Source organism: Rhinoderma darwinii, chromosome 3 (genome assembly GCF_050947455.1).
Source record: "Rhinoderma darwinii isolate aRhiDar2 chromosome 3, aRhiDar2.hap1, whole genome shotgun sequence".
NCBI classification, from domain to species: domain Eukaryota; kingdom Metazoa; phylum Chordata; class Amphibia; order Anura; family Rhinodermatidae; genus Rhinoderma; species Rhinoderma darwinii.
The window spans coordinates 401,415,739-401,559,917 of record NC_134689.1 but is presented as its reverse complement, the minus strand read 5'-3'; the positions used below and the strand labels follow the sequence as shown (position 1 = coordinate 401,559,917).

Here is a 144,179-nt window from a genome sequence, read left to right as displayed (position 1 = left end):
AGATGGTACTCTACTTACCAGATTCCCGTTTTCTGCAGTGCTGAAGAAATGCCTAACGGCTAATGGAGCCTCCCCGGGTGATTACGGCACCCATTTTTTAGGTATAGGTGTGGCCACGGAAGCGGCTAGGGATGATCTTTCTGAAAGGGGGGTTATGTGCATTGGTCGGGGGCGCTCCCAATGTTAAGCTGGTTATGTTCGCCCTGAATTGTTAAACAGTTAATGTTTGGCCAAAGAGCTGAATGTCGGCCTGGAGGGCGAAGTTTGGGCTTCTAGTCTGCTGACGTACATAGGAGGGGCGTGCGGGGCTTGCGATGGTCCCAAGTTTTGACGGAAATCGTTTCCATTAGTAGGGATGTTCGGGTTCCTGTTGTATTGGTGTTGCATGTAGCGGGGAATGATTTGTGTTCCGTGAGAATGGCTGAATTGTTGACGTTAATGAAGCCGGATGTGGAAAAAATGGGTGCTTTCTTCCCAGAAGTAATCATAGTTTGGTCAGAAGTGATCCCGTGGATGGTTGGCAAGGGGCAGGGGATGCAGGAGCAGTAGAAAGAGCCCGGAGTGTAGTCAACACACGGATAGCTCGCTTTGTCAGGAATAGGGGTGGTGTAGTAATACACCATAGACAGTTGGAAGGAGACAATAGTTGCCTTATGCGGCCTGATGGGGTTCATCTGAACGACATTGGCCTTGACATTTTCCTTTCAGGATTGCAGGATGGCATAGAACAGGCCTTGTTCTTGCTTGTTGGGGTCGGAGTCCAATGTAGGTTTACATGTCCTCCTTGTGGTGGTTCATTATCACAATTGGTGGTTATGGGCTGACGAGCGTCTCACGCTTCTGGGAAAGCGATTGAGCGCCACGACTCCGCAGTAAGTTGGCAAGTGGTTTTTACCCCAAGAATTAAAAGATAAATAAAATAAAGTTGTGGCCGAACCCCATCCACAAATAAGAATTTCGTTGTCATGTGTTTTATTTATTAGTATTAAGAGATGGGGCATAGTTAGAGTACTAATGGGTGAGAAATGACCTCTGTTCCCTGCAGTCCATATGATGAGAGCAGTTTCCATTACAGACTTTACATTGGGGTCCATATACTTATACATTATTTTATTTATACATTATATGGCTAAAAATATGTAAACCCCTCTTCTATTTTTGAGTTCAGTGGTTTCAGCCACATCCACTGCAAACAGGAGCATAAAATCAAGCACACAGCCGTGTAATCTCCATAGACAAACAATGCTGGTAGTATGGGTCGTACTGTAGAGCTCAGTGACTGCACGTGGCGCTGTGTATTACATCCCATACAACACCTAAGGGATAAATTGGAACGCATATTGTGATCCAGACCTTCTCCACCAACATCAGCGCCTGACCCCACAAATGCTCTTCTGGCTGAATGGGGACAAATTCCCACAGAGACCCTCCGAAATCATGTGGAAAACCAAGAAATTCAAGATTTTACTTTGGAAATGACTAAATCTGGCAATTGTGCTGGTCACATGATGAGTGATGATGTTACGTGGTATTGTGTGGTGGGTGATGATGTCAAAGAGGGTATTGCGATATAAGAGGGGGTAACGATAACGACAGTGTCCTGGACTTTTTTATGGGTCCTTGCTACTGTCTGTCCCTTTGAAGCCCAACAGGAAGTAATTGGGTAAATGTGACCCCCTCTTATAGTGACAAGTCCATAGTCTGTAACTCAGTATTGGCTTCTTGGGCCATGTCAGTGCAGTAAGGCCCAGAGCGGAGCCGCCATTACCCAAGGAACAATTCCCGAGACAAATCCAGTGCTTGAGGGAGGGGTATGTAGACGCTGGGCCCCTCTCCTGCCTTTGTCCCCACATCTGCAGCTCCACAGGGAGGACCACACTTGGGGGTGTTGGGGGCTCTAGATGAATAAATGTAAGGATGCGTAGGTGATAATGAGATGTATTAGGATGATATATATATATATATACACTGGAGAGTAGGTGGGATGTTGTTTTTTTTAGGGTCCACACAAAGGAAAGGGCCATGTTGATGTTTCTATGTGACCCCTCCATAGTGTACCTCCATACTAAAGTTGACAATTCTCATTTTCAATGGTTCAGGAAGATCATCCAAAGATGGCGGCCTCATGTATCTACACTGTCTAACAGGTAAACTGTCCTTGTTACCCATAGCAACCAATCACAGTGCAGCTCTTATCTCCTAACCGCTCTGCAACACTGAAAGCTGCTCTGTGATTGGTTGGACAACAAGGACAGTTTTTCTATTAGACAATTATGATACATGGGGCCCATAGTGTCAGAGTCACATGATGTCTTGTGGTGTGTGATGATGTCATGTGGTACTGTGTTGTCGGTGATGATGTCACATAGGGAATTGTGATGTCACAGAGGGCATTGTGATGTCACCGCTGGGCGTATATAAAGGGGCTCCGCCCACCTGCAGCTTTGTATCTCATTGGCATTTTGGTGCTGAGAGACCCCTTGACGCTTTGGAGAAAATGAGGATCATCCTATTTCTTCTGTCTTTAAACTTGATCTACCCCGTACATTGCGGTACGCTGCCGGTGAGTATGTCTTTATCATTCAATATGGCGGGCACTTGGAAATTGCTGCGGCAGGGTCAGGTGATTGGGGTGTAAGAAATGATCTGCTATAAAAGGGGGACATATGATAAGGGAAACTACAGAGGATGTGAATGGTCAGAGCGGATATAAGTGTGGGGTCTGTACAGTATATGTATATATATCTATAGGGGGCACATATATACATATACGCTGCTCTGTATGGGACAAAGGTGACTATAATGATCATTTTGTCTCTTGCAGGACTTTTCATACTGGACTCATCACCTTCCATCATATGAAAGTCCAACCAACAACCTGATTCCATGGACGCTGGAGGTAATTCCTCTTCTGATATTATATATGGAATATTCTATTCATGGATGACAGAAACACAGACGTTCCTTGTAGAACTTTGGGGGATGAGAATAGATGTTGTGTGAAGTCACTGGCTTCTGCACTGTGATTGGCTAGATTCTGGGCCTCTAGAAGATTCCTCACCATATATATAAATATACTGCGCTCTTCTATGCAGGAGATATAGGACTATAAGGATCATATTGTCTCTTACAGGACCTTTTCTTCTGGATTAAATATCTTCCATTCTATGAAGGTTCCTCCGAACCCCAGAAAACATGGAACTTTGAGGTAACGCAACAACTTTCTACTGATTTCTAACAAAACGTCCTATCAGAGAGGTTGTCTGGTGTCCATTACTCCATTACACTGATAGCGGGGTCACCCCCACTGAGGACCCCCCCTCTACTAGCTGCTGCTGAGAGTCTCATGTAATATGTCTCTCAGCTCTGGAGGACAACAGGCCGGCATTGAGAACAGTGGTCATCCGGTGATTTTGAGGGCAGTTCATTATTTAGGACACGAGTAGTGGGGGTTCCCGACATTATCTTGTCTCTATCGGAGCCACAATCTGAAAAAAGGGGGTGTCCAACCAAACCCCCACTTTACTCTTCTTATCCGGGGTATTACAGCCACTTCTTGTCTTTCAGGATTTCCAGTCTGAGGACGTGGTTCCACATATACGGATCGTATTCCAGCTCTTTGGGGTGAGTTACTTGCTTGTATCTGGTTGTATCACCAGTATAATGTTTATTATCAGGAAATGTCGGCTCTTCATAGAAACAATAGACATAAAGTAGATGAGGAGATCCTAATAATCAGCTGTACAGGAATATAGATGTAATAATCCCATTACCTGCACGGGATAGAATAGAGTCTACATTACATCTATCACTTGTGTTGTAGGGATTTCTATCTGACCCAGTTGGGGACCCGTACATTCCTCCTGGACATACAAGGACACGAGAGTGGTGCATTGGGGTAAGTAGCTTCTCTATTGTTGGGGCTTTTTATTCAGGGACCCTATAGAGCAGGGGTCAGGAACCTTTTTGGCTAAGAGAGCCGTAAACGCCACATATTTTGAAATATAATTCCGCGAGAGCCGTACAATATGTTTAAAGGGCCATTGACAGATCAATCGCTCCAATGTTCACTTAGTACAGCAAGGAATGCTCCTCCCTGCTGTATAAAGCCACAACTGGACTGAAACAATGGTAATTAGCAGTAAAAAAATTAAATAAATAACTTACATTGTGAGCTTGCGATGCATGACATCAGTCCAGCAGTCTGGCTTCTTCTTTTTCCTGCGCATGACTGGAAGCTGGCATTCTTCCCACCTGATGTTGAGAGAATGCCAGCTTTGAGGCATTCGCAGAAGAAAGAAGCTGGAATGTTGGAAATGTCACACAACGCATTGTCAGTTATGTCAATTATCTATTTTATTATTTTACAGCGAATTATTGTTTAGGTCCAGCGGTGGCTTAGTGCAGCAGAGAGGAACACTCCTTTGTGTACTAAGTGACCGCTGGAGCAATTGTATCTGTCAGTGGCCCTTTTAAAAGTGTTGGTCTTATAGAAAATGAACAAAAAAGAGAGGCTCAGACCCATCTGGGAGACCTCCAGAGCTGTAATAAAGCGCTCAGAACAGATTTTTGCCCTGATAGTGGTCCTTTAAATCAGTTTCTTATGCCCACAAGAGATTAATTTAAAGCCCCCAAGAGTGTAATATGGGTGGCAGATGTTTTTTAAGGCCATATTTTTATTTTTTTTGGGGGGGGGGCTATATTATGGATTATGTGGGATTATTTTCAGGGGTGAAGTGGGAAGGGGGGGTTGGTGGGACACACTGTATTACACAGCCCCTTTATTGATGCAGCTCACTGCTGCTGACCATGAGGCTGTGTAACAATTTCCATGTTATAATGTTCACCTTCAAAGCAGCAGCACAGCCAGGGGTTTCTGGAACGTCCAAGGGAGACACAAGGGAGGAGGCAGATGCCGCTTCACTAGGGGACGCAGGTGCGTGCTTGCAGACGGCGCGGCTATGCAGGGAGTTATGGGAAATGTAGTCCATGCTCCCTGCCGCTCACCACTGCCGCCAATGCTTATCAGGCCATCAAAGAACTACCGTATATGTCGGCGTATAAGACGACTGGGCGTATAAGACGACCCCCAACTTTTACCCTTAAAATATAGAATTTAAGATATACTCACCATTTCGTGCAGGAGCGCTTCACTATGGCCATCGGCGGCAGGACCCAGGACTCTCTGTCTCTTTGAACTCGCGCATGCGCAGATAGGCGAGGTACATGATGGGGTTAATTACTATTAATGTGAGGAACATGGAGGGTAAATTCATCGCACCTCGCGCCTCACATTAATAAGTGAATGAAAGCCGTGTTTATTTCATTTTTTTACAGCGTACACATCATAAATGATGCAAAAACATTGTTGTCCGCGCCATTACTGAATGTGTGTATTTTATGTATTGAGACTTATTTTAATGTTTATTGTAAAAAAGGTGAAGGTGTATATTTTTTTAAAAATGTAACCATACTTTGTTTTTACTTTATTTTTAAACTTTAATGTACTGACATATATCAGATATGTGCCAGTACATTAGCCTGTGGACAGATAGCACACAGGCAGTTGTTAGGACATACTTGGGTATATCCTAACAACAAGAGATATGGTCAGACAGCCCTGGGGTCCGTCAATAGACCCTGGGCTGTCTGCCCATATATGGTATGGCCCTCGATCGCGTCACAGGAATTCCCTGTGATGCGATCCAGGGGCATCCCCCCTTCTCACTTTCCCCTGAATGCTGCAGTCAGCTGTGATCGCAGCATTCACGGGAATAACGGCGGAGATGAGAGGTTCTCTGATCTCCGGCGTTATAGAGCGGGGCTGCGGCTGTGTAATACAGCCATTGCCCCGCTCCTGACAGGAAGTGCGCGCGCGGTCAGCATGAGGAGATGCGGCCGGCGCTGCACTAATGAGCGGCAGTTCAGGCACTGAAGACAACATGGGGGTGCTTTGTAGCGCGCCCGCCATGTTCTGTCTTCAATGCCGCAGATCATTAGTGCAGCGCCGGCCGCATCACATGATGCTGACCCCGCGCGCATATGTCAGGACTCAGGAGCGGGGCTGTGGCTGAATTACACAGCCGCAGCCCCGCTCTCATAGTCATGTGTACTATACTGAGCTGTGCGGCTGCAACGTGCATCCCTCCCATAGACAGGTAGGAGCCCTGTCTGCGAGCCAGATACGGCCATCAAAAGAGCCATATCTGGCTCGCGAGCCATAGGTTCCCGACCCCTGCTATAGAGTATTGTCCCTGTATAAGTTGTGGGTAGAAAGGGCAATTTTGAGGTGTAACTATGGTGATCATTGCAATTTAACCCCTTTCCGCCCTACACCATGATAATATGCCGTGGCCCGCCATTAGTTACTGTGAGCTCTCGTACTATAACGACGCTGTAATGGTGCGGCCTCAGGAGATATACAACCGGCACCCCTGCGGTAACTGCCGGGAATGAAGATAACTCTGTTCCAAAAAGTTTAACCCATTAGTGGCCTCACTCTGTCACCCCCATCTGCGCCCAGTGAACGTGATTGCTGTGTGCCGATGGGTTGCTATGGCAGCCGGGGGCCTAACAACCCCTGGTCTGGCATACATGGAAACCTAATAGGCTGCCTGCCAGCTTTACACTGACACATATAATGCAATGCAATACAGAACTGAAATGTATTATATAAGTGACCAGAAAGTCCATAGTGGGACTAAAATCAAGAGTTAAAAAACTGTGGAAAAAAAAACAAAACACAACTGCAGGTGACACTCCGCCCCCGGCTGACCCTAAAATCACGGCCATGCACATGGCTACGGTCGTGTGCATGAGGCCTAAGTCTTGTCATGAAAAAACCAAGTACCTTTATGTCTACTTTGACAAAAAATAAAAAAGTTATGGCTTTCTAAATGCAGAGATAAAAATACATTTAAAAAAATTACTGCGTCCTTTATTCCAAAATAGGCTGCATCCCAATAGGGGTTAAAATAGTAATGGCGGTAGTCATGTGACATCTCATAAATACATCATAAATCTGTTTTACAGAATGTTCCAAGTGAATCTATTGCCCCCCGTGAGAAGCCGACCATATTACAGAGGTTCTACGACTGGATAAAAGCAACGGTCTATGGGGTAAGTGATAAATTTATCTCGACATAATCCTAACCCAAGAAAAGGAGATGATGAAAGAACACAAATATCGCTGTAACCTAATATATACAAGACTTTATTATTCGTCTTTCTGTTACAGGACGTCACACCACCTGTGGTTCCCAAAAAAGAGCCCTCTGATTGTGAGATCAAACTTCATACTCGTCTCATTCATGGCGTGGCCTGTATCATCATGATGTCACCACTCGTCCTAATACTGTCCTTGGCTATAGTGCCTGTCCTGATCAAGAGGGAGGAGGAGGAAGAGCCCTCTGATTCTGATGAAGAACCAGAATCAATGCTGACAGGTACAGCCGTAGCCAAGGACACAACCAATGAAAGTCACATTCCTGCGAAAGATCATGTTCTGAAAAACCAAGGAGCTTGTAAGGAGCCGATTTATACCCCTGAAATTCGGGTACAAGAGTCCAGGAGAACACCAGTACTGCCCAACGAGGAACGTCCTGGACCATCCACAGCTCCTGCTCCACAGGATGTGAAAGAGACACCAAGACGCAAGTATAATGTGACATTCAGTAACATCGTCTTGGCCCGTTCAATACCTTCTGACAACAGAGGACGCAAAGCTCCTTCTACTAAAAGTCATAAGGAGAGGATTCTGGTCTATCAACGTCAACAACCCAGAACACAAGTACCCAGAACACCAGAACCCAGAACACAAGAACACAGAACACCAGAACCCAGACGATCAGAAGTGAGAAGGAGAGGCGAGCAAGACTGAGGACGAGCAAAAATGACTTAGGCATCACAAGTGCTCACCTGTTCCTGAACCATCACTGCTCCATCCAGATTACAGGTTTGAGTAAAGCCTACTGATCATCAGCATCTCACCTTCTTGCCTTCTAATGACCACACTGCTGGGTTTTTGTCTATTCTTTACCATCTGCTGTCAGTTGTGAAGAACTGAGGCGATGGCCCCCAGTCTGAAGTTTACATCTGGAAATGGCACAATGCCTGATGGTGACGACCTCCTGATGGCACACAGCCGGAGGGTCGTGACCTCTTGATGGCACACAGCCAGGTCCATCTCTTCTTGGAGGGGTCATCCATTAAAACTCTTCACCTCAGTGAATTCCAAGCCTACCACTGACTATATAGGAAGTCCACCTTATTCCTTAAAATCATGGAGGATACTTTCACCAGCGCCCACAGCAAGGTCGGACCTTATTTTACTACACAACGAAACAAAGTCACATTCCTTTGAAAAAGGACATTGTGAAAGATCAAGGAGCTTGTAAGGAGCCGATTTCCTTATGACTACACTGCTGGGTTTGTCTCTTCTCTACCATCTGGAGAAGAACTGGATTGCGCATAGCCGGAAGTTTACATCTGCAAATGGCATAAAGCCTGATGGTGATGACCTCCTGATGGCATAGAGCCGGAGGGTCGTAACCTCTTGATGGCACACAGCCAAGTTCATCTCTTCTTGCAAGGGTCATCCATTTAAACTCTGCACTTCAGGAAATCTCAAGCCTTACAAAGATTTTATAGAAAGTCCATCTCACCCCATACCATCATGAAGGACACTTCCACCAGTGTCCACAGAAAGGTCAAACATTCTTTTCTTATTATCAGCTTAATAAAATATCATAAAGCTGTAAAAGTATTGAGTCATTTATTATAAAGTAATAGTAAGAACAGTATACCAACTAAAAATAAGAAAGGTCATCTACATGAAGCGGATTACTGATGGGTCTTACTTATCTACCAACATGGGAGAACAAGACATGGAGCTCACATCCACTTTTATACATTGATACATTGCTGCAAAAACATGCTCTTTACGCTTAGTAGATCCCCTTTTATTCCAATGCATTACGTTTGGATTTGCTGGTATGAAATTTTTTTTGTCCCAATATAATGGTCATACATGTTGTCAGGATTTGGAAGTATCAAATGAGGAAATAAATTTGTACACGAATGGTGCGAGATCCACAGGTTTTGGTGCTATCCTGGGATGTCATTGGTGCGCCCACCCTTGGCCACTGGTTTGGGAGGCCAGTGGTCTGTGCAAGAACCTAACTTTGCTGGTGGTCTTCCCCATTGTAGTAGTGGTCGAGTTGTGGGGAGCGCAGCTAGCTAATAAAAGGATAGTCTTCTGGATTGATAATCTGAGTGTGGTTTTCTGTATTAATCATCTATCGTCTTCATCCTTTCCAGTTTTGAGCCTACTTCGTCATTTGGTCCTTCGTTGCTTGGACTTTAATATCTGGTTTAGTGCCCGTCATGTGCCTGGTGTTCGGAATACTGTCGCTGATGCCTTGTCTCAGTTTCAATTTCAGGTGTTTCGAGAACTCTTACTAGGAGCGGATATGGAGGGCTATCCTTGCCCGGATCGGCTGTGGGAACTGGTCACGGGGTACTAATGCCGCTTATAAGGAATTCGGTAGTCGCTTCTACTTGGACTTTGTATGGTAAGGCATGGGGAGAGTGGTTGGCCTGCGTGGGTTCGCGGGACATCTACGGTCCTCATAACAGTCACCTACTGTTACAGTGACGTTCGATTATTTGAAAGCTTGCGTGACTTGGGTTTGTCGGCGGCGATTGCGCGTCGTCATTTATCTGGACTTGCCTTTCATTTGCAACTGCAGGGACGTTAGTAAGCATTTCTTGATTAGACAAGCGTTAAAGTGTTGGAGAAGGAGTAGGTGCGTTCAGAATGTAGAAGGCCCATTTCCATTTCTTTATTGACTAATTAGCTCGACAGCCTGCCGTCTCTGTGTTCTTCCCCATTCGAAGTGGCTTTGTTTGGGGTGGCGTTTGGTTTGGCATTTTTTGGAGCTCTTCGCATTGGTGAATTAGTGTCTCATTCCAAGTCCAAACAGAGCATGGTGTGTTGTCGTTTGGCTTAGCAAGCAGGGTAGCCCGCTCTATGAACTATCAAGGCGTCACAAATAGGCTTCTACCTGGCTATACACGTTGTGCCTCATGACGTACACACTATCCCTCCATGTTTCACACACTTGCACCCCATTATCCATTTATTTCTATTGAGGCACTTCACTCATTACTGCCCCCTATATTTCACTTATAGTATTACACTTGCACACACACTATTCATTTATTATTTCTTACTACACATCCCATGCACCAGACACACCACTCCCCTCAAGACTAGTGGGAGTGGCTATTATTATTTAAAGCACCTGCTCACTCCTTCATCAGCGTTTCTGACCTGGCTGTGTCCATTTGTAAGTATTTTTCGGTGTTTTTGGGTCTGGGATACGTAGTTGTGGGGGTTAGTTTTATCCGCCTGCGTATTACGCGTTCTAAGACAGACCAGTTGGGTAAGGGAACTTGGATATTGATAAACTCTGTGGTCAGTGGCCCTTGCCCGGTCGGCTTGGTCACCTCATATCCGCTATGCATGGGGGTGGGTCTCAATTTCTGTCTAATGCAGATGGTACACCCCATACCAAATTCCAGTTTTCTGCAATGCTGAAGAAATGCCTAACGGCTGCTGGAGCCCCCCGGGTGATTACGGCACCCATTCTTTATGTATGGGTGCGACCACGGAAGCGGCTAGGGACGGTCTCTCTGAAAGGGGGGTTATGTGCATTGGTCGGGGGCGCTCCCAATGTTAAGCTGGTTATGTTCGCCCTGAATTTTTAAACAGTTAGGGTATGTGCACACGACCTCTTTTCAGACGTAATGGAGGCGTTTTACGCCTCGAATTACGCCTGAAAAGATGGCTCCAATACGTCGGCAAACATCTGCCTATTGATTGCAATGGGTCTTACGATGTTTTGTGCAGACGAGCTGTCATTTTACCCGTCGCTGTCAAAAGACGGCGCGTAAAATTATGCTCGCGGCAAAGAAGTGCAGGACATTTCTTGTGACGTATTTGGATCCGTTTTTCATTTACTCCAATGAAAACCAGCTCCAATTATGTGCGTGCACTTGTAAAAACGTCTGAAATTCAGGAGCTGTTTTCTCCTGAAAACAGCTTCGTAATTTCAGATGTATTTGGGGTTGTCATGGGCACATACCCTTAATGTTTGGCCAAAGAGCTGAATGTCGGCCTAGAGGGCGATGTTTGGGCTTCCAGTCTGCTGACGTACATAGGAGGGGCGTGCGGGGCCTGCGATGGCCCCAAGTTTTGTCTGAAATCGTTTCCATTAGTAGGGATGTTCGTGTTCCTGTTGTATTGGTGTTGCATGTAGGGGGGAATGATTTGTGTTTCGTGAGAATGGCTGAATTATTGACTTTGATGAAGACGGATGTGGAAAGAATGGGTGCTTTCTTCCCAGAAGTAATCATAGTTTGGTCAGAAGTGATCCCGTGGGTGGTTGGCAAGGGGCGGGGGACGCAGGGGCAGTAGAAAGAGCCCGGAGAGTAGTCAACACACGGATAGCTCGGGTGGTGTAGTAATACGCCATAGACAGTTGGAAGGAGACAATAGTTGCCTTATGTGGCCTGATGGGGTTCATCTAAAAGACCTTGGCCTTGACATTTTCCTTTCAGGATTGCAGGATGGCATAGAACAGGCCTTGTTCTTTGCTTGGTGGGGGTCGGAGTCCAATGTAGGTTTACATGCCCTCCTTGTGGTGGTTCATTATCACAATTGGTGGTTATGGGCTGACGAGCTTCACACGCTGCTGGGAAAGCGATTGAGCGCCACGACTCCGCAGTAAGTTGGCAAGTGGTTTTTACCCCAAGAATTAAAAGATAAATAAAATAAAGTTGTGGCCGAACCCCATCCACAAATAATAATTTAGTTGTCATGTGTTTTATTTATTAGTATTAAGAGATGTGGCATAGTTAGAGTACTAATGGGTGAGAAATGACCTCTGTTCCCTGCAGTCCATATGATGAGAGCAGTTTCCATTACAGACTTTACATTGGGGTCCATATACTTATACATTATTTTATTTATACATTACTCCGCATTCCAAATTATTACGCAAATGTTATTTTTCGCTGATTTTCCTAAATAGTCGATGCAAATGACAGTCAGTATAATCTTCAAGCCATCAACCGCTGGAGTATAATGCAAATTTTATTGAACAAATCTCCTAATGATAACAGATTTTTTTCTAGAAATAAAAAACTCAAAATGCACTGTTTCAAATTATTATGCACAACAGAGATCAAAACATTTTAAAGGTTGTAAAGAGAACTAAAATGGTAATTTGTTGAATTTGCAGCATCAGGAGGTCATATTTACAGTAATCAAAAGCTCTTTCAATCAAAAAAACTTAGCAGGCCAAGTTACATGTTAACATAGGACCCCTTCTCTGATATTACCTTCACAATTCTTGCATCCATTGAATTTGTGAGTATTTGGACAGTTTCTGCTTGAATATCTTTGCAGGATGTCAGAATAGCCTCCCAGAGCTTCTGTTTTGATGTGAACTGCCTCCCACCCTCATAGATATTTTGCTTGAGGATGCGCCAAAGGTTCTCAATAGGGTTGAGGTCAGGGGATCATGGGGGCCACACCATAAGTTTCTCTCCTATTATGCCCATAGCAGCCAATGACACAGAGTTATTCTTTGCAGCATGAGATGGTGCATTGTCATGCATGAAGATAATTTTGCTACGGAAGGCACAGTTCTTTTTGGACCACGGAAGAAAGTTGTCAGTCACAAACTCTACGTACTTTGCAGAGGTCATTTTCACACCGTCAGGGACCCTAAAGGGCCCTACCAGCTCTCTCCCCATGATTCCAGCCCAAAACATGACTCCGCCACCTCCTTGATGACGTCGCAGCCTTGTTGGGACACGGTGGCCATTCACCAACCATCCACTACTCCATCCATCTGGACCATCCAGGGTTGCACGGCACTCATCAGTAAACAACACGGTTTAAAAATGAGTCTTCATGTATTTCTGAGCCCACTGCAACTGTTTCTGCTTGTGAGCATTGTTTAGGGGTGGCCGAATAATAGCTTCATGCACACTTGCAAATCGGAGGATCCTACGGTGTAGACCTTGAGGTTCGCGGGACTCCAGAGGCACTAGCGGCTTCAAATACCTGTTTGCTGCTTTGCAATGGCATTTTAGCAGCTGCTCTCCTAATCCTATTAATTTGTCTGGCAGAAACCTTCCTCATTTTGCCTTTATCTGACCGAACCCGTCTGTGCTCTGAATCAGCCACAAATCTTTTCACAGTACGATGATCACGCATAAGTTTTCATGAAATATCCAATGTTTTCATACCTTGTCCAAGGTATTGCACTATTTCACGCTTTTCGGCAGCAGAGAGATCCTTTTTCTTTCCCATATTGCTTGAAACCTGTGGCCTGCTTAATAATGTGGAACGTCCTTCTTAAGTAGTTTTCCTTTGATTGGGCACACCTGGAAAACTAATTATCACAGGTGTCTGAGATTGATTACAATGATCCAAAGAGCCCTAAGGGTATGTTCACACGGCCTATTTACGGACGTAATTCGGGCGTTTTGGCCCCGAATTACGTCTGAAAATAGCGCCTCAATAGCGCTGACAAACATCTGCCCATTGAAAGCAATGGGCAGACGTTTGTCTGTTCACACGAGGCGTATATTTACGCGCCGCTGTCAAATGACGGCGCGTAACTAGACGCCCGCGTCAAAGAAGTGACCTGTCACTTCTTTGGCCGTAATTGGAGCCGCTATTCATTGACTCCAATGAATAGCAGCGCTAATTACGGCCGTAATTGACGCGGCGTTCAAGCGCCTGCACATGCCGGTACGGCTGAAATTACGGGGATGTTTTCAGGCTGAAACATCCCCGTAATTTCAGCCGTTACGGACCCCCGCCGTGTGAACATACCCTTAGACACAATACCATCCAAGAGTTTAATTGAAAAACTAATAATTAAATGTTTATGACACTTAAATCCAATGTGCATAATAATTTGGAACACGGTGTAATGTATCCGCATCTGCTCCCCCTGTTGTACAGTTATTGCGGCATTTAGTGCTCGTTTGTTTGTCTTTAAATGCTTGTGTACTGGCAGTGCCTGGTGTTGACAATTGCATTGCTGGCGCTCGTTCTCGCTCGCAGTGGGATTGTTTCCGACAGTTGGCGCCTGGAGCGGATCTGCACGGCTCTCCCGGATCACCTATGGGAGCTGATTTCACTGCAGCAGAAGGTTTGATTGAGCGGTAATTGGCCAGGTCTACGTGGGTTGCTTATGTTTCTGGGTGGCAGCAGTGGGAAAGTTGGGTTAGGGCATTAGGTGATGTACAGTTGGATCAGGACAGGTTAGTGGCTTTGTTATATTGGATAGGGGACGTGTATGAGTCGTGTTTTACGGTGTCAAGAGTAAATAAATTTGTGTCGGCTTTAGCCTTTGGTTTGAAATTGCGGGGCTTAAAAGATATCACCAAAGAATTTTTGGCATGCCAGGCTTTGAAGGTTTTACGTAAGGGTAGGTTGGTTATTGATCGTCGGCGGTCTGTTTCCTTCCGGCTTCTCTGCTCCTTAGGAACGGTGGTTGAAGAGGTATGCAGCTCGGCTTTTGAGGTTCGTTAGTTTCGTTTAGCCTTTTCGTTAGCGTTTTTTGGTGTGTTTAGAGTGGGCGAGCTAGTGTTGCCGAGTGGGTCGCGTGCGGGCTACATTATGCATGAGGATGTGGAGCTTTATGGCGATAGGGTGGAGTTAGTGTTGCGTCGGTCGAAAACGGATCAGATAGGTCGCGGGAACAGAGCAGTGTTGTTCGCCCTCCCTGGGTTGGCGATGTGTCCGGTTCAGTGCATGGGTGAGTTTGGGGTACAGGTAAGTTTATCTGGTTTTCCTTTGCTTCGGCATGGAGATGGTTCTTTTCTATCTAGGTTTCAGTTCGGTGCAGTGTTTAAAAGATGCTTGGTGGCGGCTGGGGTATGTCCTGATGACTATTCATTGCACTCTTTCCGCATTGGTGCGGTGACGGAGGCGGCGCGTTGGGGGTTGGACTATGCTGGGGTGAGGCGTATTGGGAGGTGGGAGTCTCATAGGTTCCAGACTTATGTTCGCCCGCATCTGATCTAAGGTTGTTTGTTATGCCTGGGGGTGGCTGGGTGATGTGTGTTGTTCTGTGTTGTGATGCTTCAGTGTGTGGTGCTTGTTGGCTTATCAGTGTATGCGTGTGTTTTTCTCTCATTACAGGTTCACGCCCTTGTCTTGTGTGGATATTGAGGCATTCATATGTGCATTGGGGCGCCCTGAGGGCAGATGTCCACCCGGACGGTCGTCAACTTCGGATCCCGCGGGCCGACACTGTCTTGCATTGGCTGGGATTCCGAGGCATGGTTTGGAACAGGAGTTTACCCGAATTTCAGACTTATGCACAGCTAGACCGGGTTCCTGAGATCCTGGTGCTGCATGTCGGTGGAAACTATTTGGGTGTGCGCCCGTTTCGTGAATTAGTGAGAGACATCAAGCATGACTTGTGCTTATGGGTGTTACACCCGTGCTTAGTCACAGTTTTGTCTATTGTGCCTAGAAAAACGTGGCGCTTTGCATGTTCAGTGGAAAGAATGAATAAGGCCCGTATTAAGGTCAATAGGGCTATTTCCGCATTGTCCCCCATGTGTCCCCCAGAAAATATATGGAAGGCTTCTTAGGGTGTTACCCCTTTGAAGTGCTTTACGGGCAAAAAGCCATCTGCAGAGGTGAGCGGTGCCTCCGAGCCTGGTTACGGCTGGAGGTAAAACAAGTGGTGGTGGCAGATGGCTATTCTCATTTGCAATAACTTCAAAGACTTCCCATGGTTATTTTATTGGTTGTTATTTTATTGTTTTTTATATATTGACCCTGTTAGGCCTCATTCACACGACAGGGTCCGAGTGTCGGCCGGGAAAATCGTCAGTTTTTGGCCGATTTTCCCGGCCGGTTTGCATCCGGTTTGCATCCGTTCCGATTCCGTTCCGGGCCGAGTTGCCGTTTTTACCGGCCGATTTGGACCCGATTTGCATCCGTTTTTTTCCCTGTCCGTTTTAAAATCGGATGAATTTCATTTAAATTTGTTGCCACACACAGCCCTTTGTAGATAATGGCACTGCCCCCCTGGTAGGTAATGCCACCCAGCCCCATGTAGGTAATGCCACCCAGCCCCCTGTTGGTGATGCCACACAGCCCCCTGTAGGTGATGCCACAGAGCCCCCTGCAGGTGATGCCACACAGCCCCCTGCAGGCGATGCCACCCAGCCCCCTGTAGGTGATGCCACCCAGCCCCCTGTAGGAATGCCACCCTGTCCCCTGTAGGTAATGCCACCCAGCCCCCTGTAGGTAATGCCACCCAGCCCCCTGTAGGTGATGCCACCAAGTCCCCTGTAGGTGATGCCACCAAGTCCCCTGTAGGTGATGCCACCAAGCCCCCTGTAGGTGATGCCACACAGCGCCCTGTAGGCGATGCCACCCTGCCCCCTGTAGGCGATGCCACCCTGCCCCCTCTAGGCGATGCCACAAAGCCCCCTGCAGGCGATGCCACACAGCCCCCTGTAGGCGATGCCACCCTGCCCACTGTAGGCGATGCCACCCTGCCCCCTGTAGGTGATGCCACCCAGCCCCCTGTAGGTTGCACCCATCCCCCCCCCCCGCCTTCCAGGAGAAGTCACTGACTTCAATGTCCATATATGGACAGTGTAGTCACTGACTTCTCCTGAAGAGGAATTCCCTGCCACAGGTCGGGAATTCCGCTGCAGAAGTGCGTGACTTCGCTGTGTCCAAATATGGACAGTGTAGTCACGCACTTCTCCTGTAGCGGCATCCCCGGCCATAGAGTCGGGGATTCCGCTGCAGAAGTGAGTGACATCGCTGTGTCCATATATGGACAGTGTAGTCACGCACTTCTCCTGTAGCGGCATCCCCGGCCATAGAGTCGGGGATTCCGCTGCAGAAGTGAGTGACATCGCTGTGTCCATATATGGACAGTGTAGTCACTCACTTCTCCTGTAGCGGCATCCCCGGCCATAGAGTCTGGGATTCCGCTGCAGAAGTGCGTGACTTCGCTGTGTCCATATATGGACAGTGTAGTCATGCACTTCTCCTGTAGCGGCATCCCCGGCCATAGAGTCGGGGATTCCGCTGCAGAAATGCGTGACTTCGCTGTGTCCATATATGGACAGTGTAGTCACGCACTTCTCCTGTAGCGGCATCCCCGGCCATAGAGTCTGGGATTCCGCTGCAGAAGTGAGTGACTTCGCTGTGTCCATATATGGACAGTGTAGTCACGCACTTCTCCTGTAGCGGAATCCCCAATCCCTGGCCGGGGATTTGGGATTCCGACTCCTACAGGGAGCAAAAAAAGACCCTCCTCCTCCTCCTCATATGAACTCTGCACTGTGAGGAGGAGAGAGAGCGTGCGCGAGCGACGGTAGACCCGGGCATCACTCGGGACACATTCCGGTGATGGCCGTGTATTACCCGGCCCCAAAGACTTCTATGGGGGCCGTGTGGCCGGGCACCCGGCCGAAAATAAGGCATGCCCCATTTTTTGACGGCCGGTTTTCCCGGCCGTCAAAAAATCGGTCGTGTGAATAGCCCCATTAGGGGTCTATTATTCCTAATGCTGCCGGGTGTCGGCTGATTTATGAACGGCCGGCACCCGGCAGGAAAACCCTGTCGTGTGAATCCCACCTTAGGGTCTGTTTTCATGATTATGGAAGAATTCAATTTTGGGGAATTCTATGTTATATTATGTTTATATAATGTTTTGTTTATGGAAATTTTATTTTATGTAAATTATTAATAAAACGGCTGCTGTGGCCATTAAAATCCAACCTATGTTTCAGGTGTTGTTTCTTTCTTAAGGAGAATTTGAGAGGGGGGTTATGGTACGGTATACATCACACGACTCTACTTATCCAAGTCATGAGTCATTTAGTATAAAGTAATAGTAAGAATAGTATACCAACTAAAAATAAGAAAGGTCGTCTACATGAAGCGGATTACTGATGGGTCATTATAAACACATTACATTACTTCCCTACAAGACATGGAGCGCACATCCACTTTTATACATTCATCTATTGCTGCACAAACATGAACGGGAGGTTCTTAGAAAATGATCAGAAAGTATTAGTCCACTTACCACTTCACAGCGACCTCCGAACGGTGTGCTGTCACCATTTTCTTGTGTGCTGTATATTTGCACACAAGATACATTTTGTATCATTTTGTTGGAATATGCTGTTCATACTTTTGTGTTGTTTATGTGATTCATATATGTGGGGTTAGTAACTGCCTCCATTTTTGATCTTGCATTCCTCCCATTCTGCCCTGGGTTATTTTAATTAGTTTAATTCTGGTTTCTACCATCCCCAAGTATATGTAGGTTTAGTCCCAGTTCTTGGTGCATGTGAAGCATGGTCGTCTTGTCGTGGCAGGTGGGCTCACACAATTTGATCAAAATGTGCGCTAAGAACCTCCATATTGTAAGTAGATTTAGCAGTAATGCATATTTATTTATATTTAGTGGCTTAGGTGGCATTAGTGTTCACAGTGTGCTGTCGCCATATTCTTGTGTGCTTTGTATATATATATATTGTGGACAAAAGTATTGGGACACCTACACATTACACTACAGAAGCTTTTCTGACATCCCATTCTAAATCCATAGGCATTAATATGGGGTTGGTTCCCCCATTGCAGTAAAACAGCGTTGACTCTTCTGGGAAGCCTTTCTACAAGATTTTGGAGGGTGTCTGTGGGAAGTTGTGCCCATTCAGGCAGAACAGCATTTGTGAGGCCAGACACTGATGTTGGGGGAGGGGGCCTGGATCACAATCTCCATTCTAGTTCATCCCAAAGGTGTTGGATGGGGTTGAGGTCAGAACTATGTGCGGCCAGTCAAGTTCTTCCACACCAAACTCAACCAACCAACCAACCATGGCTTTATGGACCCTGTGCACTGGGGAGAAATCATGGGGAACACAAAAAGGCCGAACCTCAAACTGTTCCCACAAAATTGGAAGCTACAATTGTCCAAAATGCCTTGGTATGCTGAAGAATTAAGATTTCCCTTCACTGGAACTAAAGGACCGACTCCTGAAAAACATCCCCATAGCATTATCCTTCCTCTACCAAACTTTACAGTTGGCACATTGCAGTCAGGTGGGTAACGCTCTCCTGGCATTCACCAAACCCAGACTCATCCATCAGACTGCCAGATGGAGAAGCGTCACTCCACAGAACACGTTTCCACTGCTCCAGAGTCCAGTGGCGGCGGCTTCACACCACTCCATCCGACGCTTGCCATTGTGCTTGGTGATGTAAGGCTGGCATGCAGCTGCTCGGCCCCCCATGTCATGAAGCTCCCGGGCACAGTTTTTGTGTGGATGTTAATACCAGAGGAGGTTTCTGCAGTTACTGAGTCAGCAGAGCGTCGGCGACTTTTATGCACTGTGCGCCTCAGCACTCGCCCCCCCCCCCCCCCCCCGCTCTGTAACTTTACGTGGTCTGCAGTTCGTGGCTGAGTTGCTGTGGTTCCTAAACGCTTCCACTTTACAATAATATCACTCACAGGTGATGGTGGAATATCTAGGAGGGAAGAAATGTTAGGACCTGACTTGTTACAACGGTGACGTCCTATTACAGGACCGCGCTGGAATTCAGTGATGTCTTTACAACGACCCATTCTATCACATATGTCTGTAAAGACGACTGCATGGCGAGGTGCTGGATGTTATACACCTGTGGGACTGGGACTCAATAAAACACCTGAATTCATTGATTAAGAGATGTGTCCCAATACTTTTCTCCATATAGTGTATCTGCGGGCGGTCTGTGGTGCTCCCCTTGTCTTCATATTTGCGGTCAGACCCCTGATGATAGTACCGGTCGTACTGCCCTGATAGAGGCCCTGCCAGGCTAGGTGTCAGTGACAACTAATGTAAGGGGCGGGGCAGTCTTCAATAATTTAATCACCCCCAGAGATTGTTCTCACTGCTCAGAGCTGTTACTACCCCCCCCCCCCCACCAATTACCACTCATCAAAGAAACAAAGGGTTGTCTGATATGAAAAACTCTTATCTATATAAAGGGTCCTATGGATAAATAATTGGGGGGAGGGGTTGTTCAAAACAGACTGCCCCTATAATGCACTGGGACGGGGGTGGGGTCTAGGGTGGCACCTTTTTGTGATATCCTATTGCTTGCTCATGTCATAGGGACACACAGCGATCATGGGACGTCCAAAGCATCTCCAGGGGACACAAAGGAACTGTCACCCTAATGTTCAGCACAATAATTGGGGGAGGCTACAGCTCAGGTTTGCCCCATGATCAGTTTGGGTCATCATCCCTCAGATATACAACGGGTGAGGCAATATTTCTCCCCTATAGGGGATAGCGGGTGAGAATGTGGTATACGCCAGGTGGGGGCTATGGTGGTTTTTGATATGAAGCCCCTTCTTGGACTGGTGAGCGCCATCTGTCTTACTACTTAATTACATAATCACTAAAATGACAGTTTAAAGAAAAACTCCAGCCTAAAAAAAGAATAATAGACCCCAAAATGTGCCTTGTATTTGAGCACTGGACAGCGGCAGCTATCGTTCCTGGAGAAATCCTGGCTGCGGTGGCACATTTCCAATATCACCAGCAATTCTGCAGATTGGAGGGTGACAATGCCGGCCACCCACTGCACTGCTGCACCTATAGGTAACTGGTCTGACCCTGAGAGTCTTGTGGGCATCCCTAATAAATAATTACACACTATAGTAAAGGAAGTCAAGTTGTCTGCAGTAAGTAACCCATAATATAGGGTCCTATTTGCAGAGGTTAAGGTTATAGGATCTCTATAAGGACCCCCTCTCTTTATTGTCCAAAGTTGAGCGTTGCACCAGTTTCAGCTCCCCCTTCCATAGGTGCCATGTAATACTTCTATACAGCACACACATTGCAGGTCCATAGATGATAACAGTCAATCATGGGGGGGGGGTGTCCCAGCAGCAGCAAGAAAAGGGGATCCCCCAACCCCACTGATCTGACAGGTACTGCTTGATGACAACGCTAAAGAGAAAGTTTACCATATCAATCATAAACACATAGTAGAAATGACAGGGAACTACAAGTCCCAGCAGGTTTCTCCCTTACGTCTGTGCCCTCAGTCTGACCCTGCAGGACCCTCACTGTCTGCAAGAAGGAAAACAGGAGGAAAAAACCAGCAACATTGTATCCAGTAACAGGATGTGATTATTATGAAACTCCATAGGAAGTTATACAGAGCTCTCCCGGGGGCCAGCGCGCCATCTTGTGTCCGCATTGCGGTACTGCGGTTCTGATTCACCATTTAGTTTGTCTGGTTTCCTACAGTAGTTTTTGCTATCGTCAGGTATCATTATCATCATCATCATCATCATCATCATCATCATCTCTGTCCTGTGACAAGACAATGTTGTATAAAAATAAAAAAAACCCTGGGAAATATGTGAACCCCAGAATACCACTGCAATGATTATGTGTAATAGTAAAACTTCAATCCCATTGTAATAAAAATAATCAGAATAATCAGAAATTCATGTTTTATTGGAGGCATATAGTGGAGAGAAGCAGCTGGCAGTGCTATGGTTAAAAGTTATCAGGTTACTCCTTGTAGGGGGTGGGTGAGGGGGGGGAGGGAATTGTTTTTTTTAAAAGACATCTGATGTCCTCCTGTACAGACGCCAGTGCACAGCAGAGAGGGCAGAACATGGCATTCAGCATGTGGAGAGACTATCTGGGCCTCAATGCCACCCTCAAAGCAGCCCAGACAACCAGCCAGATGCCAGCAGGTGCCAGCAGCCGAGAAGTGGAAGAGGATCCTGGCACTACTGATGCGCTGGCACTTCGCATGCTCACAGAAGGGGCACCAAGGTGTAAACAGGACAAGACACAAGAGCTGCAAGAAGTTACCCGAATCTGGATGTGTTTGGCACAAGATAAAGCCAAGATCCGCTGCTTACAGGAGAAAGCTCAGAGCCAGGAGGGCACCAAGAAAGCAGCAGCAAGTGAGCGATGCAGAAGAGGGAAAAATCGGAGGAGATGCCCGCTGCCACCTGAGGCTCTAACACCCCAAAACTGCGATCCTGACACCCTAAAGAGGGACCTTGATTATACACAGTGCTCCTTCTGCAAGCACAACGGGGAGGCACCCAGCTTCTACACTGCCCACAGCCTGAAGGACTACAGTGGGAAAGTGATGTGCCCAATCCTCAGGAGCTACATTTGCCCACAGTGTGGGTCCACCGGTGACAAGGCTCACACCCGAAGATTTTGCCCTTTGACTAAGGACTCTTACACTTCTGTCTACCACTCCACAGCCAGGAACACAGATGGCAAAAAGAGCAAGACCAAGATGAAGGCACTTACTGATGATGAGTGACTGTGGGGGGTGGGGCCATGGGTGGCAAAACTGACACCCGAAGAAAATCCCCTCTGACGTCAGACTGTGTGCTACTCCACATCCAGGGACACAGATGGCATGTTGTGGGCACTGAGATAAGGACAAGTGTGCTTTACCTCCTGTTGTGATTTGTATTACTGTTATTTTGTTATTTATATGTTATAAAGTTTTATTCTGTATTTATATTGTTATTTATAAGGTTTGGTTGTGTATGTGGGCACTAATCTGGCGGGCAGTGCCCACTCCTTGTACTGTTACATTAATATGACTTAAGTAAAACCAGTTACATTTCTGAACTCTTGTGTTTTATTATTAAATTGCTTTAAAGGGCAACTCCACCTTTTATATTATACATTTAATCAATTATATATATATCTGGTTATTTAGAGACTAAATGCAGGTCAATTCCTTTTCATGTTCCCTAAAATCAGGACCATGATGCTTTACAGCAATGCTGTAAATTCAAATGGTGACCACAAGATGATACAGAAGCTGCCGCTGTCAATACCGGACTATGCCATGAACTACGCCATTGTATCTTCCTTGGCATGGGGCTTTTAACATACATTATCCATGATCTGGGTAATACTAAGGGGGACTACAACCCCCAGCTGTCTCATCACTATAGTGATGTCCGTTCAAATAATAAATACACTTTTGAGGGGTAAAAACGAGTTAAATGGTAACAATGAGCTTGGAGAGACAGGAGGCCACTCTGAGCCAACACCCAGTAGACACATACAGTTGTTTTACATTTAAAGGGGGATTCCACCTTTAATTATATTGGGCCACATGTAAACATAATATCAGCGGGGTCAGTCAGATGACTACTTAGCACCTTCACAAGCACCAATGCTCTGCTCTGTACACCCCAATTTAAAGATGTGATATATTGGAGTTGGAGTTCTACTTTAATGCATTTTTTTCATGATTTTCTATGGACGGAAGCCTTATACATAAACATAATCTTCTGCTCCAGTTGCGTCGTGTCGTTAATCATCATCGTGTACAGTAAAGTGAATAAAATCCAGGAGAACAGCGGTTCATTTACATAACAATAAGACAGACAAAGAGGCACACAGTGCACAGATAGTTAATATCATCTACTTAAAGGGCCAGCCACTAAAAGCCAAGTAACACATAGTCATTATATTATTTCTCAGTGGGTCCCGACCCACCAACAATTCTAGGTCTACTGTGTCAACAATGGAGGCAGCCTGGAATCAGACAGGTAAGATTTCCTATTCTTCTCATCCGATAAGAGGTCTATTTGTGTCTGGCAGCTGCTTATCTCCATCCAGAGAGATAACATACATGCTTAAAGGACCAGTGTCGCGGAATAATTTTTTTTTTATATCAATTTGCTTTTAGTATGTTATTACATTTTTTTTATTTATTTGTGTGTTTGTGTTTTACTTTTTTTTATTTTTGAACTTTTTCCTCCCTATGGGGGCTGCCATTTTTTTTCTCCATCTCTGTATGTGTCGATTAACGACACATACAGACATGGAATACGGCACATACAGTCCCATAGTGAATGCGAACGGGGCCCGTTCAATCCACTATGCTGTACGCCGTCTGTGTGGGAACGGCTCATGCACAGTCCAAATTGAAGGTCTTCGGCCGAGCGACGTCCGGCGCCATTTTCTTGTGGACCGGAAGCCGCGGCCGGACAGTAAGATTACTACATCCGGTCGCGGCTTCCGGACTTGTGCACTTGGAGGGGAGGGAGCAGACGGAGGGGAGGGAGCAGACGGAGCGGACGGACCGGCGGCGACTGGAGCAGGTAAGTGATTTCTATGTATGTTCGTGTTTCAGTGTGTTTACTACTGTATGTAAACCTTCTACACTGTGTGTTAGCTCAAAAAATGGCGACACACAGTGTAGGAGGTTAGACCGTTCAATCCCCTCCTTTCTCCTGGCACTAGCCAGGATAAGGGAGGGGGGATTCTGTGAGCTCACTAGAGCGAGTGAGTCTTCTCAAATTTTGCAGCATAAAGCAATGTGGTTGCTTTACCACATGCCAATGCTGCAATTTTGGGAATTGCTCCCTCTAGTGACCAGAACTGGGAAATGTTATAAATTAGAATCTAATTTATAATATTTCTTGACTCGTGAAAAAATTAAAACAATGTTTAATCACCTATACACTAATTGTTTAACTAAAAAAAAAAAAAAAAAGGAGATGGGCGCTGTAATGTAGGTGACAGTAATGCTTTTTATTTAGAAAAATTATCTATTTTAAACCACTTTATGAGCGATTTTAGCTTTATGCTAATGAGTTTCTTAATGCCCAAGTGGGCGTGTTTTACTTTAGACCAAGTGGGCGTTGTACAGAGGAGTGTATGACGCTGACCAATCAGTGACCAATCAGCATCATACACTTCTCTCCATTCATTTACACTGCACTAGCGATATAGTTATATCACTATGTGCAGCTACATACACACACTATAACATTACTGCAGTGTCCTGATAATGAATATACATCACTACCAGCCTGGACGTCATGTGTATTCAGAATCCTGACACTGCTGAATCTTTTCTGTGAGATTCCGGCAAGGCAAGCGTAATCTCGTTTGAAATGACAGGTTACATCGTAATCTCGCAAGATTACGCTTGCCTTGCTGGAATCTCACAGAAAAGATTCAGCAGTGTCAGGATTCTGAATACACATGACGTCCAGGCTGGATTTCATGTGTATTCATTATCAGGACACTGTAGTAATGTTAGGGTTTGTGTATGTAGCTGCACATAGTGATATAACTATATCGCTAGTGCAGTGTAAATGAATGGAGAGAAGTGTATGATGCTGATTGGTCACTGATTGGTCAGCGTCATACACTCCCCTGTACAACGCCCACTTGGTCTAAAGTAAAACACGCCCACTTGGGCATTAAGAAACTCATTAGCATAAAGCTAAAATCGCTCATAAAGTGGTTTAAAATAGATTGTTTTTCGAAATAAAAAGCATTACTGTCACCTACATTATAGCGCCGATCGTCTTATATAAGAGAGAGGGCACTTATAATGTGGTGACAGAGTCTCTTTACCTGAGCTGAACGACATATTGGTGGAATTTTAAAGAACTGGATAACACCTTTAAAGAGGCTCTGTCACCACATTATAAATGCCCTATCTCCTACATGATCTGATCTGCGCAGTAATGTAGGTGACAAGTGGCTTTTATTTTAAAAAACGATAATTTTTGAGCAAGTTATGAGGAATTTTAGATTTATGCTAATTCGTTTCTTAATGCCCAACTGGGCGTTTTTTACCAAGTGGGCGTTATAAAGAGGAGTGTATGACGCTGACCAATCAGTGACCAATCAGCATCATACAGTTCTCCCCATTCATGTCCATTTGTACTCCGCACAGCGTGATCCCGCGAGATGTGCTGTCACATACACCCACATTAACGTTACTGAAGTGTCTTGAGAGTGAATAGACATCACCTCCAGCCCGGACGCGGTAAAGTTTCTGTGGGACTTACACAGCAGAACGTAATCAAAATAAAAACCACTGTTGTTATCTACAATACAGTGCCGATTACATTATGTAGGAGATAGGTCACTTATAATGTGGTGACAGAGACTCTTTAAGACTAGTAAACGGACTGAGGGGGCGGAGCATGACACAAGGAATCTGACTTTGGTGTTGTTTGAATCTCTGTGTCATGCACCGCCCTGCTCAGGGCCTATGTATAAGTTTTGACCCAGGGTCATTATTTAATAACACTGAACTAGAGGGCACAATTGCATTTGCTATATGACCCTGCAGGGGACGGGAAACATTTCTGACCATTTAGTTGGCTCTTCAGATTGGTAATTTAATGTGTGCACATGTCACCAGTAGTACAGCTGGCTTAGTGGTTAGCACTGTTACTTTAAATCATCTGCATGTTGTTTGTATGTTCTTCTTGTGCAGGTTATTTCCGGGCACTACAGTCACCTCACCCCCATTCCAAAACTATTCTGATAGGTCAATTGTTTTCCTATAAATGGTCCTGTGTGTAGGAAAATGAGACCAGATTGTGAGTAATAAATAAATCGCCCCCGTCCTTTTATTTCTGACATCATTTATAGTCAATAAAATGTAACATTAAAAACAAGTAAATACAAAGTTACAATATAGAAAGAATAAAACCTGGGAAGATCACAGAGACATGAGGTACGAAGTGCCTCCCGCCTCAGTGGTGTCTCCAGCTCCAGAAAACAACGGCATATGACATTGAAAAATAAAAATGAACAATGGTCCCTGGCGTCAGATCTCACGGCGCCTCCTCCCACTGGCAGCCCCTCTTCCTGGGATGTGTCGCACTCTCTTCTGCCTGAGGTCTCGATAGGTGCTCATGATGAGACGACTACAACACAGAGAGGAGCCATTACAAACATTCATGTCATCGACCAGGATGAAGATGCTCTGCCTGTTCTCAATGTTGCTGTAATGACGTGTCACTATGTAGCCACAGGTGTAGTGTAGGGCTCCATGGCCACATAGTCAGTCGCCTGTGAGTCACAGTAAAATTACGGCATTACCGCGACTCGTGAGCGATCTCAATGTTACCCTAAGGACGGATTTACACCAACGTGCTATACGTCTGTGCAACCCGCGTGGTTTTCACGCGGGTCGCACGGACCTATGCTAGTCTATGGGGCAGTGCAGACTGTCCGTGAGTTTTGCGCTGCGTGAGTCCGCTGCGTAAAACTCACGACATGTTCTATATTTCGGCGTTTTTCGCGCATCGCGCACCCATTGAAGTCAATGGGTGCGTGAAAATCACCCGCACCACACGGAAGCACTTCCGTGGGACGCGCGTTATTCGCGCAACAGTAAAAGAGTGAATGCAAACAGAAAAGCACCACATGCTTTTCTGTTTATAAACATCCAAACGGAGTGTCATAATGATGGCGGCTGCGCGAAAATCACGCAGCCGTGCACCATATGAACAGGGCACACGGAGATGTCAAGTGCCTTTTGCGCACGCAAAACGCTGCGTTTTTTGGGTGCGCAAAACGCACACGCTCGTGTAAATCTGCCCTTAGACAGAAAAATCAACGGGCGACTTCCAACAATTGCAGGAATTCTGACCACGCTGTTATTGGAACCCTACATACCGACCATACATATAATATAACAGTCACCCATCAATACTGACTTCTCCATAAACGTACACACTTTGTTTTGCGCTTTTGTCCTATTAACAGATTTAAAGGGGTTGTCCACTACATCGTAGGCAGTATTATAGTAGTTATATTCTTGTATATAGGGGCAGTATTATAGTCGTTATATTCTTGTAGATAGGGGGCAGTATTATAGTAGTTATATTCTTGTATATAGGGGCAGTATTATAGTAGTTATATTCTTATACATAGGAGCAGTATTATAGTAGTTATATTCTTGTATATAGGAGCAGTAATATAGTAGTTATATTCTTGTATATAGGGAGCAGTAGTATAGTAGTTATATTCTTGTATATAGGGGGCAGTATTATAGTAGTTATATTCTTGTATATAGGGGCAGTATTATAGTAGTTATATTCTTGTATATAGGAGCAGTATTATAGTAGTTATATTCTTGTATATAGGGGCAGTATTATAGTAGTTATAGTCTTGTATATAGGAGGCAGTATTATAGTAGTTATATTCTTGTATATAGGAGGCAGTATTATAGTAGTTATATTCTTGTATATAGGGGCAGTATTATAGTAGTTATATTCTTGTATATAGGAGGCAGTATTATAGTAGTTATATTCTTGTATATAGGGGCAGTATTATAGTAGTTATATTCTTATACATAGGGGGCAGTATTATAGTAGTTATATTCTTGTACATAGGGGCAGTATTATAGTAATTATATTCTTGTATATAGGGGGCAGTATTATAGTAGTTATATTCTTGTACATAGGGGCAGTATTATAGTAGTTATATTCTTGTATATAGGTGCAGTATTATAGTAGTTATATTCTTGTATATAGGTGCAGTATTATAGTAGTTATATTCTTGTATATAGGGGCAGTATTATAGTAGTTATTTTCTTGTATATAGGGGCAGTATTATAGTAGTTATATTCTTGTATATAGGAGATAGTATTATAATAGTTATATTCTTGTATATATAGGGAGCAGTATTATAGTAGTTATATTGTTGTATATAGGGGGCAGTATTATAGTAGTTATATTGTTGTATATAGGGGCAGTATTATAGTAGTTATATTCTTGTAAATAGGGGGCAGTATTATAGTAGTTATATTCTTGTACATAGGGGGCAGTATTATAGTAGTTATATTCTTGTACATAGGGGGCAGTATTATAGTAGTTATATTCTTGTACATAGGAGCAGTATTATAGTAGTTATATTCTTGTATATAGGGGGCAGTATTATAGTAGTTATATTCTTGTATATAGGGGGCAGTATTATAGTAGTTATATTCTTGTATATAGGGGGCAGTATTATAGTAGATATATTCTTGTATATAGGGGGCAGTATTATAGTAGTTATATTCTTGTATATAGGGGGCAGTATTATAGTAGTTATATTCTTGTATATAGGGGGCAGTATTATAGTAGTTATATTCTTGTACATAGGGGGCAGTATTATAGTAGTTATATTCTTGTACATAGGAGCAGTATTATAGTAGTTATATTCTTGTATATAGGGGGCAGTATTATAGTAGTTATATTCTTGTATATAGGGGCAGTATTATAGTAGTTATATTCTTGTATATAGGTGCAGTATTATAGTAGTTATATTCTTGTATATAGGGGCAGTATTATAGTAGTTATTTTCTTGTATATAGGGGCAGTATTATAGTAGTTATATTCTTGTATATAGGGGCAGTATTATAGTAGTTATATTCTTGTATATAGGGGGCAGTATTATAGTAGTTATATTCTTGTATATAGGGGGCAGTATTATAGTAGTTATATTCTTGTACATAGGGGGCAGTATTATAATAGTTATATTCTTGTACATAGGGGCAGTATTATAGTAGTTATATTCTTGTATATAGGGGCAGTATTATAGTAGTTATATTCTTGTATATAGGGGCACTATTATAGTAGTTATATTCTTGTATATAGGGGGCAGTATTATAGTAGTTATATTCTTGTATATAGGGGGCAGTATTATAGTAGTTATATTCTTGTATATAGGAGGCAGTATTATAGTAGTTATATTCTTGTACATAGGTGGCAGTATTATAGTAGTTATATTCTTGTATATAGGAGCAGTATTATAGTAGTTATATTCTTGTATATAGGAGGCAGTATTATAGTAGTTATATTCTTGTACATAGGGGGCAGTATTATAGTAGTTATATTCTTGTATATAGGAGGCAGTATTATAGTAGTTATATTCTTGTACATAGGGGGCAGTATTATAGTAGTTATATTCTTGTATATAGGGGGCAGTATTATAGTAGTTATATTCTTGTATATAGGAGGCAGTATTATAGTAGTTATATTCTTGTACATAGGGGGCAGTATTATAGTAGTTATATTCTTGTATATAGGAGCAGTATTATAGTAGTTATATTCTTGTATAAAGGGGCAGTATTATAGTAGTTATATTCTTGTATATAGGGGGCAGTATTATAGTAGTTATATTCTTGTATATAGGAGCAGTATTATAGTAGTTATATTCTTGTACATAGGAGCAGTATTATAGTAGTTATATTCTTGTACATAGGGGGCAGTATTATAATAGTTATATTCTTGTACATAGGGGGCAGTATTATAATAGTTATATTCTTGTATATAGGGGCAGTATTATAGTAGTTATATTCTTGTATATAGGGGCACTATTATAGTAGTTATATTCTTGTATATAGGGGGCAGTATTATAGTAGTTATATTCTTGTATATAGGGGGCAGTATTATAGTAGTTATATTCTTGTATATAGGAGGCAGTATTATAGTAGTTATATTCTTGTACATAGGTGGCAGTATTATAGTAGTTATATTCTTGTATATAGGAGCAGTATTATAGTAGTTATATTCTTGTATATAGGAGGCAGTATTATAGTAGTTATATTCTTGTACATAGGGGGCAGTATTATAGTAGTTATATTCTTGTATATAGGAGGCAGTATTATAGTAGTTATATTCTTGTACATAGGGGGCAGTATTATAGTATATTCTTGTATATAGCGGGCAGTATTATAGTAGTTATATTTTTGTACATAGGGAGCAGTATTATAGTAGTTATATTCTTGTATATAGGGGCAGTATTATAGTAGTTATATTCTTGTATATATAGGGACAGTATTATAGTAGTTATATTCTTGTACATAGGGGGCAGTATTATAGTAAATATATTCTTTTATATAGGGAGCAGTATTATAATAGTTATATTCTTGTATATATAGGGAGCAGTATTATAGTAGTTATATTCTTGTATATAGGAGGCAGTATTATAGTAGTTATATACTTGTATATAGGGAGCAGTATTATAGTAGTTATATTCTTGTATATAGGGACAGTATTATAGTAGTTATATTCTTGTATATAGGGGCAGTATTATAGTAGTTATATTCTTGTATATAGGGGGCAGTATTATAATAGTTATATTCTTGTATATATAGGGAACAGTATTATAGTAGTTATATTCTTGTATATAGGAGGCAGTATTATAGTAGTTATATACTTGTATATAGGGAGCAGTATTATAGTAGTTATATTCTTGTATATAGGGACAGTATTATAGTAGTTATATTCTTGTATATAGGGGCAGTATTATAGTAGTTATATTCTTGTATATAGGGGCAGTATTATAGTAGTTATATTCTTGTATATACGGAGCAGTATTATAGTAGTTATATTCTTGTATATAGGGACAGTATTATAGTAGTTATAGTCTTGTATATATGAGGCAGTATTATAGTAGTTATATTCTTGTACAAAGGGGCAGTATTATAGTAGTTATATTCTTGTATATAGGGGGCAGTATTATAGTAGTTATATTCTTGTATATAGGGGGCAGTATTATAGTAGTTATATTCTTGTATATAGGGGCAGTATTATAGTAGTTATATTCTTGTATATAGGGGCAGTATTATAGTAGTTATATTCTTGTACATAGGAGCAGTATTATAGTAGTTATATTCTTGAACATAGGGGGCAGTAGTATAGTAGTTATATTCTTGTATATAGGAGTAGTATTACAGTAGTTATATTTTTGTATATAGGGGGCAGTATTATAGTAGTTATATTCTTGTATATAGGGGGCAGTATTATAGTAGTTATATTCTTGTATATATGGGACAGTATTTTAGTAGTTATATTCTTGTATATAGGGACAGTATTATAGTAGTTATATTCTTGTATATAGGGACAGTATTATAGTAGTCATATTCTTGTATATAGGGGACAGTATTATAGTAGTTATATTCTTGTATATATGGGAGCAGTATTATAGTAGTTATATTCTTGTATATAGGAGCAGTATTATAGTAGTTATATTCTTGTATATAGCGGGCAGTATTATAGTAGTTATATTTTTGTACATAGGGAGCAGTATTATAGTAGTTATATTCTTGTATATAGGGGCAGTATTATAATAGTTATATTCTTGTATATATAGGGAGCAGTATTATAGTAGTTATATTCTTGTATATAGGGGGCAGTATTATAGTAGTTATATTCTTGTATAAAGGGGGCAGTATTATAGTAGTTATATTCTTGTATATAGGGGGCAGTATTATAGTAGTTATATTCTTGTATATAGGGGCAGTATTATAGTAGTTATATTCTTGTATATAGGGGCAGTATTATAGTAGTTATATTCTTGTACATAGGAGCAGTATTATAGTAGTTATATTCTTGTACATAGGGGGCAGTAGTATAGTAGTTATATTCTTGTATATAGGGGCAGTATTACAGTAGTTATATTTTTGTATATAGGGGGCAGTATTATAGTAGTTATATTCTTGTATATAGGGGGCAGTATTATAGTAGTTATATTCTTGTATATATGGGACAGTATTATAGTAGTTATATTCTTGTGTATAGGGACAGTATTATAGTAGTCATATTCTTGTATATAGGGGTAGTATTATAGTAGTTATAGTCTTGTACATAGGAAGCAGTATTATAGTAGTTATATTCTTATACATAGGGGGCAGTATTATAGTAGTTATATTCTTGTATATAGGGGACAGTATTATAGTCGTTATATTCTTGTATATAGGAGGCAGTATTATAGTAGTTATATTCTTGTATATAGGGGCAGTATTATAGTAATTTTACTGCCTGAAGATAGAACGATTAAAATTAATTTTATTAAGTTGTTTCATTAAAATGAGCCATCTTAGCCCCAAGTAACAATGTAAACAGGCTCAGATAAGGTGGTCAGTAATAAGGAGAGGTGTGCTGATGTGATAGTATAGTTGCAAACACCAAGCACCACCTCACCCCTCACGATATATTCTACTGACACACCTCACTGACTGACAGACAATCCAACGCGTTTCAGTGCCACATAAATAAGTGACACATCATCAGGGATTATCGATTCAATTCGGTATTGTGTTTGATTTCACTGTTAATTCAGCCGGCTAGCACGATTGTGTGCTTATTCAAAACCTCCCAGCGCGTGTACGACACTAATGCCTTGGCCGCACACGCGCCGGCGAAGTTCCGGTCTATTTGACAGGTCCAGGCCCACCCACTGTGCTGACGTAGCTTAGGCCCAGCACCAACCCGCAGTGACCACGTCAAGGGAATGACGTTGCAGGGTGAATGCCGAGCCTCCTTACTGCCCACCAATCAGCTCTGTTACGGACGCCGCAGCGTCCTGTGTTGCCATGGAGATCTAGAGGCGGATACACTCTACCATAAACGATCCAATACCGCAATACACATGCGTCTCAGCACAAAAACAAACAACCACATAAACACACCAACTGCATCCTGAACATAGTCAGATATTGAATATCTATATTTGATGGAATACCTTTGTGATAAAAGATCCTTACGATCCAAGTACAAAACAATCTGTTAACGCAAAACGGGGTCAAACGGAGAACCCGGACCAGCCCATAACGCACGAACTGTAGCTACTCCAGATGCCCGAGACATTCAGTGTCCGGTACCAAACCTCAATAACAGTGGCAAAATTGCAGAGCCTACCAACCAGCCATCAGTCAGAGTATGACCAACATACCAGCAAACAGCATTGAATAGAAAGAGGATACACCCATACACGGGAGTAGGTCTTCTAGATGTAAATTTTTCTACAGGAAACACGCATAGGAGATCTGCTCATTTAGACCTTGGGGACAGATGGTCTGTAGACGGTGGATCCATTGCGCTTCTTTTTGCATGATCCTCCTATCTAAATCACCGGCTCTCATTGTCTGTCTAATGCATTACACCCCTTGAAATTTGAGACACGAGGATTCACCTTTATGATGCTCCCAGACATGGCGGGACACTGAGGTATCCTCTTGTCGCCTAATGTCGCCAATATGCTCCCTGATCCTCCTTCTGAATTCTCGTATTGTTTTCCCTACATATTGCATTTTACATTCGCAGGTGATCAGGTACACCAAACCCATTGTTTTGCAGTTAAAGAGGCTCTGTCACCAGATTTTGCAGCCCCTATCTGCTATTGCAGCAGATAGGCGCTGCAATGTAGATTACAGTAACGTTTTTATTTTTAAAAAATGAGCATTTTTGGCCAAGTTATGACCATTTTCGTATTTATGCAAATGAGGCTTGCAAAAGTCCAAGTGGGCGTGTTTAAAAGTAAAAGTACAACTGGGCGTGTATTATGTGCGTACATCGGGGCGTGTTTACTACTTTTACTAGCTGAGCGTTCTGATGAGAAGTATCATCCACTTCTCTCCAGAACGCCCAGCTTCTGGCAGTGCAGACACAGCCGTGTTCTCCAGAGATCACGCTGTGTCGTCACTCACAGGTCCTGCATCGTGTCAGACGAGCGAGGACACATCGGCACCAGAGGCTACAGATGATTCTGCAGCAGCATCGGCGTTTGCAGGTAAGTCGATGTAGCTACTTACCTGCAAATGCTGATGCTGCTGCAGAATCAACTGTAGCCTCTGGTGCCGACACGATGCAGGACCTGTGAGTGACGACACAGCGTGATCTCTCGAGAACACGCTGTGTCTGCACTGCCAGAAGCTGGGTGTTGTGAAGAGAAGTGGATGATACTTCTCGTCAGAACGCCCAGCTAGTAAAAGTAGTAAACACGCCCCGATGTACGCACATAATACACGCCCAGTTGTACTTTTACTTTTCAACACACCCACTTGGATTTTTGCAAGCCTCATTTGCATAACTACAAAAATGGTCATAACTTGGCCAAAAATGCTCGTTTTTTAAAAATAAAAACGTTACTGTAATCTACATTGCAGCGCCGATCTGCTGCAATAGGAGATAGGGGCTGCAAAATCTGGTGACAGAGCCTCTTTAATGTAGGACCAATTTTCAAAGCTCTTCCCAGTGGTGGTGCTGGTAAATTTACTGCTACACAATATTGACGCACAAGCCTTACAGGACCCGCATCTGTAGCTACCCTTTAAACTCTGATTTAACCAAGTACCAACTGGTTCCTGAGTATTTAGATGGCTGTGCACTAGCCGATCTTTCACATTTCGTCCACGTCTATAAGTAATCAGGGGGGACTGTCCCACAAGGTCACCAATATCTGGATCCGCTTGCAGAATACCCCAATAACGTTGTAGAATACACCGAACCTCCACATTGGCCGAGTCAAAAGTGCCAATGAATCTAGCTGTTTCCTCCTCCACTTTCTTTGGTTTCGGGTTGAGTAAATCATCCCGATTTCTGCCTAGTGCGTTCTGATACGCCTCCTTTAAAACCTGTCTTGGATATCCTTGACGCCGAAACCTATTTTCAAGTTCACATGCCGAGATCTTAAAATCGGATATAGTTGAACAGTTGCGGCGTACCCTCAGATATTGGCCCTTTGGAATACCACGTTTCAGGTTTAAAGGGTGACAGCTTTCCCATCTCAATAGACTGTTTGTGGCAGTAGATTTTCTATACATATTGGTCTGTATAGCTCCTGAAGGTGTCTTTTGGATTAACACATCGAGGAATGTAATCTTATTCTCATTAATCTCGTGTGTGAAAAAAAGGCCTAAATTGTTCACATTCAGGACTTCCACAAACTCAACGAACTCAGCCTTAGTTCCCTTCCACAATATCAAAATATCGTCTATGAAACGAATCCATAGGAGGATACAAGAGGTCAATTTTCCATTATTTCCGTGAAGACACACTCTTTTTCCCACCAACCCAGATATAGGTTGGAATATGTGGGAGCACAAGGACTCCCCATAGCAACCCCTTTGAGCTGGTGGTAGATCTTTTGATCGAATAAAAAGAAATTGTGCTCCAAAATGAATCTCAATAAAAAGATCACAAATTCATTGTGGGCCTTAAAGTGTGTACCATTTAAGGGTTCTCCGTTTGACCCCGTTTTGCGTTAACAGATTGTTTTGTACTTGGATCGTAAGGATCTTTTATCACAAATGTATTCCATCAAATATAGATATTCAATATCTGACTATGTTCAGGATGCAGTTGGTGGTTATGTGGTTGTTTGTTTTTGTGCTGAGACGCATGTGTATTGCGGTATTGGATCATTTATGGTAGAGTGTATCCGCCTCTAGATCTCCATGGCAACACAGGACGCTGCGGCGTCCGTAACAGAGCTGATTGGTGGGCAGTAAGGAGGCTCGGAATTCACCCTGCAACGTCATTCCCTTGACGTGGACACTGCGGGTTGGTGCTGGGCCTAAGCTACGTCAGCACAGTGGGTGGGCCTGGACCTGTCAAATAGACCGAAACTTCGCCGGCGCGTGTGCGGCCAAGGCATTAGTGTCGTACACGCGCCGGGAGGTTTTGAATAAGCACACAATCGTGCTAGCCGGCTGAATTAACAGTGAAATCAAACACAATACCGAATTGAATCGATAATCCCTGATGATGTGTCACTTATTTATGTGGCACTGAAACGCGTTGGATTGTCTGTCAGTCAGTGAGGTGTGTCAGTAGAATATATCGTGAGGGGTGAGGTGGTGCTTGGTGTTTGCAACTATACTATCACATCAGCACACCTCTCCTTATTACTGACCACCTTATCTGAGCCTGTTTACATTGTTACTTGGGGCTAAGACGGCTCATTTTAATGAAACAACTTAATAAAATTAATTTTAATCGTTCTATCTTCAGGCAGTAAAATTGTTAATTTACGGAACGGAATACTTTATCAGTGTGCATATTCAGCAGTATTATAGTAGTTATATTCTTGTATATAGGGGTAGTATTATAGTAGTTATATTCTTGTATATAGGGGCAGTATTATAGTAGTTATATTCTTGTATATAGGAGCAGTATTATAGTAGTTATATTCTTGTATATAGGAGCAGTATTATAGTAGTTATATTCTTGTATATAGGAGGCAGTAGTATAGTAGTTATATTCTTGTACATAGGAGGCAGTATTATAGTAGTTATATTCTTGTACATAGGAGGCAGTATTATAGTAGTTATATTCTTGTATATAGGGGCAGTATTATAGTAGTTATATTCTTGTTCATAGAGGGCAGTATTATAGTAGTTATATTCTTGTATATAGGAGCAGTATTATAGTAGTTATATTCTTGTATATAGGAGCAGTATTATAGTAGTTATATTCTTGTATATAGGAGGCAGTAGTATAGTAGTTATATTCTTGTACATAGGAGGCAGTATTATAGTAGTTATATTCTTGTACATAGGAGGCAGTATTATAGTAGTTATATTCTTGTATATAGGGGCAGTATTATAGTAGTTATATTCTTGTTCATAGAGGGCAGTATTATAGTAGTTATATACTTGTACATAGGAGCAGTATTATAGTAGTTATATTCTTGTATATAGGGGCAGTATTATAGTAGTTATATTCTTGTATATAGGGGCAGTATTATAGTAGTTATATTCTTGTAGATAGGTAGCAGTATTATATAGTTATATTCTTGTATATAAGTGCAGTATTATAGTAGTTATATTCTTGTATATAGGGAGCAGTATTATAGTAGTTATATTCTTGTACATAGGAGGCAGTATTATAGTAGTTATATTCTTGTATATAGGGGCAGTATTATAGTAGTTATATTCTTGTACACAGGGGCAGTATTATAGTAGTTATATTCTTGTATATAGGGGGCAGTATTATAGTAGTTATATTCTTGTACATAGGAGGCAGTATTATAGTAGTTATATACTTGTACATAGGGGGCAGTATTATAGTAGTTATATTCTTGTATATAGGGAGCAGTATTATAGTAGTTATATTCTTGTATATATAGGGAACAGTATTATAGTAGTTATATTCTTGTATATAGGAGGCAGTACTATAGTAGTTATATTCTTGTATATAGGGGGCAGTATTATAGTAGTTATATTCTTGTATATAGGGGGCAGTATTATAGTAGTTATATTCTTGTATATAGGGGGCAGAATTATAGTAGTTATATTCTTGTATATAGGGGGCAGTATTATAGTAGTTATATTCTTGTATATAGGGGCAGTATTACAGTAGTTATATTCTTGTATATAGGGGCAGTATTATAGTTATATTCTTGTATATAGGGAGCAGTATTATAGTAGTTATATTCTTGTATATATAGGGAGCAGTATTATAGTAGTTATATTCTTGTATATAGGAGGCAGTATTATAGTAGTTATATTCTTGTATATAGGGGGCAGTATTATAGTAGTTATATTCTTGTATATAGGGGGCAGTATTATAGTAGTTATATTCTTGTATATAGGGGGCAGTATTATAGTAGTTATATTCTTGTATATAGGGGCAGTATTATAGTAGTTATATTCTTGTATATAGGGGCAGTATTATAGTAGTTATATTCTTGTATATAGGGAGCAGTATTATAGTAGTTATATTCTTGTATATAGGGGCAGTATTATAGTAGTTATATTCTTGTATATAGGAGGCAGTATTATAGTAGTTATATTCTTGTATATAGGGAGCAGTATTATAGGAGTTATATTCTTGTATATATAGGGAGCAGTATTATAGTAGTTATATTCCTGTATATAGGGGTAGTATTATAGTAGTTATATTCTTGTATATAGGGGGCAGTATTATAGTAGTTATATTCTTGTATATAGGAGCAGTATTATAGTAGTTATATTCTTGTATATAGGGGGCAGTATTATAGTAGTTATATTCTTGTATATAGGGAGCAGTATTATAGTAGTTATATTCTTGTACATAGGGGCAGTATTATAGTAGTTATATTCTTGTATATAGGAGGCAGTAGTATAGTAGTTATATTCTTGTATATAGGGGTTAGTATTATAGTAGTTATATTCTTGTATATAGCGGGCAGTATTATAGTAGTTATATTTTTGTACATAGGGAGCAGTATTATAGTAGTTATATTCTTGTATATAGAGGCAGTATTATAGTAGTTATATTCTTGTATATATAGGGACAGTATTATAGTAGTTATATTCTTGTACATAGGGGGCAGTATTATAGTAGTTATATTCTTGTATATAGGGAGCAGTATTATAATAGTTATATTCTTGTATATATAGGGAGCAGTATTATAATAGTTATATTCTTGTATATATAGGGAGCAGTATTATAGTAGTTATATTCTTGTATATAGGAGGCAGTATTATAGTAGTTATATTCTTGTATATAGGGGGCAGAATTATAGTAGTTATATTCTTGTATATAGGGGGCAGTATTATAGTAGTTATATTCTTGTATATAGGGGGCAGTATTATAGTAGTTATATTCTTGTATATAGGGGCAGTATTATAGTAGTTATATTCTTGTATATAGGGGCAGTATTATAGTAGTTATATTCTTGTACATAGGGGGCAGTAGTATAGTAGTTATATTCTTGTATATAGGGGCAGTATTACAGTAGTTATATTTTTGTATATAGGGGTCAGTATTATAGTAGTGATATTCTTGTATATAGGGGGCAGCATTATAGTAGTTATATTCTTGTATATATGGGACAGTATTATAGTAGTTATATTCTTGTATATAGGGACAGTATTATAGTAGTTATATTCTTGTATATAGGGGCAGTATTATAGTAGTCATATTCTTGTATATAGGGGTAGTATTATAGTATTTATAGTCTTGTACATAGGGAGCAGTATTATAGTAGTTATATTCTTATACATAGGGGGCAGTATTATAGTAGTTATATTCTTGTATATAGGGGACAGTATTATAGTAGATATATTCTTGTATATAGGAGGCAGTATTATAGTAGTTATATTCTTGTATATAGTGGCAGTATTATAGTAGTTATATTCTTGTATATAGGGGTAGTATTATAGTAGTTATATTCTTGTATATAGGGGCAGTATTATAGTAGTTATATTCTTGTATATAGGGGGCAGTATTATAGTAGTTATATTCTTGTATATAGGAGCAGTATTATAGTAGTTATATTCTTGTATATAGGAGCAGTATTATAGTAGTTATATTCTTGTATATAGGGGACAGTATTATAGTAGTTATATTCTTGTATATAGGGGGCAGTATTATAGTAGTTATATTCTTGTATATAGGGGACAGTATTATAGTAGTTATATTCTTGTATATAGGAGGCAGTATTATAGTAGTTATATTCTTGTATATAGGGTTAGTATTATAGTAGTTATATTCTTGTATATAGGGGCAGTATTATAGTAGTTATATTCTTGTACATAGGGACAGTATTATAGTAGTTATATTCTTGTATATAGGAGGCAGTAGTATAGTAGTTATATTCTTGTATATAGGGGTAGTATTATAGTAATTATATTCTTGTATATAGGGGCAGTATTATAGTAGTTATATTCTTGTATATAGGGGTAGTATTATAGTAGTTATATTCTTGTATATAGGTGCAGTATTATAGTAGTTATATTCATGTACATAGGGGCAGTATTATAGTAGTTATATTCTAGTATATAGGAGGCAGTCGTATAGTAGTTATATTCTTGTACATAGGAGGCAGTATTATAGTAGTTATATTCTTGTACATAGGGGCAGTATTATAGTAGTTATATTTTTGTATATAGGAGCAGTATTATAGTAGTTATATTCTTGTATATAGGGGCAGTATTATAGTAGTTATATTCTTGTATATATGGGCAGTATTATAGTAGTTATATTCTTGTATATAGGGGCAGTATTATATAGTTATATTCTTGTATATAAGTGCAGTATTATAGTAGTTATATTCTTGTATATAGGGGCAGTATTATAGTAGTTATATTCTTGTATATAGGGGGCAGTATTATAGTAGTTATATTCTTGTATATAGGGAGCAGTATTATAGTAGTTATATTCTTGTATATATGGGCAGTATTATACTAGTTATATTCTTGTACATAGGAGGCAGTATTATAGTAGTTATAGTCTTGTATATAGGAGCAGTATTATAGTAGTTATATTCTTGTATATAGGGGCAGTATTATAGTAGTTATATTCTTGTATATATGAGGCAGTGTTATAGTAGGTATATTCTTGTATATAGGAGCAGTATTATAGTAGTTATATTCTTGTATATAGGGAGCAGTATTATAGTAGTTATATTCTTGTACATAGTAGGCAGTATTATAGTAGTTATATTCTTGTATATAGGGGGCAGTATTATAGTAGTTATATTCTTGTATATAGGAGCAGTATTATAGTAGCTATATTCTTGTATATAGGGGCAGTGTTATAGTAGTTATATTCTTGTACATAGGGGCAGTATTATAGTAGTTATATTCTTGTATATAGGGGCAGTATTATAGTAGTTATATTCTTGTACACAGGGGCAGTATTATAGTAGTTATATTCTTGTATATAGGAGCAGTATTATAGTAGTTATATTCTTGTATATAGAGGCAGTATTATAGTAGTTTTATTCTTGTACATGAGGAGCAGTATTATAGTAGTTATATTCTTGTATATAGGGGGCAGTATTATAGTAGTTATATTCTTGTACATAGGAGGCAGTATTATAGTAGTTATATTCTTGTATATAGGGGTAGTATTATAGTAGTTATATTCTTGTATATAGGGGCAGTATTATAGTAGTTATATTCTTGTACATAGGGGCAGTATTATAGTAGTTATATTCTTGTATATAGGAGGCAGTAGTATAGTAGTTATATTCTTGTATATAGGGGTAGTATTATAGTAATTATATTCTTGTATATAGGGGCAGTATTATAGTAGTTATATTCTTGTTTATAGGGGTAGTATTATAGTAGTTATATTCTTGTTCATAGAGGGAAGTATTATAGTAGTTATATACTTGTACATAGGAGCAGTATTATAGTAGTTATATTCTTGTATATAGGGGCAGTATTATAGTAGTTATATTCTTGTATATAGGGGACAGTATTATAGTAGTTATATTCTTGTATATAGGGGGCAGTATTATAGTAGTTATATTCTTGTATATAAGGGACAGTATTATAGTAGTTATATTCTTGTATATAGGAGCAGTATTATAGTAGTTATATTCTTGTATATAGGAGCAGTATTATAGTAGTTATATTCTTGTATATAGGAGGCAGTAGTATAGTAGTTATATTCTTGTACATAGGAGGCAGTATTATAGTAGTTATATTCTTGTACATAGGAGGCAGTATTATAGTAGTTATATTCTTGTATATAGGGGCAGTATTATAGTAGTTATATTCTTGTTCATAGAGGGCAGTATTATAGTAGTTATATACTTGTACATAGGAGCAGTATTATAGTAGTTATATTCTTGTATATAGGGGCAGTATTATAGTAGTTATATTCTTGTATATAGGGAGCAGTATTATAGTAGTTATATTCTTGTATATATAGGGAACAGTATTATAGTAGTTATATTCTTGTATATAGGAGGCAGTACTATAGTAGTTATATTCTTGTATATAGGGGGCAGTATTATAGTAGTTATATTCTTGTATATAGGGGGCAGTATTATAGTAGTTATATTCTTGTATATAGGGGGCAGAATTATAGTAGTTATATTCTTGTATATAGGGGGCAGTATTATAGTAGTTATATTCTTGTATATAGGGGCAGTATTACAGTAGTTATATTCTTGTATATAGGGGCAGTATTATAGTTATATTCTTGTATATAGGGAGCAGTATTATAGTAGTTATATTCTTGTATATAGAGGCAGTATTATAGTAGTTATATTCTTGTATATATAGGGACAGTATTATAGTAGTTATATTCTTGTACATAGGGGGCAGTATTATAGTAGTTATATTCTTGTATATAGGGAGCAGTATTATAATAGTTATATTCTTGTATATATAGGGAGCAGTATTATAATAGTTATATTCTTGTATATATAGGGAGCAGTATTATAGTAGTTATATTCTTGTATATAGGAGGCAGTATTATAGTAGTTATATTCTTGTATATAGGGGGCAGAATTATAGTAGTTATATTCTTGTATATAGGGGGCAGTATTATAGTAGTTATATTCTTGTATATAGGGGGCAATATTATAGTAGTTATATTCTTGTATATAGGGGCAGTATTATAGTAGTTATATTCTTGTACATAGGGGGCAGTAGTATAGTAGTTATATTCTTGTATATAGGGGCAGTATTACAGTAGTTATATTTTTGTATATAGGGGTCAGTATTATAGTAGTGATATTCTTGTATATAGGGGGCAGTATTATAGTAGTTATATTCTTGTATATATGGGACAGTATTATAGTAGTTATATTCTTGTATATAGGGACAGTATTATAGTAGTTATATTCTTGTATATAGGGGCAGTATTATAGTAGTCATATTCTTGTATATAGGGGTAGTATTATAGTATTTATAGTCTTGTACATAGGGAGCAGTATTATAGTAGTTATATTCTTATACATAGGGGGCAGTATTATAGTAGTTATATTCTTGTATATAGGGGACAGTATTATAGTAGATATATTCTTGTATATAGGAGGCAGTATTATAGTAGTTATATTCTTGTATATAGTGGCAGTATTATAGTAGTTATATTCTTGTATATAGGGGTAGTATTATAGTAGTTATATTCTTGTATATAGGGGCAGTATTATAGTAGTTATATTCTTGTATATAGGGGGCAGTATTATAGTAGTTATATTCTTGTATATAGGAGCAGTATTATAGTAGTTATATTCTTGTATATAGGAGCAGTATTATAGTAGTTATATTCTTGTATATAGGGGACAGTATTATAGTAGTTATATTCTTGTATATAGGGGGCAGTATTATAGTAGTTATATTCTTGTATATAGGGGACAGTATTATAGTAGTTATATTCTTGTATATAGAAGGCAGTATTATAGTAGTTATATTCTTGTATATAGGGTTAGTATTATAGTAGTTATATTCTTGTATATAGGGGCAGTATTATAGTAGTTATATTCTTGTACATAGGGGCAGTATTATAGTAGTTATATTCTTGTATATAGGAGGCAGTAGTATAGTAGTTATATTCTTGTATATAGGGGTAGTATTATAGTAATTATATTCTTGTATATAGGGGCAGTATTATAGTAGTTATATTGTTGTATATAGGGGTAGTATTATAGTAGTTATATTCTTGTATATAGGTGCAGTATTATAGTAGTTATATTCATGTACATAGGGGCAGTATTATAGTAGTTATATTCTAGTATATAGGAGGCAGTCGTATAGTAGTTATATTCTTGTACATAGGAGGCAGTATTATAGTAGTTATATTCTTGTACATAGGGGCAGTATTATAGTAGTTATATTTTTGTATATAGGAGCAGTATTATAGTAGTTATATTCTTGTATATAGGGGCAGTATTATAGTAGTTATATTCTTGTACATAGGGGTTAGTATTATAGTAGTTATATTCTTGTACATAGGAGCAGTATTATAGTAGTTATATTCTTGTATATAGGGGGCAGTATTATAGTAGTTATATTCTTGTATATAGGGGCAGTATTATAGTAGTTATATTCTTGTATATAGGGGCAGTATTATAGTAGTTATATTCTTGTACATAGGGGGCAGTAGTATAGTAGTTATATTCTTGTATATAGGGGCAGTATTACAGTAGTTATATTTTTGTATATAGGGGTCAGTATTATAGTAGTGATATTCTTGTATATAGGGGGCAGTATTATAGTAGTTATATTCTTGTATATATGGGACAGTATTATAGTAGTTATATTCTTGTATATAGGGACAGTATTATAGTAGTTATATTCTTGTATATAGGGGCAGTATTATAGTAGTCATATTCTTGTATATAGGGGTAGTATTATAGTATTTATAGTCTTGTACATAGGGAGCAGTATTATAGTAGTTATATTCTTATACATAGGGGGCAGTATTATAGTAGTTATATTCTTGTATATAGGGGACAGTATTATAGTAGATATATTCTTGTATATAGGAGGCAGTATTATAGTAGTTATATTCTTGTATATAGTGGCAGTATTATAGTAGTTATATTCTTGTATATAGGGGTAGTATTATAGTAGTTATATTCTTGTATATAGGGGCAGTATTATAGTAGTTATATTCTTGTATATAGGGGGCAGTATTATAGTAGTTATATTCTTGTATATAGGAGCAGTATTATAGTAGTTATATTCTTGTATATAGGAGCAGTATTATAGTAGTTATATTCTTGTATATAGGGGACAGTATTATAGTAGTTATATTCTTGTATATAGGGGGCAGTATTATAGTAGTTATATTCTTGTATATAGGGGACAGTATTATAGTAGTTATATTCTTGTATATAGAAGGCAGTATTATAGTAGTTATATTCTTGTATATAGGGTTAGTATTATAGTAGTTATATTCTTGTATATAGGGGCAGTATTATAGTAGTTATATTCTTGTACATAGGGGCAGTATTATAGTAGTTATATTCTTGTATATAGGAGGCAGTAGTATAGTAGTTATATTCTTGTATATAGGGGTAGTATTATAGTAATTATATTCTTGTATATAGGGACAGTATTATAGTAGTTATATTCTTGTATATAGGGGTAGTATTATAGTAGTTATATTCTTGAATATAGGTGCAGTATTATAGTAGTTATATTCATGTACATAGGGGCAGTATTATAGTAGTTATATTCTAGTATATAGGAGGCAGTCGTATAGTAGTTATATTCTTGTACATAGGAGGCAGTATTATAGTAGTTATATTCTTGTACATAGGGGCAGTATTATAGTAGTTATATTTTTGTATATAGGAGCAGTATTATAGTAGTTATATTCTTGTATATAGGGGCAGTATTATAGTAGTTATATTCTTGTATATATGGGCAGTATTATAGTAGTTATATTCTTGTATATAGGGGCAGTATTATATAGTTATATTCTTGTATATAAGTGCAGTATTATAGTAGTTATATTCTTGTATATAGGGGCAGTATTATAGTAGTTATATTCTTGTATATAGGGGGCAGTATTCTAGTAGTTATATTCTTGTATATAGGGAGCAGTATTATAGTAGTTATATTCTTGTATATATGGGCAGTATTATACTAGTTATATTCTTGTACATAGGAGGCAGTATTATAGTAGTTATAGTCTTGTATATAGGAGCAGTATTATAGTAGTTATATTCTTGTATATAGGGGCAGTATTATAGTAGTTATATTCTTGTATATATGAGGCAGTGTTATAGTAGGTATATTCTTGTATATAGGAGCAGTATTATAGTAGTTATATTCTTGTATATAGGGAGCAGTATTATAGTAGTTATATTCTTGTACATAGTAGGCAGTATTATAGTAGTTATATTCTTGTATATAGGGGGCAGTATTATAGTAGTTATATTCTTGTATATAGGAGCAGTATTATAGTAGCTATATTCTTGTATATAGGGGCAGTGTTATAGTAGTTATATTCTTGTACATAGGGGCAGTATTATAGTAGTTATATTCTTGTATATAGGGGCAGTATTATAGTAGTTATATTCTTGTACACAGGGGCAGTATTATAGTAGTTATATTCTTGTATATAGGAGCAGTATTATAGTAGTTATATTCTTGTATATAGAGGCAGTATTATAGTAGTTTTATTCTTGTACATGAGGAGCAGTATTATAGTAGTTATATTCTTGTATATAGGGGGCAGTATTATAGTAGTTATATTCTTGTACATAGGAGGCAGTATTATAGTAGTTATATTCTTGTATATAGGGGTAGTATTATAGTAGTTATATTCTTGTATATAGGGGCAGTATTATAGTAGTTATATTCTTGTACATAGGGGCAGTATTATAGTAGTTATATTCTTGTATATAGGAGGCAGTAGTATAGTAGTTATATTCTTGTATATAGGGGTAGTATTATAGTAATTATATTCTTGTATATAGGGGCAGTATTATAGTAGTTATATTCTTGTATATAGGGGTAGTATTATAGTAGTTATATTCTTGTATATAGGTGCAGTATTATAGTAGTTATATTCTTGTACATAGGGGCAGTATTATAGTAGTTATATTCTAGTATATAGGAGGCAGTCGTATAGTAGTTATATTCTTGTACATAGGAGGCAGTATTATAGTAGTTATATTCTTGTACATAGGGGCAGTATTATAGTAGTTATATTTTTGTATATAGGAGCAGTATTATAGTAGTTATATTCTTGTATATAGGGGCAGTATTATAGTAGTTATATTCTTGTATATATGGGCAGTATTATAGTAGTTATAGTCTTGTATATAGGAGCAGTATTATAGTAGTTATATTCTTGTATATAGGGGCAGTATTATAGTAGTTATATTCTTGTACATAGGGGGCAGTATTATAGTAGTTATATTCTTGTATATAGGAGGCAGTATTATAGTAGTTATATTCTTGTATATAGGGGCAGTATTATAGTAGTTATATTCTTGTATATATGAGGCAGTGTTATAGTAGGTATATTCTTGTATATAGGAGCAGTATTATAGTAGTTATATTCTTGTATATAGGGAGCAGTATTATAGTAGTTATATTCTTGTACATAGTAGGCAGTATTATAGTAGTTATATTCTTGTATATAGGGGGCAGTATTATAGTAGTTATATTCTTGTATATAGGAGCAGTATTATAGTAGCTATATTCTTGTATATAGGGGCAGTGTTATAGTAGTTATATTCTTGTACATAGGGGCAGTATTATAGTAGTTATATTCTTGTATATAGGGGCAGTATTATAGTAGTTATATTCTTGTACACAGGGGCAGTATTATAGTAGTTATATTCTTGTATATAGGAGCAGTATTATAGTAGTTATATTCTTGTATATAGAGGCAGTATTATAGTAGTTTTATTCTTGTACATGAGGAGCAGTATTATAGTAGTTATATTCTTGTATATAGGGGGCAGTATTATAGTAGTTACATTCTTGTACATAGGAGGCAGTATTATAGTAGTTATATTCTTGTACATAGGGGGCAGTATTATAGTAGTTATATTCTTGTATATAGGGAGCAGTATTATAGTAGTTATATTCTTGTATATATAGGGAGCAGTATTATAGTAGTTATATTCTTGTATATAGGAGGCAGTATTATAGTAGTTATATTATTGTATATAGGGGGCAGTATTATAGTAGTTATATTCTTGTATATAGGGGCAGTATTATAGTAGTTATATTCTTGTATATAGGGGGCAGTATTATAGTAGTTATATTCTTGTATATAGGGGGCAGTATTATAGTAGTTATATTCTTGTATATAGGGGCAGTATTACAGTAGTTATATTCTTGTATATAGGGGCAGTATTATAGTTATATTCTTGTATATAGGGAGCAGTATTATAGTAGTTATATTCTTGTATATATAGGGAGCAGTATTATAGTAGTTATATTCTTGTATATAGGAGGCAGTATTATAGTAGTTATATGCTTGGATATAGGGGGCAGTATTATAGTAGTTATATTCTTGTATATAGGGGGCAGTATTATAGTAGTTATATTCTTGTATATAGGGGCAGTATTATAGTAGTTATATTCTTTTATATAGGGGCAGTATTATAGTAGTTATATTCTTGTATATAGGGAGCAGTATTATAGTAGTTATATTCTTGTATATATAGGGAGCAGTATTATAGTAGTTATATTATTGTATATAGGAGGCAGTATTATAGTAGTTATATTCTTGTATATAGGGAGCAGTATTATAGTAGTTATATTCTTGTATATATAGGGAGCAGTATTATAGTAGTTATATTCTTGTATATAGGAGGCAGTATTATAGTAGTTATATTCTTGTATATAGGGGGCAGTATTATAGTAGTTATATTCTTGTATATAGGGGGCAGTATTATAGTAGTTATATTCTTGTATATAGGGGCAGTATTATAGTAGTTATATTCTTGTATATAGGGGCAGTATTATAGTAGTTATATTCTTGTATATAGGGGCAGTATTATAGTAGTTATATTCTTGTATATAGGGGCAGTATTATAGTAGTTATATTCTTGTATATAGGAGGCGATTTTTATTTGTAAAAAACAAACAAATATAACATTCCATCAAAATTCCAAAGTAAATGATCATTTAACAGAACTCATAGATGACTATGAAAAATAAACTAGAAAATAACTTTAACTTAACAAGAGTCCATTGCTGTTAAAAAGGAAGGAGGGAGAAAAACCAACAACAAGTTTGCATTATACAGAGAACTAGCATTATTCCATATATACATTCCTCCATAATGCTGTGTTTTTCTCATTTTTCCTCATTTCTAGGGATTTGATCCACCTTAGTTCTGACATGATCAGGTTCACGGCTGACATATGGTGAAATGGCTCATTATAAATGGACATTCTGGTTCTTGTATGCCACTGGTAGTATTTGACTACATTAATTATCAGATACAAGGTCCCCCGGTCAATGTTATTTACATTAGCTGGTACTCCATAAATAATTTCTGGGTATTTTAGAGACTGCAGTCTTGGGATTTTTAACTTGCAGGATATTTCTTGCCATATATTTTGTCCTCCCCAGCACTCGGTTATAAAATGCTCCATTGTCTCCTCCTGTTGAAAACCCAAGGGACACTTCCGATCTGACACACTCAAATATTTTAGATTCCCTTTAACATAAAGTTTCCCATGCAGTGACAGCCATGCAATGTCAAAAAGTTTACCCGGGAGTCTCGCTCCATTGAGAAACCTCAGACTCTCCTGTAAGGTTGCAGTTGTGCAATCTTTAAGTGCCGGCTGTAAACAAAAGAAAGTCCTACATACGGTGAAATATAGATCTCTCCTGGTCTTACTCTCAATATAGGACTTGTCTATTCCCCATCTCCTCAGACATCTAAGACCATAATCCAGATACTGGGGAAGGAAGTCTCGTGTCAATCGCCCCCTTTTGAGACTGCCGCCCCGTATCCAAGACTCTGCAAAAGGCAAAATCCAATCCCTGATACTGTTTACCCACAGGGCACTGTTATTTACGTTTAGTTTGCCAAAATTTGTTTTAAGAAACAAGGAGTCAAAGAAAACCCTTGGATTTAACATACCCAACCCACCCTCTCTCTTCTGTAGGTAAGTAATCCCTCTTTTTACTGGGTTCAACCTGTTCCCCCAAAAAAGTTGGAAGAACAGGCTAAAGAGCCTAGCGGAGAAAGATTCTGGCAAAGGAAAATGACAGAAACATACAAGAAGACGGGAACCAGGTAAGTCTTCAACATTTTAACCCTCTCACTATAGGTCAGCCTCCAGTTTCTCCATCGCTGAACCTTTGCATTTCCGGCTTCCAATTTCTGCTCCCAATTTAGTTTGGCATTATCATCCCTCCCAAATTTAATTTCCAGAATCTTAATATCGGTGGAGGCTTTCGCAAATTGTGGCAGATCAAAGTCTGGATCACTGTGTAATACCCAGAAAGCTTCACTCTTCTCAAGGTTGACCAGAGACCCGGAGGCCTCAGAGTAGCTTCTGATGGCTGCAGACAACATCTGCACCTCACTAGGCTCAGCTATCACTACCGTCACATCATCCGCGTAGGCGACAACACTCAGGGGTGAGCAACGCGGGATCGGTACGCCTCGAAAATCACACCACTGCAGTAACCGCAGAAATGGGTCTATGGCAAAAACATACAGAAGTGGACTCAACGGGCAACCCTGTCTCACCCCCGCCTCAACCCCGAAAGTGTCGCCCTGCCAGCCATTGATCATAGGAAAGCTCTCTGCCTCACAATACAAAGTTTTCAGCCAATCAATAAATTGTCCCGGAATACCGTACTTTATCAAAGTGGCCCATAGATAATCATGATCTACTCTGTCGAAGACTTTAGCCTGGTCTAGAGCAACAACATATCTCCCACACCCAAGAGCTTTACATCTCTCAAACATTTCCCTGATGGAGATAACGGCCCCAGAGATGTTCCGCCCTTTTACTGTGCCGCACTGGGAGCCTGCCAACAGTGCTGGGGACAAACAGACCAATCTAGAAAACAGAATTTTTGCCAAAATCTTTCTGTCAACATTCAAGAGGGCAATTGGCCTCCAGTTCTTGACGTCACCAGGGTCTTTACCCTTAGAAAGCAAAATCAATGAAGACACTCTCATGGAGGAATACATCAGGTGGTTTTCTAGGCAGCTTTTGTACACATTCACCAGAATTGGTGCTAAAAGGTCTTTACATTTCTTATAAAATTCGGCTGTTATACCGTCCGGACCTGGTGCCTTCTTTTGATGCAAGTTGTGGATGGCCTCAACAACTTCCTCCACTGTCAATTCTGCTGTCAAGGGTGAAAAATCCACATTAGCAGTATCAGGGCTTGGAGTTGCCCTCAAAAATTTAGTCATTTTCTCTTTATCCAATATCTTTTTCTGAAACAAGACAGAATAGTAGGATTTCACCACACCCAGAATGCCCTCCCGAGATTCCTGAAGAACACCCTGGGAATCCACCAAACTTGTGACCACTCTGTTTTTTACTTGGTCTTGGCAACTTTCAAACGGATCGGGCTTCCCTAAACGCCCATAATCCCTCTCCAGAAGCAGGGACATGTGTCTACTATACTGATACTGCCTGATCTCAGATTTCAGCCTATCGATCTTCGCTCTGTCACCCTTATCCTCTGAACAAAGTGACTCTAGTTCTCTACGCAGCTTCAGATACTGGCTGTACTTACTCCTGCCTCTATTAATGGACAGTCTCTTTAAGAGCGATGCAATGTCCTTCTTGACATCCTCCCACCAGTCAGCAGCACCATCATAAAAATCTACTCTCTCCAATTGACTTTGCAAGAGGGAGACAACACAACACAACTCTGCACATGACTATCGTCCAAGAGACTAGAATTAAGTTTCCATAGCCCCCTACCAATATCTGTCCGTTTAGTGGCGCCTAAGCAGAAACACAGCGCCATATGGTCTGAATAAGGCACCACTTTTTCACTCATCCCAGTAACCATCTCTGTAGCATTGACAAAAGCCAAATCGATCCTACTGTTCCTGTCAGCACAACAATATGTGAATTTTGGCTTCCTACCACCCTGTGTGAAGACATCACTCAAGCCTGCCTGTAAGATCATTTTATTTAGGACATTCGAGTCCCTGGTCACTGCTCTGCCAGAGGATCTGTCACCTGATGTCCTCGTGACATTGAAATCCCCAGCCATCACCACAGGAACAGAGGTAAAGACATATGGTTTCACATCATTAAAAAGCTGGACCCTGTCAGTCACTGTCTGTGGGCCATCGATATTAATGAGTCGGAGCCTTCTACCGTGGATTGTAACTTCTAGGACCAGACACCGTCCCATACACACCTCCGTTAACCTATGTACAGTCACATCATTGGTGTTAAACAGTATCGCGACCCCGGTATAAGGCTCCACAGCCAGTGACCAGAAAGAAGGACCGGACCTCCACTCTCTCTCAGCCTCACGTATAAGACCAATTGTGGTTAAACGAGTCTCTTGCAAGAAGATGACATCTGCATCCAGATATCAGAGATGATCATAGACTGTAAACCTCGTCTTCCTCACTTTAATACTGTTTACATTGCTGGAAGCAACTTTTAAGGAAAACTCGGCTATCAGAGCACAACACAAAAAGAAAAGCAAATAAATGACCCCCATCATAATGGCTAAGAATTGGGGTCATTCTGCCGACCACCTGTTTCCATATCGAACGGTCCTGGGGTTTCTACAGTGCAAGGTTTCTTTTTTATTGGGGGATGGTCCCCTGTGTCTTCTTCGTATTCACCATCTATTTTTAAAAAATCTCGTTCAAAATCCCCATCTGACTCTGACAGGACACTGAATCTATTAGATACGACCATTACTTCTGCTCTGTTCCCCTTCTTCCTGTCTCTTTCCTCCTCTCCCTCAGGCTTACGAGAGGACGGGTTCTTTTTTCCTCCTTTTATTCTGCATACCCCTCCTTTCCTCAGATGGTAATGCAGAAGAAGAGGCTCCCGGTGGCTGGTCCCGAGGGACAACCTCCATGGTCTCCTGTGTACTGTCCGACTGCTGGTGTTCTGGGCCTGGATGACCTGACTCCTGCTGGACCTCCTGTCTGGTCATTATTGACCCTGACATTAGAGCCTCCTCCTCTACAGCGTCCGTCTCAGTCATAAACTCCTCAACAGGAATCTGTTTACAGATATTGTGCCACGCGTCAGGACAGTCCCTGTGCGGGTGACCTACCCTCCCACACAGATTACATCGGACATTCTGACAGTTGGCACTTAGATGGCCAACTTCACCGCACAGGTTACACTTTACCACGGTGCAGATGTTTGCCAGGTGACCGGTCTTGCCACACTTGAAGCACTTTCTGGGTTGACCAGGATAAAAACAAACACCCTTTTCTCTCCCAATGAAGAAGGAATTGGGTAAATGTAACATTACATTGTTATGCTGGGGCAGTTTTACCAGAACCCTCCACCCTCCAGTCCAGATACCATCAGCGTCTCTGTTCTTGGTCAGGTCAGACACCAGGTCAAAGTGCCGCCTGAGCCAGACCACAATATCCTGGGGAGGAACAGCTTCATTCCAAAAGAGGATGTTGACACCAACGGTATCTGGCTTGGACACTGGAATAAAACTAAATTTATCCCAACCGGTTTTGTCCATGAACTTGGAAAAATGTGCCCAGAATCTATCCAAGTCAGGCGTAAGCTTAAAGCTGACATCATAGCCCTGTCTGTCTGGTAGATTTATTACTGCCAAGATATTTGCTGCCACAAAACCCATCTGGTGACACAGAAGTTCTCGGATCACAAACCTCCTATCTGGAAGGTCCTCCTTGGCGCCCTTGTGCTTGAACCTCACCACATTCCCCCTTTTAAAAGCCTGGCCTGTATAGTTAGCGCCAGAGGTAAAAGATGAAGCACCGCGGCTCCAGGCATTTCTGGGAGGAGACTGGCGGGTCTCACTGTCCTGACTTATAGGATGAGTGTCTGCTCTAGAGGGGTCTGTCACACCTTGTGTACTTACAATTAGAGGGGGGAAATCAAGCACATTATTCTGAACACCTTCTGACCCATCAACCTCTATGTCATCATCAGATAAACCTACATCATACACAAGCCGTGCGTTCCCTCCAACCACCAACCCTTCAGGTACATTCCCACTCTCCCCAGTCTGTGCCCCAGCAGTACAGCTCTGCTGTGTCAGCGCATCACCCTGACCCATGGATGAACGTCCACCGTCCTGCTGTTGTGCCGAGCATCCTGGGACTTATGGTGCCTGTGCTGGTATCCGACTTCCATGCCCCTGTTCAGACACAGCTGCAGATGTTTGCTGTTTTGCTTTCTCCTCTTTCTGTGCGTCCGCTTCTAGAAATGAGAACCTTGCAGGTTGCAGCACTAGTCTGGTCCCTGGCCGGGGATCGTCTGGGAAAATATCTGACCCCGAGTCCACGTCAGAGAATCTGAACTCTGGATCAAGGTTCTGTCTGTCGGACATAGTAGAAAACCGTTCCTTGTTTTTATATGACTCTGCGAGTGGCCCCATCCTCTCCAGGACACCGTCCATCTCCCTCACCACTTGTGCGAGTTGCATCCCGAGTGAGTAAAGCTGAGCAGCATATACGGCTTCATTCTTAGGATTGGCGTTCTTCAGTTTATATATAGTGTCAATTTGCATTTGCAGCATTTGTTTTTGGCTCTGTAACTCTCCCATCCTCCTCACCAGAGCAGGGATTTCCTCCGCCAGTTGCAGCTCGGGCGCACGCTCTGTCTCTTTAGACTGTGGGCTTTGCTGGTGCAGGATCTCAGGATGTCTAACTGCCGCTGACCCCTCCAGATTAGCCGTCCCAGCTCCTCTGGTCTCACCCCCTGCTGGAAAACTCTCTCCAAGGCTTGTAACAGTTGTAGAAACACCTTGAGTATTCCTTGCAGGTTTTGCCTCCACAGACTTTTCAATGTTTTTACTGCTGCTAGACCTTGTGCGGCCTGAGCACGCCACGCTGGCCACCCATTCACTCTGCTGCAAGGTCAGTCTCTCCAGGGATGTTCTCCGCTGTCTGGATGCTGGAGGGGTGAGCTGCACCCCAGGTGCCTGTAATGTGCTCTGCCCCCCCAGTGCTTCACTCTCACAAGTACTTTTTACTGCTGCAACATTTGCTTTACTCACTTTACATTCTCCATCTTCCTTCCTTGTGCTGCTGGTGCTTCCATCCTGAGTGTTCCACTGCTCAACATTCACTTTGGGACTTGTATCCACATTAGAAAGAGCCTGGGAGTTTTCTCCCAGTAGAGGCCTGGAAGCCTGGGCCTTGCGTGGGGAGAGTCCCCGTCCGGGGGGTGGCCCCACCCTGGGCTATCTCCAGACATGAGGAGAGCTACAGACACACAACCTCACAGCAAGGAGGCCGTATTATAGTAGATATATTCTTGTACATAGTGGGGATGTATTATAGTAGTTATATTCTTGTATATAGGGGACAGTATTATAGTAGTTATATTCTTGTATATAGGGGGCAGTATTATAGTAGTTATATTCTTGTATATAGGGGCAGTATTATAGTAGTTATATTCTTGTATATAGGAGCAGTATTATAGTAGTTATATTCTTGTATATAGGGGCAGTATTATAGTAGTTATATTCTTGTACATAGGGGGCAGTATTATAGTAGTTATATTCTTGTATATAGGGGCAGTATTATAGTAGTTATATTCTTGTATATAGGGGGCAGTATTATAGTAGTTATATTCTTGTATATAGGAGGCAGTATTATAGTAGTTATATTCTTGTATATAGGAGCAGTATTATAGTAGTTATATTCTTGTATATAGGAGCAGTATTATAGTAGTTATATTCTTGTATATAGGGGGCAGTATTATAGTAGTTATATTCTTGTATATAGGGGCAGTATTATAGTAGTTATATTCTTGTATATAGGGGCAGTATTATAGTAGTTATATTCTTGTACATAGGGGGCAGTATTATAGTAGCTATATTCTTGTATATAGGGGCAGTATTATAGTAGTTATATTCTTGTATATAGGGGCAGTATTATAGTAGTTATATTCTTGTATATAGGGGGCAGTATTATAGTAGTTATATTCTTGTATATAGGGGCAGTATTATAGTAGTTATATTCTTGTATATAGGGGCAGTATTATAGTAGTTATATTCTTGTATATAGGGAGCAGTATTATAGTAGTTATATTCTTGTACATAGGGAGCAGTATTATAGTAGTTATATTCTTGTATATAGGGGCAGTATTATAGTAGTTATATTCTTGTATATAGGGGGCAGTATTATAGTAGTTATATTCTTGTACATAGGGGCAGTATTATAGTAGTTATATTCTTGTATATAGGGGCAGTATTATAGTAGTTATATTCTTGTATATAGGGGCAGTATTATAGTAGTTATATTCTTGTATATAGGGGCAGTATTATAGTAGTTATATTCTTGTATATAGGGGCAGTATTATAGTAGTTATATTCTTGTATATAGGGGGCAGTATTATAGTAGTTATATTCTTCTATATAGGAGCAGTATTATAGTAGTTATATTCTTGTATATAGGGGCAGTATTATAGTAGTTATATTCTTGTATATAGGGGCAGTATTATAGTAGTTATATTCTTGTATATAGGGGGCAGTATTATAGTAGTTATAGTCTTGTATATAGGGGCAGTATTATAGTAGTTATATTCTTGTACATAGTGGGGATGTATTATAGTAGTTATATTCTTGTATATAGGAGGCAGTATTATAGTAGTTATATTCTTGTATATAGGGGCAGTATTATAGTAGTTATATTCTTGTATATAGGGGCAGTATTATAGTAGTTATATTCTTGTATATAGGGGCAGTATTATAGTAGTTATATTCTTGTATATAGGGAGCAGTATTATAGTAGTTATATTCTTGTACATAGGGAGCAGTATTATAGTAGTTATATTCTTGTATATAGGGGCAGTATTATAGTAGTTATATTCTTGTATATAGGGGGCAGTATTATAGTAGTTATATTCTTGTACATAGGGGCAGTATTATAGTAGTTATATTCTTGTATATAGGGGCAGTATTATAGTAGTTATATTCTTGTACATAGGGAGCAGTATTATAGTAGTTATATTCTTGTACATAGGGGCAGTATTATAGTAGTTATATTCTTCTATATAGGAGCAGTATTATAATAGTTATATTCTTGTATATAGGGGCAGTATTATAGTAGTTATATTCTTGTATATAGGGGCAGTATTATAGTAGTTATATTCTTGTATATAGGAGCAGTATTATAGTGGTTATATTCTTGTACATAGTGGGGATGTATTATAGTAGTTATATTCTTGTATATAGGAGGCAGTATTATAGTAGTTATATTCTTGTATATAGGGAGCAGTATTATAGTAGTTATATTCTTGTATATAGGGGCAGTATTATAGTAGTTATATTCTTGTACATAGGAGGCAGTATTATAGTAGTTATATTCTTGTATATATGGGACAGTATTATAGTAGTTATATTCTTGTATATAGGGGCAGTATTATAGTAGTTATATTCTTGTATATAGGGGCAGTATTATAGTAGTTATATTCTTGTATATAGGGGCAGTATTATAGTAGTTATATTCTTGTATATAGGGAGCAGTATTATAGTAGTTATATTCTTGTACATAGGGAGCAGTATTATAGTAGTTATATTCTTGTATATAGGGGCAGTATTATAGTAGTTATATTCTTGTATATAGGAGGCAGTATTATAGTAGTTATATTCTTGTATATAGGGGGCAGTATTATAGTAGATATATTCTTGTATATAGGGGCAGTATTATAGTAGTTATATTCTTGTATATAGGAGGCAGTATTATAGTAGTTATATTCTTGTACATAGGGGGCAGTATTATAGTAGTTATATTCTTGTATATAGAGGTAGTATTACAGTAGTTATATTCTTGTATATAGGAGGCAGTATTATAGTAGTTATATTCTTGTATATAGGGGGCAGTATTATAGTAGTTATATTCTTGTATATAGGGGCAGTATTATAGTAGTTATATTCTTGTATATAGGAGGCAGTATTATAGTAGTTATATTCTTGTACATAGGGGGCAGTATTATAGTAGTTATATTCTTGTATATAGAGGTAGTATTACAGTAGTTATATTCTTGTATATAGGAGGCAGTATTATAGTAGTTATATTCTTGTACATAGGGGCAGTATTATAGTAGTTATATTCTTCTATATAGGAGCAGTATTATAGTAGTTATATTCTTGTACATAGGAGGCAGTATTATAGTAGTTATATTCTTGTACATAGGGGCAGTATTATAGTAGTTATATTCTTCTATATAGGAGCAGTATTATAGTAGTTATATTCTTGTATATAGGGAGCAGTATTATAGTAGTTATATTCTTGTACATAGGGAGCAGTATAGTAGTTATATTCTTGTATATAGGGGCAGTATTATAGTAGTTATATTCTTGTACATAGGGGGCAGTATTATAGTAGTTATATTCTTGTACATAGGGGGCAGTATTATAGTAGTTATATTCTTGTATATAGAGGTAGTATTACAGTAGTTATATTCTTGTATATAGGGGGCAGTATTACAGTAGTTATAATCTTGTATATAGGGGGCAGTATTATAGTAGTTATATTCTTGTATATAGGGGCTGTATTATAGTAGTTATATTCTTGTATATAGGAGGCAGTATTATAGTAGTTATATTCTTGTATATAGGGGCAGTATTATAGTAGTTATATTCTTGTATATAGGGGCAGTATTATAGTAGTTATATTCTTGTATATAGGGGCAGTATTATAGTAGTTATATTCTTGTATATAGGGAGCAGTATTATAGTAGTTATATTCTTGTACATAGGGAGCAGTATTATAGTAGTTATATTCTTGTATATAGGGGCAGTATTATAGTAGTTATATTCTTGTATATAGGGGGCAGTATTATAGTAGTTATATTCTTGTACATAGGGGCAGTATTATAGTAGTTATATTCTTGTATATAGGGGCAGTATTATAGTAGTTATATTCTTGTACATAGGGAGCAGTATTATAGTAGTTATATTCTTGTACATAGGGGCAGTATTATAGTAGTTATATTCTTCTATATAGGAGCAGTATTATAATAGTTATATTCTTGTATATAGGGGCAGTATTATAGTAGTTATATTCTTGTATATAGGGGCAGTATTATAGTAGTTATATTCTTGTATATAGGAGCAGTATTATAGTGGTTATATTCTTGTACATAGTGGGGATGTATTATAGTAGTTATATTCTTGTATATAGGAGGCAGTATTATAGTAGTTATATTCTTGTATATAGGGAGCAGTATTATAGTAGTTATATTCTTGTATATAGGGGCAGTATTATAGTAGTTATATTCTTGTACATAGGAGGCAGTATTATAGTAGTTATATTCTTGTATATATGGGACAGTATTATAGTAGTTATATTCTTGTATATAGGGGCAGTATTATAGTAGTTATATTCTTGTATATAGGGGCAGTATTATAGTAGTTATATTCTTGTATATAGGGGCAGTATTATAGTAGTTATATTCTTGTATATAGGGAGCAGTATTATAGTAGTTATATTCTTGTACATAGGGAGCAGTATTATAGTAGTTATATTCTTGTATATAGGGGCAGTATTATAGTAGTTATATTCTTGTATATAGGGAGCAGTATTATAGTAGTTATATTCTTGTACATAGGGAGCAGTATTATAGTAGTTATATTCTTGTATATAGGGGCAGTATTATAGTAGTTATATTCTTGTATATAGGGGGCAGTATTATAGTAGTTATATTCTTCTATATAGGAGCAGTATTATAGTAGTTATATTCTTGTATATAGGGGCAGTATTATAGTAGTTATATTCTTGTATATAGGGGCAGTATTATAGTAGTTATATTCTTGTATATAGGGGGCAGTATTATAGTAGTTATAGTCTTGTATATAGGGGCAGTATTATAGTAGTTATATTCTTGTACATAGTGGGGATGTATTATAGTAGTTATATTCTTGTATATAGGAGGCAGTATTATAGTAGTTATATTCTTGTATATAGGGGCAGTATTATAGTAGTTATATTCTTGTATATAGGGGCAGTATTATAGTAGTTATATTCTTGTATATAGGGGCAGTATTATAGTAGTTATATTCTTGTATATAGGGAGCAGTATTATAGTAGTTATATTCTTGTACATAGGGAGCAGTATTATAGTAGTTATATTCTTGTATATAGGGGCAGTATTATAGTAGTTATATTCTTGTATATAGGGGGCAGTATTATAGTAGTTATATTCTTGTACATAGGGGCAGTATTATAGTAGTTATATTTTTGTATATAGGGGCAGTATTATAGTAGTTATATTCTTGTACATAGGGAGCAGTATTATAGTAGTTATATTCTTGTACATAGGGGCAGTATTATAGTAGTTATATTCTTCTATATAGGAGCAGTATTATAATAGTTATATTCTTGTATATAGGGGCAGTATTATAGTAGTTATATTCTTGTATATAGGGGCAGTATTATAGTAGTTATATTCTTGTATATAGGAGCAGTATTATAGTGGTTATATTCTTGTACATAGTGGGGATGTATTATAGTAGTTATATTCTTGTATATAGGAGGCAGTATTATAGTAGTTATATTCTTGTATATAGGGAGCAGTATTATAGTAGTTATATTCTTGTATATAGGGGCAGTATTATAGTAGTTATATTCTTGTACATAGGAGGCAGTATTATAGTAGTTATATTCTTGTATATATGGGACAGTATTATAGTAGTTATATTCTTGTATATAGGGGCAGTATTATAGTAGTTATATTCTTGTATATAGGGGCAGTATTATAGTAGTTATATTCTTGTATATAGGGGCAGTATTATAGTAGTTATATTCTTGTATATAGGGAGCAGTATTATAGTAGTTATATTCTTGTACATAGGGAGCAGTATTATAGTAGTTATATTCTTGTATATAGGGGCAGTATTATAGTAGTTATATTCTTGTATATAGGAGGCAGTATTATAGTAGTTATATTCTTGTATATAGGGGGCAGTATTATAGTAGATATATTCTTGTATATAGGGGCAGTATTATAGTAGTTATATTCTTGTATATAGGAGGCAGTATTATAGTAGTTATATTCTTGTACATAGGGGGCAGTATTATAGTAGTTATATTCTTGTATATAGAGGTAGTATTACAGTAGTTATATTCTTGTATATAGGAGGCAGTATTATAGTAGTTATATTCTTGTATATAGGGGGCAGTATTATAGTAGTTATATTCTTGTATATAGGGGCAGTATTATAGTAGTTATATTCTTGTATATAGGAGGCAGTATTATAGTAGTTATATTCTTGTACATAGGGGGCAGTATTATAGTAGTTATATTCTTGTATATAGAGGTAGTATTACAGTAGTTATATTCTTGTATATAGGAGGCAGTATTATAGTAGTTATATTCTTGTACATAGGGGCAGTATTATAGTAGTTATATTCTTCTATATAGGAGCAGTATTATAGTAGTTATATTCTTGTACATAGGAGGCAGTATTATAGTAGTTATATTCTTGTACATAGGGGCAGTATTATAGTAGTTATATTCTTCTATATAGGAGCAGTATTATAGTAGTTATATTCTTGTATATAGGGAGCAGTATTATAGTAGTTATATTCTTGTACATAGGGAGCAGTATAGTAGTTATATTCTTGTATATAGGGGCAGTATTATAGTAGTTATATTCTTGTACATAGGGGGCAGTATTATAGTAGTTATATTCTTGTACATAGGGGGCAGTATTATAGTAGTTATATTCTTGTATATAGAGGTAGTATTACAGTAGTTATATTCTTGTATATAGGGGGCAGTATTACAGTAGTTATAATCTTGTATATAGGGGGCAGTATTATAGTAGTTATATTCTTGTATATAGGGGCTGTATTATAGTAGTTATATTCTTGTATATAGGGGGCAGTATTATAGTAGTTATATTCTTTTATATAGAGGTAGTATTACAGTAGTTATATTCTTGTACATAGGAGGCAGTATTATAGTAGTTATATTCTTGTATATAGGAGCAGTATTATAGTAGTTATATTCTTGTATATAGGGGGCAGTATTATAGTAGTTATATTCTTGTATATAGGTGGCAGTATTATAGTAGTTATATTCTTGTACATAGGGGCTGTATTATAGTAGTTATATTATTGTATATAGGGGGCAGTATTATAGTAGTTATATTCTTGTATATAGGGGCTGTATTATAGTAGTTATATTCTTGTACATAGGGGCTGTATTATAGTAGTTATATTATTGTATATAGGGGGCTCTTTGGTTGCTCCCTCCTGCAGTGACAGCGAGCGTCCGGGGGTCGGTCCTGCTCGGGCCGCGTCAAGGTGTGGCTCGTGGCGGATTGGCTGCCCGGCCGCCGCGTCATCTCTGGGTGGGAGTGGCCAGTACCATTTATGCCCGGCATCTCACTCGGCTCGTGTTCGACCAGCTGACTAGTGTCGTGCACGAGCCGGGTGAATTGTATGAGACACGCAATAGGTGTCTCCCGGCCATAATATAGATGTGTTAAAACCACATCAGTGTGACCCCTGATGAAGCACCCTGATTACTAGTGGTGCGGAAACGCGTAGGGACACGTTTTCATTGGCACGGATTGACCAGGTGTTTATAATATAACACAGTCAGGGGGATCTATCGGTCAGCAGTGTGTGGTGCCCTCAACAGCACCCCCAATTGCTCCCCCTTCTGTGTGGTCTACCGTGCTTACGCCTCTATCAGTACATTTGGCTATTTAGCCCAATTTTAGTATGGTTTTCCTATAATAAAAATCAAATTTTAATCGTTCATATAGGCAGTGATATATCAATTAATCAAGTGAATGGACATCTCTTTATATTGATGCAACAATTGTTGTGTAGTGTCATACATGTACACAGGGGTCAGTATTCTTGACAAAGTATCTGATCAATGTGAGTGGGGTTTTTGGGTCTGGACACATGGAGCTTGTTTTAAAACTACATGTGGCTTCCATATTTCCATCCTAAAGCAATATACAAATATTCATGCCTCACTTGAGATTCGACAACTCCATGATGAGACCTTGTACAGTGGAAGAAGCATCTTCTGTTCTTTGCTGGGGTCTGTCAGGAAGGCAAGAACAAAAAAGTGACATCAACATATTCATATCGGGATGAAATGTAGATTAATCTCAATAGAAGAGCGAGGGGATTTGTACATCAGATTCCCTTTAGCGCTAATATCTCAAATGGAGTGCCTAGGAAAAAACAAATATGTCCAAACTATTTGCGCAAGACTCAGTAAGTTGAACCAAACACCAACAACCATGAACTGCCCTAATCTGCATGATGCCAGGTATTCTGTAATTTACTGTCAGTGCTTGATTTACTACAGCAAGTATATGATAACATGTTACTTATTCTGGTCTCCAGTTTTATGGGCGCCACTAATCGTAAAACCAGTCATTTATATCAGTCACATACTGCATATCAGCACGGGAGGTTTGTGACATACACTAGTGATTATGGCGGAAAGGAGTTTTCTAGACTTTCCGTCACTCAGTCTATTGGCTATACATTTAGTCTACAACATTTACAGTGAGGGGTTAACTGTTGCTACATCCTTTTGCAGGTTTTGTATATGTCCCCCCCTCCCATTAACTAGCATAACACAAGAGATAAGAGTGTGCTGTTGCAGCCCTAAATCCTGGGGCCCTCACCCCTCCCTCCATTCTGTGAGGGACTGTCTACACAAGACAATGACAAGGAGCAGGACAAAGGTCAATCTCACAAAAATCACAGACAGAGATAAAGAGGCAGACTGCTGCGTGTGTACATGACATAGTCCGTGACCTCACACCAAGAAGCCCACATGTCATCTGACTATAAGACTTATATATATATATATATATATATATATGACCATGGAAATAGCTATTGGCTTCATTCACTGACAGCTAGCTCATGTCTATGGTCGGCAATATGTGGAAATAAGACTGTGTACGTGTTTCCGGGGTATTATTTGCTCCGTTTTTCTTGCCTAAAAACACTGCGACCAGATGTTACTGTATTTTTGGTGGCCCTTTCTTTGTTTTTTGTTTTTTAGGTCAGTGGTATATTTTTGAAATCGCAGCGAGGGTTATTTTGCTTTTTTTTTTCAGGCAGTTACTGCTGTTTTTCTCCCGTAGACGCCTAAGGTTTTTTTTGTTTTTTTTTGCTTGATCCAGAAAAAAGCATGTTTCAATGTGAGTTGTGTTTTTTTTTTTATAGTGTGGCTTTTTTTCCGAATATGTTGCAAAGAGGAATCTTGTACATGACGTGATCGGCGCTGTAATGTAGATTACAGCAGTGTTTTTTATTTAGAAAAACCATCATTTTTGACGGAGTTATGACCTATATTAGCTTTATGCTAATGAGTTTCTCAATGGACAACTGGGCGTGTTTTACTATAAGGCCAAGTGGGCGTTGCACAGAGGAGTGTATGACGCTGACCAATCAGCGTCCTGCACTTCTGCCCATTCATTTACACTGCACATAGCTATATCGCTATGTGCTGTGTAAATGAATGGAGAGAAGTGCATGACGCTGATTGGTCAATGATTGGTCAGCGTCATACACTCCTCTGTACAACGCCCACTTGGCCTTATAGTAAAACACGCCCAGTTGTCCATTGAGAAACTCATTAGCATAAAGCTAATACAGGTCTTAACTCAGTCAAAAATGATAATTTTTCTAAATAAAAAACACTGCTATAATCTACATTACAGCGCCGATCACATCATGTAGAAGATATTCCACTTATAATGTGGTGACAGAGACGCTTTAACACTGCTGTAATCTACATTACAGCGCCGATCACATCATGTAGAAGATAGGCCACTTATAATGTGGTGACAGAGTCTCTTTAACCAAATACCATTGACATGCTGTGGATTAAAAAAAAAAAAAAGCACCACATGTCAATTTCTGAGCAGTTTTCCGCTTATCATTTACGCAGCGTGTGGATGAGATTTATTCAAACCTCATACACTTTGCTGCTACTGTATTATGCTGCGGATTTTCCGCAATAAAATACGTCGCGGAAAATTTGCAGTATTTACGCTACGTGTGAACTTATCTATAGTGTATGCCACTGGACCTATTGAGGGATCACAATCCATTTTTTCCTCATCATTACTGAATATAAATAATATCTGTCAACCTATATGAAGTAGGAAACAACCTATATGAAGTAGGACAAGATTTTATGTGTAACCTGAGAGCAACAGGTTTTATGGAAAACCAAATGTGGATGTTATTACTCACCCCCTTATGTCCTGTGCTGGTGCAGCGTTCACAGATAGACTTGGTGGTGAAGTGGTGGCCTGTGGTGTCTCCTGTCTGTGCGATGCTGAGGTCATCTGATCACTTATGTGGTTTTCAACACCCTGTAAAAACACAAAGGGACCCATTTATGAAGACTGGCGTTTCATACGGCAGTCTCAATAGACTGAAAAGTCTCTTGATAAATGTGTGGCATCTTTCGGCCAGGCTGTGTGCCATACACTCCCCCGGGTTGATAAACGAATGCCACACACATACTCACCACAGGACCTTATATGCGACGCAGCACTTCAGTGTCATTAGTGCTGCGTCACGTACACGTCCTGACGCTGCCCGGCGTCAGGTCCTAGTATGAACGGCGCTGGAGTGCTGAAGGAGCCATGAGTCTCATTTTTATTTTTTTCTATTTAACTGTCTAATGGAAGTTGGGGGGGGGGGGGGGTAGTCTGAACGGGGACCCAGCGCGGATCTCTACCATGCTACGCCCCACAGAGTGAAATCTAGGACAGAAAGGAGCAGGCATACATTTCCACTATAATTTAGCGTAAATTATAATAAATTTGACAGGCTTAAAAAATGCAAGCAAATTCGGCACTTTGTGAACAAGACCTAAGGGTGTATTTCCATGAGTACTTTTTGTTGTGTTCCTTTTTCAGCTATTTTTGTAATAGCGGCAAAACTGTTTTTGTTTGTTCTTTACAAAAATCCTAACGATAAAACGCGTCAAAAACCCATGAAAAAAATAACATATAAGAGGATCTGTCACTAGTTTATTAATTTTCTATCTCCTAACTAATCTAATAGGCGCTATGATTATTATTATTATTACTATGACGTTTATTATGCCAAGTTATGAGCTTTTTTCTAAATATGTAAATGTGGCTCTAATAGCCAAATAGGAGGCGACTCTTTCTTTTCACTCTGGGCGGTGTAATGTTTTCTATATGATGCTGCCCAAACTGCTTCTCCCCCTTCCCTGCCCAGCAACACAGCCTGATCTTATAGTATACAGCTTCCATTGCCAACTGTGTATTCAACTCAACTAGTGATATCGCCGATTGTTTCACAGCTAGAACTGCGACCTCATCTTCCATATGACACCAGAACCGCTGTTCTAGGGGGTCCAGAGCAGGAGACACGGCTATTTGAAGTGATCCCCCTTCCCTCTAGCCTCAGTCTCTCACACCGTGTGAAGCAGCTTCATGCTGATAGGACAGCGTCAGAGGCTGTGAGGAGGCTCCTCCTCCCTCACACGGTGTGAAGCAGCTTCATGCTGATAGGACAGTGTCAGAGGCTGTGAGGAGGCTCCACCTCTCTCACACTGTGTGAAGCAGCTTCATGCTGATAGGACAGCGTCAGAGGCTGTGAGGAGGCTCCACCTCTCTCACACTGTGTGAAGCAGCTTCATGCTGATAGGACAGTGTCAGAGGCTGTGAGGAGGCTCCACCTCCCTCACACTGTGTGAAGCAGCTTCATGCTGATAGGACAGTGTCAGAGGCTGTGAGGAGGCTCCACCTCCCTCACACTGTGTGAAGCAGCTTCATGCTGATAGGACAGTGTCAGAGGCTGTGAGGTAGCTCCACCTCCCTCACACTGTGTGAAGCAGCTTCATGCTGATAGGACAGCGTCAGAGGCTGTGAGGAGGCTCCACCTCCGGAGAATCGCTGGTGGTGACACCCACTTGTCTAGTGTAGCCTCATTTGCATATGTAGAAAAAAGCTCATAACTTTTAAAATAGACTTTTTGGGACACAATTTTCACTAGTATTATCAGTGTGACCGCGCCTATTAGATCAGCTAGGAGATTGGGCATTACTATACTAGTGACAGAGCCTCTTTAAAAGGCAAGAGCACCACTAGAGTCTCAAAAGTCCTGATTGAGTCTGTGTGAGGTGTTGTGCACTGTATGAGTGGCCAATAGGGATCACATGTCAGGCTCCATAGCAACTTTCTTTTATAAGGGTTTATCTACATGCACTGTTTTTTTTAACCACGATTTTGCGCCAATGGAGACATGCTGCTTGGCTCATAGTGCATAAAGCCTATCTTTCAGTATTGATGTCAGATATAGTGCACTGTGTAAGGAACTACTGATGCAGAAAGTGACAGCTCCTCTTTATTGAAGCCGATGATGATCTTTACCAGTGCAGGTGATAAATCCATAGTGAATGGACACAGTCTCCCGGCATGATTGTTTGGATAGTTGTTGGAATGATATACAGATGCTTTAAGGGTCAGACATTGCCAGGATATAAATCTGTTTTTTTTTTTAGTTTGCAAAAATTCTTGCACATGGGCTGGTCTTGGTTTAATCCATCTTCTTAAACCCTCTTTCCTTTGATTTGCCTCATATAAAAATGATAATGCTGTGTAGTGTTGAAGACCATTCACATCAATGTCCACACATAACTGTAGGATATGGATACCAATTTTATTGGGTGACAAAGACCGTGGGTATATGCTGTTGCCGCTACGAGGATACTAAAAAATAAAAAAAGTGGCTCCTTCTACAGAAAATACCCCGACTACAGACACTGAGCTCATTCAGTCTGTCCGCAAGCAGTAGGAGAAGCAGAGAGAAGGTAAGAGAGGTAAAAAAAACCTTTGCAGAGCGAGTGTCAAAGGCGATCCCCAAGAACACAATCTTCTGGGATGGAAACAGGTAAGATTTGGATCAGTTGACAATCCAACCGAATCGACTAAGAGTGTCTAGAGTAATCTGGAGAGCCGTTTTGTTGTCCTCCCAGGAAAGGAACTTTATCATGTCGTCCAGGTACGGGATGACCGACAATCCCCTGGTGCGAAGGAGTGCCATCACAACAAAGAGAACCTTCATATAGACTCTCAGGGCTGTGACCAGACCGAAGGAACGGGCCACGAATTGGTAATGATGGGACAGTACCGCAAAGCGCAGGAATGTATGGCGAGTTTGGCAAATAGGAACATGCAGATACACGTCCTTGATGTCCACTGAGAAAAGAAATCCCCCCTTGTTCCACGGAAGCAATGACAGTCCGGAGAGATTCCATCTGAAAATGTGCGTTGAGACGCTTGAAGCCCAGGTTGGGTCGAACTGGGAACGACAAATCAGTTGGAATAGAAACCCTGGAACCTTTGGTTTCGAGGGTACCGGAATGAAGACCCCTTTGTAGGAGCAGAGAGTCGATTGTCCCCTGTAGGGGGACTTTGGAACAGCGAACTGAAAGAAATGCTCTAGAGGGAGACTGGCAAATTAGATTTTTATATCCCAAGAATAGCATTTGCTGAACCCAGGCGTCCGAAATGGGAGAGAGCGAAACGTCGTTGAAGCGCAAAAGCCTGTCCCCCACCCAAGATTAATCGATTGGGGGTGCATCTTCGAGCAGCCATGGCCTTGCCGGCTCCAGCCTTTGCAAGTGGAGGACGGGGACGCCAGGAGGGGCGAGCCTTGAAGGAAGGTTTGGCCTTCTAAGCTTGGTGAGACTGTGGTCTAGAGGACATAGTGTTGGAGAACCCACGAAGAGAGCGAAAACAAGAACCCACCTGTTTGACCTGAGTAGTACGCTTGACCCTGTTTTGAGAAAGATGGGCGCTCTTGTTACCCGTAGCATCTGAGATATTTTCATCCAATCTAGGACTAAAGACATGGGAACCTGCAAAAGGGAGCGCAGTCAGGGACCGATTTAAAGCTGTATCAGCAGACCAAGCTTTGAGCCAGGTAGTCCTGTGGATAGCAACAAAAGAGGCCGAGGCCCGAGCTACCAGATGCCAGCGTCAAGAGCAGTCTCACACAGATACTTGGACGCATTGGAGGTAAGGTGAGACAGATCCACCATTTCTTTCTCTGGTGGGCCCGAGAGCAGGCCATGACGGAGTTTGTGCACCCATTCAGTGATAGCTCTGCCAACACAGGCAGAAGCAAAAATCGGGCGAAGGGCATAGCCAGAGGCCTCAAGGTGGTTTTAGCAAAGAAGTCCACGCAGCATCCAGAGGATCTTTGAAGGAAGTGGAGTCCGCCCTAGGCAAAGTAGTACCCTTGGCTAAACGAGAAACAGGAGGATCCACCATTGGAGACCTAACCCATTTGGAAGGATTCCCTTCTTGAAGAGCATAGAAAACATCCAGACGACTAGACGGCATCCAATAATCCAGAAATTTGAATCCTGTGATATATGTTTATGGCACTAGAGATACAAGAAAATCTGGAGACTGGCAAGACCAACAACAGAATACTGAACAGAAAAGACCAACTATGAGACAGCAGATTTTATGTTAAGTTTTTTTCCAGGTCTTGCTCCTCGAGGTTCTCCACCCTTAGGCCTGATTTACACGAGCGTGTGCGTTTTGCGCATGCAAAAAACTTGGCGTTTTGCGTGCGCAAAATGCACTTAACAGCTCCGTGTGTCATCAGCGTATGATGCGCGGCTGTGTGATTTTCGCGCAGCCGCCATCATTATGACACTCCATTTGGATGTTTGTAAACAGAAAAGCACGTGGTGCTTTTCTGTTTACATTCAGCGTTTGACAGCTGTTGCGCGAATTACGCAGTTCGCTCGGAAGTGCTTCCGTGCGACCTGCGTGGTTTTCACGCACCCATTGACTTCAATGGGTGCGTGATGCGCGAAAAACAGAAAAATATAAAACATGTCGTGAGTTTTACGCAGCGGACTCACGCTGCGCAAAACTCATGGACTGTCTGCATGCCCCCATAGACTAACATAGGTGCGTACGACACGCGTGAAAAGCACGCGCGTATATTACGCTCGTGTAAATGATGCCTTACAGAAAATATTATACACTTTTCTATTAAACAAGAATTCTGAATATTTGATAATCCAGCATCTATCAGGTTCCAATAATGCTGCATAAAACGGCTTTTATTCATCACTTCACCCATGATCACTAATTTTTCAACAAACTTTGCATAAATCAATAGTACAGGTGAACATAAGAAACTTTTTAATATATCTTATTAGAGAAAAACGCCTTTTTCCACTTTTCAGGCTCCTTTCCTCCCCCCTGCACTGATCATTCACTGCTAAAATCTGTGCGACGAGTGGGACTATCAGCTCACTGAGGGATCAGGTTAAAGCTGCCCATAGAAGTCTACGAAGAGGGGGGGAGGGAGCAGAGTGAGAAAGAGGCAGAGAGACACACAAAGACGCTGCTACAGCTTTCTAGTAAGTGTTTTATCTCACCCCAGTGCTGGATTCACAGCTACACTGCTCATTACTGCTATACAATCTCCTTCATTCTGCTGAAGCCTCTATATATGTGATAGAGAAAGGAGAGCTGGATTCTCCTCTTCTATGTGTGCTGTATATAGAAGACATGACAGCAGTTAGGCTCCACTCACTAGCTCAGAGACAACTGAGATGTAGAGCCTGCAGAGGGGAAAACTGCTAAATAATGCAGAATACAAGTCATATAATGGCCAGAAATAGTGTTATGTCTCATATATACACATATGACAGTTTATTCTGAAAAGTCCCCTAAAATTTTAGGTACGATGGCCAATGATATGCAGTTGCCAAAGGATCCCGTTGAAATTGTTGCGATCTGCCAACAATCTTATGTCTATAGAGACAGCCTGAGTGTCCCCTGATAACCTATCTCAGAAGAAACAGGGTTTTGATGATCTAAATTTTTACCTGTTTTCCCAAGATAAATGGCGCATGAAGTTTAATTTTGCTATTTTTTAAATCTGTGTCTTGCACCACCCCGTTTGGCCCGGCACTAGGCATAACAACCTGTGAGTTCTGCCATGTGTGTTCCTATAAAACATAATATACCTTTCCTTGCTCATAGAAGCTCTCTTCCAAGGCTCCTAGCAGCTGGCTGTCCTGCAGGCCCAGGTCATTGGTCAGTCCTCTCGGATTTTCAGGCAGGGCATCTGTTTGTTGTGAACGGATCATTTCCACTCCACACAGTAGCGTTTGGTCTGTTACCATTGCCCAGGTGTCTTCTGGTGACATTATAACTTTTGGTTGTGATTTGGGATCTTGACAATGTTCCACGTCTCTTCCCTCTAACTTCAGATCACAGTCAGGTAAGAAGGTGTCTTTTATCTGGTAGGTGATTTCTGGAATATTAGGAGTATCTTGTAGATGTGAGGCTTCAGATGGTAAAAATGGGAGCTCTGAAGTTTCAATAAGACATTTTTGGGATGCTAGTAAGTCAGACTTTGGCTCTTTAAGAGGAGAGCTGTCTCCTGGGCGGGCTGAGACATTTTTGTCCATACAAGTGTCAATAAGCAGCATCTCAGATGTATCCCCTGGTTTACAATCATCACCATTCACATCACCTTTCATACTCCCCTCCACGAACATGATGGGGCATTTAGGGGTATCGCTTGTCTGATAGTCTCTTGCACCTTCATCCACTTGCCCACTGAAGTTTATGGCCTCCGTTATACTGGTGTCTGGCACATCGGTCTCATTCAGGCATTTCTCACTGATGTTGCTTTCAGCCGTTTCTATGGCCGTAAGACAGAGATTACCTGTGATCCCATCACTGACTTGTTCTGTAACAGACGGCTCAGTGATGATCGCAGTGGATGTCTCAGGCGGGACTATGCTGTCTCTAGCATCTGTGTCCAGATAATCCCCCTGGTGGCAGGCTTGGAGTACTGCAGTAAGCGGCAATGGAGAGAACACTTCTGGATTAGTTGCATTCAGCTGACCTTCAGTGAAACCCTAAAATAGATAACGATAATAATAATAATAATAGAAAGCGAAATGTAAAAAAAATGCAAGTTGTATTGAATATTGCGGGACAGTGTATACAAAATCATAATACAGATCATCGTGATATAGGAGCTGACACTAGTGACATCACTGCTCCTGGCGTGATGACATCACTAAATGTGAGAAGCTCAGTTGATTGATATATCAGTACAGAAGAACCTAATACACTCTGCACTGATAGCTTCAGGTAGATTGGACTCATTGTGGGCCCCTTCCTTTGCTGTGCCCTAGGGCTCGACTATTCAATCCACCACCATGCCATCACTCCTATAGTGTTACTGCAGGAAGCAGGGCACGGTGATATACAGTGATATACACTGTGCTCTTGACCTCGGTACACATATATAAGGTTTTGAGATACTCACCGGGCAGGGACATGGTTGGTGGTCATCAGTCTGACAAATGTTCTGTTGAGGAGCTTCCAGCTTTCTGTTATGGTCCACTGCAGAGTCATCTTCTTCCTCCACACAGTTCTCTGAAGGCTCCTGATTCTTGAGGCTGGGCTGAGAGAAGGTTGGTTCTGGAGATATGACACTGCCTTCCGAGGTGTTCCTGGATGTGGAGTTGGCATCTGAAGCGTAGAAACACACAGATTACCGGAGTGGCCTAAAGGGTATCCCTACCCAAGTTCAATAAATACAATTTTATTGACTGACCCATGAGAGCGGTATTTCAAACACACTGGAAGCCGCAGTACCACTAATGGCCTCCCACAGGAGAGGTGCCCTGACCCACAGCTTGTGGCCCTCTGATTACCAACCAACCACATGCATTGGAGTGTAGCATCGCCATCAGCCTTATAACCGCAATTACAGAACAATGAGGGTAGAGTGGGTTGGTAGTCTGAAGTCCAGGTAAGAGTGCAAGGAACGGACATCCCATGCTCCTTCACGCAAAACCCTACCTAGCCCTTCCTCTTACACCCTTCTTGTTCAGGAGAGGTGTGTTTCCCAGAGCTGGTAAGAATAAGGCCTCGCGCCCACTTCAGTTATTTTCTTCGATGTTTCTTCGATCCGTTTTTTTAACGGATAGCCCACTGACACATTCATTTCTATTGTGCCATGCGTACTTTCGTTGCTTTAAATAAACCGTGTGGCCGTTCCGACAAAAATAGGGGGCGGGTCCTTCTCCTGTCCATTTTTGACAGAACAGTCTCGGCCATTTCATTCATACCCCTCTACCTTTGCCCATAAATATGAGGGGTAGAACCCACCTCCCGCTCACTTCTCCAGAATGAGCGTTGAATTCATATAAAAAAAAAATCTTAAGCGAATGTGCAAAAAATTTAATTCCACCATTATTTTTTTTATTTGTTTTGTTAGCCAAACACCTTCAATTGTATTTAAAATGTATTTTGCGGCTTGTGATATATGTTTGTTTTTTTAATGTTTTAAGACTTTATATTAAATAAAATGTTGAGAATTCATTTTTTTTCATGGGCGTAATTTTTTTTTATTGATTATTTTATTCAACTTTATTTACATTCATTTTCTTTTTTTATTATACCTCCGGTAAGTCCTAACATTCAGGAGTTTTTCCCAGGGTGTATTCACACATGCAGGTTTTGTTCGGGTTTTTTTAAAGCCTAAACCAGGAGTGGATAAAAAATAATATATTTGTCATTCATACTTTCTATCCCTTTATTTTGAAATAAAAAAACTGCATAAAAACACCTGATCAAAACCTGCACGTGTGAATACAACCTAAAGATTCACGTCGTTTCCTCCATTCATATCCATAGCTACTCAAAATTCTAATGGTTGCTCTTGGCAACAGACAGCCACTTAGCCCACCCCTGCTGTCAGACATTTTTCCTAACAATATAGGTGTTATCTGAGCTCCCACAATGCATTGCTCTCTGGTAATAGGAAACAACTAAAGAACGGAGAAGAAAGCATGATATTTTTTCCCTTTAACCCCTTCTTGTATTTAGACGTACTATTACGTCCTGATTGCGGTGTAGAGCGTCCAGTGGATGGCACCGGAGCGGTGTCCGCGGCATCAGCAACGGCCGTCGCATATAACTGTATCCTGCGGGTCGCATCGCGGCCACATTCATTACTCTGATGCAGCCGGTGCTACACCGCCATCTTTGTCTGTGCGACCCGTGTTGCGGGCAGTCGCCATGTACCTCTAGCCTAAAAAGGTAGCGGGGGAGGGGTTCTGTAAATGATTTGGTAGGTTGTATATAATAGTGTAATGACAATATGTCCTCACTTGTCACCTTCCTTTTTCTCTTCATTGCTTCAAAGACCTAAAAATAGAAAGAAAAAAACTTTAAAGTGGTAAATTATCTGTTTTGAACTGCCCAAATAGTATTAAAGGGGGAGGGGGTCCTATGAGGGCATATGGATATCATAGGCAGGGTCCATATAGAGACACCATAGAGAGCCGCAGCTGTTGAGACAGCCGTATCATGCAATCCTAATGGTGTGACCCAGGACTGTAGTCTACACGGTTTAGAAAACTAGTACAAGGGGAAGCACTCCTTTTCTTCAGAAGTCCTTTAGTGTATATTAGAAATGTGAAAACCGTTTGTTAATAGCTTCCTTCTAGCTGAGATATGATCACTTGAAGTTATAGGCCCAAAAACTGAGGCTGCACTACTGAGATAACATATCCCTGATTCATTAGATACAGCGTTGTCAAGGAGGCCGAGTGTAGATTTAAATACATCCATATCTACACTCCACCTGACAAGACCCCACATTTGACAAAAATCAGCAGAGAGGTTGTAACCAGGATCTCTCAGTAATGCAGCCTCAGGCTTTGGGCCTGTAACTTAAAACCGATCATACCTAAGCATAGAGGATATCAAGCAGACCCCCTTCTTCCCCCATAGGGGTTTCCAGAGGCGTGACTCCCACCTATCAGTCATTTACGGCAAATCCTATGCATAATGTGTGCTCTGTTCTAATGGCGGCCATAAACCTGCTGTCAACGGCTATTAATGCCTCATAGATATAATGTGTATATAACGAGGAGATAACCGGCTGCAGGAGGGGGCACCGGGCGCTGTCCTTACACAATTCACACGTAGGACAGTCAGGGTACGGCCGCTCTATAGTGTACATAGAATATACACGGTTCATTGACTCCGCCCCCTCCTCGCTGCTCGACTCTTCCCGCCTTGGCCGCATATTGATCACGTGACACGCTAAAATCAGGACGCCGCAGGGGACGCCGGGAGTTGTAGTCCCGTCTCAGTCACGTGATGCCGGACACGGAAGTAGTGCCCGGTAATTCTTACTTATTTTCACGTAGTACGAAGGATGAGCGACCGGAGAGGAGGAAGAGGGAGGCCTGCGGGTCCGCCAAACAAAGGGGTAAGGTGATCAAAAGGGAATACGGAATACGTAATGCGTATACACCTACCTGTCATTACCGTGCATACACACCTACCTGTCATTACCGTGCATACACACCTACCTGTCATTACCGTATATACATAAACACCTACCTGTCATTAATATAAATACACACACACACACACACACACACACACACACACACACACACACACACACCCCAACCTGTCATTACCGTATATACACACACACCTACCTACCTGTCATTACAATAAATACACACCTGTCGTTACCGTATATACACACACCTACCTACTTGTCATTACCGTATATACACACACCTACCTACCTGTCATTACCGTGCATACACACTTACCTGTCATTACCGTGCATACACACTTACCTGTCATTACCGTGCATACACACCTACCTGTCATTACCGTGCATACACACCTACCTGTCATTACCGTATATACATACATACACACCTACCTGTCATTACCGTATATATACATACATACACACCTACCTGTCATTACCGTATATATATATATATATATATATATATATATATACACACACACACACACCTTCCTGTCATTACTATATATACACACACACCTTCCTGTCATTACTATGTGTGTATATATTAGTCCTTCTGTATGAATTAGAATATCAAAAAGTTAATTTCAGTAATTCAAAAAGTGTCTCTCATATATTCTATAGATTCATTACACACAGAGGGATCGATTTCCAGCATTTTTTTTCTTTTAATGTTGATGATTATGGGAACAGTTAATGAAAACCCAGAATTTAGTCCCTCAGAAAATTAGAATATTATATAAGCCCAATGTCAAAAATTATTTTTAATACCGAAATGTTGTCCTACTGAAAAGTATGTCCAGTATCTGCCCTCAATACTTGGTCGGGGCTCCGACTCTGCGTGAATTACTGCATCAATGCAGCGTGGCATGGAGGTGATCAGCCTGTGGCACTGCTGAGGGGTTATCAATGCGTCGTGGCATGGAGGCGATCAGCCTGTGGCACTGCTGAGATGATATCAATGCGGCGTGGCATGGAGGTGATCAGCCTGTGGCACTGCTGAGGTGTTATCAATGTGGCGTGGCATGGAGGCGATCAGCCTGTGGCACTGCTGAGATGATATCAATGCGGCGTGGCATGGAGGTGATCAGCCTGTGGCACTTCTGAGATATCAATGTGGCGTGGCAGGGAGGTGACCAGCCTGTGGCACTGCTGAGGTGTTATCAATGCGGCGTGGCATGGAGGTGATCAGCCTGTGGCACTGCTGAGGTGTTATCAATGTGGCGTGGCATGGAGGCGATCAGCCTGTGGCACTGCTGAGGTGTTATCAATGTGGCGTGGCATGGAGGTGATCAGCCTGTGGCACTGCTGATGTGTTATCAATGTGGCGTGGCATGGAGGTGATCAGCCTGTGGCACTGCTGAGGTGTTATCAATGCAGCGTGGCATGGAGGTGATTAGCCTGTGGCACTGCTGAGGTGTTATCAATGCGGCGTGGCATGGAAGCGATCAGCCTGTGGCACTGCTGAGGTGTTATGAAAGCCCAGGTTGCTTTGATAGCGGCCTTCAGCTCGTCTGCATTGTTGGGTCTGGTGTCGATCATCTTCCTCTTGACAATACCCTATAGATTCTCTATGGGGTTTAGGTCAGGTGAGTTTGCTGGCCAATCAAGCGCAGTGATACTGTGGTTATTACACCAGGTATTGGTACTTTTGGCAGTGTGGGCAGGTGCCAAGTCCTGCTGAAACATGAAATCAGCATCTCCATAAAGCTTGTCAGCAGAGGGAAGCATGAAGTGCTGGAAATGTCCTGCTAGACGCTGCGCTGACTCTGGACTTGATATAACACAGTGGACCAACACCAGCAGATGACACGGCCCCCCAAACCATCACTGACTGTGGAAACTTCACACTGGACCGCAAGACACTTGGATTGAGCCTCTCCGCTCTTCCTCCAGACCCCCCTAAAATAATGTAAAAAAAAAATAAACAAAATTGGTATCGCTGCATCCCTAAAAGTCTGAACTATTACAATGAAGCGTTATTTAACCGGTTAAGGACTAGGCTGTTTTACAGCTAAATGACCAGAGCAAATTTCACAATTTTGCTATGCGCTTCTTTACATGACTATAACTCAGCAGGTGAATAAAGTTCATCTTTGAATTTTACACTCTTTTTAAAGGACAGATAGGGCTTTGTTTTAGTGGCATTTGTCAGTATATATCATTTTTTTTTTTTTCACTAAAGTGGGCAAAATTGGAAAAAAATGCAAGAATTTAACAATTGCGTCAGTTTAGGCTAGCATTTTTCACACACGGTATGAACCACGGCCAAAATTAATCTCCTTTCACATTCTTCCACTTCTCCCGTGCATGGGGATACCAAATATGTGAGCCTTATTCACTGTGCGGGCATGTGCCAGGGCTTGGCATAAAAGGAGGCTTTTTGGCCTTTTCGGTCCAGGAATTTTGCATTTGATTTTATAGCCGCATACTGTTTTCTGGGGGGTGTAATGCTGCTGAAACATTAGAATCACCCCATAAATGACTTCATTCGCACAAGTAGACCCCACAAGGTTTCCTTCAAGGGGTTTATCATATTTTTAGCAAGTCCAGTTTTCTTCTGAAAGTTTCTTGAATAAGATGGAACAAAATAAAATCAGCACTTTTTTAGCAAATGCGTCAGTTTAGGCTAGTATTTTTCACACACGGTATAGACCACGGCCAAAATTCATCTCCTTTCACGTTCTTCCACTTCTCCCGTGCATGGGGATACCAAATATGTGTGCCTTATTCGCTGTGCGGGCATGTGCCAGGGCTTGGCATAAAAGGAGGCTTTTTGGCATTTTCGGTCCAGGAATTTTGCATTTGATTTTAGAGCCGCATACTGTTTTCTGGGGGGCCTAATGCTGCTGAAACATTAGAAACACCCCATAAATGACTTCATTCACACAAGTAGACCCCACAAGGTTTCCTTCAAGGGGTTTATCATATTTTTAGCAAGTCCAGTTTTCTTCTGAAAGTTTCTTGAATAAGATGGAACAAAATAAAATCAGCACTTTTTTAGCAAATGCGTCAGTTTAGGCTAGTATTTTTCACACACGGTATAGACCACGGCCAAAATTCATCTCCTTTCACGTTCTTCCACTTCTCCCGTGCATGGGGATACCAAATATGTGTGCCTTATTCGCTGTGCGGGCATGTGCCAGGGCTTGGCATAAAAGGAGGCTTTTTGGTCCAGGAATTTTGCATTTGATTTTATAGCCACATACTGTTTTCTGGGGGGTGTAATGCTGCTGAAACATTAGAATCACCCCATAAATGACTTAATTCACACAAGTAGACCCCACAAGGTTTCCTTCAAGGGGTTTATCATATTTTTAGACAGTCCAGTTTTCTTCTGAAAGTTTCTTGAATAAGATGGAACAAAATAAAATTACCTTTTTTTTTTAACAATTGCGCCAGTTTATGCTAGCTTTTTCACACACAAAATGGACCACGGACAAAATTCATCGCATTTCACATTCTTCCACTTCTCCCGTGCATGGGGATACCAAATATGTGTGCTTTATTCACGGGCATGTGCCAGGGCTTGGCATAAAAGGAGGCTTTTTGGCCTTTTCGGTCCAGGAATTTTGCATTTGATTTTAGAGCCGCATACTGTTTTCTGGGGGGCGTAATGCTGCTGAAACATTAGAAACACCCCATAAATGACTTCATTCACACAAGTAGACCCCACAAGGTTTCCTTCAAGGGGTTTATCATATTTTTAGACAGTCCCGTTTTCTTCTGAAAGTTTCTTGAATAAGATGGATCAAAATAAAATTAGCAATTTTTTAGCAAATGCGTCAGTTTATACCAGCATTTTTCACACACGGTATAGACCACGGTCAAAATTAATCTCCGTTCACATTCTGCCACTTCTCCCGTGCATGGGGATACCAAATATGTGGCCTTATTTATCACATAGAGAAGTAGGAGGGCAGACGATAGAAGAAGATTATTTCACAAATCGCTTTTTTTCAAAGCTGGTTTTACAAAACTCAACAGAGTTTCTATAACACTTCCAAAATATCTGCTCTCGAAGCAGAGATCCCAAAATATTCATCTAGGGGTATAATGGGAATTTATTTTTTGGGGTTTTCTAAAATAAGAAATTTCAGGTTAATGCAAATGGAGCTCTCCAGCAGATGAACTTTAGAAAACATCAAACATGACATCCACCCCCCACCCATTCCCTCCCTCACCCTTGGAGTAAAATCAGGGGAAAAATAAAAACGTAATGTAGGGCAAATATATTTTCAACAAATTAACTAAAATCTAATAATTCAGAACAGTGTGGTATTTTTTAAAACATGGCTCAATGCACAGGCCTGGTTGTGAGGGACATGAGGGACAGAAATATCGGGAATCTTTGCGGTGCCCGTCTTTTCTGCAGACGCGGCACTTTTTCTGGGGGTTGCTTCTGGTTGCTGTTGGGGGAATCCGACTGACGAAGTGTCTTTCAGTCAGTCGCGTGACATCCTCAGACTGGGGGCATTCTCGGGTGTCCTGAACATCAAAAATGAGGCCTTCAATAATTTTCTCCTGGAAATCCAGGTATGTGTCTCTGCCTCTGTTTTTTTTATAGAGCACAAATGAGTTGTGGATGGCCACCTGTAACAAATAAATGGCCACCTTTTTGTACCAGGTTTTAGTTTTGCGTTTTACTAAATAGGGCTGTAAAACCTGGTCGCTTAAATCCACCCCCCCCATGTACTTGTTATATTCGGACACGCTCACTGGTTTGTGCTTGTCCGATGTTGCCCCTCTTTCCCTCACTGCCACTGTTCCTGCGGTATGAATCGTGCTTAGCACATACACATCTTTGCGATCCCTGAACTTGACCGCCAGCAATTCCTCAGATGCATAAGCACAGGAGTCCCCCTTTACCATGCGCTTCCCCACTAATTGCTGTGGAAAACCAATTCTGTTTTTGCGCATGGTACCACATGCCCCAGTCCTTGCAGCATGCAAATGCCTAAACAGGGGCACACTGGAATAAAAATTATCACAGTACAGGTGGTACCCCTTGTGAAGCAGAGGCTGCATTATCTCCCACACGATCTTACTGCTGGTGGAAAGATCAGGGGGGCATCCAGGAACATTTATTGTGCGGTCCCGCCCTTCATAAATCCTGAAGGCGGTGGTATATCCTGACCCGCTTTCACACAATTTGTAGAGCTTAACGCCATATCTTGCCCTTTTGGAAGGTAGATATTGGGGAAAGCTAAGTCTGCCATGGAAGTTGAGGAGGGATTCGTCCACACTTACATTCTGCTCAGGGGTGTAGAGTTGCAGAAATAAATTATTCAGGGAATTTATTAGCGGTCTTATTTTGAACAACCGATCCCGGTTTGCATCGGTACTTGGGGGGGCCTGTGCGTTGTCATTGAAGTGGAGGAACCTCATTATTGTCTCATAACGAGACCTGGGCATTACTGCAGAATATACTGGGGTGGCTTGGGCGGGTCTTGTTGACCAGTAAGACCTAATGGAGGGCTTTTTGACAATACCCATATTTAGGGTGAGCCCCAAAAAATTTTTTAATTCCTGCAAATTGGTGGGCGTCCAATCTCTGGCATGGGTGGATGAAGGTTTCTGCCTTATATATTGCGTGGCATATAAATTTGTTTCGTGGACAATCTGATTTAGGATGTCGTCCGTTATAAATAAATGGAAGTAATCCATTTGGACAAAATTTGTATTGTCCACGGTTATGCCAGGAGTGGCCGTAAATCCGTGGATTCTAGGCCCAAAAGATGGGGCAGGTGCCCATACAAGAGCCTGGACTGGAGGGACCAGGCTGTCCCGTGCTACAGCGCTACTTGGCCCTGCACTTTCATGTTCTGCAGTTTCGACTGCATCAGGGACAACGTCCCCTGAAGATGAACCTGAAGTGACGCTGTCATCGTCACTACCTAAAACAGGTTCCATCTCGGACGCCATCTCTGATGCGGTCTCCGACTCAGACCACAGCATGGCGTATGCCTCCTCGGCGCTAAACAACTTCCTCGCCATAACGTAACTAACACTAACTAAACAAATTTTTTTTTTTTTTTTTTTTTTTTAATAAAACACACAAACTAACTGCTATATATATCTACACTACCGCTAACAAAAAAATAAACCGCTATTGCTATATATATTATATATATGTGGATATATATATAATTATATACTCCCTACCTGCCTATTCTAATAGAATAAAAGAAAGAAAGGTAGATAGATAGAAAAAAAGATAGATGGATAGATAGATTGTATAGATAGATAGAAATCTATCTATACAGAGAATGTTTTAGTGTAACTGTATTTTTTTTCACTGTAATCTTCTGGCAGCAATTCTCCCGAGTCTCTTCTTCTCCTCAAACTGAAACAATGTTTGAGGAGAAGAAAAGAGGCAGGAGATTTACTGCCAGAAAAGTCAAAATAAAACAAATGTGGTCGCTGTGATAGGTTTTCACAGCGACCACATGATCAGGGACCATCAGATTGGTCCCTGATACTCTGCCCAGTGCCCAGAGCTGTTGGTAACAGCGAGGGCACAGGGCTGTGTGCACGCGATCGCGTGCACACTGTTTTCTATGCAGAAATGCATGTGATCGCTGTGATTGGTTGTCACAGCGATCACATGTTCAGGGGCCAAAAGATTGACCCCTGACATTCTGCCCAGTGCCCATGGCTGTTAGCAACAGCCAGGGCATAGAGCTGTGTGCACGCGATCGCGCGTGCACAGTCTCTGAAGTGCGGCCGTATATATACACTATACGCCGGACTTTAGAGACCCTGGCCGCTGGCCGTATATTTACGGCCAGCGGTCGGGAACCTGTTAACACGCACGGTGCATGCCGTTAAAAAAAAAGTAAACTGCCAAAATCGCTTTTTTTTTTGTGGTCAACTTAGCTCTCCAAAAAACTGTCATAAAAAGTGATAAAGTTCTACATACCCAAAAAATGGTACCGATTAAAAACTACAGCTAGTCCCGCAAAAAATAAGCCCTCTCCCGGCTGAATCGGTGAAAAAAAAAAGTTAGGGCTCTTGGAGTGAAAAACGAAAATCAAAGAATGGCTTCGTCCCCAAGGGGTTAAAGGGAATGTGTCGCTAGTTAGTTTTTTAGTTAAACAGTTATTATATACATGATTAGACATTTGTTCTAATTTTTTTTTACAAGTCAGGAAATATAAATTACATTCTAATTTATAACATTTCCCAGTGCTGGTCACTAGAGGGAGCAATTCCCAAAATTGTAGCATTGGCATGTGGTAAAGCAACCTCATAGATTTATGCTGCAAACTTTGAGAAGACACACTCGCTCTAGTGTGCTCACACAATCCCCCCTCCCTTATCCTGGCTAGTGCCAGGAGAAAGGAGGGGGTTGAATGTTCAAACCTCCTACACTGTGTGCCGCCATTTTTTGAGCGAATGCACAGTGTAGGAGGATTAGATACAGTGGTAATCAGACAGTATAACACGAACATAATACAAACATAACTTACCTGCTCCTGCCGCCTCCGGTCCGTCCACTCCCGCCGCTCGCTTCTGAACACATGTCCGGAAGCCGCGCCCGGAAGTAGTCATCTTGCTGTACGGTCGCGGCTTCCGGTCCACAAGAAAATGGCGCCGGATGTCGCTCGGCCGAAGACCTTCCATTTGGACTGTATGGGAGCGACGCATGCGCCGTTCCCACACAGACGGCGTACGCTATAGTGAATGGAACGGGCCCCGTTCGCATTCTCTATGGGGCTGTATGTGCCGTATTCCATCTCTGTATGTGTCATTAATCGACACATACAGAGATGAAAGAAAAATGGCAGCCCCCATAGAGAAGAAAAAGTTAGAAAAAAAAAAAAAGTAAAACACAAACACACAAATAAATACAATTTATTTTAATAAAACATTAACAGCAAATTGATATAATTTTTTTTTTTTTCGCGACACCCGTCCTTTAAAGGCTTAGGAAACCTTTGCAGGTGTTTTGTGTTGATTCGCTGATTAGAGTGTCACACCACGAGTCTACAATCTGCCACTTTTACCCAATTTTCTGAGACACTAAATTTTTAGGTTTTCATTAACTGTTCCCATAATCCTAAACAAAAGGGAAAAAAAACGCTGGAAATGCATTACTCTGTGCGTAATGAACCTATAGAATATACGAGACACGCTTTTTGAATTACTGAAATAAATGAACTTTCTGATGATCTTCTAATTCATTGAGAAGGACTAGTGTATATACACCTACCTGTCATTACTATATATATATCTACCTGTATATTTTTTTCGCAGGCACCGTTCCTCCTCGGTCTTCCTGAAGCCGGAGACTCCGATGATGATGATGGGTGTTTGGAAGCCGAGCTCATGGCCATCACAGGGGCCAACAAAGCTGCAAGGAAGGACAAACCAAAAGGAAAAAGTGAGTAATAGGGTTGTCCCTATGTAAAACCTATTCCATTCAGACCAATCCCATCCGCAGGTCCTGCTGACTTGTGTGTAACTCACTGCAGCTTCATCCAACACCTCCAGTCCAGCAATTACCCCTAACCGTGGAAAGTCGATCTGCCTTAATCATGCATATAACAAATCGTATCGCTTTGTAATCTAGTCTGAGAGGCGGGGCCAAGACATCGGTCATTTACATAATAGGGAGTGGTTATCACCATTCATAACTAATGTCCCTTTAAGGGGTTGTCTGGTTTTCATTTAGAAATATCCAATTAGAAAATGATGTTACTACAGGTGAGTCCCCATTCATGATCCTCTCTCTATCTGGAGGACCTGTCGGGTCCATTCATTACACAGACCTCTCATTGATTTCAATTGTAATGCTTTATTTCTCCTGCGGTGGCGCTGCATCCCTATCCTTATTAATGTTTCTGTCTTCCCTGCTTTCCCTTTCAGCTCCTCTCCCCATGGAGCATATTGAGCGTATGGCGGCTCTCTGCATGCAGGAAGTCGACGATGATGTCGATGAAGACGTGGAAGATGATGAAGAGTTGATGGTGCGTAGATAAGATTTGTAAACAATGTGACCCCCCCAGCCCCAGTATTTAATTGCGGAAAATCCGCAGCGTATTACAGTAGCCGCAGAGTGGATGAGATTTGAACAAATCTCATCCACACGCGGCGTAAAAAATCTGCCGGAAAAACGTTCATAAATTGACCTGCGGTGAGCTTTTTTTTTTAATCCGCAGCGTGTCCATATATGCTGCAGAATGGCGTTTTTTCCCTAATTAATTCAATGGGGAGGTATAGCTAGTAACCAATAGCAGATGTTGCAAATTTTGCGGCGGAAAAGCTGCGATTGCGCTGCAAATAAACGCAACCCCGAAAAAAAAAAAAAAAGCCTGAACTTACCCAGATCTCTCTGCTCCTGCGCCCAGCCGGGCCTCCAGGGAAGACGTTTCATCCCATGTGACTGCTGCAGCCAATCACAGGCCTCAGCGATCACATGGGATGAAACGTCATCAACCGGAGGCCCGGCTGCAGGACGTCAGAGGGACGTGTTGCCATGACGATTATATTTTTAACCTGCTGTTTTCCGCAGCGGACACTCTGCCCGAAAAACTGCGCTACTATTTTGATGCTGTTTTCTGGCCGGAATTTCCTGCGAGGTCCAGGGCGGATACTTTTACACCGCGTATCCGCCCTGTGTGAACATACTCTTATAAGAATGATGCCGAGGAGCCAGTCAGGTGATCTGCCTTGACCAATCGGCTAAAATGCTGTGCTTCCCTCCGGCCCCGCCCATTGGCGGTTCAGGGGCCGTTCTCTGGGGGTTATTGCACCCACTTTTAGACTTATCGCGCAGTTGCTCTAATTGAGAGATCTGTCGGCTGATTGAATAGACAAGAATTGTATTTCTATGGCACGAATTGGGAAAGAATAATTGTGAACTTTTCCCAGTCAAATGTTCAATGTGAAAATTAGACCCTTAGATAAAATCTATGTGAATTTATTTCTGAGTGTCAGCTCCTGTTCTCATCTACAGGCAGAGCTGAATGAAGTCCTGGGCGAGGAAGAAGAGCCGAAAGGGACACCTCCCCCAACACAGGTATATTCAGTGCTCCCTCCACTCCCTAAATCCCACCTCTACTGGACCGTGTGAATATATATATATTACTGTTCAGCCATAGCATTACATCAACCTGCCTAATATTGTGTAGACCCCTCGTGCCACCAAAACACCACTGACCGTTGCGGCATAAACTCCACAAGACCTCTGAAGGTTCCTGCGGTATCTGGCACCAGGACGTTAGCCGCAGATCCTTTAAATCCTGTACATCGCGAGGTGCGGCCACCGTGGATCAGACTTGTTTTCCAGCACATCCCACAGATGATCGATCAGATTGGGATCTGGGGAATTTGGAGACAAGTCATCACCTTGATCTCTTTGTCGTGTTCCTCAGACCATTCCTGACCAATGTTTGCAGTGTGGCAGGGGCATTATCCTGCAGAAAGAGGGCACTGCCATTAGGTAATACCATTACCATGAAGGGGGGTACTTGTCTGCAGCAATGTTTAGGTCGGTGGTACGTGTCATATCCACATGAATGGCAACACCCAAGGTTACCCAGCAGAACATTGCCCAGAGCATCACACTGCCTCCGCCAGCTTGTCTTCTTCCCATAATGCATCCTGGTGCCATCTCTTCTCCAGATAAGCAACGCACCCGGCCGTCCACATGATGTAAAACAAAACGTGATTCATCAGCCCAGGCCGCCTTCTTCCATTGCTCCGTCCTCCAGTTCTGATGCTCACCTGTCCATTGTAGGAGCTTTCAGCGATGGACAGAGGTCAGCATGGGCACTCGGACCGGTCTGCGGCTACGCAGTTACATATACAGCAAGCTGCGATGCTCTGCGTGTTCTGACGTCTTTCTAGACTAGACTTTGCTCCTTACGCACATTCATGACCCTGTCGCCAAATCACTGGGTCCAATCAGTGGTCCAATCCTTCCTTGGACCACTTTGTTAGACGGTAAACCCTGCATACCGGGAACACCCCACAAGGCCGCAACTGTTTTGGAGATGCTCTGACCCAGTCGTCTACAATTTGTCACTTGTCAAAGTCCCTCAGATCCTTACACTTGGAATGCAAAACAAATGGGTATGTATGAGGCGTAAAACTATAAAGTCCCTATATATATATGTTATACAAAATATGTTCTATTAGCAGTAAATACACCACATACAGTGAAGGAAATAAGTATTTGATCCCTTGCTGATTTTGTAAGTTTGCCCACTGTCAAAGTCATGAACAGTCTAGAATTTTTAGGCTAGGTTAATTTTACCAGTGAGAGATAGATTATATAAAAAAAAAAAAAAGAAAATCACATTGTCAAAATTATATATATTTATTTGCATTGTGTACAGAGAAATAAGTATTTGACCCCCTACCAACCATTAAGAGTTCAGCCTCCTCCAGACCAGTTACACGCTCCAAATCAACTTGGTGCCCGCATTATAGACAGCTCTTACATGGTCACCTGTATAAAAGACCCCTGTCCACAGACTCAATGAATCAGTCTGACTCTAACCTCTACAACATGGGCAAGACCAAAGAGCTTTCTAAGGATGTCAGGGACAAGATCATAGACCTGCACAAGGCTGGAATGGGCTACAAAACCATAAGTAAGACGCTGGGTGAGAAGGAGACAACTGTTGGTGCAATAGTAAGAAAATGGAAGACATACAAAATGACTGTCAATCGACATCGATCTGGGGCTCCATGCAAAATCTCTCCTCGTGGGGTATCCTTGGTCCTGAGGAAGGTGAGAGCTCAGCCGAAAACTACACGGGGGGAACTTGTTAATGATCTCAAGGCAGCTGGGACCACAGTCACCAAGAAAACCATTGGTAACACATTACGCCGTAATGGCTTCAAATCCTGCAGTTCCCGCAAGGTCCCCCTGCTCAAGAAGAAACATGGACAGGTCCGTCTGAAGTTTGCAAATGAACATCTGGATGATTCTGAGAGTGATTGGGAGAAGGTGCTGTGGTCAGATGAGACTAAAATTGAGCTCTTTGGCATTAACTCAACTCGCCGTGTTTGGAGGAAGAGAAATTCTGCCTATGACCCAAAGAACACCATCCCCACTGTCAAGCATGGAGGTGGAAAAATTATGTTTTGGGGGTGTTTCTCTGCTAAGGGCACAGGACTACTTCACCGCAGCAATGGGAGAATGGATGGAGCCATGTACCGTCAACCTCCTTCCCTCCACCAGGACATTAAAAATGGCTCGTGGCTGGGTCTTCCAGCACGACAATGACCCGAAACATACAGCCAAGGCAACAAAGGAGTGGCTCAAAAAGAAGCACATTAAGGTCATGGAGTGGCCTAGCCTGTCTCCAGACCTTAATCCCATTGAAAACTTATGGAGGGAGCTGAAGGTCCGAGTTGCCAAGCGACAGCCTCGAAATCTTAATGATTTACAGATGATCTGCAAAGAGGAGTGGGCTAAAATTCCATCTAACGTGTGCAAACCTCATCAACTACAAAAAACATCTGACTGCTGTGCTTGCCAACAAGGGTTTTGCCACCAAGTATTAAGTCTTGTTTGCCAAAGGGATCAAATACTTATTTCTCTGTGCACAATGCAAATAAATATATATAATTTTGACAATGTGATTTTCAGTTATTTTTTTTATATAATCTATCTCTCACTGGTAAAATTAACCTAGCCTAAAAATTCTAGACTGTTCATGTCTTTGACAGTGGGCAAATATACAAAATCAGAAAGAGATTAAATACTTATTTCCTTCACTGTATACAACAGAACCACCAAATCCCCTCAACGTGCGTAGCGGATACATAAGCATAAATGACTCAAACCATTTGTATGTATAGAGAGTAGTCCCAAGGAGGGAAAAAGGGGACTGAATGCCCTACGCGTTTCGCCCCTGTGTGGCTTCTTCGGGTATTTTTTGTAATGAGGTCCATTTTTACTTTATATAAACATTTGTGTTGAATGTAATTATTATTAGATGTGTGCTTAATCAGGCATGCTTACCTGCCCCGTCTCCCCCAAGTGAGCGGCATGCTGACACTCTGAACAGCGTCCGCCCGTGTGCAGTATGCCAGGGCCGACGCCACAGACGTGCGACGCGGCACCATGCACAACAGCCAGACACTCAGAACGGGCACCATGGCAGAAAAATAATATGACGCATCATCTATTATCTACATTTTTTATTTTAAAGAGAGACAAACAATTTGGGCATTATATCAGAGTGAAATATACATATTCATATACATATAGTGCTGTGTACACCAATCAGCCATAACCTTAAATCCAGTGACAGGTGAAGTGAATGACATTGATGATCTGGTTACAATGGCGCCTGACAAAAGGAGGTGGGGGGGGGGGATATATTAGGCACCAGGTGAACAGTCATTTCTTAGAGCTGATGTGTATATTTATATCAAATTATTTTTTTCATATGGTGCCCTCCTTTCCAAACATGTCCGATGCCCGCCTCTCTCCTGATGGGCGCCTCTCAGGAGCGCGGATAGTCATGTATCCGCTTTGTATAAGTATATAATATCAATTCAGGATTATTACATAAAGTATAGAATATTTTCAAATATAAAATCGGAGTGGGGGCCGAGTTGTACCCATCCTGAAACGCTACAAAACCCCGCTGAACCGGGTGTAATTTGTAGAGCCTGGAGGGAGCTTTGCTTGAGTGCCCGGCAGCGATGACCTGCTCTAAAAAAAACAGAAAACTCTGCCACGGAGTAAGAGTACCCAAGAGGGTGCCGGCAAAAGAGAGGGCAGGAGTAGAGGCGTCCGGCTGGATGCTGTGGAGCGGCTAGAGAAGTTTGCCCGAACGCTTCAGGCGGGCAGCTCTAGTGACGACAAAACAGTCCGCTGGGGAAGCGACAGTCAACAGCTCTTCATATGGGTCGGTCGCGCAATTCCGTGCTGGACGAGGAGATGGGGAGTAAGGTGAGCGGAACCACGCTGAGCCCTGTAATGGCGGTGTGCAGACCACTAGGAGAAGTGGACCTTCAGAGCCCTCCCTGATGGACATTTTAGCTGCGGTGAAGCAAAATTTGTCTGATCTTACCACCCTGACCTGCCAGTTGGGGGGCTTAAAGCAGGGCATTTTATTGCGAAGAAATTACATGCACAAGGTAGCGGAACGTATTACAGATCTGGTGCGGAAACATGGAGTGCCTAGAATAAAATTGGAAAAATTACAATTGCCAAAAGTAGAGGGGGGTTGAGCCCTACCGAACGCATGGATGGATTACCTTGCTAGGGACAAATGGGGATCAAGTGCGCATATATTGTCTTACCTAGGGGTGGGGAGAACCCATTGGATGCATTGGAAGCACATAATAGACCCTCGCTACTTCTATTATATAAAGTGTGGTGGCATTGTACACGGATGCTAGGGATGGGAGATTGTAATGTTTATACTCCTTTCTGCGGGACCTGTACCAGTTGGAAAGCATGCACGGTTGGGCATATCTAGGTTGAGTCAGTTATACGACGATATCACCTTTAAATCCGCTCATTGAAAGACTGGTTTCAGTTGGAACAAAATTTGTTTTACCAATACCTGCAAATCCGTCATGCCGTACAGACGCAGTCTCAATCGGTGGATCAGACCATGCACGCAGTGGGAGTGCTGGGGTATATAGCAGAGGCCTCAACGTCTAAGAGACTGATTTCATTGACGTATAGACGGTTGTTATCCGAACACTTGGGGAATCTTATGGAACACATTAAAAAGGGAAGTGGGAGCAAGATGTGGGCCCCATCTCCAAGGAGCAATGGAATGAAATAGTAGCGTCACCCAGTACTCTGTCCATTAATATAGCGCAGAGGAGATCGCAACTCTTTCTAATGCACCGGGACTACAGGACCCCTTGGGCTCTGAAGAAGATGGGAATTAGATCTGATGCCAAGTGCCCTAGGTGTACAGAAGAGAAAGCGGATATCTTCCATATGTTTCGGACTTGTGGGGCTCTGAGGAGACTTATGGGGCTCTGTGGGGGGGAGGGGGGGGAGATATCGGAGTTGGTGAACCGGGTCTATGATGCGAGGCCTCCCATGGATCCGATAGGGTTTCTTCTGGGACGTGTTGAGGAATTGGAGGGAGAATGACTAGAACGGTTGGCCATCGCCAAAATACTATGTATATATCAATCAGAGTATCTGATAGTATTGGGGATTACAACCCAGTACTTCTATGGTGTTATGCCGACGATACGGTTTGATACCGAGATCAAATACCACATTTATATCTATATGATTTTATTCCCATAACCTATACATATGGCTCCTAGAATTACGTACACTAGATATCCAGGTTGGTACCAACAGGTGGCAGTTGCAATAAACTTTTCTTAAAAAAATTCTTCGTCATATATATGTTTCGTCTTTTTTGTATACTAATACGCTTTTCACTTTCTTACATTTGTATTGTAATATATATATAGGTTTAAGTTCGCTGACTTTTTATTAGTCAAATCCCTTTTGGTCAGTCACGTATTAATATGGCGCTCACCACAAGGGAGGTCATGTATATAAGCGGTTTTTAGACTGTATATAATAATATAATGCTCACATAAATATAGGGACATCTGGCGGCTAAGACGAGTTATAGCTGACATGTATATCCAGACTAAGATCTAATCGACTTTCACATCGTCTTTCCGTCTGTGCTCCATAAACTATTGCAGTGCGCATGTGCGGAGTGCTGCGTCACGCCTTTGTGGCCCCAGCGCATGCGGCTGTCTATTGTAGATTATTTTGTCCTGGCACTCTATGTCCTTTTACTGGTGCCAGGTATCACTGAAATAATTGCTGTATCCTACCACCTGGTACAGATGTAGTGACTGCTCTGCCCTGGCACCAGACGTCTCTGTAGGGATCAACTCTGACCTGGCGTCAGTGACTTCACTGGTTGTATTACTGTCTGGCATCATTGCGCTGGCTCTTCAGTCCCGTAGCGTGACGCCATGAGTGTATGAACTACGAAGATGTCTCGAATCCTAATATTGGTTTCTCTGCCCCGGCGCCATGGTGCAGACTACTTAGTCTTGACATCAGGCATCTTGTTGTATTCGTCAGCACTGGTTCACCTCCTGATGTTCTTTTACTGGACTGCCCTGGAGCTTGGCATTATGGCGTTATACGCACACACTACCCTTGGCACCATTATATTGACTGCTTTGTCCTGGCACCAGCCATCCTTGTACTGATCTACTCTGACCTGGTACTATTATAATGACCGGTATAGCACTGGAAACTACCTTGGCACCCATTGTGTTGTAGCTTCTCTTACCTGGCACCCAGTGTATTTGTGTCGCCTGCTTATTTATTCTGTTCGCCTCAGGCTACGCCTGCGTCAGCGGAGGGTATGGAGGGCATTCTGCAGGAGCGGCTGACCATGTACAAGGAAGCCATGAGTAATGCCAAACAGGCAGGAGAAGGAAGCAAAGCCAGGAGATACGAGCGAGGTGTAAAGGTACAGTGTCCTGCATGTAACGTCTCTGCTATATGTTCCCCCTTCCTTGTCCTCACTCTGCTCTCTTGTCTCCCAGACTCTGGAGGACATGCTGCGTACTGTCCAGAAGGGCGGCGCGGTTTCCGCAGATGACATTCTTCCTCCAGTGGCAACCGGGAAGATCTCAAGCACTCCTGCACTCAAGCACTCCCCGCCTGCCGTTGTGGTCACACCAGACCCCCCTACAAATCCGAGACCTGCTATGAATGGAATCCCACCTCAGGCTCCTGTACCCACCAAGACCCCTCCTCTGGTGCCCATCAAACCTCAGAGCCTTCCACAGCCTGTGACCATTGCAGCCCCCGTCACCTCGTCTGCACCAGCCACTCCAAGCCCAGGTAACTGGCGCTGTGTATACTTCTTATAGGACTGGGTAAGATCATGGTGTGGGCAGACTAATGGGCACCATTCACATTCCTCGCAGCATCCGATGGGTACAAGGCTCGAGTGATGGATCTCCAGCGGGAATATAAACTGGCAGCGATTCAGAGCAAGCAACAGGGAGACACCGAGTTGGCCACAAAGTATTACCGCGTTGCTAAGGTGACCACCGAGACTCGTTCCTTAAAAATTACTTCTGTCGCCCTCTTCTGTAAAAGTCTATTCAACCGTTTTATCAGTTTCTGGGAAAGCTGGGTGCTGCGAACGTCTTCTTTACAGCTCACAACTTTCTTAGAAACTATAAAAGAGTCGACTATAATTTGACCTAAAGACTTAACTCCCTCTTTCCCGTCTCTGATCCGTTGCCCTGTGCTTCTTACAGTCTCTAGATCCAATGTTGTCTGCATTGGATTCTGGGCAGATGGTGGATTTGAACAGTCTCCCTCCCCCACCAGGTGAGTTTGTGCTGATTTATCCCCCCCCCCCCCTATCTCCTTGTTTAGTATGATGGACTTAAGAAGAAAAATAACTTTAGAAATAAAAAAAAGGTTTAAAAATCTATAACTTTGTGTATACATCTCCTAGGCAGTTCTGTGTCTCCATGGTAACAGACTACAAGCAAACTATGTAGTCTGATCCTTCTGTCACACTCCCTTCAACCTGTCCCCTACTGCTTGTTAACATACATTTGGTTGGTTAGTAGGAAGTAGGTGGCAGTGAGGATTAAATTACACTGGGTTTAATTGTAGTCTGTTGCCATGGAGACACATCAGTCTTCATAGGAGCTGTATACACAATGATAGGAAATTTTAAGCGAAGGCTATTTTGCAAAGTTGCTTCATTCTGGCATTGGAGCAATAAAAAAAAATGAGTTGCGAAGCTGGACATTGCCTTGAAATTTCACGTACCACGTTGGTTAGCGAATGAAGAGCTTACTATGTATAAAGATACATATAACGCAGCCCCTCTGATATACTTTGGTTTGGAGAACTTCTCCCTTAATGGGTCAAAACTTTGCCTGCCGCCCCCCCAGGATTGACAGCCGCCCTCCAGCACTAACATCCAGGATCGGGAAAAACCCCGTTAATCCCAAGCATTTAACCCTTTCGGCACCGCGATCAATGCTGATTGTGATTCTGACAAAGGGAGGGAGCTCCTTTTGTCATGTCACTGCAAGTCCTGGCATTGCGATCGCCGGGGTTGACCGTTTTATATGTTCAGGGTATTTTATGTTATATATTTGCAGCAAATTCTACAGGTTAAAAAAAATAGGCTATACTTATCTCTCATGGCTTCAGTAGAAATACGTCTCTGCTGTGCCGGCCGCGCTGTGTCCAGGCTGCCCCCTATGATGTCATCTCGTCACATGTGACCCCCTGCAGCCAATCACGTGTGCAACCCCTTCTCCATTAGACCACGCCTGGAATCGGCAGCCAGTGGCTACCTCACCAGGGAAAAAGGGGTTCAGTTGACCTTCATTCTTGATATAGGTGGAGGTGCTAGAGCTGGGACCCACCGCTATCAGACGTTTTATTAATGTCCTATTTGGGAATACCCCTTTTAACTTGTATGCACCCCCAAAAATTATTTCTAGAAAAATCTGCAACTTTTTCCCCGCAAAGAAATAAGTCCTCAACCTACAACTATGTAGGTAAAAATAAACCGAATGCGATGAGGCAAAAAATAAAAAAACGTCTTGTGATCCTTAACCCCTTAGTGACCAGCCTATTTAAACCTTGATGACCAAGCTATTTTTTGATGTTTTTCCATCGTCTCATTGAAAGAGCTCTTAACTTTTTTTTTTTTTTGCGTCGACATAGCTGTATAAGGTCTTGTTTTTCGCGGGACAAGTTGTATTTTTTGTATAGCACCATTTTGGGGTACTTATAATTTATTTATTAACTTTTATTGACTTTTTGGGGGCATAAAAGGAAAAAAAAAACAGCAATTTTGCCACTTTTTTTTTTATATGGTTTTCTTATGTTTTTTTACTACCTTTACACAGTAAAAACACTTTTTTTTTTTTTTCAAAATTATGTTTTTGTGCATGTTTTTGTGCATCCATATTTGAAGAGCCATCATTTTTTTTTTTTTTTTTTTTTCTGCCGATGCCGTTGTATGAGGGCTTTTTTTTTTTTGCGGGACGACTTGTTGTTTCTATCGGTACCATTTTGGAGTACATGCGACTTTTTGATCAGTTTTTCTCACTTTTTTTTTTTTTTTTTTAAAGGCAGAATGAACAGAAAACAGCATTTCTGGCATTATTATTTTTTTATATTTTACAGCGTTTGCCGAGCGGGTTAAATAACATAACCGCTTTATAGGTGGGGTCGTTACGGACGTGGCGATATCAAATATGTGTCCTTTTGTTTTTGTTTTTTTCATAATAAAGCATTTTGTAAGGGGGAAATTTTTTTTTTTGTTTGTTTGTTTTTTTTCATTTTATTTATTAATAACTTTATTAAACTTTTTTTTTTAAACTTTTTTACTAGTCCCATTAGGGGACTACACTATGCGATCGTCTGATCGCTTTTATAATACACTGCAGTACTTCTGTAGTGCGGTGTATTACTGCCTGTCCGTTTACAGAGGCATGGCCGAGCGGGCATCCACTACAGGCAGAACTTGGGGCCTTTATTAGGCCCCCGGCTGCCATAGAAGACACTGGCACCCTGTGATCTCATAGCAGGGTGCCAGTGGGGTGAGAGAGGGAGCTCCCTCCCTCTCCCCAAAACCACTTAGATGCGGTGCTCATCTAAAGGGTTAAACAGGCGGATTTCGATTCGAGCAGCGATGCCCCAAGTTCTCCGCTACTTGAAGTAGCTGAGAACAGGGAGTTTTAACTGGTCCCAGGGCCGCAGATTTATGCTGATGCAGCGCCGTGAAAAGGCGTATAGGCGGTCACTAACTGGTTAAGGCCAAAATTGGCTCAGGCTTAAGGCCCTTGTAAACCAGCCGATCATCGGCCGGTGCGGCGAGCGCCGATCAATGAGACATCGTTGATCGGCGCTCGTTTGCTCCTGCCACACGAAGCTATGGATGGGGACGAGCGGTCGTTACTCTGATCGCTCGTCCCCATACGTTATTATCATGTCGGCAGCACGTCTCTGTTTACACCGGGAGATGCGCTGCTGACAACGATGATATTCTACTTTTTTTTTAAAACAATACGATCAGCAGATGATCGCCGCCCGGTTTACATGTGAACGCTTGTCTGCCCGATGATCGCCCAGTGTAAAACCCCTTACACAGCCTTATGTAAACAAAGGGTAAATTGGGTCCTTTTCTTTAAAAAACTGATCACAGGGCGTCTCCCTGCTGGGAGCCTCAGTGATCAGCTGTAATGTTGAGTGAGTCAGCATTAAGTGGACAATTTCCCTGCAGCGCCACCACAGGAGAAATGAAGCATTACACTGTTCCCATTGAAATGGATGGTATGTGTGTGTTATGTATGGATGTACCGAGTCTCCCAGGTAGAGACGCTGTTTCTAACCACTCTCCATCCTGTCTAAAACATAGAAGGGGGGCTGTCGTTCGGGAAGACTATCAACTCAGAATGCCCTAATAGTTTATATCAAAATGGGTTTGAGATGCGATGGTAGCCATTTTTTTTTTTCTTATGAAGTTTTATAATATTTTTAGTTCTGTGGTTTGATGTATTTTTCATTGTATAGATCAACTGGCTCCAAGTAAGCCGATGGTTCCTCAGTCTCCAGTAAGTGCAGACGCTTCCCCATCCTCAGGTGAGTCATACGCCCTCTGCTGGACACACAGAAATAGTCACATCTACAATAAGCGTCTGTTCCTTTAATCCGGTATCTGATATTCCAGAAACTCTGTTTAAAACTATATAAATTTTATTAAAAGAAAATAAATAGACCTTGAAAATGAAGAACGATTCATTACATTGGATAATTCTACATTTTTATCACAACACCGAACCGGCCGCCAGGGACGATTTTATGTCGGAATATATGTAGTTCTATCCTTATGAGCCTATATATGTAGTTCTATCCTTATGAGCCCCTTTCCTGTTTCAGTTTTACCTCCTCCCCCTAAGGACACCTTGGAAGCCCTGCAGCAGAGGATGGAGAGATACCGCAGCGCCGCCGATCAGGCGAAGGGGAAGGGAGACGATCGCAAGGCACGGATGCATGAACGCATTGTTAAGGTGAGAACGTCATTCAGGATTGTACTACGGGGGCTTCATGTCATTAAGCACTTTCCTAATAAACTTTGCTTTCCAATTCCTTACTACTTTTAAGATCTATGCTTGCTGTCAGTGAATGTGGTCATTCATTGTTTACATCCAGAGGCTGAAAACCTGTACAGACTAAATCATTGTGATGGCTGAAAGTTTGCTAAAACTCTATCCAGTCTAGACCATCCTGTGTGAGGTGAATAGTCTGATATATTTAACTGCACTGATACATTGTAACAAACAGGAAAGACATATTTTTTTTTGGGTGTGTTTATCTTACAGGGGATTATTAGACTGGATACAACTTTCTAGCCAACCCTCAGCTGTGAAAAGTATTCGTTCTGTGTAGGTTTTTAACCTCCTGGATATAAACCATTATTGTTTCCATTCACTGTCAGCAAGCAGTGCGGAATTGAAACTCAACGTTTATTAGAAGGATCTTTATGTAAAACTAGATTTCTTTGCAATTTACTATAAACCTAACACGCCTTGTATTCTCTCGCTCTCTCTCTTTGCCTCCTGCAGCAATACCAGGATACCATACGAAGCCACAAGGCTGGAAAACAAGTGAACCTGGCAGAGCTGCCGGTGCCACCAGGTCTGTATGGACTATATGGGTCAACTAGGTAATAGGGGAAACCAGGCAGATAAACTCTCCACCTGAATCATCCAACTGAAGGACGTAGCAGAATAGAGTGCACCCTTTATGTGCCATCGTGCCCATGCTCCGTGCCAGCTTATCTCACTATTTATAGCACCCACATATGGCCAGCCGCACCTGCCGTGTCATGTTGAATTTAACCACAGGTGTTTTATTTTTGTGACTCCACGGCGCTCGTCCTCCATACTTTACCTTACCATTTTGCTTCCTGTTGGCTTTTAGGTTTTCCACCAATTCAAGGGTCTGATGCCGTTCCCCAAAGTCTGGTGGGTGTGCTGGAAACTGCTATGAAGCTGGCCAACCAGCAGGATGGAGATGGCGATGATGATGATAATGACGAGCCTACTGGAGCGCAAAAGGTTAACAAGATATGCTTAAAGGGGACTTCCGATAAGATCGGGACTTCCTATAAATTGTACCTGCACGGGATGTACTGTAGGGGGAGCCAATCCTTTACTTCACTTGCAGCATTACTGATGCGATGCCCACATGAGTGGTGGTAAGGAGGAGCCATGTTATTGGCATAGGATGTAACCTAAGGTCTCCCAAGAAGTGGAGAGCCCCTTTAAGGGACCCGCACCTGTGGATTATATAGACCGCAGATCCATTCTATGTGGTTTGTAACACTCGTTTCTCTTTTCTTTCAGACTGTCGCCCGCCCAGGACCTGGATCTAATCTGCAGCCACCCGCACCTAAACCTTCTCCCCCCAAGAGTCCCAAACTGTCTGGAAAAGGTTTGTTTAATCTACGGGACTCCACGCCTCATCTGGGATTATACAGTGACATTTCTTTTTAATCCGGCATCCAATAATCCAGAAAGTCTGATAATTTGGAGCTTGTCTGTAGCTCAGAAGTGCAATAAGTAATGCGGAACCTCCCAAGACCAGAGGCAAATGCTGAAGGAATTTTACTGTGTGTTTTTTTTCTTTCACCTCCACTTCCCATTTAACCCCTTGGCGTAATGCGCCGTACATTTGCCGCGCTGGCGCTATGTATAAACGCATTGCCTGGGAATGGAGCAGGTTCAGGAGCCGAGCCCGCACAAGGGTTGTCGGCTGTATATTGTGGCCAGAGGGACTGCGGCATCTAAGCGGTTAGATAGGAGGAGGCTCCCTCTGTCACCCCATTGTCGCTTGCCGCGATCGCGGGGTGTCAATGGGTTTCTATGGCAGCCGGGGGCCTGAATTTTTTCTATTCCCCCCCCCCCCCCCCCCCCTCCACCAAATGAAATAAAATAAATTAAAGGTTTTAAATACATTATATGCGCCGCAAAAATACGACGTCGTCCCGCAGAAACCAAGCCCACAGGCGGCCATGTTGATGGAAAACGTAAAAAGTTATGGCTCTCGGAACGCAGTGATGCAAAAAAAAAAAAAAAAAAAAATCACGGCGTCCTTGTGTTTTTGTCGCCGTCTCGTGCAGCTCAGCAGCAGCTTCAGTTTTTGGAAGGAAGAAAGAAGCAACTTCTGACGGCCGCCCTCCGTTCTAAGCAGCACAAAGACATGGAGGGGGCCAAAATGTACCTGCGTCAGTCCAAGGGCCTGGACCCCATGATTGAGGCTGCACGGGGAGGACTGCCTGTAGATATCACCAAGGTAAGGACGTGAACTGCTTTGTGGTCTGACAACCTTGCTGAACGTGGGAACTGAGTTGTCAATGTCTTCCTCAGGTCCCCCCTGCTCCGGTCAATCAGGAAGATTTCACCCTGAGCCGACAAAGCAAAGGCCAGAGCAGCGAGAAGTCGACCAAGCTGATGGACCAACTGAAGAAGCAACACGAGGTGGGAGCCATGTTGGATTTCTAATAAGTATCTACGGATGGGACATCAATCAGTGAAGTATATTGATGACTGGATAGATATAAGCATATAATCTACTAGTCAACAAGACTCCATTTTCCTATTTCTAAAGTGAAGATTCATCCTTGTATGTCAGGGAATTGTATTTTACAGCTATTCCTAATACATGGCTGTCGCCCACATCTGTCCCTTTACAAGTGCAGGTAATAGGGGACAGAAAATGACACCTGTAAACGGAGCGGGGAGCGGAGCTGTCATGGCGGCTGTCAACTCGAGGAGAATTGATTGACTGCTCTCTCCTATTACTGTTATTTTAGCTACTTATTATTGATGCAGTTCCCCAATTTCACCCATAGAGGTCACGAAAAAAAGCTAAATCTATACAAGTCCATAATACATTGTAGACTAGGAGCAATAATATCCCCTACAGTATGTGGATAGTTTCTGCGATTATTGATGTCGTGTCTTTCACTCTTCTCTCAGATGTGTATGTCGTATTCTCAGCAGTTCACTCATCTGGGAAACATCACCGAGACGGCAAAGTGAGTGCTCCTGATTGATGTCATTTTACTATTCATGTTCTCCCATCTCCCAACCGTTTCCCCATCTCCTGCAAGCCATTAACAGGGGGAGCAGTGCACAATATATCCTGCCTGCTGCGTGACGGAGAGAAGTTTATAGATTAACCCCTTAATGACCGGGCATGTTTGTACCTTAATGACCAAGCCAGATTTGTCAAATCTGGTATGTCTGACTTTATCAGAGAATAACTCTGTGAAAGTTTTGAATATCCAAGTAATTCTGACATTGTTTTTTCGTCACATGTTGTACTTTATTTTAGTGGTAAAAGTAGACTGATACGATTTGCGGAAATTAATCAAAAAATAGAGAAATTGAAGAAATTTTGTAAAAATTACCATTTTCCCCTATTTTTAACTGCAATATGTCACATATGTACACACATACTGTACAATTTTTTTAATTAAATATATATTTCCATCTCTTTACTCCATTTTGGCAGCACTTTTGAAAAAATAAAATAAATTTTCAGCAATTTAGAGGACTTACAAATTAAATAATAATTTTATAAATTTTGAAGTACATTTTGTTTTCCTGCACCAAGCCAGGTTTTCAGAGGCTCATAGGTGTCAGAATGGTGGAAACCCCCACAAATGACCCCATTTAGAAAACTAGACCCCTTAAGGTATTTACCTAAGGGTATAGTAAGTATTTTGACCCCACAGTTTTTTGCTAAATTTAATACATAGCAGGTGAAAAAAAAAAATTTCACTTTTTTTCATAAAAGTATCAGTTTGAAGACCAATTTCTTTGTAAAGCGACCATGAGAATGAAGAAACACACCCCAAAATCTATCACCCTGTTTCTCCTGTTTTCAAAAATACCAACATTGTGGCCCTAATGCGCTGCCTGGACACACGGCAGGACCCAAAAGGAAGGGAGCACCCGGAGGCTTTCAGGACTCATATTTTGCTTGAAAATGTTTTAGGCCCCACTGTACATTTGGAGAGGCTTTGAACTACCAGAACGATAGAAACTCCCCATAAACGACCCCATTTAGAAAACTAGACCCCATAAGGTATTTATTTAGGGGTATAGTAATTATTTTGACCCCACAGTTCTTTGCTAAATTTAATGCATATCAGGTGAAAAAAATAATAATTTCACTTTTTTCATAAGTATTTGTTTGAAGACCGATTTCTTTGTAAAGCGACCATGAAAATGAAGAAACACACCCCAAAATCTATCACCCTCTTTCTCCTGTTTTCAAAAATACCCACATTGTGGCCCTAATGCGTTGTTTGGACACACGGCAGGGCCCGAAAGGAAAGGAACACCCGGAGGCTTTCAGGACTCATATTTTGCTTGAAAATGTTTTAGGCCCCACTGTACATTTGGAGAAGCTTTGAGCTGCCAGAATGATAGAAACTCCCCATAAACGACCCCATTTCGAAAACTAGACCCCTTAAGGTATTTATCTAGGGGTATAGTTAGCATTTTGACCACACAGGTTTTTCGCTAAATATATTGAAATTAGTCTGTAAGAATTAAAATGTACTTTTTTTCTGAAACAACATAGAAATTTTTATTATTTACAAGGAATAACGAAGAAAATGCACCCCAACATTTGTAAAGCAATGTCTCCCGATTACGACAATACCCCATATGTTGTAATAAACTGCTGTTTGGTCCCACAGCAGGGCTCAGAAGGGAAGGAGCGCCATTTGGATTTATGATTTTGCTGGAATGGTTTTCGGTGCCGTGTCGCATTTGCAATGCACTGGAGGGACCAAAACAGTGGAAACCCACCAAAAGTGACCCCATTTTGGAAAAACCTTCAAGGAATTTTTCTAGGGGTATAGTGAGCATTTAGACCCCACGGGTCTTTTGCAGAGTTTATTAGAATTAGGGCGCGAAAATTAATATCAACATTTTTTCCACTAAAATGTTGCATTTTCTCATTTTCACAAGGGATAAAGGAGGAAAAAAACAACCATTTTTTTATAAAGCAATTTCTCCCGAGTACGGAAATACCCCACATGTGGTCATACGTTTTTTCATTAGAAATGAATTAACCCTTTCAGGACTGATCCATTTTTTGCTTTCATATTTTAAATTTTCACTCCCCGCTTTCCAAGAGCCATAACTTTTTTATTTTTCCATCAATAGAGTGGTGTGAAGGCTTATTTGTTGCGGGACAATCTGTACTTTTCATTGGTACCATTTTGGGGTACATGCGATTTTTTTTTTATCACTTTTTATTCAATTTTTTTGCAATCCTGAGCAAAAAACAGGAATTCTGACACCGTTTTTTATGTTTTCTTTTTGCGGCGCTCACCGTACGCTATAAATGACATTTTTACTTTATTCTGCGGGTTGGTACGATTACGGCGATACCAGATGTATATAGGTTTGGTCCTTTTTTTTAGCGTTTGCGCAATAAAATGACTTATTTATAAAAAAAAAAATTCTGTGTCACCATATTCTGAGAGCCATAATTTTTTAATTTTTTAGTCAAAAAAGCTGTGTAAGGGCTTGTTTTTTGCGGGACGGATAGAAGTTTTTATTGGTACTATTTTCCGGTACGTGCGACTTTTTGATCACTTTTTATTCTTTATTTAGGGAGCGGTGGTGACCCAAAAAATTGCGATTCTGTCGTAGTTTTTTATTGATTTTTTTTGGGGTGTTCATCGTGCGGGAAAAATAACATTATAGTTTTATAGTTGGGTTCGTTACGAACGCGGTGATACCAAATATGTGTACTTTTTTAACGTGTTCATTTTTTTTCTATAATAAAAGTCTTATTATAGGAAAAAAAGCATTTAGTGTTTATAGAACTTATAACTTTTATTTTTACACTTTTTTTAAAACATTTTTATTACTTTTTTTTACTTTTTTAACTTGTCCCACTAGGGGACACTTAGTCTTGCAGCTTTGATCGCTGCTAGAGTACATTACACTACACACGTAGTGTAATGTACTCTAACTGTCATTGTGACGTGACTGTCACACTGACAGGAAGCAGAGGAGGAACGGCCGGACGCTGTTCCTCCGAGGCTTCCGTACATGGCAACCCGGAGGTCATTATCTGACCTCCGATTGCCGTGACAAGCATCGGTAGCCCCCACGATCACTTCGTGGGGGCTGCTGATGTGCTTCAAACCACTTAAATGCGGCGACGGCAATCCGTCGCCGCACTTAAGGGGTTAACTGCCGAAATCAGCGGCGATGGTCCGCTGTCCGGCGAGGCTGATGTCTCAGCTGTCTAGGACAGCTGTCAGCGCGGGTCTGTCACTCTGTGTTTACACAGAGTGACAGTTTGAAATGCGGACGAAAATGAACGTCATGGTGCGGGAACTAGCAGCCGACCATGACGTTCATTTTCGTCCTTGGTCGTTAAGGGGTTAAAGTATTTACAAAGTGACTCAACTTTTTATATAGACTTACTTATCCTGCACTGATCCTGAGTTACATCCTGTATTATACTCCAGAGCTGCACTCACTATTCTGCTGGTGGGGGTCACTGTGTACATACATTACTTATCCTGCACTGATCCTGAGTTACATCCTGTATTATACTCCAGAGCTGCACTCACTATTCTGCTGGTGGAGTCACTGTGTACATACATTACATTACTTATCCTGCACTGATCCTGAGTTACATCCGGAATTATACTCCAGAGCTGCACTCACTATTCTTCTGGTGGGGTCACTGTGTACATATATGACATTACTGATCCTGAGTTATAGCCTGTATTATACTCCAGAGCTGCACTCACTATTCTGCTAGTGGAGTCACTCTTCTCCTGTACTGATCTGGAGTTACATCCTGTATTATACTTCAGAGCTGCACTCCCTCTTCTGCTAGTCAGGTCACGGTGTACATACATGACATTACTTATCCTGGACTGATCCTGAGTCACAGTCTGTATTATACTCCAGAGCAGCACTCACTATTCTGCTGGTGGAGTCACTGTGTACATACATTACTTATCCTGTACTGATCCTGAGTTATATCCTGTATTATACTCCAGAGCTGCACTTTCTATTGTGCTGGTGGAGTCACTGTGTACATACATTACTTATCCTGTAGTGATCCTGAGTTACATCCTGTATTCTACTCCAGAGCTGCACTCACTATTCTGCTGGTGGAGTCACTGTGTACATATATTACATTACTTCTCCTGTACTGATCCTGAGTTACATCCTGTATAATACTCCAGAGCTACACTCACTATTCTGCTGGTGGAGTCACTGTGTACATATATTACATTACTTATCCTGTACTGATCCTGAGTTACATCATGTATAATACTCCAGAGCTGCACTCACTATTCTGCTGGTGGAGTCACTGTGTACATACATTACATTACTTATCCTGTACTGATCCTGAGTTACAACCTGTATAATACTCCAGAGCTGCACTCACTATTCTGCTGGTGGAGTCACTGTGTACATACATTACTTATCCTGTACTGATCCTGAGTTACATCCTGTATAATACTCCAGAGCTGCACTCACTATTCTGCTGGTGGAGTCACTGTGTACATACATTACATTACTTATCCTGTACTGATCCTGAGTTACATCCTGTATTATACTCCAGAGCTGCACTTTCTATTGTGCTGGTGGAGTCACTGTGTACATAAATACGGTTTCGTTTTCGTTATTGTACAGGTATGAGAAGCTGGCAGAGGAGTGCATGAAGTACATTGAGATAGTGAAACAGGCTCATGTGCGGGGGCTCCCTGTGCCGCACTGTCACTACGAGGAGAGGACAATCAGTGTAGTTAAGTGAGTAAGTCTACGACCTGCACTAATGGTTATGTATCTAGGTGTCCTAGGCACTTTTTGACTCTTGTCTGCCCCCTGCAGGATTTTTCCAGAACTCACCAGTTCGGATCTTGTGTTAATCGTGAATAAAGCGGTGAATTTACCCACAGGTAGACCCTGCCGTCGTTACGTCTGTCTGCTTTTCGTACGTTTTCACTTTCTTCTGATATATATATTTTTTTTATTACAGGATCGTCCCTCAGTGATATGGATACCTTTGTTCGCTTTGAATTTGCTTATCCCAGTCTGGTATGAGAATCTGGTCATGTTCTGTGATGTTTCGATGTGTCCTCCGTTTTATAATTTGTCATCGTCCCATATAGGATCATTGCGCCTATTTAATCACAACATATAAGTGACTCGGTGTCGCTGCAGAGTACTTTGTTAAAGCAGTGGCTACAAATAAAATATATAAATTTAAAGGGACAACCACATAAAATTCTGATTTACCCCTTTCTGCCCCATGGCGTACTAATACGCCATGGTAAGCGGGTCGTTCCCGTGAAATGACGTAATAGTACGTCACCGTGATGACGCGAACACAGGAGCTATATTATACAGCCGACTCCACGCTCTAATGGGCAGGAGCACAGAGGACTCCGATTCTAGATGTTTAACACCTTAGATGCCGCGGACAATGTTGACCGTGGCATCTTAAGTAGTTAGGCATGGCAGTCATTGTCATGACCCACCCAGGAACCTGCATGGGAAATAACCGCAGAGTATAATTTTAACTTTCACTGGTTTCTCAAATGTTTTTTGTTTTTGTATTTATTTTGTGCAGTGTAGAAAATAAGTCTGTTACGCGGAAACTGTCAACAAGCTGCTGTTAATGGATCTGTTGATTTTGTATTGTTTCTATTCTGTGGTTTGAGTGTATCAGATCTGATAGACTCATCACCACATTAATGTGGGTGCTTTACTAGATATGTTAATTCTAATAAGAGCTGTCAGTAGCAGCTTGTTGACAGTTTCCAGGAAGTAACATCATTTTATTTTATTTTTGTTTCATCATTGCAGGAGGAAGCACAGAAAGATAAAACCAGTGTCCTAAAAGGGACCAACTCTCCAGGTTTGTTGAGATGAGGGGAGTCTTAAGCCATCTTATATGTGGGTATACCCTGAACTAACATCAACGTTTACCCCTCTGTCTCCAGTCTTCAAAGAAAAGTTTAACCTACAGATTAATCGCAATCACCGCGGCCTGAAGAGGGCGATACAAGCCAAAGGGATCAAATTTGAAGTCGTTCAGAAAGGGTAAATGGGGGGTGATGCTGTAGGGACAGGTGCAGGATTACAGGTGTTGTCAAGCTTATATTCAGTATTAATACTGTGATGTGTCCATAGGGGGCTCTTTAAGTCAGACCGCACATTAGGGACGGCGCACCTCAAGTTGGAGGCGTTAGATAACAGTTGTGAGATCCGTGACATCCTGGAGGTAATTTACTGATATTACCCCTCCGCACTACTCTATATGTATTACCTCCTCCTCCTCCTCACTACTCTATATGTATTACCTCCTCCTCCTCCTCACTACTCTATATGTATTACCTCCTCCTCCCTACTCTATATGTATTACCTCCTCCTCCTCTATATGTATTACCTCCTCCTCCTCCTCCCTACTCTATATGTATTACCTCCTCCTCCTCACTACTCTATATGTATTACCTCCTCCTCCTCCTCACTACTCTATATGTATTACCTCCTCCTCCCTACTCTATATGTATTACCTCCTCCTCTATATGTATTACCTCCTCCTCCTCCTCCCTACTCTATATGTATTACCTCCTCCTCCTCACTACTCTATATGTATTACCTCCTCCTCCTCCTCACTACTCTATATGTATTTCCTCCTCCTCCCTACTCTATATGTATTACCTCCTCCTCCTCTATATGTATTACCTCCTCCTCCTCCTCCCTACTCTATATGTATTACCTCCTCCTCCTCACTACTCTATATGTATTACCTCCTCCTCCTCCTCCTCCCTACTCTATATGTATTACCTCCTCCTCCTCCTCACTACTCTATATGTATTACCTCCTCCTCCTCCTCACTACTCTATATGTATTACCTCCTCCTCCTCCTCACTACTCTATATGTATTACCTCCTCCTCCGCACTACTCTATATGTATTACCTCCTCCTCCTCACTACACTATATGTATTACCTCCTCCTCCTCACTACACTATATGTATTACCGCCTCCTCCTCCTCCCTACTCTATATGTATTACCACCTCCTCCTCCTCACTACTCTATATGTATTACCTCCTCCTCCCTACTCTATATGTATTACCTCCTCCTCCTCACTACTCTATATGTATTACCTCCTCCTCCCTACTCTATATGTATTACCTCCTCCTCCTCCTCCCTACTCTATATGTATTACCTCCTCCTCCTCACTACTCTATATGTATTACCTCCTCCTCCTCACTACTATATATGTATTACCTCCTCCTCCTCACTACTATATATGTATTACCTCCTCCTCCTCACTACACTATATGTATTACCTCCTCCTCCTCCGCACTACTCTATATGTATTACCTCCTCCTCCTCCTCACTACACTATATGTATTACCTCCTCCTCCTCCGCACTACTCTATATGTATTACCTCCTCCTCCTCACTACTCTATATGTATTACCTCCTCCTCCTCCGCACTACTCTATATGTATTACCTCCTCCTCCTCCTCACTACACTATATGTATTACCTCCTCCTCCTCCTCCCTACTCTATATGTATTACCTCCTCCTCCTCCTCCTCACTACTCTATATGTATTACCTCCTCCTCCTCCTCCTCACTACTCTATATGTATTACCACCTCCTCCTCCTCCCTACTCTATATGTATTACCTCCTCCTCCTCCCTACTCTATATGTATTACCTCCTCCTCCTCCTCACTACTCTATATGTATTACCTCCTCCTCCTCCCTACTCTATATGTATTACCTCCTCCTCCTCCGCACTACTCTATATGTATTACCTCCTCCTCCTCACTACTCTATATGTATTACCTCCTCCTCCTCACTACTCTATATGTATTACCTCCTCCTCCTCACTACACTATATGTATTACCTCCTCCTCCTCCCTACTATATATGTATTACCTCCTCCTCCTCCGCACTACTCTATATGTATTACCTCCTCCTCACTACTCTATATGTATTACCTCCTCCTCCTCCGCACTACTCTATATGTATTACCTCCTCCTCCTCCTCCTCCTCCTCCGTACTCTATATGTATTACCTCCTCCTCCTCCTCCTCCGTACTCTATATGTATTACCTCCTCCTCCTCCTCACTACTCTATATGTATTACCTCCTCCTCCTCCGCACTACTCTATATGTATTACCTCCTCCTCCTCCTCACTACTCTATATGTATTACCTCCTCCTCCGCACTACTCTATATGTATTACCTCCTCCTCCTCCGCACTACTCTATATGTATTACCTCCTCCTCCTCACTACTCTATATGTATTACCTCCTCCTCCTCACTACTCTATATGTATTACCTCCTCCTCCTCCTCCCTACTCTATATGTATTCCCTCCTCCTCCTCACTACACTATATGGATTACTTCCTCCTCCTCACTACTCTATATGTATTACCTCCTCCTCCTCACTACTCTATATGTATTACCTCCTCCTCCTCCTCACTACTCTATATGTATTACCTCCTCCTCCTCCGCACTACTCTATATGTATTACCTCCTCCTCCTCCTCACTACTCTATATGTATTACCTCCTCCTCCTCACTACACTCTATGTATTACCTCCTCCTCCTCCTCACTACTTTATATGTATTACCACCTCCTCCGCACTACTCTATATGTATTACCTCCTCCTCCTCCTCACTACTCTATATGTATTACCTCCTCCTCCTCACTACACTATATGTATTACCTCCTCCTCCTCCTCACTACTCTATATGTATTACCTCCTCCTCCTCCTCACTACTCTATATGTATTACCTCCTCCTCCTCCGCACTACTCTATATGTATTACCTCCTCCTCCTCCGCACTACTCTATATGTATTACCTCCTCCTCCTCCTCACTACACTATATGTATTACCTCCTCCTCCTCCGCACTACTCTATATGTATTACCTCCTCCTCCTCACTACACTATATGTATTACCTCCTCCTCCTCACTACACTATATGTATTACCTCTCCACAGCTTTCAGATTGATATTTTGTCTATGGACGAAACGATGAGGTTACATAATTATAGCATATTTTTTTCCTTCTAGGTGATGGAGGGCCGCAGACCTACAGGGGGCAAATTAGAGGTGTGCGTCCGAATTCGTGAGCCCTTCACATCTCAACAACTAAGCAGCAGCACTGAGAAGTGGCTGGTCATAGAACCTATCATCCTTCCTCCGGTAAGACTACTCCTCGCCGTCTCCCCGCCCCACACCCAATATTCCGAACAATAGATTCTCAATGCCACTACAGAGTAGCAGTTCTCGTGGGCACCTCTCCAATCCTTTTACTGTTGGCTGTGAAACAAGTCCTGTTATAGCGGTCACTCATCTTTTCTAGAAACCAGGGTCTTGTATTTACTAGGTACTTTATTATTTTTTTGGGGGGGTAAGAAGCTTCTACATGCATGGTATCTAGATATTGACACCTCTTTTCTTACGCGTTTTACAGGCTCCAGTTTCAAAACCCAAACTTCCCACCCTTAGTAAATCTTCCTCCAGTAGGTGGGTCTCTTTTCAGAGCTGATGTGATTTCTATGGCTCGGCTTGTCCTCGGTGTTCGCTCTGATAACCACCTATCTCTCTGTATTTCAGCCCCCAGACCCTTCACTGTCTGAGTGTCTTGGCCTTTGAGAAGGAGAAGCTGGAGAAGAAGGTGCGTATCATTCTACAGATCTCCTTCTCATCTGTATGTTTTTTTTCCAATCTATGCTACTTCTTCTCCAGATATTTGAGTACAGACAACAGCACCGCACCCCTCCTGATGACCTCATAACGCTTCTTAATGATGTCACTCAGCGCAGCCAACAACAAGTGCAGCAGCTACGTCAGGGTGGACCCGCCATCCGCAGCGGTGAGACATTGCGACTGTCAGAAATAGCTTCTTCTTCCCTTTTGTTTCTATGTCATTACCATCGCGTTACTTGTCTTCCCTCTTATTTTCAGAATATGTTCGTCAGCTAGAACGGTACTTACAGTTTTATTCGGACTCGGCTCGGCGCCTGGGTCAAGAGGGTAATCGGGTAAGTAGGTAATTGTCATTTATTTAACGGTGAGAGCTCATATACATGGTCCCATTATAGATCTGTGGAGTATATATCCGTAGTATATGTTGCCCATAGACTGATATCGAACCATAGCGTGCCTCCGATTTATTACGGAAGCGTTCTCCTGTAGATGCGTTGAATATGATGCCTCATGGTGGCCCCATATGGCGGCACACCGAGTGCCTGTAGGTCTGTAATGTGGACCTATAGGGACTCCATGTGCTGCCGTACAGGATCCATGAATGCGGCATTGCCGTGTCAGGATTGTTTGACTGCCAGAATTGAGGCAATGCTACAAGTCCCCTATACTTGTACCGTATTAGTATTATCACCAGTAACGCCAATACAACCGTTGTAAAGACCACGTAATAACACCTACAACATTAGGTGACGTCACTATAACGTGTGGAGAATTTACAGCGTTATAACTTATAAATTGTGAGGTTTATAACAACCTTTTTTTTTTTTTTGCCTTCTAGGAAGCAGCAAAGGAGGCTTTATACAAGAGGAACCTTGTAGGCAATGAGGTGGGTACATCGGGGGAGTTGTGCTTTGTTGGGGGATGGGATAACATCAATAGTGACCTCCTTCCCTTTTTTTAGCTGCAGAAAATGTCCAGATGAAGATTCTTTCCTGTCCAGAAGACTCACCCCCCCCCCCCCCCCCAGGAGACTCTCACCCCCCCCCCCCCCCCAGGAGACTCTCTCACCCCTTCCCCCAGGAGACTTCCAGATGTTTACATAAGTCCCCATTCCCACCCCACACTCCCATAGAAGTTGGGGACCAGTGCCTTATTTCTCTTCGCACACTACATTGGCACGCCATCCTCTCCTGTGACAATCAGACCTTTCTAGCACTTTCTGAGCTCTCGGCTGCACTAATGCACTAGCAGTGAACCAGCAGTGAGTGTGAGCGTGTGCAATCATCCATTCCTGATAGCTTAAAGGAGTTTTCCCACTAAGCACATTTATGATTGCTGGGGGCCCCACCACTGGGACCCCCACCGATCACTAGATTGGGGGTTCCGACCCCCGTTCTTCCTCACTGTATGATCGAACGCGCTTGGGCAATGTCTACGGGGCCAACAGAGACAGCCGAGTGCAGCGCTAAATGTGCTCAGTGGCAAAACTCTTTTAATGCTGCATCTTTCTTTATCAAATTCTAACACACTACATTATAATCGTGTGAATATTCAATCTCGTCAATCAATGAGCTGTTTAGGTGTAAATTAAATGAATTATACTATAGATGATCATCTAGCTGCTTCTACAAATAATAAAGACTTAAAAACTGGCAGCCGTCATGTCGTCGTCATCATCATCATCCTGTGTGGGCATCATTTTTTATGTATGAATTCCATATTTGCTCCCCTAGCTCTTCTGCTTGTGGGTAAAGTGTTTGTAAACACAATTATTATTATTTTTTTCGGAAACAGCGCCACTCTTGTCCGTAGGCTGTGTCTGGTATTGCAGCTTGCCTCTATTCACTTGAATTGGACTGATACTAATATCTGACACAGCCCTGAGGCCTAAACGTAGACAAATCTCTGAAGCCGATAACACCCCCTCATTATTGTATCGTGACCTAACACATTGTCACGGGGTGGGAAGTTGCGGATTTGACTGTATGTTTTTATTCCAGACTCTGTGTTCAAGTATTGTGTATTATAAGTTTGCTGTTTACAATCCCTTTAACTCCCCCGTGTTGAGTGCAGGGTGAATGGGACGTTGTGTAACGGGCGACGTATTCACAGGCTACCTCACCGTAGTGCGCAAAGGCTCCTGTCTCACTCAGCGCATCTTATAGAAGAATTGCGTAAATAGGAAATATGCAGCGGCAGCCATATTGCTGCTGAATCTGTATCCTCCGCTGTGAGGCTTATCCATTTAATAGGGGCCAGTCACGAAACCGTCACAAGATGACGGCACTATTACTCATTCACCAATGAAAGCTTCCGATTTTTCTTTGTGGAGATCCAGAAAAAGTGTGGTAAATGGCTCTCCTCTCGAAGGAAAAAACGGTCTCTCTAGTGCCACCTTATGGTAATTATTCCATAAGTCAAGGTCCAGCCCCCAAAAAATTGCCGTAAAAATAAGCCTTCAGGACAGTCATTTATTTAGTTTTTTCATCACTGCATTTCCAGAGCTGTAACTTTTTTTTCACGTTGAGGTTGCTGAATGAGGGCTTGTTTTTTGTGGAACGACTTGTATTTTTTTAATGGCACCATTTTGGGGTCTATATATAAAAATGTATGACTTCTTTTTTTTTTTTTTTTTGTGCGGTAATATGGGGAAAAGAGATGGCAATGTAGCATAGCCAAATCGGCTCACCTACATGGCCTTTGGCTGCCATGGGAGCCCGTTGATGCGATCACCGGGGCATGAATCGGTTTTCAAAGGGAGCCTACTCCCTCAGTAGTACCACTTGGGTGCCATAGTCACTATTGACCATGGCTATGTTCACACGGCATATGTTTACGCTCAAAAATACTAAGCTAATTTTAACAGAAAATAGCCTCTGGGATCCGGTTGTTTTTGGAGCCGATTTTTTTTTTTTTTTTTTTAAGCGTCCGTGGAAAAAAAATCAGCTTGTTAAACACTTTGAGAAGTGATGTCACTTTTTTTTTAAAAAAAACTACACCGTGTTTTTCCCATTAAAAATAATAGGAAGCTGATTGCAGTATTTCAGAGCGTAATAGGCGCATTTTACGCTCCGAGATACGCCTGAAAATATGCTGTGTGAACGTGGCCTGAGAAGTAAAACGGCTGCGATTAAAGCATCTCCAATCCTGGCCGTTGCAGCGTGATGTCAACTCTATATTACAGCTGATAATGGCGCAGATTCCGCTTCTATGTGCTGCACACGCCGTACTATCAAGCGGTTAAAGGTCCTACAAACCCGTCATGTCTCTTTAAAGGAGGAGCTAGAGGCGCTAGAGAGACAGTTCTTTCCCGGTGGAGTGCTATTTTGCATCTTCCACCAACTCCATGGCTTTGCCGTACTTCGGCGACGTCGCTGGTTTCTGGTAAAGATCCGGGCGACTATCACGATAACATTACTAATAAACAAACGTCTTTGTGCTGTATCACTTTAATGGCCGACACATACTGTTTCTGTCAAAAACATGGCTGCCTCCGCCGCTGCTACGTGACTAGTACGATTGCAATGATTACTATGCATTGTGTAGTTATTGTATATGTGACGATCGACACATTAAATAAATACTATATATGACGCAGTGTCCGAACCGTTTACATCAGTCATTAGGATGTCATGCGTGGCGGTATGAGGTATTGCACTTTAAGAAATTAATAAAATACTGATTTATTCTTTGAGTTTTTGTGTGTCTGAGAAGATTCCGCAGAGATGTCAACACGGTGCCGGCATAGGCAACCAATCCAGGTCTGACTTCCATACTGAAAACGTCATTTGCAAAATGAGAGCTGGAATCTGATTGGTTGCTACTATCCTGAAGAAGATGTTTAGTGGATGGGCTGCAACAACGCATCTTGTAAGCTGGGTCGTGTGCGCCATCCCAGCCGCAACTGTGTCCCAACACAAATGTGGGTACTGGGGTAACTGTTGGCCGTTCTTATTACCCAGGCTGATTAATTGGTACCAGTGGTGGGCAACGCCATTTGACTCCCAGTATTGGAGATGGGTAATGGGGACATACCAAAGCAATGTTTTAAGTAACTGCAGTGCCCCCATAAGAGGATCACCGCCGTGCTAATAGAAAAGTCAGCTCTGTCCTCATCAAACAGGTGAACCATGGATAACAAACCCCTAATTCTTCAGGGCCGGCCTTAGGATAGATGGCCCCCCCGTGCAAAATATTCTTTTGGCGCCCTACCCTGTTCTAAAAAAAAAAATATCCCATAAAAAAAAGTATAGTACCCCCCCCCCACAGTATAATGCCCTTTTTAGTGCCCCCCACAGTATAATGCCCGTTTAGTGCCCCCATAACTGCCCCATACAGTATAATAATATATTATAACCCCTTTATGGATACAGTATTTTGTCCTCTGTGTGCCCACACAGTATAATGCCCCCGAAGTGCCACACACAGTATAATGTCCCCCAAGTGGCCCCACACAGTATAATGCCCCCGAAGTGCCACACACAGTATAATGTCCCCCAAGTGGCCCCACACAGTATAATGCCCCCTTGTGACCCCCACATAATATAAATGCCACCGCACACACACAATATAATGGTAACCTCATGCCCCCACTGTGACAGTATAATTATGCCCACCCCACACAGTATGCACCCCCCTTATAGCCCCACTGTGTAATTTAATAACTCTATAAATGATGGCAGCCTGGAAACCGAGAGGTGGTTGATTTTACTCACCACTTTTCCGGGCACTCCTGAGTTCTCTGTTCTGGCCCCGGCGCTGCACTGTGACACACACGTTGCATTGTCAGTCTCAGTACATCGCTAGCGCGAGAGCCAGGGGCGTAACTAGGAAACACTGGGCTCCATAGCAAACTTGACGGGGCCCCCCCCTCTCCTGGGTGTCACACACAGCCCCCCTTGTAGATTGTGCCATACAGCCCCCCTGTAGAGTCTGCTATACAGCCATGTAGATAGCATACAGCCCACCACCTCCCCCTTGTAGACTGTGCCCCCCAAACAAATCAAACAAAAAAATTATACTCACCTAGACCCTGTTCCCATGATGAAAGGAGCTGATCCTTGCGTGCTCCAGTGACATCATCACCCCGGCCTGTGCAGGGATCCTGTGCCTGAACAGCCTGTGGCTTAGTAAATGGCAGAGCAGGGAGATACCTCATGCCACGGGCCCCGTAGCAGCCGCTATAGCTGCTACGGCGGTAGTTACGCCACTGGCGAGGAGTGCCCGGGTGGAAAGGCAACTGCTGGTTCGCCGGGTGCTTCAGAAACACAAGCAGGGGGCGAGAGCCAGCGCAGCGCGCCCTTCCACTTGCTGGAGTGATGCGCCCTGTGCGATGGCACAGGTCACACACCCCAGAGGCCGGCCCTGGTCGTCTTTACCAAATACCCCCATGTCTATTCAGGTTAAAATAGTCTGCGCATGGTTGTTGCAGCATCTGGCAGGGTTGATATTTTCTTCAGAATCCCCATGTAACGTGTAGGTGACTCAAATGGAATAGTGCCCCGTTTCAGAATCCGATCACTACACCCTTCTGATAATGGTAGTGGAGCTTCAAGGCTCCAACTCTGCTATGTCTTGGGGCTCGTCCACACGTAACAGATTTGCAGCTTATATTCGGTCTAGAATTGGGGATGGAAAATATGCAGCAGAATACTGTAGCAGCAAAGTGGGTCCAGAAATTCACCTGCGGTGCGTAATTTTTGTTCCGCAGCATGTCGATTATAGCTACGGAAAGTAGACTAATTTCCTGCGTTTTTCTGATGCTCTGCGGAATTTGCTGCAGAATTTCTTACAGGGGGTGTAAATTACATCACAGGAAGAAGAAATATCACCATCACACAGCACTTGAAAACTATTTTCCGCAGTAAAAAAAACAAAAACGTGTGAAATGGTGCGGATTTTCCGTAGCGGATTGTCTGCTAGTTGATGCGTACATTTTCTGCAGCAAATCCGTTACGTGTGGACAGGCCCTTATACAGGAGCCCAAACTTGTACACGGTATTCCATGTGTGGCCTGATTAGTATAAAACCTCATTCACACAGATTTTTTTATGCCGTTTTAAACTGCATGAAAAAAATGCATGTTAAAACACCAGCATTTTGTGAAACTAACAGCGTTTTTTCTGGCAGTTTTCATTTACTGTCATACATTTTGTACATGCCTTTATTCTGGCATATTTGAAGTCCTATAGAAAAGCCTAGGGGAAGAACACCATACCCGGAGCCTGCCGCATTTGGGGGAAAAAAAACCACTGACCACAAACTTGCCTCCAAAATGCTACAAACAAAAACGCAGTGTGTGTAGTCATAGACTTTCATGTAGCATCTGGTCCGGACCGTATGTCGGCTGCATTTCCCTGATGGAACACAGTTCAGGGAGACTGACTCCTACCATCGTAGTCATCCATGACGCTGTGAGTCACTGCCTCCCCGTGGGACAACCGTCCCGTACTTTCCAGTGTAGGATAGCATTCCCCCGGGGAGGCAGTGAAGCACAGCATCGCAGTTGCGACCGGGCCCCTAAGCCAGGGGGCCCGCAGGCCTCCCTTACCACACTGTCCACTGTGTAGACTCGCCGACGTGACCTCCGCTGAGGGGTCCAACAGCGGAGGATTGCAGGGCTGATCGTCGAGAGGCTCTCCTGTCTCCCAGAAAGTGCAGACGCGGGAGGGGCGGAACGAAGTCACTGACTCCGCCCTGTCACTGGCTCCGCCCCCTCCATCACTTTCTGGGGGTCGATAGTCTGTGCAAGTTCATGAAAGTGCTGGGAGGCGGGGGATTTAAATACTACACGATTTCTGCTTGAGGGGGCCCTGTATCTAAGCCCACTATGTGGTAGGCTTATACACAAGACCTATGTGTGAAACTGTCTGCTGTGCCCTGTATCTAAGCATAGCACATGATAGCCTTAGATACAGGGCCTATTTGTGATACTGTCTGTTGGGCCCTGTATCTAATCCTACCATGTGCTAAGCTTAGATACAGGGCCCAGCAGACCGTATCAGACATGGGCAGTGTATCTAAGCTTGCCATGTGTCATACTGTCCGCTGGGACTGCAAGGATATTCACCTTCTTACTATTATACCACCCAGGATCCGTTAACTCATTAATCTATAATAAAAACCATGACACGTTGTATGGGAAGTGGACGTGGCCACATATTTTTAATAATAACTAAACAAATAAAGTTAAATCAGCTTGAAGGCTTTATCCTCTTTAATGTTCTTCCAAAGCCTGAGATGCCACCGACCCGCTGCTCCAGCGGGCATGTAGGGTGGTGAACCGCCTTCATAGCTAAAAACTCTGCCTTGAAGGGAAACCGGGAAACCTACTCGGTTTACCGACCACCCCCTCTAAGAAGCGCCAGACCTCGCTTAGCCCCGTCGAGCAAATCTAAAATGAAAATCTCAAGGCCAATACACTCTATCTGGAGCCAGAAGTCCTGCACTGTCACCTTCTAGAAGCTATTCCCCCCCCAACGAACGCACAAAGCGATAAATGTGCACGTTAACTAATCTCCGAGCTCTCTCGATTGCTGAGACATCCCTGGCACCGTGCCACACTGATCTGGCCACTTTCTCTGACCAGATTAAAACGCACTTAGGGAATAGTTGCTGTAAACGACCCAGATCTAAACTCATAAAGGAGAATAGCGCCGCTAGTTTTACCGGACCTAAATAGTTTCCCCCAGTATGTATGATCAAAACCAACAGGAAATTAACATTAGTAGATAAAGATACAAGATTTGGCAACAACTGTACCCACCGCATGCCCCTGAAATCGTGCCACTGTACATCGGCATGAGCCAAACCCAAATTGGCGCTATGCAGCACGGATGGTAGCCCAACGCACGTATGAGCGCCCTATGATCCAAACCTGGGGCCTGTCCAATCCTGCCAAGCAAATAAAAACGATAACATCAGTACTTCAATATATAGAAACGGGGTGGGGGGGGATTATAATTTCAAACACAAAACAATCAAGGAAAATGATCAATAATTAAAAAAACACCTCAACCATCTTTGACCACTAAATCCGGGCGTACATAAGATTTAAAACTCCCGAAAGTCCATCTGCCCACCCGCATTATTGCGATGTCCTCCAAATCCAGCGCATCCGCTTCAGTGGCCGCACCTATGCGGAAGGAATGCGTCCCAAATTCATGTGCCGGCAGACCCAGGTGCCGCGGGCATGACTTGAAAACTGATGTCCACTGAAAACGAGTAAGGGGGGAGGAATCGGCGTGTAACAATAACTGCGGCCCTGGGGCACGTACTTTCAAAAACTCAGACACCGCAGCCATTGGGCAATGCAGCCCACCTATCTGACCGATGGATAACCAAGAACCTCTTCCCAACTGGTCAGTCTTAGATCTACGCACACAAACTTTCAAAAATTCAGCACCAACCACCACATCCGAGAATGCCAGTCCCCCTGCCTTGACAGCACTTAGGGAGCACCGACTTGCTAATGCGCAATGCTGTAAAAAGAGCCAAGGAAAAAGCTGCACGAACCAGGGAAGCTTCATAATGATCTCGCCACACCTGCAACACTGCCACCAATATTTTGCCTAATAATACAAATGAGACAGGACGTCTCATATCCCGTGTAACGTTCTCCTTCTTCCAACCTTTAAGCGCTTTCCGCACCACGAAGGACTTTGTGACATCATTAACCCCCCCCCCCCCACAACTTGAACATAAAGGCCACGCCTGCCAAATGTCTGCCCACAGTAGCAGCCCAAGCCATTCACAGCGTGCACTACAGACATATTATCCGACCAAAAATGAATACGTCTATTTGCCATCTCAGGGCCCCACAACTCCAGCTTCAATATCAGATTTTGCTAACAATGCATCCTGACCAGCGACACGCACCAATTGAACCGCAATGTCAAATAATGTGTAGGAAACCATCGAATCTTCCCTGGGAATACCATCGTTGACTGATGCCCCATGAGGGAAGGATAAATGATGTATAAGCCTAAAACTACCCTGCTCTTTTTTGGGCACCAAGCCAAGGGGGGAGACCCTCAGGTTAGAATACGGGGGTTTTCGAAAAGGGGGCAGCTATCCTACCCAACTCCACTTCTTTTGCAATTTTTTTTCGTGCTACGTCTCACTGATAGGGAATTGTGAAACCAAAACTAAAACCCTCTGCCTCCCACCTCCTGGGGTACTGATCTAGCCAAGGCTCCATCTCGTGGACGCTCACCGGCGTTCTCTGCTGAGCCGGAAGGAGGTGCCTTGGCAGGCTACTTGCCTCTCTAGAAGCATCTAAGCACCGCGTGGGCGCCCCCGCAGGATGGAGCACTCATGCCAGAACTTGCAATTTGCAAAGAAACGCCAGTGACCCTCGTTGTATAACCAACAGGCCCCCGTGGGCCGAGCGGCCATGGCTCCAGGAGCGGTTCCTGAACCCGCGGCCACTTGTGAAAAGGGGCACGTGGGCTTCCCAGTTTGGGCTAAAATAAGCTGCAAACAGACATCAGTCGCCTTTGACGCCCAACTAATGTCAGGCGCCAAAGCCAAACGACGTTGGAATTCCTCGTCATAGTGCCACCAGGCCGCACCCAAGTGCAGCCTGTGGGCGCTAAATATCGTATCAAAATATACAAACAATTCTGCCCCTTTTTCGGGGAAGCGCTGACAAATAACGCGCGCCAGGGTAGCATAAGACTGAAGCCAATTATTAAATGTCTTCGATACTTTTACTTTTTTATCGGAATTCTTCTCAAATTTGCGCTCCTTGTCAACAGTCACCTGTTCAACAGAAACCAAGGACCAGATGTCAACAAAATCATTCTTCCATAACTTCTCCTTGATTTGTTCTGACAGGTGAGTATCGAGAGGAGTCACACCACAAAATATCGAGTCCCTAAACTTTAAGCTACTCAATTCTGATTCCTTCGCAGTCGTGAGCTTAGCCCTCCCCACCCCCCTGGCGGAACCGAGGAAGCAGGAGCGCTCTCATTCACATTTAAACCAGCTACAACAGCCTTTAAAACAGAAACCCAATCATTACTAGACAAAACGCTATTATTGAGCCATGCGTTATTACATCTAGACTCACCGGGGGCAGAGGTCTTAGCGTCTCCAGAAGGTATACTGTCCGCAGGCAAGATCGCTGGAACCAAAGGCTGACTCCCTCCTGGCGGACAGGCAATGGAAGACTCCTGGGACAGCGGAACTGCCGTTGAATTTAAACGAGGCGCTTCCTGACGCCGACCGTGATCCCGCCTCATTGAACTATCCCTAGCCAACTCCCACGGGGACCAGGAAGATGATGAAGAAGACGAAGAGAAGGGCAATTTCACTGGAGGATGACGATGGGGACCTTTGACGTCTGCGGCGGTTATGGCGGCGATGCTTCCTTGTGCGATGTCTCCTCCCTCCCTGCGACATCTGTGGAACTTGCGGAAGAAAAAAGTGACAGGGCAGATGAGTTGTAATCGACATTAACATCCTCCCTGGAACCAACAATCCTTTGATCTTTTGTCTGACTAGAACCCCTGGGAAGGGAGCAACTAGGCCCATCGCGCAACTGGCCAGTTCCGCGTGACCATGGGTGAAATTCCGACAATACAGCCTGTTGCTCGTTCCATACCTGTAAGCCGGGCATTCTTGGCAGACACTTGTAATTTCTGCCTGTGTCTGCGTCTCTTCCCTCTTATAGCCGGCTCCTGTCCCTTTAAGGGAGGAGCAGCAGCATTGGGAGCCACCTGCCACACTCCGGCGAAACTCCGCTCCTGCACACAGGCCGCATGGTAGGACACCATCTTGGCCACATCAGACGCAGGCACCGCCTTAATGTTGTCCCAGCCTGTGAGTATAGGGGTATTAGAAATACTGCTGGAATCACTGGCGCCCCCGTAGCTGCCTGCAATGCGGGCCTCCGCGGCCCATGAGGCGGGAGATTGGAGGAATGGGTTGGGCGGGGGAGGGAGGAATCACATCCCCTGCCGATGCAACGGAGGAGGAACGCCTCTAGCCCGTGTGTTCCACTAAGGGTATGTTCACACGGCTTATTTACGGACGTAATTCGGGCGTTTTACGCCTCGATTTACGTCCGAAAATGCGGCTCGATAGCGTTGGCAAACATCTGCCCATTCATTAGAATGGGTCTTACGATGTTCTGTGCACACGGTCATTTTTTTACGCCCCGCTGTCAAAAGGCGGGGCGTAAAAAAGACGCCTGCGTCAAAGAAGTGCCTGTCACTTCTTCAGACGTAAATGGAGCCGTTTTCCATGGACTCCATGGAAAACCAGCTCCATTTAACGTCCGTAATGGACGCTGCGAAAAGCGCCTCAGCATGCCATTACGGCTGAAATTACGGAGCTGTTTTCTCCTGAAAACAGCCCCGTAATTTCAGCCATTACGGACGCTGCCGTGTGAACATACCCTAACTCTGCCCCAATAGCTGCACTTGCAACGCTACCACTACCGGCAGCGGAGGCGACACGAGACTGGTGAGCACCCCCGGCGGCTGGGCTAGGGCTCAATCTAGCTGAGGGACACGTCATCCGCTGCGACCTACCTCGAGTAGCTGCTGGTACCTGCTCTTGGGCCGGTTCGGTTCGTTGACTCCTCTGTTCCTCCCTGCTAACAGTGAAGCCGGCCAGGCGGTCCCCTCAAGAGCCACCCGCTGGGCAACCAGCTCGTCAGCCATCAGGAAGAGGATGAAGGCAGAAAGAAAGAAAATGGAGGCTCAAGATCTTCCCACTCTACAGAAGGTGTAACTCCCGTTGGAGCAGAAGGTAAGAGGGGGAACTGCACTTGAACATTCACATTTATTAACTTTACCACACCCTTCGCACCACCCTGCAACCAATCCTGGATCCCTGGGCATTTCATGAATTTTTCACATCTCTTCCTCCATCCCTTGCCTACAAGGGGTTATTTGCCTACAATCCCTGTATCTAAGCGTACCATGAGTGATACTGTCCGCTGCGTCCTGTATCTAAGCCTGCCATGTGTCATACTGTGCGCTGGGCCCTGTATCTAAGCCTAACATGTGTGATACTGTCTCTGTATCTAAGCCTATCATGTGTAATACTGTCCACTGGGCCCTGTAGCTAAGCCAATCATATGTGATACAGTCTTCTAAGCCGCTGTATTTGATCATATCCATAGCTATAGGCAAGGGCGTTGCCAGCACCGAACCTCTGGGGCCCAAGCCCCAGATCTTCGACCCGGTGGCCCGTATCCCCGGACGACTGCCGCTACAGGAGTCGCTGCGGCCCCCGCGTCGCTATAGAAATTTACTATAGTAACTGGGGCCTATGTTATAAAATACACGGGCCCCTGTAACTATAGTAACCACACATACTTACCCTCCTTCCCGAGCGCAGCGTAAGTCCTGACGTCTTCTCGTGTCATGACGCTGTGCACCGCGCATGATGTCGCGACGCTGGATGGTGTCGGGACATCCGCTGCACCGAAGCGCTGGGTAAGTGTAACATCATTACTGCCGGCTGAGGTCCTGTATCTAAGCCTGCCTTGTCGTAAACTTAGATACAGGATCCAACAGACAGCATCACACATGGGCTTAGATACAAGGCCCATGAGTGATACTGTGTTGAACCATGTATCTAAGCTTACCACAAGGCATGTTTAGATACAGGACCCCAGCAGACAGTAATCTTATACTGTATAAGATTGCTGTCTGCTGGGGCCCTGTATCTAAGTCCATGTGTGATGCTGTCTGTTGGACCATGTATCTAAGCTTACCACAAGGCAGGCTTAGATACAGGACTCTAGCAATTAAAATTGATTGCCTATCCTTAGTATAGGCCATCAATATTAGATTGTTGGCGGATTCCGCGCTGATCTGCTGTTTGAATCGGCCTCTTCATTCTTTACATGGTTCTTCTTTCCGTTCGTATTTGCACGCACCAGTACATTTGTGGCGGCCGTGCAAGGTATTGCACCACTGTCCTATTCAAGTGACTGGTAGATTGTTATGGGAGCTCTTGTGACTGGTACATTGTTATGGGAGGTCTTGTGACTGGTACATTGTTATGGGACCCCTTGTGACTGGTACATTGTTATGGGAGCCCTTGTGACTAGTACGTTGTTATGGGAGCTCTTGTGACTGGTACATTGTTATGGGAGCTCTTGTGACCGGTACATTGTTATGGGAGCTCTTGTGACTGGTACATTGTTATGGGACCCCTTGTGACTGGTACATTGTTATGGGAGCTCTTGTGACCGGTACATTGTTATGGGAGCTCTTGTGACTGGTACATTGTTATGGGAGCTCTTGTGACAGGTACATTGTTATGGGAGCTCTTGTGACAGGTACATTGTTATGGGAGCTCTTGTGACTGGTACATTGTTATGGGAGCTCTTGTGACTGGTACATTGTTATGGGAGCTCTTGTGACTGGTACATTGTTATGGGAGCTCTTGTGTCTGGTACATTGTTATGGGAGCTCTTGTGACTTGTACATTGTTATGGGAGCTCTTGTGTATGGTACATTGTTATGGGAGCTCTTGTGTCTGGTACATTGTTATGGGAGCTCTTGTGTCTGGTACATTGTTATGGGAGCTCTTGTGTCTGGTACATTGTTATGGGAGCTCTTGTGTCTGGTACATTGTTATGGGAGCTCTTGTGTCTGGTACGTTGTTATGGGAGCTCTTGTGACTGGTACGTTGTTATGGGGGCTCTTGTGATTGGTACATTGTTATGGGAGCTCTTGTGACTGGTACATTGTTATGGGAGGACTTGTGTCTGGTACATTGTTATGGGAGCTCTTGTGACTGGTACGTTGTTATGGGAGCTCTTGTGACTGGTACGTTGTTATGGGAGCTCTTGTGTCTGGTACATTGTTATGGGAGCTCTTGTGACTGGTACATTGTTATGGGAGCTCTTGTGATTGGTACATTGTTATGGGAGCTCTTGTGACTGGTACATTGTTATGGGAGCTCTTGTGTCTGGTACATTGTTATGGGAGTTCTTGTGTCTGGTACATTGTTATGGGAGCTCTTGTGACTGGTACATTGTTATGGGAGCTCTTGTGATTGGTACATTGTTATGGGAGCTCTTGTGACTGGTACATTGTTATGGGAGCTCTTGTGACTGGTACATTGTTATGGGAGCTCTTGTGATTGGTACATTGTTATGGGAGCTCTTGTGACTGGTACATTGTTATGGGAGCCCTTGTGACTGGTACATTGTTATGGGAGGTCTTGTGACTGGTACATTGTTATGGGAGCCCTTGTGACTGGTACATTGTTATGGGTGCTCTTGTGACTGGTACATTGTTATGTGAGCTCTTGTGACTGGTACGTTGTTATGGGAGCTCTTGTGTCTGGTACGTTGTTATGGGAGCTCTTGTGACTGGTACATTGTTATAGGAGCTCTTGTGATTGGTACATTGTTATGGGAGCTCTTGTAACTGGTACATTGTTATGGGAGCTCTTGTGACTGGTACATTGTTATGGGAGCTCTTGTGACTGGTACATTGTTATGGGAGCTCTTGTGACTGGTACATTGTTATGGGAGCTCTTGTGACTGGTACATTGTTATGGGAGCTCTTGTGATTGGTACATTGTTATGGGAGCTCTTGTGACTGGTACATTGTTATGGGAGCTCTTGTGACTGGTACATTGTTATGGGAGCTCTTGTGACTGGTTCATTGTTATGGGAGCCCTTGTGACTGGTACATTGTTATGGGAGCTCTTGTGACTGGTACATTGTTATGGGAGCTCTTGTGACTGGTACATTGTTATGGGAGCTCTTGTGACTGGTACATTGTTATGGGAGCCCTTGTGACTGGTACATTGTTATGGGAGCTCTTGTGACTGGTACATTGTTATGGGAGCTCTTGTGACTGGTACATTGTTATGGGAGCTCTTGTGATTGGTACATTGTTATGGGAGCTCTTGTGACTGGTACATTGTTATGGGAGGTCTTGTGACTGGTACATTGTTATGGGAGCCCTTGTGACTGGTACATTGTTATGGGAGCTCTTGTGACTGGTACATTGTTATGGGAGCTCTTGTGACTGGTACATTGTTATGGGAGCTCTTGTGACTGGTACATTGTTATGGGAGCTCTTGTGATTGGTACATTGTTATGGGAGCTCTTGTGGTTGGTACATTGTTATGGGAGCTCTTGTGACTGGTACATTGTTATGGGAGCTCTTGTGACTGGTACATTGTTATGGGAGCTCTTGTGACTGGTACATTGTTATGGGAGCTCTTGTGACTGGTACATTGTTATGGGAGCTCTTGTGACTGGTACATTGTTATGGGGCATTCAGTGATCCTCATGACCAGCCGCTTTCAGTGATTTAGTGTCTAGCCGGTTACCATGGAGACCGGTCACGCCCCGAGTCACCTATTCGACAATATTGCCGCAGAACGTATCGCTGAGCCAATCACATTTCATCAGCATAAAGTTCAACTCTATCCAACGACGGAGCTCAAAATTCGGCGTCATTACGTCACCGGAAACGCGGGCGGAGTTTGTTGCCGGAAGCGAAGGCACCGGCGGGGAAATGGCGCCGAGCTCGAAATCGGACCGGAGCAGCGGTAGCCGGAAATGGGGCCCGAGGGACCATATTATTCGTCAACTAGACCGAGTCAAGGTAATTATTATACGGGGAGGGAACTATAAATGACCGGAGAGTAAGAACGTGAGGAGGAGATAAATGACTGGAGAATAATAACGTGAGGAGATAAATGACTGGAGAATAATAACGTGAGGAGATAAATGACCGGAGAATAATAACGTGAGGAGATAAATGACCGGAGAATAATAACGTGAGGAGATAAATGACTGGAGAATAATAACGTGAGGAGATAAATGACCGGAGAATAATAACGTGAGGAGATAAATGACTGGAGAATAATAACGTGAGGAGATAAATGACTGGAGAATAATAACGTGAGGAGATAAATGACTGGGGAATAATAACGTGAGGAGATAAATGACTGGAGAATAATAACGTGAGGAGATAAATGACTGGGGAATAATAACGTGAGGAGATAAATGACCGGAGAATAATAACGTGAGGAGATAAATGACTGGAGAATAATAACGTGAGGAGATAAATGACCGGAGAATAATAACGTGAGGAGATAAATGACTGGGGGATAATAACGTGAGGAGATAAATGACCGGAGAATAATAACGTGAGGAGATAAATGACCGGAGAATAATAACGTGAGGAGATAAATGACCGGGGAATAATAACGTGAGGAGATAAATGACTGGAGAATAATAACGTGAGGAGGAGATAAATGACCGGAGAATAATAACGTGAGGAGATAAATGACTGGAGAATAATAACGTGAGGAGATAAATGACCGGAGAATAATAACGTGAGGAGATAAATGACTGGGGGATAATAACGTGAGGAGATAAATGACCGGAGAATAATAACGTGAGGAGATAAATGACCGGAGAATAATAACGTGAGGAGATAAATGACCGGGGAATAATAACGTGAGGAGATAAATGACTGGAGAATAATAACGTGAGGAGATAAATGACTGGGGAATAATAACGTGAGGAGATAAATGACCGGGGAATAATAACGTGAGGAGATAAATGACCGGAGAATAATAACGTGAGGAGATAAATGACTGGGGAATAATAACGTGAGGAGATAAATGACCGGAGAATAATAACGTGAGGAGATAAATGACCGGAGAATAATAACGTGAGGAGATAAATGACCGGAGAATAATAACGTGAGGAGATAAATGACCGGAGAATAATAACGTGAGGAGATAAATGACTGGAGAATAATAACGTGAGGAGATAAATGACTGGGGAATAATAACGTGAGGAGATAAATGACCGGAGAATAATAACGTGAGGAGATAAATGACCGGAGAATAATAACGTGAGGAGATAAATGACTGGAGAATAATAACGTGAGGAGATAAATGACTGGGGAATAATAACGTGAGGAGATAAATGACCGGAGAATAATAACGTGAGGAGATAAATGACTGGAGAATAATAACGTGAGGAGATAAATGACTGGGGAATAATAACGTGAGGAGATAAATGACCGGAGAATAATAACGTGAGGAGATAAATGACTGGAGAATAATAACGTGAGGAGATAAATGACCGGAGAATAATAACGTGAGGAGATAAATGACTGGAGAATAATAACGTGAGGAGATAAATGACTGGAGAATAATAACGTGAGGAGATAAATGACCGGAGAATAATAACGTGAGGAGATAAATGACCGGAGAATAATAACGTGAGGAGATAAATGACCGGAGAATAATAACGTGAGGAGATAAATGACTGGGGAATAATAACGTGAGGAGATAAATGACCGGAGAATAATAACGTGAGGAGATAAATGACTGGAGAATAATAACGTGAGGAGATAAATGACTGGAGAATAATAACGTGAGGAGATAAATGACCGGAGAATAATAACGTGAGGAGATAAATGACTGGGGAATAATAACGTGAGGAGATAAATGACTGGAGAATAATAACGTGAGGAGATAAATGACCGGAGAATAATAACGTGAGGAGATAAATGACTGGAGAATAATAACGTGAGGAGATAAATGACCGGGGAATAATAACGTGAGGAGATAAATGACCGGAGAATAATAACGTGAGGAGATAAATGACTGGGGAATAATAACGTGAGGAGATAAATGACCGGAGAATAATAACGTGAGGAGATAAATGACTGGAGAATAATAACGGGAGGAGATAAATGACTGGGGAATAATAACGTGAGGAGATAAATGACTGGGGAATAATAACGTGAGGAGATAAATGACTGGAGAATAATAACGTGAGGAGATAAATGACTGGGGAATAATAACGTGAGGAGATAAATGACCGGAGAATAATAACGTGAGGAGATAAATGACCGGAGAATAATAACGTGAGGAGATAAATGACTGGAGAATAATAACGTGAGGAGATAAATGACCGGAGAATAATAACGTGAGGAGATAAATGACTGGAGAATAATAACGTGAGGAGATAAATGACCGGAGAATAATAACGTGAGGAGATAAATGACCGGAGAATAATAACGTGAGGAGATAAATGACTGGAGAATAATAACGTGAGGAGATAAATGACTGGAGAATAATAACGTGAGGAGATAAATGACTGGAGAATAATAACGTGAGGAGATAAATGACTGGAGAATAATAACGTGAGGAGATAAATGACTGGAGAATAATAACGTGAGGAGATAAATGACCGGAGAATAATAACGTGAGGAGATAAATGACTGGGGAATAATAACGTGAGGAGATAAATGACTGGAGAATAATAACGTGAGGAGATAAATGACCGGAGAATAATAACGTGAGGAGATAAATGACTGGAGAATAATAACGTGAGGAGATAAATGACTGGGGAATAATAACGTGAGGAGATAAATGACTGGAGAATAATAACGTGAGGAGATAAATGACTGGGGAATAATAACGTGAGGAGGAGATAAATGACCGGAGAATAATAACGTGAGGAGATAAATGACTGGGGAATAATAACGTGAGGAGATAAATGACCGGAGAATAATAACGTGAGGAGATAAATGACCGGAGAATAATAACGTGAGGAGATAAATGACTGGAGAATAATAACGTGAGGAGATAAATGACCGGAGAATAATAACGTGAGGAGATAAATGACTGGAGAATAATAACGTGAGGAGATAAATGACTGGGGAATAATAACGTGAGGAGATAAATGACCGGAGAATAATAACGTGAGGAGATAAATGACTGGGGAATAATAACGTGAGGAGATAAATGACTGGAGAATAATAACGTGAGGAGATAAATGACCGGAGAATAATAACGTGAGGAGATAAATGACTGGGGAATAATAACGTGAGGAGATAAATGACTGGGGAATAATAACGTGAGGAGATAAATGACCGGAGAATAATAACGTGAGGAGATAAATGACTGGGGAATAATAACGTGAGGAGATAAATGACTGGAGAATAATAACGTGAGGAGATAAATGACCGGAGAATAATAACGTGAGGAGATAAATGACTGGGGAATAATAACGTGAGGAGATAAATGACTGGGGAATAATAACGTGAGGAGATAAATGACTGGGGAATAATAACGTGAGGAGATAAATGACTGGGGAATAATAACGTGAGGAGATAAATGACTGGAGAATAATAACGTGAGGAGATAAATGACCGGAGAATAATAACGTGAGGAGATAAATGACCGGAGAATAATAACGTGAGGAGATAAATGACCGGAGAATAATAACGTGAGGAGATAAATGACCGGAGAATAATAACGTGAGGAGATAAATGACTGGAGAATAATAACGTGAGGAGATAAATGACTGGAGAATAATAACGTGAGGAGATAAATGACCGGAGAATAATAACGTGAGGAGAGATAAATGACTGGAGAATAATAACGTGAGGAGATAAATGACTGGGGAATAATAACGTGAGGAGATAAATGACCGGAGAATAATAACGTGAGGAGATAAATGACCGGAGAATAATAACGTGAGGAGATAAATGACTGGAGAATAATAACGTGAGGAGATAAATGACTGGAGAATAATAACGTGAGGAGATAAATGACTGGAGAATAATAACGTGAGGAGATAAATGACTGGAGAATAATAACGTGAGGAGATAAATGACTGGGGAATAATAACGTGAGGAGATAAATGACTGGGGAATAATAACGTGAGGAGATAAATGACTGGGGAATAATAACGTGAGGAGATAAATGACTGGAGAATAATAACGTGAGGAGATAAATGACTGGGGAATAATAACGTGAGGAGATAAATGACCGGAGAATAATAACGTGAGGAGATAAATGACCGGAGAATAATAACGTGAGGAGATAAATGACTGGAGAATAATAACGTGAGGAGATAAATGACTGGGGAATAATAACGTGAGGAGATAAATGACTGGAGAATAATAACGTGAGGAGATAAATGACTGGGGAATAATAACGTGAGGAGATAAATGACTGGGGAATAATAACGTGAGGAGATAAATGACCGGAGAATAATAACGTGAGGAGATAAATGACTGGGGAATAATAACGTGAGGAGATAAATGACTGGAGAATAATAACGTGAGGAGATAAATGACTGGGGAATAATAACGTGAGGAGATAAATGACTGGAGAATAATAACGTGAGGAGATAAATGACCGGAGAATAATAACGTGAGGAGATAAATGACCGGAGAATAATAACGTGAGGAGATAAATGACCGGAGAATAATAACGTGAGGAGATAAATGACTGGAGAATAATAACGTGAGGAGGAGATAAATGACCGGAGAATAATAACGTGAGGAGATAAATGACTGGAGAATAATAACGTGAGGAGGAGATAAATGACCGGAGAATAATAACGTGAGGAGATAAATGACTGGAGAATAATAACGTGTGGAGATAAATGACCGGAGAATAATAACGTGAGGAGATAAATGACCGGAGAATAATAACGTGAGGAGATAAATGACTGGGGAATAATAACGTGAGGAGATAAATGACCGGAGAATAATAACGTGAGGAGATAAATGACTGGAGAATAATAACGTGAGGAGATAAATGACTGGGGAATAATAACGTGAGGAGATAAATGACTGGAGAATAATAACGTGAGGAGATAAATGACCGGAGAATAATAACGTGAGGAGATAAATGACCGGAGAATAATAACGTGAGGAGATAAATGACCGGAGAATAATAACGTGAGGAGATAAATGACTGGAGAATAATAACGTGTGGAGATAAATGACTGGAGAATAATAACGTGAGGAGATAAATGACTGGAGAATAATAACGTGAGGAGATAAATGACCGGAGAATAATAACGTGAGGAGAGATAAATGACCGGAGAATAATAACGTGAGGAGATAAATGACTGGAGAATAATAACGTGAGGAGATAAATGACTGGAGAATAATAACGTGAGGAGATAAATGACTGGAGAATAATAACGTGAGGAGATAAATGACTGGGGAATAATAACGTGAGGAGATAAATGACTGGAGAATAATAACGTGAGGAGATAAATGACCGGAGAATAATAACGTGAGGAGATAAATGACTGGAGAATAATAACGTGAGGAGATAAATGACCGGAGAATAATAACGTGAGGAGATAAATGACCGGAGAATAATAACGTGAGGAGATAAATGACTGGAGAATAATAACGTGAGGAGATAAATGACTGGAGAATAATAACGTGAGGAGATAAATGACCGGAGAATAATAACGTGAGGAGATAAATGACTGGGGAATAATAACGTGAGGAGATAAATGACTGGAGAATAATAACGTGAGGAGATAAATGACCGGAGAATAATAACGTGAGGAGATAAATGACTGGAGAATAATAACGTGAGGAGATAAATGACCGGAGAATAATAACGTGAGGAGATAAATGACTGGAGAATAATAACGTGAGGAGATAAATGACCGGAGAATAATAACGTGAGGAGATAAATGACTGGAGAATAATAACGTGAGGAGATAAATGACTGGAGAATAATAACGTGAGGAGATAAATGACTGGAGAATAATAACGTGAGGAGATAAATGACTGGAGAATAATAACGTGAGGAGATAAATGACCGGAGAATAATAACGTGAGGAGATAAATGACTGGAGAATAATAACGTGAGGAGATAAATGACTGGAGAATAATAACGTGAGGAGATAAATGACCGGAGAATAATAACGTGAGGAGATAAATGACTGGGGAATAATAACGTGAGGAGATAAATGACTGGAGAATAATAACGTGAGGAGATAAATGACCGGAGAATAATAACGTGAGGAGATAAATGACTGGAGAATAATAACGTGAGGAGATAAATGACCGGAGAATAATAACGTGAGGAGATAAATGACTGGAGAATAATAACGTGAGGAGATAAATGACTGGAGAATAATAACGTGAGGAGATAAATGACTGGGGAATAATAACGTGAGGAGATAAATGACTGGAGAATAATAACGTGAGGAGATAAATGACTGGGGAATAATAACGTGAGGAGATAAATGACTGGAGAATAATAACGTGAGGAGGAGATAAATGACCGGAGAATAATAACGTGAGGAGGAGATAAATGACCGGAGAATAATAACGTGAGGAGATAAATGACCGGAGAATAATAACGTGTGGAGATAAATGACCGGAGAATAATAACGTGTGGAGATAAATGACCGGAGAATAATAACGTGAGGAGATAAATGACTGGGGAATAATAACGTGAGGAGATAAATGACCGGAGAATAATAACGTGAGGAGATAAATGACCGGAGAATAATAACGTGAGGAGATAAATGACTGGAGAATAATAACGTGAGGAGATAAATGACTGGAGAATAATAACGTGAGGAGATAAATGACTGGGGAATAATAACGTGTGGAGATAAATGACCGGAGAATAATAACGTGAGGAGATAAATGACTGGAGAATAATAACGTGAGGAGATAAATGACCGGAGAATAATAACGTGAGGAGATAAATGACTGGAGAATAATAACGTGAGGAGATAAATGACTGGAGAATAATAACGTGAGGAGATAAATGACTGGAGAATAATAACGTGAGGAGATAAATGACCGGAGAATAATAACGTGAGGAGATAAATGACTGGGGAATAATAACGTGAGGAGATAAATGACCGGAGAATAATAACGTGAGGAGGAGATAAATGACTGGAGAATAATAACGTGAGGAGGAGATAAATGACTGGGGAATAATAACGTGAGGAGATAAATGACTGGAGAATAATAACGTGAGGAGAGATAAATGACTGGAGAATAATAACGTGAGGAGATAAATGACTGGAGAATAATAACGTGAGGAGATAAATGACTGGGGAATAATAACGTGAGGAGGAGATAAATGACTGGAGAATAATAACGTGAGGAGATAAATGACCGGAGAATAATAACGTGAGGAGATAAATGACCGGAGAATAATAACGTGAGGAGATAAATGACTGGAGAATAATAACGTGAGGAGATAAATGACTGGGGAATAATAACGTGAGGAGATAAATGACCGGAGAATAATAACGTGAGGAGATAAATGACCGGAGAATAATAACGTGAGGAGATAAATGACTGGAGAATAATAACGTGAGGAGATAAATGACCGGAGAATAATAACGTGAGGAGATAAATGACTGGAGAATAATAACGTGAGGAGATAAATGACTGGAGAATAATAACGTGAGGAGATAAATGACCGGAGAATAATAACGTGAGGAGATAAATGACTGGAGAATAATAACGTGAGGAGATAAATGACTGGAGAATAATAACGTGAGGAGATAAATGACCGGAGAATAATAACGTGAGGAGATAAATGACCGGAGAATAATAACGTGAGGAGATAAATGACTGGGGAATAATAACGTGAGGAGATAAATGACTGGAGAATAATAACGTGAGGAGATAAATGACTGGAGAATAATAACGTGAGGAGATAAATGACTGGAGAATAATAACGTGAGGAGATAAATGACTGGAGAATAATAACGTGAGGAGATAAATGACCGGAGAATAATAACGTGAGGAGATAAATGACCGGAGAATAATAACGTGAGGAGATAAATGACTGGGGAATAATAACGTGAGGAGATAAATGACCGGAGAATAATAACGTGAGGAGGAGATAAATGACCGGAGAATAATAACGTGAGGAGATAAATGACTGGAGAATAATAACGTGAGGAGGAGATAAATGATCGGAGAATAATAACGTGAGGAGATAAATGACTGGAGAATAATAACGTGAGGAGATAAATGACCGGAGAATAATAACGTGAGGAGATAAATGACTGGAGAATAATAACGTGAGGAGATAAATGACTGGAGAATAATAACGTGAGGAGATAAATGACCGGAGAATAATAACGTGAGGAGATAAATGACCGGAGAATAATAACGTGAGGAGATAAATGACCGGAGAATAATAACGTGAGGAGATAAATGACTGGAGAATAATAACGTGAGGAGATAAATGACCGGAGAATAATAACGTGAGGAGATAAATGACCGGAGAATAATAACGTGAGGAGATAAATGACTGGAGAATAATAACGTGAGGAGATAAATGACCGGAGAATAATAACGTGAGGAGATAAATGACCGGAGAATAATAACGTGAGGAGATAAATGACCGGGGAATAATAACGTGAGGAGATAAATGACTGGAGAATAATAACGTGAGGAGATAAATGACTGGAGAATAATAACGTGAGGAGATAAATGACCGGAGAATAATAACGTGAGGAGATAAATGACCGGAGAATAATAACGTGAGGAGATAAATGACCGGAGAATAATAACGTGAGGAGAGATAAATGACTGGGGAATAATAACGTGAGGAGATAAATGACTGGAGAATAATAACGTGAGGAGATAAATGACCGGAGAATAATAACGTGAGGAGATAAATGACTGGAGAATAATAACGTGAGGAGATAAATGACTGGGGAATAATAACGTGAGGAGATAAATGACTGGAGAATAATAACGTGAGGAGATAAATGACCGGAGAATAATAACGTGAGGAGATAAATGACTGGAGAATAATAACGTGAGGAGATAAATGACTGGACTTTTGCTGTTTGTTTGTCTGATATCTTGGTGACTGATACGGGTGGAGTTGCTGCCATCAGATGTTGTGACCGCGTTACCTGTATAGGTTTTCTGCCTAGTGATGCCGTGATACGTGACTGGTCTAATAATTGTCATGTTTCAGGATTGGTCACCTTCCTCCACCTGTGTAGAATTTCCGGTCTCCCCTGGGAGCAGTTTACTTTATATGTAAGGGCTGCTGCTGCGCTGACATCCACCAGTCCCTGCAGAGCGTGTGATATTATAACCCGGGCGTTGTCCCTTTACTGTCTGCAGCACTTTTCATGCGTCCGGTTGTTTGCATGCAGCTCCTGTCCCACAACCTCCAGTTCACATGTTCAGAAAGCCTCAGGATTCTTCCTAATATAAGAAAATCACACTTGCGTACTTCGGATGGGGGCGGACATCTTCCTCTCCCCGGTACATTTGGGACTTTTTTACTCTAGAAAACGGTCATAGAACAGTAAATAACTTAACCCCATAGTCCAGCTTTCCTCCACTAGGCCCCATAGTCCCGCTTTCCTCCACTAGGCCCCATAGTCCCGCTTTCCTCCACTAGGCCCCATAGTCCCGCTTTCCTCCACTAGGCCCCATAGTCCAGCTTTCCTCCGCTAGGCCCCATAGTCCAGCTTTCCTCCGCTAGGCCCCATAGTCCAGCTTTCCTCCGCTAGGCCCCATAGTCCAGCTTTCCTCCGCTAGGCCCCATAGTCCAGCTTTCCTCCGCTAGGCCCCATAGTCCAGCTTTCCTCCGCTAGGCCCCATAGTCCAGCTTTCCTCCGCTAGGCCCCATAGTCCCGCTTTCTTCCACTAGGCCCCATAGTCCCGCTTTCTTCCACTAGGCCCCATAGTCCAGCTTTCCTCCACTAGGCCCCATAGTCCCGCTTTCTTCCACTAGGCCCCATAGTCCAGCTTTCCTCCACTAGGCCCCATAGTTCCGCTTTCCTCCGCTAGGCCCCATAGTCCCGCTTTCCTCCGCTAGGCCCCATAGTCCAGCTTTCCTCCGCTAGGCCCCATAGTCCAGCTTTCCTCCGCTAGGCCCCATAGTCCAGCTTTCCTCCGCTAGGCCCCATAGTCCAGCTTTCCTCCGCTAGGCCCCATAGTCCAGCTTTCCTCCGCTAGGCCCCATAGTCCCGCTTTCCTCCGCTAGGCCCCATAGTCCCGCTTTCCTCCACTAGGCCCCATAGTCCCGCTTTCCTCCACTAGGCCCCATAGTCCCGCTTTCCTCCACTAGGCCCCATAGTCCCGCTTTCCTCCACTAGGCCCCATAGTCCAGCTTTCCTCCACTAGGCCGCAGGTAAAGCTTGAGTTGGACTTGATAATGGTGCAGCGGCGTCATGAGCCACTTGGGGATTAGCATAAGTAATATTACAATCGACAACTGCATGCGACCAATCAGAACTACACTTTCGTTTCTTAAACTACCCTGGTAAAATGAAAGCTGCAATGCTATTGGTTACTTTGAGCAACAAGGCTAGTTTTTCTTTTAGACGGTTTTGATAATTGTACTCCAATAGGCAGATTTACTAACACTGTCTTTAGATTTATGCCCGTTGTACACGACCGAGTGCCACTCGGGCTGTTTTTCACGGCATCCAAGTGGCGCCCCATAGTTTTCACGGACCCATTCAATTTAACAAGTGAATCGGGTCTGTGAAAGCGGACCCAACTTTCCGATCGTAGAAAGATAGGACATGTCTTTTCTTTCCACGGATCACGGACGGGACACGGTCGTGTGCATGAGGCTAGCATGGTGCACGCTATATATGATACGTTATTTGGCGCATCTTGCTAGACATTTCAGACACCTTTCTCTTCCTTATAACCGCCTCTTGGTTGGCTTAGTTTACGGCAGTATTTTTTGCGCGCATTTTAAGCCATGCCACCTTTTTGCTAGACTGCGGCCCCTTTCGGTCTAGGCCGCAAACGAGGCGCATATAGTGTCCAAAACGGTTAATAAATATTGCGCGTGATGTGCATCGCAATAGTAAATCTGCCTCGTTGTGTTTATTCCATGTGTAGACAGCGTAGTCTCTCGCTATAGGGAGAAGACGACATGCAGAAGAGGTGATTATAGGCCGGCAGCAGCAGAGGGGTGAGGGATATAAAGGGCTTGACTGCTTTAGACACCGACTATTCATGTGCCCTTTTGGGACCCCCTCTCTAAACCAGAGTGGAAAGTTGCTGCAAAGTGTCTCTCTCTGGATGGTTAGGCCCTGTTCACGCGGCGTATATCAGACACGTAAAAAAACACATGCTTTAAGCTTCCCATTGACATCAATGGGAAAGCGCATCGTTCATGCATACAACAGTTTTTTTTATGCGCGTGTTTAAAAAAAACGCGTTGTGTAAAAAAAAAAAAAAAAGAAGTGTCCGGTCAATTCTTCTGAAATCCGAAAACGCACCTAATTCCCATAGTCAATGAGAGTCCTAATTGCGAGCCAAAAAAATGCACAGAAAGCACGCAAAAAAACAACCGCCTGCGTATTTGACACGTTTACTACACGGATGCTCCATTCATTTCTCTGCTGGTAAATGTGGGCTCACTGGCCGCTTCCCTGCTGATAACTTCGGGGGACCACCGTTATCTGATTTGGGGATTACCAAGCTATATATCTGTTTTACATTTTGTCTGTAGTCACCATGATTAAAAATAACCCTTTTTTATTTCTTCCAGATCACAGGACAACTTTCCCCTCGGTTGTTCCGGAAGCTGCCGCCTCGCCTCTGCGTGTCTCTGCGCAACATTGTGGACGAGGAGTTCCTGCGAAAGGGGTAATAATTGTTTACTTAAGGCTGCGTTCACATATGCGCCAGGGCTCCGTTCCGACAGAATTTATAAGTTTCCGTTTCCATCGACATTGATGCAGGGGTACCGTCGTTTTGACGCAATGAATACTGTAGTCGACTACGCTATTGATTCCTTCAAAACGACGGAACCCCAGCACAACGGAGATAAATGGTGATGGAAACGGAAACCTCTGCTTTCCGTTTGTGTCGGTCGGGAACAGAGCCCTGACCCAGATGTGAACGCAGCCTTAGTTGTGGATTTTTAGTTACGGAAATCTGACCTGTGTCAAAGGAGCTGAGGAGCTTTACTTTGTATCATAGCCCTTTTCTTCTGTGTATTGTTGCTGGCCTCCGCTCTACTTAAAGGAACACTCCAGGTAAGGCCTCATTCACACGACAGGGTCCGAGTGTCGGCCGGGAAAATCGGCCGTTTTTGGCCGATTTTCCCGGCCGGTTTGCATCCGATTTGCATCCGTTCCGATTCCGTTCCGGGCCGAGTTGCCGTTTTTTCCGGCCGATTTGGACCCGATTTGCATCCGTTTTTTTCCCTGTCCGTTTTAAAATCGGATGAATTTCATTTAAATTTGTTGCCACACACAGCCCTTTGTAGATAATGCCACAGCCCCCCTGGTAGGTAATGCCACCCAGCCCCCTGTTGGTGATGCCACACAGCCCCCTGCAGGTAATGCCACCCAGCCCCCTGCAGGTAATGCCACCCAGCCCCCTGTAGGTGATGCCACCCTGCCCCCTGTAGGCGATGCCACCCTGCCCCCTGTAGGCGATGCCACCCTGCCCCCTGTAGGCGATGCCACCCTGCCCCCTGTAGGCGATGCCACCCTGCCCCCTGTAGGCGATGCCACCCTGCCCCCTGTAGGCGATGCCACCCTGCCCCCTGTAGGCGATGCCACCCTGCCCCCTGTAGGCGATGCCACCCTGCCCCCTGTAGGCGATGCCACCCACCCTGCCCCCTGTAGGCGATGCCACCCTGCCCCCTGTAGGCGATGCCACCCACCCTGCCCCCTGTAGGCGATGCCACCCACCCTGCCCCCTGTAGGCGATGCCACCCACCCTGCCCCCTGTAGGCGATGCCACCCACCCTGCCCCCTGTAGGCGATGCCACCCACCCTGCCCCCTGTAGGCGATGCCACCCACCCTGCTACCTGTAGGTGATGCCACCCTGCCCCCTGTAGGTGATGCCACCCTGCCCCCTGTAGGTGATGCCACACAGTCCCCTGTAGGTTGCACCCATCCCCCCCCCCCCTTCCAGGAGAAGTCACTGACTTCAATGTCCATATATGGACAGTGTAGTCACTCACTTCTCCTGTAGTGGAATCCCCGGCCATAGAGTCGGGGATTTCGCTGCAGAAGTGAGTGACTTCGCTGTGTCCATATATGGACAGTGTAGTCACTCACTTCTCCTGTAGCGGGCCATAGAGTCGGGGATTCCGCTGCAGAAGTGCGTGACTTCGCTGTGTCCATATATGGACAGTGTAGTCACTCACTTCTCCTGTAGCGGAATCCCCAATCCCCAGCCGGGGATTGGGGATTCCGACTCCTACAGCGAGCAATAAAAGATCCTCCTCCTCACATGCACTCTGCACTGTGAGGAGGAGGAGAGAGAGTGCGCGAGCGACGGTAGACCCGGCCATCACTCGGAACACATTCCGGTGATGGCCGTGTATTACCCGGCCCCATAGACTTCTATGGGAGCCGGGCGGCCGGGCACCCGGCTGAAAATAGAGCATGTCCTATTTTTTGACGGGCGGTTTTCCCGGCCGTCAAAAAATCGGTCGTGTGAATAGCCCCATTAGGGGTCTATTATTCCTAATGCAGCCGGGTGCCGGCCGATTTATGAACGGCCGGCACCCGGCCGGGAATCCCTGTCGTGTGAATTCCGCCTAAAACTGATGATATGCCTTGTAAGAAAAATTAACTCCAGATGTCCTGATACTTGCATAGCAGCCAGAACAAGCAGAGCTGTAGTGTAAATCATGGTGGAAAAACAGAGCATCCTCCTGAGCCTCTGATAAGACAGGACTTGGATTTCAGACTACCTTAGACTCCATTAGACTGTGCAGCTAAGCTGGAGTCGCTGATTGCAGCGGATAGTAGAAGAATCGTGAGGTGTTTTGTTTTCCTGTGCGGCTCCATTACCACTTTCCCAGGTCTTAGTCTGTGTTCTGTGTTTTCCTCCTCCAGTCACGTTTTCCTGGGGTTCTCCAAATGCGGACGCTTTGTATTGTCCTACACCAGCGATGTTTTAGATGATGATTTCTCCTTTTACTCCTATCACCTCTATTGGTGGCAGTTCCAAGTACACAGCAAACTGCGCCTGGTGAGTACTCGTGTCACTCTGCCCAACCCGTGTTTTACTTCTCACTGTCCTGTATACAGAATATCAATCCACAAGGTCATTACACCCTCCACACCTGTCATGTCCCGCTCCTAGGTGCGGCAAGTCCGTCTCTTCCAGGATGAGGAGATTTATAGTGATTTGTACCTGACCGTATGTGAGTGGCCCAGCGACAGCTCCAAAGTCATCGTGTTTGGCTTCAAGTGAGTCTTAATGGAAGCAGCTAAGTTCTCGCTGGTACTTTTACTCTCCTATTGGTTTTCTTTAACCCCTTCCCGACATCCGCCGTATATATGGCGCACGCTGGGTGGGGGAATATGGAGCGGGCTCACGGGCTGAGACCGGTCCATAGAGCGAGTGTGTCGGCTGTGTGTTACAGCCGACACTTCCGGGTAACTAGCGGGATCCCGTTCGAGCGCAATCCCGCTTGTTTAACCCGTTAAATGCCTCTTTCAATAGCGATCGTGCCATTTAAGTGACTAAAAACAGGGGGGCGACCCCCTGTAACTTCCCAAACCCCCCCCCCCCCCACCACGGCGAGATCGGGGGGAGCTGTTGGTTGGCACAGCTGCCTGGGGGCCTGACGAAGTCCCCCAGGCAGGGCTTCATAGGAGACTGTCAGAAATCAGACTGTCAGTATATCGTGCAAGCGATCTAACGATCGCTGGTTAAAGTCCCCTAGGCGGACAAGTAAAAAACAGTAAAATAAAGTTGTTTTTTTAACAAATAAAAAAAATTCAACGCTCAAAAAAACACTTTTTCCCCATTTTCCCTCAACAACAATGTAAAAAAATTAAAAAGCTAACATAACTGGTATCGACGCGTCCGTAAAAGTCTGAACTATTACTATATATCATTATTTAGTCCGCACGGTGAACGCCGTAAAAAATTAACATCAGACTTGCTGTTTTTTGGTCCCTTCTCCCACAAAAAATGAAATAAAAAGTGATCAAAAAGTCTCACGTACCCCAAAATGGTACCAATATAAACTGCAGCTCTCCCCGCAAAAAATAAACCCTCACACGGCTAAATCGACAGAAAAATAAAAACGTTCTGGCTCTCAGAATGTGGCGACAAAACTCAAATTTAATTTTTTACATTCAGTTTTTTTTCCTTGTAAAAGTAGTGAAACATAAAGAAAACGATATAAATTTGGTATCGCTGTAATTGTATTGACCCGCAGAATAAAGTTAACATGCCGTTTTTACCGTACGGTGAACGCCGTAAAAACAAAACCACCCAAAAGGTTGAGGAATCGCTGTTTTTTTCCTATTCCGCTCCACATATATATTTTTTTCTCGTTTCCCACTACATTTTATGGTCCATAAAATGGTGCGGTGAACATCTACAACTCGTCCCGCAAAAAACAAGCCCTGATACGGCAATATTGATGGAAAAATAAAAAAAAGAGTTATGGCTTTTGGAAGGTGGGGAGGAAAAATCAAAAGTGAAAATCCGAAAAATGGCTGCGGCGGGAAAGGGTTAAGAAGAATTCGCTGTGTCCGTCCTGAAAGGTTTACGTATTCTCTGCGCTCTTTCTCAGCACATCTGGCAATGGGATGTTAATGAACATGATGAGCGATGAGAACCATCGAGATATTTATATCAGCATCGTGTCTGCACCGCCAACCTCTCCCTGCACGGACTGCAGGGCCTCTCCACAAGGTACCGGCCTCATATGTAGAACGCGAGCTGCGGATGATGATCATGTCATTGATATACCAGTATATAATACACTGCCTCTATGTCTAGGTCCTTGTCTGCTGCACAGCTTCATGCTTCATACGAAGTATCAGGTGGTTTATCCTTTCCCCACGTTCCAGCCGGCATTTCAGCTCAAGAAAGACCATGTGGTTCTTCTTAATACCAGTTTCTCCCTCGTGGCCTGTGCAATATCCGTGCACCCAGCTGGTGAGCAATGTAAGTACTTTCTGGCTACTGTTTTTTTTCCTCTACTGTGAGCCTGTCTCTGCCCTCGGCCTCTTTCCCTGGTTTCGGCGCCGACCTCGGTCTTTGCACTCTTTCCAGCACTTTTCGATTTTTTTTTTTTTTTTTTTGCCTGATTTTTGTGTGTCATTGTTTATCATTTTAGGTGACAAAGAATCCAGCCAAATTTTGTACAGCAAACAGAACCAACACATTGCACCTGCCACCTTTTCCTCATTCAGTCCTTGTGTCCCTTCCTCGAGCAGCCACTCTCCTCTTCCTTCGGAGTCCTGCTCTACCACTCCTCCTGGAACCCCCCCAGCCGTCACCCGTGCTCGTGAATTTGTGGCTGGTATATTTCGACGAGCCCGAGAGGCATCTGGGTTGGAGGCTGAAGACAAAGGAGAACGAGCCGGACCAAGCAAACCGAGTCCTTCACAGCCCTCCGACCCAGATTCTCCCACATGGCACCGTCCTATCAACGAAGGGTCCCTGAGGTCCAACAGTCACACAGAGGAACCGAGCTACGTTAACTACACACAATTTCGATATGTCCTCGGGGAGGTGACGGAGACTGATCAAGAGAGCGGTGAGAGAGTTGGGGAGGGGGAAAGTCGACCACCTTATGTATATGGTTACGGAGGGTATACGATCTGTGGGATTTAATGTGTTCATAGATCTGATTTGAAGTGGGGGTTGGCCACATTTACATTTTTTCAGTCTCCGCAGAATATGAAGATGACAAGATCTTGCTGCCTTTCCTGGTCACTGATCTGAAGGGACGACACCTGAAACCATTGAATGACAAGGCCTCCTTCCAGGTGAAGAGCCACTCGCTGCTGTGTTTCTTTCACCCTTATTTACTGTCTCTGACCCCGGTCGTGTCCCATTTTCTCTGAAACCCTCCCAGGGCCAACATCTCATTGTGGAGCAACTCACCCTGGACTTTGAATACGTCATAAATGAAGTGATTCGACATGATGCCTCTTGGTCTCCGCAGTTCTGCTCCTTCAGTGACTATGATATTGTCATCCTAGAGGTGAGCGTTCTCTATATGTCTATGTTCTATAAATCTTTACATAGGATCGCAGTTGGTAGCTCGGATTAAATACAACATGGATGTCTTTCTGTTTGCACGGTCCTGAAGCCTTAGGTCTGTTCAGCAAAGTGTTAAAATCCGATAGTTCCTAGTCCACCCAAGGTAGTATCTCTGCTTCCTTATCATGAATGTGAGCGGGCAGTGTCCTGATATTAGGAGAGGAATGGAGACCAGGGATCGAGTGATCTGTAGTTGATTTCTTTACCGGCAGATGTGTCCTGACACTAACCAGGTGATCATGAACATCGGCCTCCTGCTCCTGGCGTTTCCTGCTCCGCAGGAGGACGCTCAGCTCAGGTGGGTGGCATTAGGAGCTGGCTGTGCCGTGTCTTATCTGCTGAGCCTCGCTGAGACATGTTTGCTTCCATAGGCCTAAGACTCATCACACAAGCTTAAAAGTTGCTTGGGACCTGCACACTGGAGTCTTCAGCACCCTGAGCGTGGGTGACCTCACGGAGGTGAAAGGCCAGACCAGGTAAATAACGTCCTCACTTCTGTTCCCTCGTACTCCATTTTTGCCTAAACGGTTTCCATTCAGAGGCCTTTCGCTTCTCATTCACCTTATTTGTTCACTCAGTGGCAGCGTTTGGAGCTCGTACCGGAAAAGCTGCGTGGACACGGTCATGAAATGGTTGGTTCCAGAAAGCAGCGCCAGATATGTGAATCGTATGACCAATGAGGCGCTACATAAAGGTACAGCAAAGTCTCCCGCTACCCCCCACCCCATCTTTTTTTTTTTTCCCCCATCTACTATTCTAGTTATTTTCCATGATCTGCTATTGGTTGATGTGACTGGTGGTGATTTATATATTTGCAGGATATTGCGCCCTTTACCTGGTTGGATAGCACTTCTTCTGGTTTTTGTTGTGCCTCTAATGTGAGCTTTTCTACAGGTTGTTCCCTGAAGGTTTTGGCGGACAGTGTACGATACACGTGGATTGTGCTGTGATCCGGCTCTGGAGATATGAACACTACCTCAGCACAAGCGTCTCGGTGCACCTGGAAGAGACGCTGCGGTGGGACCTTTGTATTAGTCCTCCTTGTATGCTGCCATCTAGTGACCGCTCCTGGAAAACCACAGCAGTGCGTCAGGATCTGAGCTGCTTTTTGCGCGTAGAATAAAGAATACCACAATCCTGGATAAGATAGGTGGGCTGATGTTATAGTGCCCGGTGGCATTCCCTTCTCTGGGCACTGACTTCTGCAGGTACCTTGCCACAGTGGACGTTTTAATTGGGTTTTGTTTTTTTTCTTCTTTTCCTGCATTGTCTGACCAGACTGGAGTGGGGATATTTTTTAATGGCATGTATATGTGTATATATACTATGTATCACTTTTTTTTTTATGTCGGTCTTCTTTTGTGAAATAAATCTCATTATTTCTGTTCACAAGCGTCAGATCCCCCTTATTATTCCGGGGTTCAGTCTGTGTGCAATTGCCTGATGATAATCTTTCTCACTGGTGGCTGAGCGGATAAAATCGTCATTTTATCCTTGGTGTTATGGAAAGCAACAACCGATTCAATCATGCAGTGTAAAGTATGGGGAACAGACAGCGCAGCAGCATGAGCCCTTGACAAAAGCAGGATTTGGATTTAGTAAAAAATGTGTACTAATCCATGATTGTGGCTAAAAATCTGACCCCTGCAGAGCCAGAGATGCACGATTCCTATCTCATTGGTAATAGCGGTGATAACATGAAGAAATCTCCTGTATGACGGAAGTGGTAGACAAATGCCATGCAGTAGCGTCTGTCACACACGGGCTCCCATGTTAAAAAAAACTGAGCTTTTTTTTTTTTTTTTTACGGAACCCGAATGCTTCTAGATAGAATAGCTTAGTCTACTACTTTCTATAGGTTAAAAAAACATATTCCCGACATATACCCGACCTAGGACACTCTCATGGCATCTGTCGGTATAATGGGAGGCTACAGCTACATTTAATGTATGCAGCCAACAAACAGCGTGTTTTTTTTTTTTTTCTCAAAGACTCCTTTACCAACAGAACCGTGCAAAAGTGTCTGGAAGCAAAGACTGATCACCGCTCTATCGCCATTTGTTTTTAGTCTATTCGTTCCTTGACGTTTATAGCTTCTTCACTACTCCCCATCGTCTATATATCAAAGGATAGATTGGTCTAGAATCAATGCATGTCGTCCAGCAGGTGGCACTATAGACCATACTGTGAATAGATTCTCATGCTGCTGAACGACATAGAAGGTAAAGCCTTATTCTGG

General features: G+C 42.3%; 3 protein-coding genes across 7 annotated transcripts; 2 read left to right on the top strand and 1 right to left on the bottom strand.

Moving 5' to 3' along the window:
• Positions 1 to 26,478: 26,478 nt before the first annotated feature.
• BRME1 (break repair meiotic recombinase recruitment factor 1) lies at positions 26,479 to 75,109 on the bottom strand. 4 transcript variants are annotated; one of them, XM_075859160.1, is made up of 8 exons: positions 74,990 to 75,109; positions 74,182 to 74,218; positions 72,330 to 72,535; positions 71,011 to 71,913; positions 65,223 to 65,344; positions 62,973 to 63,041; positions 51,113 to 51,172; positions 26,730 to 26,810 (listed from the first exon to the last, which is right to left on the bottom strand). In XM_075859160.1, the coding sequence occupies exons 2-7, from the start codon at positions 74,204 to 74,206 to the stop codon at positions 51,148 to 51,150; spliced, it is 1,350 nt and encodes a 449-aa protein (XP_075715275.1). In that variant the 5' UTR covers positions 74,207 to 74,218; positions 74,990 to 75,109; the 3' UTR covers positions 26,730 to 26,810; positions 51,113 to 51,147. The 4 variants fall into 4 exon arrangements, with proteins under 4 accessions (XP_075715273.1, XP_075715274.1, XP_075715276.1 ...); XM_075859158.1 differs by lacking the exon at positions 51,113 to 51,172 and having other exon boundaries at positions 26,479 to 26,810; positions 74,990 to 75,108; XM_075859159.1 differs by lacking the exons at positions 51,113 to 51,172; positions 74,990 to 75,109 and adding an exon at positions 74,832 to 74,961 and having other exon boundaries at positions 26,479 to 26,810.
• Positions 75,110 to 75,136: 27 nt separating this feature from the next.
• Positions 75,137 to 110,835, top strand: CC2D1A (coiled-coil and C2 domain containing 1A). Its single transcript, XM_075859157.1, has 29 exons — positions 75,137 to 75,290; positions 83,634 to 83,760; positions 84,246 to 84,346; positions 85,336 to 85,398; positions 91,697 to 91,828; positions 91,905 to 92,205; positions 92,292 to 92,410; positions 92,631 to 92,703; positions 95,923 to 95,991; positions 96,289 to 96,419; positions 96,975 to 97,047; positions 97,333 to 97,469; positions 97,758 to 97,845; positions 98,534 to 98,706; positions 98,781 to 98,891; positions 99,393 to 99,451; positions 104,106 to 104,222; positions 104,304 to 104,371; positions 104,452 to 104,510; positions 105,282 to 105,333; positions 105,419 to 105,518; positions 105,609 to 105,699; positions 108,515 to 108,646; positions 108,918 to 108,970; positions 109,061 to 109,121; positions 109,193 to 109,319; positions 109,412 to 109,488; positions 109,992 to 110,039; positions 110,115 to 110,835. Exons 1-29 carry the CDS (start codon positions 75,237 to 75,239, stop codon positions 110,133 to 110,135), a joined length of 2,817 nt encoding a protein of 938 aa, XP_075715272.1. The 5' UTR covers positions 75,137 to 75,236; the 3' UTR covers positions 110,136 to 110,835.
• Positions 110,836 to 124,566: 13,731 nt separating this feature from the next.
• DCAF15 (DDB1 and CUL4 associated factor 15) lies at positions 124,567 to 143,332 on the top strand. Of its 2 annotated transcripts, none has more exons than XM_075859156.1 (13): positions 124,567 to 124,746; positions 136,451 to 136,548; positions 138,763 to 138,898; positions 139,013 to 139,119; positions 140,460 to 140,581; positions 140,669 to 140,836; positions 141,009 to 141,431; positions 141,563 to 141,663; positions 141,753 to 141,881; positions 142,153 to 142,238; positions 142,312 to 142,416; positions 142,519 to 142,634; positions 142,835 to 143,332. In XM_075859156.1, exons 1-13 carry the CDS (start codon positions 124,657 to 124,659, stop codon positions 142,888 to 142,890), a joined length of 1,737 nt encoding a protein of 578 aa, XP_075715271.1. In that variant the 5' UTR covers positions 124,567 to 124,656; the 3' UTR covers positions 142,891 to 143,332. The 2 variants fall into 2 exon arrangements, with proteins under 2 accessions (XP_075715271.1, XP_075715270.1); XM_075859155.1 differs by having other exon boundaries at positions 124,590 to 124,746; positions 141,572 to 141,663.
• The last annotated feature ends 847 nt before the right edge of the window (positions 143,333 to 144,179 follow it).

Coding starts and splice junctions, on each gene's coding strand:
- BRME1 (XM_075859158.1), bottom strand. CDS start 74,206: ATGAAGAGAAAAAGGAAGGTGACAA. Junction 72,536..74,181: donor GAGAAAAAGGAAGGTGACAA/GTGAGGACATAT, acceptor TCTACGCTTCAG/ATGCCAACTCCACATCCAGG. Junction 71,914..72,329: donor ACCAACCATGTCCCTGCCCG/GTGAGTATCTCA, acceptor TATCTATTTTAG/GGTTTCACTGAAGGTCAGCT.
- CC2D1A (XM_075859157.1), top strand. CDS start 75,237: ATGAGCGACCGGAGAGGAGGAAGAGGGAGGCCTGCGGGTCCGCCAAAC. Junction 92,206..92,291: donor ACCAGCCACTCCAAGCCCAG/GTAACTGGCGCT, acceptor CATTCCTCGCAG/CATCCGATGGGTACAAGGCT. Junction 105,334..105,418: donor AAAAGGGACCAACTCTCCAG/GTTTGTTGAGAT, acceptor CTCTGTCTCCAG/TCTTCAAAGAAAAGTTTAAC.
- DCAF15 (XM_075859156.1), top strand. CDS start 124,657: ATGGCGCCGAGCTCGAAATCGGACCGGAGCAGCGGTAGCCGGAAATGG. Junction 142,417..142,518: donor GAGGTGAAAGGCCAGACCAG/GTAAATAACGTC, acceptor TTGTTCACTCAG/TGGCAGCGTTTGGAGCTCGT. Junction 142,635..142,834: donor CAATGAGGCGCTACATAAAG/GTACAGCAAAGT, acceptor GCTTTTCTACAG/GTTGTTCCCTGAAGGTTTTG.